Consider the following 143418-nt stretch of genomic DNA (forward strand, 5'->3'; position numbering starts at 1 on the left):
ATGACAGACAGGCTGGTGGAATGGGCAGACATGCGGCAGATGAAATTTAACGCAGAAAAGTGCGAAGTCATACATTTTGGTAGGAAAAACCAAGTGAGGCAATATAAACTAAAGGGTACAATTCTAAAGTGTGTGCATGAACAGAGAGAGACCTGGGGGTATATGTGCACAAATCGTTGAAGGTGGCAGGGCAGGTTATAAAAGCAGTTAAAAAAGCATACGGGATCCTGGGCTTAATAAATAGAGGCATAGAGTCCAAAAGCAAGGAAGTTATGATGAACCTTTATAAAACACTGGTTCGGCCTCAACTGGAGTATTGTGTCCAATTCTGGGCACCGCACCTTAGGAAGGATGTGAAGGCCTTAGAGAAATTGCAGAAAAGATTTACAAGAACACGGCTTTCAAAAGGGAATTACATAGAAACATAGAAGATAGGAGCAGGAGTAGGCCATTCGGCCCCTCAAGCCTGCTCCGCCATTCAATGAGATCATGGCTGATCATTCAAATTAAGTACCCTGTCCCTGCCTTCTCACCATATCCCTTGATCCCTTTAGCCTTAGGAAATACAACTAACTCCTTCTTGAATATATTTAATGAATTGGCCTCCACTGCTTTCTGTGGTAGAGAATTCCACAGGTTCACCACTCTCTGGGTGAAGAAATTCCTCCTCATCTGGCCTAAATGGCTTACCCCTTATCCTTACACTGTGAGCCCTGGTTCTGGACTCCCCGGCCATCAGGAACATCCTTCCTGCATCTAGTCCTGTTGCAATTTTATAAGTTTCAATGAGATCCCCTCTTATTCTTTTAAACTCCAGCGAGTATAAGCCCAATCGACCCATCTCTCCTCATACGTAATTCCTGCCATCCCAGGTATCAGTCTGGTGAATCTTCGCTGTACTCCCTCCATGGCAAGAACATCCTTCCTCAGATAAGGCGACCAAAACTGCACACAATACTCAAGATGTGGTCTCACCAAGGCCCTGTACAACTGCAGCAAGACACCCTTGTTTCTGTACTCGAACCCTCTCGCTACGAAGGCCAACATACCATTTGCCTTCTTAACCGCCTGCTGCACCTGCATGCTTACCTTCAGCGACTGGTGCACAAGGACACCCAGGTCTCGTTGCACTTCCACTTCTCCCAATCTATTGCTATTCAGATAATAATATGCCTTCCCGTTTTTGCCACCAAAGTGGATAACCTCACATTTATCCACATTATACTGCATCTGCCATGCTTCTGCCCAATCACCCAACCTGTCCAAATCATACTGGAGTTTCTCGGCATCCTCCTCACACACGCCCACCCTGCTTTGTGTCATCTGCAAACTTGGAGATGTTACATCTAGTTCCCTCGTCTAGATCATTTATATATATTGTGAATAGCTGGGGTCCTAGGACCGATCCCTGCGGTACCCCACTCGTCACTGCCTGCCACTCCGAAAAAGACCTGTTTATTCCAACTCTTTGCTTCCTGTCTGCCAACCAGTTCTCTATCCAAGTCAGTACCTTACCCCCAAATCCCATGTGCCTTAACTTTACACGCTAATCTCTTATACGGTACCTCATCGAAAGCCTTCTGAAAGTCCAAATACACCACATCCACTGGTTCTCCCTTATCTATTCTACCAGTTACATCCTCAAAAAATTCCAGTAGATTAGTCAAGCATGATTTACCTTTTGTAAATCCATGTTGACTTTGTCCGATCCTGTCACTGTTTTCCAAGTGCTCTGCTATTACATCTTTTGCAATGCACTCTAGCATTTTCCCCACTACCGATGTCAGGCTTACCGGTCTGTAAGTCCCCATTTCCTCTCTACCACCTTTTTTGAATAGTGGGCTAACATTAGCTACCCTCCAATCCATGGGTACGGTTCCAGAGTCTATCAAATGTTGGAAGATGACCAGCAATGCATCTACTATTTCTAGGGCCACTTCCTTAAGTACCCTAGGATGTAGATTATCAGGCCCTGGGCATTTATCGGCCTTCAATCCCGTCAATTTCCCCTAACACCATTTCCCTACAAATACTGATTTCTTTCAGTTCCTCCACCTCATTAGACCCTATGTTCCCCGACATCTCTGGGAGGTTATTTGTGTCCTCCTTTGTGAAGACAGAACCAAAGTATGTATTTAATTGGGCTGCCTTTTCTTTGTTCCCCATTATAAATTCCCCTGATTCTGACTGCAAGGGACCTACGCTTGACTTCACCAATCCTTTTCTCTACACATATCTAGTTAGTTTTTATGTTCCCTGAAAGCTTACTCTCATACTCTATTTTCCCCCCTCTTAATTAATCCCTTTGTCATCCTTTGCTGAAGCCTAAACTGCTCCCAATCCTCAGGTTTATTACTTTTACTGGCCAATTTATATGTCCTCTCGTTGGATCTTATACTATCCCTAATTTCCCTTGTTAGCCACAGTTGAGTCACCTTTTTTGTTTTATTTTTATGCCGAACAGGGATGAACAAATTCTGTAGTTCATCCATGCCATCTTTGAATGTTTGCCATTGCCTAGCCACCGTCAACCCTTGGAGTAACATTCCCCAATCAATCCTACCCAACTCGCGCCTCATACCATCATAGTTTCCTTTATTTAAATTCAGGACCCTAGTCTGAGTCAACTACCTCACTCTCCATCTTAAAGAAGAATTCGATCATATTATGATCGCTCTGACCCAAGGGGCCTCGTACAACAAGATTGCTAATTAATCCTTTCTCATTACGTAATACCCAGTCTAAGATGGCCTGATCTCTTGTTGGTTCCTCGACATATTGGTCCAGGAAACCATCCCGTATACACTCCAGGAATTGCTCCTCCATAGTATGGTTACTAATTTGGTTAGCCCAATCTATATGTAGATTAAAGTCACCCATGATAACTGCTGTGCCATTATTGCACGCGTCTCTAATTTCCCATTTAATGCCATCCCCAACCTCCGCATTACTGTTTGAAGGTCTGTATAACACTCCCACTAACGTTTTCTGCCCCTTGGTATTTCTCAGCTCTGCCCATACAGATTCCACATCATCAGAGCGAATATCCTTTCTTTCAATTGTGTTAATCTCTTTAAAAAGCAATGCTACCCCACCTCCTTTTCCTTTTTGCCCATCTTTCCTGAATATTGAATACCCCTGGACGTTGAGTTCCCAGCCTTGGCCACCCTGGAGCCATGGTTCCATAATCCCAATCATCTCATATACGTTTACCTCTATTTGCGCAGCTAATTCATCCACCTTATTACGAATGTGCAATGAGAAGGGACTTATCAGCAATCTTCTTGTACGAGGCCCCTTGGGTCAGAGCGATCATAATATGATCGAGCTCTCAGTCGAGATGGAGAGTGAGGAAATTGAATCAGAGACTAAGGTCCAGAACTTAAATAAAGGGAATTACGAGGGTATGAGACGGGAATTGGGTAAGATTGATTGGGTGGTGTTTCTGGGGGGATTGACAGTGGAGAGACAATGGCAAGCATTCAAAGATAGAATGGAAGAATTCCAGAACATGTTTATACCGGTTTGGCATAAAAATAAACCTAAAAAGGTGACTCAACCGTGGATAACGAGGGAAATTAGGGACGGCATAAAATAAAAAAAAAGGGCATATCAACTGGCAAAAAAAAGCACCAGACCGGAAGATTGGGGGCAGTACAAGATACAGCAAAAGAGGACAAAGGGATTAATCAGGAAGGGGAAAATAGAATACGAAAGTAAACTTGCAGCAAACATAAAGACAGACTGCAAAAGCTTTTATCGGTATATCAGGAGGAAAAGACTGGTAAAATCCCAAGTCGGTCCCTTGCAGTCCGATTCGGGAGAATATATAATGGAGAATAAGGAAATGGCAGACCAATTAAACTCATACTTTGGTTCTGTATTCACAAAGGAGGACACAAATAACCTCCCAGGAATATCGGCAAACATAGGGACTAATGAGAGGGAGGAGCTGACAGAAATTAGTATCTCTAGGGATATGGTGTTGGGTAAGTTGAGGGGACTGAAGGCCGACAAATCCCCGGGGCCTGATAAACTACATCCTAGGGTACTTAAGGAGGTGGCCCTGGAGATAGCAGATGCTCTAAGGATCATCTTCCGGAACTCCATTGACTCGGGAACAGTGCCCGTGGATTGGAGGGTAGCTAATGTTACCCCAATATTTAAAAAGGGGGGTAGAGAGAAAGCAGGGAATTATAGACCAGTAAGCCTTACATCGGTTGTGGGCAAAATGCTAGAGTCCATTATTAAGGATAAAATAGCGGAGCACTTGACAAATGGGGAAAGGATCGGACAGAGTCAACATGGATTTACAAAGGGTAAATCGTGTTTGACTAATCTGCTGGAATTTTTTGAGGAAGTAACTGGTAAAATAGATGGGGGAGAGCCAGTGGATGTGGTGTACCTTGACTTCCAGAAAGCCTTCGATAAGGTTCCACACAAAAGATTATCATGCAAAATTAGGGCTCATGGGATTGGGGGCAAGGTATTGGCGTGGATGGAGAGCTGGCTGGCGGATAGAAAACAGAGAGTTGGAATAAACGGCTCGTTTTCGGAGTGGCAGGCAGTGACCAGCGGGGTGCCGCAGGGATCTGTCCTGGGACCCCAGCTGTTCACAATATATATAAATGATCTGGATCAGGAAATTGGATGCAATATTTCCAAGTTCGCTGACGACACTAAACTAGGAGGAGGGGTGGGCTCTGATGAGGATGTCAGGAGGCTACAGTGCGATTTGGACAGGTTGGGGGAATGGGCAGATACGTGGCAGATGCACTATAATGTGGATAAATGCGAGGTTATCCACTTTGGGGGTAAAAACAGGAGGGTAGATTATTATCTAAATGGCAATAGATTGGGAGATGGGGAAGTGCAGAGGGACCTGGGTGTTCTTGTGCACCAGTCACTGAAGGAGAGCATGCAGGTGCAACAGGCGATCAAGAAGGCAAATGGTATGTTGGCCTTCATATCAAGGGGGTTCGAGTATAGGAATAGGGATACCTTACTACAGCTGTACAAGGTGCTGGTGAGACCGCATCTGGAGTATTGTGTACAGTTTTGGTCGCCCCATCTGCGGAAGGATGTTCTTGCCATGGAAAGAGTGCAACGGCGATTCACCAGGCTGATACCTGGAATGGCGGGAATGACCTACGAAGAGAGATTAAATAGTTTGGGCTTGTACTCACTGGAGTTTAGAAGATTGAGAGGGGATCTCATCGAAACATATAAAATTATGGCAGGCCTGGACAGGCTGAATTCAGAGAGAATGTTTCCAATGGCCGGGGAGCACAGAACCAGGGGCCACAGTCTAAAAATAGCGGGCAAATCATTTAAAACAGAGATGAGGAAGAATTTCTTCACTCAAAGAGTGGTGAGCCTGTGGAATTCCCTGCCACAGAGGGCTGTGAAGGCTAATTCAATAAATATTTTCAAGAGAGAATTGGATATATTTCTGAAGGCTAAGGGGATTAAGGGTTACGGAGAAAAGGCGGGGACGGGGTACTGAACTGGTAAGATCAGCTAAGATCTCAGACGAAGATCAGCCATGATCTCATTGAATGGCGGAGCAGGCTCGAAGGGCCGAATGGCCTACTCCTGTTCCTATCTCTATGTTTCTATGTTTCTATGAATGCTCTTCGCATTAAGACACATGGCCTTCAGGCTTGTTTTTTTAACACTCTTACACCTTTTAGAATTATTATTTACTGTGGCTGTTTGATTTAAACCCATGATTTCTCTGACCGCCACCTTTGTTTTTCTCCTTCCTGTCTTTTGCTTCTATCCTGGTTTCCCTTTCCTCGGTCTCCCTGCTCAGGTTCCCAACCCCCTGCCATTTTAGTTTAAACCCTCCCCCAGAGCACTAGCAAACACTCCCCCAGGACATCGGTCCCGGTCCTGCCCAGGTGCAAACCGTCCGGTTCGTACTGGTCCCACCTCCCTCTGAACCGGCTCCAATGTCCCAGGAATTTGAATCCCTCCCCCTTGCACCATTCCTCTAGCCACGTATTCATCTGAAATATCCTTCTATTTCTACACTGACTAGCATGTGGCACTGGTAGCAATCCTGAGATTACTACCTTGGAGGTCCTATTTTTTAAATTTACCTCCTAACTCCCGATATTCAGCTTTTAGGACCTCATCCCGTTTTCTTACCTATATCGTTGGTACCTATATGCACCACAACAATTGACTGTTCACCCTCCCCTTCCAAAATGTTCTGCAGCCGCTCTGAGACATCCTTGACCCTTGCACCAGGAGGCAACATACCATCCTGTAGTCACGTTTGCGGCCGCAGAAACGCCTATCTATTCCCCTTACAATAGAATCCCCTATTACTATAGCTCTCCCATTCTTTTTCCTCCCGTCCTGTGCAGCAGAACCACCCACGGTGCCAGGAAGGTGGCTGCGGCTGCCTTCCCCTGATAAGCCATCCTCCCCAACAATATCCAAAGCGGCATATCTGTGAGAGGGGGATGGTCACAGGGGACCCCTGCACTACCTGCCTGCGCCTACTACTCTGCCTGGTGGTCACCCATTCTCTTCCTGCCTGTGCAGCCTTTACCTGCGGTGTGACTAACTCCCTAAACGTGTTATCCACGACATCCTCAGCATCGCGAATGCTCCAGTATATATCCACTCGCAGCTCCAGCGCCGCAATGCGGTCTGTCAGTAGCTGCAGCTGGATACACTTCCCGCACACCTGGTCGTCAGGGACACAGGAAGTGTCCCCGATTTCCCACATAGTGCAGGAGTAGCATACCACGGCACAGAGCTCTCCTGCCATGCCTTACCCTTTAATTCATTCAAATTAAATTAAAAGTGATGCAGGTATGGGGACCCAGGAGGTGGGGGAGCCTCAGCCTTTGCAATTGTCCAACAGGTTTGAGGTTCTTGCGACCTGTATGGATGAAAGCGGTGGCTGCAGGGTGCATGAGCAAACTGACCGTGGCACCGAGGTACAGGAAGCGATTCAAGCGGGGGGAGTTAATAGGAATATAGTGGTAATAAGGGCTAGCATAGTCAGGACGATAGATACAGTTCTCTGTGGCCAAGAGCGAGAGTCCTGATGGCTGTGTTGCCTGCCTGGTGCCAGGGTTCAGGATATCTGCTCTGGGCTGGAGAGGAACTTGCAGTGGGAGGAGGAGGAGCCAATGGTCGTGGTCCATGTAGGTACCAACGACACAGTTAGAACTAGGAAAGCGGTTCTGCTGAGAGACTGAGCAGCTAGGGGCTAAATTAAAAAGCAGAACCTCAAGGGTAATAATGTCTGCATTATTACCCAAGCCACGAGCAAATTGGCATAGGGTAAATCAAATTAGAGAGATGAATGCGTGGATCAAAGACTGGTGTGGGAGAAATGGGTTTCGATTCCTGGGGCACTGGCACACACACTGGGGAAAGTGGGATCTGTATCGTTGGGACGGTCTTCACTTGAACCGTGCTGGGACCAGTGTTCTGGCGAGTCATATAACTAGGGCGGTAGAGAGGGTTTTAAACTAAATAGTGGGGGCAAGGGATCAAATTTGGGAAGATGTGGTAAATCAAAGAGTAGAGACAAGGCAATAGAGAAAGGTATTAATATGGGAAATGATAAACAGACCGTGACAGGAAGGGATAGAGAGGACAAATCTAAGAGTAAATCAACAGTTAAGGCTAGAGGTTACAAAAATAAAAGGACAAAACTAAAGGCTCTGCATCTGAATGCACGTAGCATTCAAAACAAAACAGATGAACTGATGGCACAAATAGGAATAAATAAGTATGATCCGATAGCCATTACAGAAACATGGCTGCAGGATGACATAGATTGGGACCTGAATATTGAAAAGTACGTGACATTTAGGAAGGACAGAAAGCTAGGATAACGTGGAGGGGTGGCTCTGTTAATTAATGATGGTATTAGCACAATAGAGGGATGACCTAAGTTCAGGAAACCAGGATGTAGAAGCGGTTTGGGTAGAGATAAGAAATGATAAAGGCAAGAAGTCACTTGTGAGAGTGGTGTACAGGCCCCCTAACAGTAACCACACGGTAGGATGGAGTATAAAGGAAGAAATAATGGGAGCTTGTCAGAAAGGTATGGCAATAATCATGGGGGATTTAATCTACATAGAGACCGGAAAAATCAGATGGGCAAAGGTAGCCTAAATGAGGAGTTCATAGAATGTTTTCAGGATAGTTTCTTACAACAGCACGTTCTGGAGCCAACCAGAGAGCAGACTATACTAGACCTGGTATTGTGCAATGAGATAGGATTAAAGACCTCATACTGAAGGAGCCCCTAGGTAGCAGCAATCATAATATGATTGAATTTTACCTTCAGTTTGAGGGAGAGAAGAGTGGGTCCAAGACTAGTATTTTAAAATTAAATAAGGGCAATTACAAGGACATGAAAGCAGAGCTAGTTAAAGTGAACTGGCAAATTAGGTTAAGGGCTAGGTCAATAGAGATGCAGTGGCAGACATTTAAGGGGATATTTCAGAATACACAGAATATACACATTCCAACGAGAAAGAAAAATTCCAAGGGGAGGACCCACCATCCATGGTTAACTAAAAAAATTAATAGCATCCAATTTAAAGAAAAAGCATATAATTGTGCAAAGATGGCTGGCAGGTCAGAAGATAGGACAGAATATAAAAAACAAAGTGTGACTAAAAGATTAATAAGGAGAAAAATTAGAGTACGAGAGAAAGCTAGCTAGAAATATAAAAACAGATAGCAAGAGCTTCTATTGATATTTAATAAAGAAAAGATTTAACAAAGTGAGTGTTGGTCCGATAAAAAAGTGTCAGGGAATTTTAAATGGAAAATAAGGAGATGGCAGTTGAATTGTACAGGTATTTTGTATCGGTCTTCACCATAGAGGATACAAGTAACATCCCAGAAATAGCTGTAAATCAGGAAATGGAAGGGAGGGAGGAACCAGTGTGTGTCTGAGTCAATGGGACTCTCTCTGACCTTTCTCCCCAGTCCATCTCCAGGACCAGTGTGTATCTGAGTCAATGGGACTCTCTCTGACCTTTTCCCCCAGTCGATCTCTGGAAGCTCTTTGAATCGGAAGAGTTCTCTCCAGTTGGTGCTCTCACAATCCTGTGTTGGTTCACCTGCTGTCGTTCCTCAGTCTGCAATCCCTGTTTACTCTCAGCTGTGGACCTTTCTCAATCACTCAGTCTCTCACCGGGAGATCTAATTATGGCAGGACTGAAAATAACAACATGAATAGTGTGAAGTAATGTAATGTAGACTTTTCTTCAGCTTAATAAAAATAAAAGTTTGGGTCCGAGTGCTTCTGCCTGATGTTGTCCCTTGTCTCAGATCCCCGCCACACCTGCCTGGGCTTCCAGCAAATCACCAAAGTTCTGGATAGAAATGTACAATTTCCCTGTGCTTTAGGCAAACCGAAGCTGGGGCCATCTTTCCCAGGTAACACAGTCTGATCTCACTGGACCCATCCTCCCCGGGTTACACACCGTCTGATCTCACTGGGCCCATCCTCCCCGGGTTACACACTGTCTGATCTCACTGGGCCCATCCTCCCCAGGTTACACACTGTCTGATCTCACTGGGCCCATCCTCCCCGGGTTACACACTGTCTGATCTCACTGGGCCCATCCTCCCCAGGTTACACACTGTCTGATCTCACTGGGCCCATCCTCCCCGTGTAACACACTGTCTGATCTCACTGGGCCCATCTTTCCCAGGTAACACACAGTCTGATCACACTGGGCCCATCCTCCCCGGGTAACATAGTCTGATCTCACTGGACCCATCCTCCCCGGGTTACACACTGTCTGATCACACTGGGCCCATCCTCCCCGGGTAACACAATCATAGAAATTTACTACACAGAAGGCCGCCATTCGGCCCATCTTGTCCGAGCCGGCTGACAAAGATCTATCCACTCTAATCCCACTTTCCAGCAGTTGGTCCGTAGCCTGGTAGCTTACGGCACTTCAAGTGCATATCCAAGCAGTTTTTAAACAGGATGAGGTTCTCTGCCTCTACCGCCCTTTCAGGCAGTGAGTTCCAGACCTCCACCACCCTCTGGGTGTAAAAAACTCACCTCAAAACCCCTCTAACCCTTTGACCATCTGCTTTAAATCTATGCCCCCCTGATTATTGACCCTTCTGCTAAGGGAAATAGGTCTTTCCTATCCACTCTATCTCGGCCCCTAATAATTTGATACACCTCAATCGAGTCTCCCCTTGGCCTTCTCTGTTCCAAAGAAAACATCCCCAGCCTATCCAATCTTTCCACATAGCAAAAATTCCCCGGCCCAGGCAAAATCCCTGTAAATCTCCTCTGCACCCTCTGTAATGCAATCACAGCCTTCCTGTAATGTGTTGACCAGAACTGCACGCAGTATTCTAGCTGCGGCCTAGCTATACAGTTCACGCATTACCTCCCAGCTCTTATATTCTGCGCCTCGGCTAGTAAAGACCTTTCTACCCAGTCCATCCACTGGAGGGTGCAGAGCAGATGTAATTTTTTTCACCCAAAGGGTGGTGGGGGTCTGGAACACACTGTCATAAAGGATGGTAGAGGCAGAGACCCTCAGCACATTTAAAAAGTGCTTGGGTGTACACTTGAAGAGCCGTAACCTACAGGGCTGTGGAGCAAGAGTCTGCAGGACGGGTTCATGGAATCCATTCGGGACAGTTTCCTGGAACAAAATGTCATGGAACCAACAATGTTAGAACTTGTATTGTGTAATAAGACAGGGTTAATTAGCAATCTCATAGTAAAGCATCCTCTGGGGCAGAGTGATCATAATATGTTAGAACTTCACATTAATTTTGAGAGTGACTTGCCTAAGTCCGAAACTAGTGTCTTAAACTTAAATAAAGCCAATTACATTAGGTATGAGGGGCGAGTTGGCTGAGGTAGATTGGAAAAATAGATTAAAAAAGGTATGGCGGTAGATAAGCAGTGGCTAGCATTTAAAGAAATATTTCATAATTCTCAACTAAAATACATTCCATTGAGAAACAAACTCCACGGGAAGTGATCCAACCATGGCTAACTAAAGAAGGTAAGGATAGCATTAGATTGAAAGAAGCTTATAATGTTGCAAAGAATAATAGTAAGCCTGAGGATTGAGAGTTTCAGAAACCAGCAAAGATTGACCAAAAATTGATTAAAAAAAAGGGAAAAAATGCAATGACAGAAAACTAGCAAGAAATCTAAAAGCAGATTGTAAGATTTTCTACAAGTATGTAGGAAGGGAGTAGCAAAAGTAAACATTGGTCCCTTAGAGGCTGAGACAGGAGAAATTATTATGGGGAATAAGGAAATGGCAGAAACGTGAAACAAGTATTTTGTATCTGTCTTCACAGTAGAAGACACAAAAAGCAGACCAAAAATGGTGGGGAACCAAGGGTCTAATGAGGGTGAGGAACTGAACGTAATTCATATACAGGAAACTTTGTGCTATCCGGAGGTGAGCTATCCAGCAATCTGGAGCCACCGGCAAAAATCAGCCGCTGTTTTTTATTCTTTTTGTTTGTTTTTTTGTTGTTGCTTTGTTTGAACAGTCAAGCTGTGCAACGTCTGTAGCTATAGCAACAGCTTCATATACAGAGCTTGCAGGCCACACCCGAGTGTTTAGAAGCTGTTGCTAAGCAACAGTGTTTGCCGTCAAATACAGAGATAAGAATCTCCATATCTCTCAACATTAACTCTGGAGAGTACGGCAGTTTTGAGGCAACGGCAGCAGCTCGGTCCCGTGGGTGCCGGATAGCACAAAGTTTCCTGTAAGTAGAGAAAAAGTACTAGAGAATCTAATAGGACTGAAAACCGACAAATCCCCTGGACCCGACGGCCTACATCCTAGGGTTGTAAAAGAGGTGGCTGAAGAGACAGTGGATACATTGGTTTTGATCTTCCAAAATTCTAGATTCTGGAATGGTCCCAGCAGATTGGAAGGTCGCAAATGTAACACCGCTATTCAAGAAAGGAGGGAAGAGAGAAAACAGGGAACTACAGGCCAGTTAGCCCGACATCAGTCATTCGGAAAACACTGGAATCCATTGTTAAGGAAGTGGTATCAGGGCACTTAGAAAAATCATAACATGATTAGGCAGAGTCAACATGGTTTTATGAAAGGGAAATCATGTTTGGCAAATTTATTAGAGTTTTTTGATGATGTTACTAGCAGGGTAGATAAAGGGGAACCAGTGGATGTAGTATATTTGGATTTCCAAAAGGCATTCGATAAGGTGTCACATAAAAGGTTATTGCACAAGATTAGGGCTCATGGGGTTGGGGTAATATAGTAGCATGGATCAAGGATTGGTTAACAGACAGAAAAGAGAGTAGGGATAAATGGATCTTTTTCAGGTTGGCAGGCTGTAACTAGTGGGGTGCCGCAAAGATCAGTGTTGGGGCCTCAGCTATTTACAATCTATATTAATGACCCAGATGAAGGGACCGAGTGTAATGTATCCAAGTTTGCTGATGATACAAAGCTAGGTGGGACAGTAAGCTGTGAGGAGAACACAAAGACTCTGCACAGGGATATAGATAGACTAAGTGAGTGGGCAGTAAGGTGGCAGATGGAGTGTAATGTAGGGAAATGTGAGGTTATTCACTTTGGTAGGAAGAATAGAAAAACAGAATCTTTTTTAAACAGTGAGAAACTTTCAAATGTTGGTGTTCAGAGAGATTTGGGTGTCCTCGTGCAAGGAACACAGAAAGCTAGCGTTCAGGTACAGCAAGCAATAAGGAAGGCAAGTGGCATGTTGGCCTTTATTGCAAGGGGGTTGGAGTATAAGAGTAAGGAAGTCTTACTACAATTGTACAGGGCCTTGGCGAGACCACACCTGGAGTACTGTGCACAGTTTTGGTCTTCTTATCTAAGGAAGGATATACTTGCCTTGGAGGCGGTGCATCGAAGGTTCACTAGATTGATTCCTGGGATGAGGGGGCTGTCCTATGAGGAGAGATTGTGTAGAATCGGCCTATACTCTCTGGAGTTTAGAAGAATGAGAGGTGATCTCATTGAAACATGCAAGTTTCTGAAGGGTATTGACAGGGTAGATGCCGAGAGGTTGTTTCCCTGGGCTGGAGTGTCTAGAACTAGGGGGCATAGTCTCAGGGCATAGTCTCACAACGTGGACCACTTTCCATACCTCGGGAGCCTACTGTCAACAAGGACAGACGTCGATGACGAAGTCCAACACCGCCTTTAGTGTGCCAGTGCAGCCTTCGGTCGCCTGAGGAAGAGAGTGTTTGAAGACCAGGACCTCAAACCCCGCACTAAGCTCATGGTCTGCAGAGCAGCAGTGATACCCGCCCTGCTGTATGCCTCAGAGACATGGACCATGTACAGCAGGCACCTCAAAGCACTGGAGAGGTACCACCAACGCTGCCTCCGCAAGATCCTGCAAATCCATTGGCAGGATAGGCGCACCAATGTCGGTGTTCTCGCTCCGGCCAACATCCCCAGCATCAAAGCTTTGACCACGCTCGATCAGCTCCGATGGACGGGTCACATTGTCCGCATGCCCGATATGAGACTCCCAGAACAAGCGCTCTACTCGGAGCTCCGGCACGGCAAGAGAGCCCCAGGTGGGCAGAGGAAACGCTTCAAGGACACCCTCAAAGCCTCCTTGAAAAAGTGCAACATTCCCACCGACACCTGGGAATCCCTGGCACAAAACCACACAAAGTGGAGGAGAAGAATCCGGGAAGGTGCCGAACACCGAGTCTCTTTGCCGGGAGCAATCGGAAGACAAGCAGGCAGCGCACGTCAACCCAAGCGTCCACTTCGCCCCAAGAATCGCCCCCCGGGCACCCGCTTCGACCCCAGGTTCCCAAAGATTGCCTGAGAGAGGCCGGCGCTGTTGTAAATGTCGGAGATTCTCTGATCCACACTCACCGCACCATCCGCCGCTCCTCAGTCCCGCCGCCATTTTATCCTTCCTCAAACCGGAGCCTCATCCGGGGACTGCGAGCAGCACCGAGCATGCGCACTGCGGCCACACAGCGCGCGCTTAAAGTCCCTCACGGAGTCCGTCTCTTCTATTGGCTGCGATTCGTAGATTGACAGCTACGCTCACCAATCGCAGCCCGCAACGCCTGGGGGCCCCGCCCACTCTGGGTCACGTGGCTCCTGATCGGCCGTTCAACCGCCTCAGCGCGCGGGTGAGGTCATAGCCCCGCCCCCCGGCGAGCCCTTGTTGCCCAAGGTGCCGGCCGACTGCTGTCCCTTCTCCCCGGGCGGGCGGGCGGCGGCGGCTATCCTTCCCCCCGGGGAAGGGGGCCGACTTCTCTCTAACTCTGTTCTCCAACTGCTCCTCCCCGCTCCGGGCTGCGGCTTTTACAGCAGCCGCCGGCCCGGCCAGCCCAGCCCAGCCCAGCCTTCTGATTGGCTGAAAACCCGGCAAAGCTCAGCCTCTGATTGGCGCGTTTTTCAATCCGCTCCAACCTCGGACACCAACGAAAAATGTAAGAAGTCACACAACACCAGGTTATAGTCCAACAGCTTTATTTGAAATCACAAGCTTTCGGAGCGCTGCTGAAGAAGGAGCAGCGCTCCGAAAGCTTGTGATTTTAAATAAAGCTGTTGGACTATAACCTGGTGTTGTGTGACTTCTTACATTTGTCCACCCCAGTCCAACTCCGGCATCTCCACACCAACGAAAAAGGCGGCTTATAGAATAAGAGCTCGTCTGTGAATCAGACTCGTTATTGTTAAAGTGATGGCCCTCTGTGGGACTGAATATTAACCAGTTATTAAAATCATTGCATCTGTGGGACTGAATAATAATCATTATTGTTAAAATCATTGCATCTGTGGGATTGAATAATCATCATTATTGTTTAAATTATTGCACCTGTGGGATTGAATAATAATCATTATTGTTCAAATTATTGCATCTGTGGATTGAATAATAATCATTATTGTTTAAATTATTGCATCTGTGGATTGAATAATAATCATTATTGTTAAAATATTGCATCTGTGGGATTGAATAATGATCATTATTGTTTAAATTATTGCATCTGTGGGATTGAATAATAATCATTATTGTTTAAATTATTGCATCTGTGGGATTGAATAATAATCATTATTGTTCAAATAATTGCATCTGTGGGATTGAATAATAATTAAAATTATGGTATCTGGGACTGAATAATAATTAAAACTATGGCATTTGTGAGACTAAATAATAATCATTACTGCTAAAGATTGTCATCTGTGGGACTGAATAATCATTTTAATTAAAATTATAGCGTCTGTGGTACTGAATAATCATTAAAATGGCATCTGTGAGACTGAATAATTCATTATTAAATTGTGAATTATGGCAAATTGATCCTTTAAAATTACTGGTTCCTGAATTGACAGATTTAATTTCATTTTAGCTTTTCAGCGACCCGCTTGTAAATGAGATGCCGGTGTCGGGTCGGGGTGGACCTGCTTCAGCACCTTGTAGATGTAGATGCTGTAACTCTGTTTCCTGGTCTTCCTGCGCTTCTTGTCGCCTTTGGGCCGCTTTCTTCGGCCCCTGGACGCCGCTTCAGGCCTGGTGAATGGACGCGAGGGTTTGTGATGGAGAAAGTCTCCCGGACGCGCTATTTAATAGCTAGCCGTATGCAAATAAGGAATCAGAAAGTGAAGGATTCCTATTGGTGACCCAGCGCATAAGTATCTATTGTGAGTTAGGAACAAGGGCTGCCAACTGGCCAATCAGAAACGCTCATGGTGTTGCAGCTGGTTTCAGGCACGTGGGGGAGAGTCTCCACATGGCTGCGGCTTGAAAAATATATTACAACAGGAAAATACTGCGGAATCTGAAATAACAACAGAAAATGCTGGAAATACTTGATGAAGGGTCCCAGACCTGAAACGTTAACTCTGTTTCTCTCTCCACGGATGCTGCCTGGCCAGCTGAGTATTTCCAGCATTTTCTGCTGAAAAATATATTTTTGGTACCATAAGTTGCCCTGTTAAATTGCAGACTGCTTGCCCGACATTGATCCAGCTGAATGTTGGGACGACCGGTCCCCGCCACTAACTGCATCCCCACGTCACCGACTCCCTCCCTCTCCCTGGGCAGCTGGCTGAGCCAGACTGTTCGCAACTGTGGTGTCATATTTGAACCCCCACCCCCCTCAGATGAGCTTCCGACGACATATCCACGCCAGCACTAAGCCCGCCTATTTCCGCCACCGGTACATCACCCGACCCCGCCTCTGCCTGAGCTCATCTGCTGCTGAAACCCTCATCCATGCCTTTGTTACCTCCAGACTTGACTATTCCAACGCACTCCTGGCCGGCCTCCCACATTCCACCCTACGTAAACTTGAGGTCATCCAAAACTCTGCTGCCCGTGTCCGCACTTGCACCAAGTCCCATTCAACCATTACCCCTTGTGCCCGCTGACCGACAGAGGCTCCCAGTTAAGCAACGCTTCGATTTAAAAAATCTTATCCTTGTTTTCAAATTCCTCCATGGATTCGCACCCCCCCCCCCCACCTCCTCCCCCACACACACACAAAGCTAGGTGGGCGTGTGTGCTGTGAGGAGGATGCCGAGAAACTCCAGGGTGATTTGGACAGGTTGGGCGATTGGGCAGATGCATGGCAGATGCAGTATAATGTGGATAAATGTGAGGTTATCCACTTTGGTGGAAAAAACAGGAAGGCAGATTATTATCTGAACGGCAATAGATTGGGAAAAGGGGAAGTGCAATGAGACCTGGGTGTCCTTGTGCACCAGTCGTTGAAGGTAAGCATGCAGGTGCAGCAGAGGGTTAAGAAGGCAAATGGTATGTTGGCCTTCATAGCGAGAGGATTCGAATACAGGAGCAACAATGTCATGCTGCAGTTGTACAGGGCCTTGGTGAAACCACACCATGAGTATTGTGTGCAGTTTTGGTCACCTTATCTGAGGAAGGATGTTCTTCCCATGGAGGGAGTGCAGCGAAGATTCACCAGACTGATACCTGGGATGGCAGGAATGACATATGAGGAGAGATTGGGTCAATTGGGCTTATCCTCGCTGGAGTTTAGAAGAATGAGCGGAGATCTCATTGAAATGTATAAAATTCTAACAGGACTAGACAGACTAGATGCAGGAAGGCTGTTCCCGATGGCGGGGAGTCCAGAACCAGGGGTCGCCGCCTATGGATAAGGGGTAAGCCATTTAGGACCGAGATGAGGAGGAATTTCTTCACCCAGAGAGTGGTGAACCTGTGGAATTCTCTACCACAGAAGGCAGTAGAGGCCAATTCATTAAATATATTCAAGCGAGAGTTAGATATATTTCTTAAGACTAAAGGGATCAAGGGATATGGGGAGAAGGCAGGGACAGGGTACTGAGCTTGGATGATCTGCCATGATCTCATTGAATGGCGGAGCAGGCTCGAGGGGCCGAATGGCCTACTCCTGCTCCTATCTTCTATGTTTCTATGTTTTTTCTATGTTTCTACCGTTATTTAATGGAATTAAATCCTCTCTACCTCTCTCTCTCCGCCTTTAAAACGCTCCTTAAAACCTCCGTCTTTCTGTCCTAATATCTCCCTATGTGGCTCGGTGTCAATGTTTGTCTGATTACTCTCCTGTGAAACGTCTTAGGACGTTTTACTACATTAAAGGCACTATATGAATGCAAGTTGTTGTTGGAATACCTAGACTAGGCAGATGGATCATGGAGACCTGGGATTATCGTTAGCAGCATGACTCGATATTTCATCCATAAACCACGCCTGAAATCAAATATAAAGAGGCACATTCTTTGACAAAGATACACATAAAACATACAATAGTCACGCTGAAGCAAAGATTCTGCTGCTTGAACAGGTCTGGGAGGGTGGAGGGTGGGGGCTGTCCTATTGCACAGCGCTAGAAAGGTATCCATTATAGTGGTATGCTGCACAGTGCATAATTATGCTCTCAGAAGACACGTCACCATGCAGTAGTTGGGACAGGAAGGACAGTCAGGATCGACAGAGGCTGAGCTCACGGCTGGCTGCTCCACCAGACTGGCGGCAAGGAAGACAAGCCCAGCAACTTCTAATGGACAACCATTTCAATTAGACATTCAAAGGTCATTTCAGCACCAGCATTGCTGAACTCATGTTCCCAACGAAACTGATGCACCAAACCCATCCACACCATTATGCTCTACCCAACCCCGGCCATCAAACATATCAATCCCATTCATTTCCTGCTACAGAAATGTGCCCCAGTAAGAGTGAAAACGTGATTCCAATAAACAGTGCAGGATTCATTATGAATTAATGATCCTTATCCCACTGCTTCTCTGTGTCCAGCGCGTCTCCAACTACTTAACGTAAGCGACCTGACGGACGTGACTGAATGTTTACTTGGATACAGATGACTCTTTACCTCCTTCTGCTGGGCCATAAGATTGCCCTGTTAATGCCACATCTAAACTGCAGCGGCTGCCTGAGATTGCACTCTCTGGCTCAGTAGGATGGCAAGGATACAGCAGGACCCCGAGCAACAACTCCCTTCTCCAATATATCCAAGTTTGCTGATGATACAAAGCTGGGTGGGAATGTAAGTTGTGAGGAGGATGCAAAGAGGTGTCAAGGGGATATAGACAGGCTAAGTGAGTGGGCAAGAACATGGCAACTGGAATATAATGCGGAGAAATGTGAAGTTATCCACTTTGGTAGGAAAAATAGAAAAGCAGTGTATTTTTTAATTGGTGAGAGATTGGGAAATGCTGGTGTTCAGAGGGACCTGGGTGTCCTTGTACACGAATCACTCCAAGTTAACATGCAGGTACAATTAGAAAAGCAAATGGTATGTTGGCCTTTATTACAAGAGGATTTGAGTATAAGAGTAAAGACGCCTTACTGCAATTATATAGGGCCCTGGTGAGACCACACCTGGAATATTGTGTACAGTTTTGGTCTCCTTACCTAAGGAAGGATATACTTGCCATAGAGGGAGTGCAACAAAGGTTCACCAGACTGATTCCTGGGATGGGGAGATTGTCCTTTGAGGAGAGATTGAGTAGACTAGGCCTATATTCTCTAGAGTTTAGAAGATTGAGAGGTGATCTCATTGAAACATACACAAGTCTTACAGGGCTTGACAGGGTAGATGCAGGGAGGATGTTTCCCCTGGCTGGGGATTCTAGAACCAGGGGTTAGTCTCAAAATAAGGGGTCGGCCATTTAGGACGGAGGTGAGAAATGTCTTCTCTAGAGGGTTGTGAAACTTTGGAATTCTGTACCCCAGAGGGCTAAGGAGGCTCAGTCGTTGAGTATATTCAAGACAGAGAAATAGATTGTTTAATATTAAGGGCATCAGGAGATAGTTCAGGAAAGTGGAGATGAGGTGGCGGAGCAGGCTCGAAGGGCCAAATGGCCGACTCCTGTTCCTGTTTCTTATGTTCTTATCTGTGCCTACTCCTGCCACGCCCCTCATTGTCAAATCTCGCAGTGAGGTTTACCAGAATTTTTACATTTCAGAGTCCTCTTGTCGATTGAATGGGTGGCTATTAAAAGAGCCTTTTTTCTCTGGTTCAGATCCATAATTTTATTTTAATCTTTTCAACCGCCGAATCCATAGAGTGTCCGCCCCTGGTGTTTCAGCGCGTACACCACGTCCAGGGCAGTGACTGTCCTGCGCTTCGCGTGTTCCGTGTAGGTGACCGAGTCTCTGATGATGTTCTCCAGGGAGACCTTCAGCACACCCCGGGTCTCTTCGTAGATGAGACCGGAGATGCGCTTGACGCCGCCTCGCCGAGCCAGGCGGCGGATGGCGGGCTTGGTGATGCCCTGGATGTTGTCACGAAGGACTTTGCTGTGCCGCTTGACTCCGCCTTTCCCCAGCCCCTTACCCCCTTTCCCTCTGCCGGTCATAACTGAAACTTAAGCTATTGCAAAAGAAACAACCCCAGTAATTGAATTGGGAATAAGAGTTTTCGGCGCCGCCCACTCCTTTTAAACAATGCTGGCGGACCTGGTTGGAAACCCATAAATGGGCGGAGTCAGGATGAAAATGAGGACTCCTGGTTCCTTCTCAAGTAGCCGATATTGAACTGCACCCGTGGGGGAGATAAGCAAAATACTGCGAATGCTGTCAAACCTGAAATAAAAACAGAAACTGCACGGAATATACGCAGCAGGTTGGGCAGCACCTGTGGAGAGAGAGAGAGAGAAATAGAATCGATCTTCCTTGTGCCAGACCTTGTTTTGGACACAGTTTTGTCTCCTTCAGCTGTGCTTTATTGAAGTCCTTCCCAGTTTTTATCTCCCATTACATGTTTCGGTCCTTCCAGCAGATGACTTTTCCATTGTACCACTGCTTCCCCCCCCCCTCCGCCTTTGTGGGGTGTTTCCAGTTCACCCGGGTTTTCACAAGTTAACAGGGGTGGAGGGTGGGGGTGGGGAGATGCCTTCAGTTAGATGCAACCTGGATGAAGGCAGCCTAGACACCTCTTTCACAGAGTGTTGTAATCGCTGATAAGCACAAAGGTTTAATATAATAATGACTGGGAGATGGCTACTCTCCGAGTCCTCCTGACCCTCAGACTTGAGCACCTACCAGCAATCAGTGAAATCCCAATTGTGATCTGAGGTGAAACCTTTGCTTTAGAAAGTAGCTCCAGGGGTTTCAGAATGCAAGGGCCACTGTATGTGCGTTGTCCATCAGCAGCTTTACCAGCACAAAAATTAATCAGAAGAGCAAATGACAGAATAAACAGCCACTTGCCAATATACAAACAAGACTACTAGGAATCATTCCTAACAGAAATGTTACTCCAGCTCCCCATATTTCCAATTGCATGTGATTACTATGGTTTACAATACTAATCAATCTTTGCTAGATAGGAAGGTCTATGGATGCAACATTAATATTTCCTGGTCTATTTCTCAGTAATTGTTTTCCATTGTTTCCCTAAACCTCTCCATCTCGCGACCTCTCTTTCCTCCTTTAAGACACTCCTAAAGACCTCCCTCTTTGACCAACCACCCTAATCTCTCCTTATGTGGCTCGGTGTCAAATTTTGCTTGATAATCGCTCCCGTGAAGCGCCTTGGGACGTTTTACTACATTGTTGTTGTTTTGTGCACCTCTTAAGTTAATATGCAGCATATTCCTTTCTTTCCTGTGGAATTGGAAGTGGTAGAGAACCAGGAGCCAATGTCGGCCGACAGTCACACCCCCATCCACATCAATGGGGCTGTGGTGGACAGCTTTAAGTTCCTCGGAGTCTACATCACGGAAGACCTCTCCTGGTCCCTCAATACCTCCTCTCTGGTGAAGAAGGCCCAGCAGCGCCTATATTTCCTAAGGAGGCTGAAGGGATGTAACCTGTCACTCCTGATCCTCTCTAACTTTTACCGCTGCACTATAGAGAGCATCCTGACAAACTGTATCACAGTATGGTATGGCAGCTGTAGCTACTATGACTGGAAAGCCCTGCAGCGGGTAGTCAAAACTGCCCAATGCATTACCGGCACCCGGCTACCGACCATAGAGCACATATACCAGAAACGCTCTCTACGGAGGTCACAGTCCATCATCAAAGACCCTACCCACCCCAGCCACAGTCTGTTCACCCTCCTGCCATCTGGGAGATGCTACAGATGCAATCGCACCCGTATGACCAGATTTAGGAACAGCTTCTTTCCCAGGGCTGTCATCCTACTGAACTCCACTAACAAACTCTAATGCCTGCACATCTGCCAATGCACTTTATTATGGTTATGTTATGTTAATATACTACAAGCCAAATGTATGTTGAATGTTGAATGTCTTAATCCAAATGTATACTCACGGGAGCCGCAAGCCTACATTTCGTTGTACTGCACTTGTGCACTAACAATGACAATAAAAGTTGATTTGATTTGATTTGAAGAGCAGGGGTGATTTGTGAGCGGGACCTGGTGCGGGATAGGATACGGGCAGCAGAGTCTTGGATAAGCTGAAGTTTGCCGAGGATGAAGGAAGGGAGGCTGCCCAGGAGAGCATTGGAATAGCCGTGTCTGGGGGGCGACAAAGGCACGGATGCGACTTTCAGCAGCAAATGGTCTGAGGCAGGGGCGGAGGCAGGCGATGCCACAGGGGTGGAAGTAGGTGATATTCATGATGGAGAGTAAGGGGAGAAACCCAGGGGGTAGATTTTCACCTTAGCACTCAGGCGTAAAACGGGTGTTGCGGATCGGCCGCCCGTTAAATAAACCGCCCGATTTTCATTCCGTTGAATTTAATGTAGTGAAAATTGGATGACTTCTATAACAGGAAGCCTCGCCAGATTCAACCCCCAGACTGAGCCTTATGACATTTATGAACTAACAAAGCAGGTTCACTCCTAAGTTAGAAATTTCTTCCAAATCCATGGGAATCTTGAATTGTTTTTTTTATTGTTTTGAAAGTCTCTTGTATTAATATACAACATTCCTTTCCTTTTAAATTGGAGGTGTTAGGGAGCCAAGAGCCAAAGTAGGTCAGCAAGGGCAGGGGTGATTTGTGAGAGGGACTTGCTTTCAGCTGTGGCTCTGTGGGTAGCACCCTTGCCTCTTGAATCAGAAGGTTGTGGGTTCAGAGACCCCACTCCAGAAACATCAGCACACAATCTAGGCTGACACTCCAGTGCAGTGCTGAGGGAGCGCTGCACTGTCGGAGGTGCAGTCTTTCGGATGAGACGTTAAACCGAGGCCCCGTCTGCTCTCTCAGGTGGATGTAAATAGATCCCAAGGGGAACGGTTTTGAACAAGAGCAGGAGAGTTATCCCCGGTGTCCTGGCCAATATTTATTCCTCAATCAACATAACAAAAACAGGTTATCTGGTCTTTATCACATTGCCTGTTTGTGGGAGCTTGCTGTGCGCAAATTGGCTGCTGCATTTCCAACACTGCAACAGTAACTACACTTCAAAAGTATTTCATTGGCTGCAAAGAGCTTTGGGACATCCTGAGGTCATGAAAGGCGCTATATAAATGCAAGTCTTTCTTTACTTAATCACATGTTTTTTTAACATGTCACAAACAAGGCTTTTCGTTAGGCCTGTTATACCGAACGCTCAACCATTCCGTCCAGGGAGATCAAGGCTGCCGTGCATCTTCAGCCTGGGGAGAACTGGACAAACAGGCCAGGTTTCTTTCTTCAGTGCCTAGGTGTATTGCTTGGCAGGGCAAAAGCTCCAATTGCAGAACTGGAACTAAAAGCATATCCTTCCATTGTACTGGTTTGCGACCAAATTTTAACCTGGTCTTATGTAGTCATGAAAATCTATAATGAATCTAAAAATGCAAAATTGGACAATTTCCCCAGTCTCCTTTACGTTCTAAACATTGGTGATTTTAGCAAAGATGGCTATAAAACAGGATAGAAGTTAAGGGACGTTTCATGGACTGGCAGAAAATGGGAAGTGGTGTCCTACAGGGACCACCGTTGTTCACCTTATAGATATATATATATAAATGATTTAGACTCAGAAATCGGAGATCTAGAGTCGAAATTTGTTGATTGGCATATAGGAACAGGAGGAGGCCATTCAGCCCCTCGAGCCTGTTCCGCCATTCAATGAGATCATGGCTGATCTGTATCTCAACCCCCTCTACCAACCTTGTTCCCGTGACCCTTAATAACTTTGCCGAACAAAAATCGATCAATTTGATACCAAATTGGGGTGAGGTTGGGGGGAGGGGGTGGGGTAGAGCTAATAATGTGGGGAGCTGCACCAAAACACAGGAAGATATAAACAGGCTTGCAGAATGGGCAGATAAATGGCAAATGAAATTCACTATAGCTAAGTGTGAGGTGGTTCATTTTGGTAAGTGGAATAAGGAGGCCACTTATACCTGGGAATACAGATACAGTACGTAAATTGCTAACCGAAGTAACACACCTTGATAAGGTCATAAAGAGTACAAATAAATTACTGAGGTTCATTGCTGGAGAAATTGAATAAAAAAGCAGAGATGCCAATTTATATAGAACCTTGGTTAGACCACCACTGGAGTACTGTGTACTGTTCTTGTATCCATATTACAAAAAGGATACTGAAGCATTGGAAAAACTGCAGGAAAGACTTACAAGAATGTTTCCAGAATCGAGAGCACGGGAACTATCAGCAGGCTGGGGTTCTTTTCTCCAGAGAAGTGATGACTACAAGGAGACCCGATCAAGGTCTTTCAAATTAGGAAGGGGTTCTATGGGGTGGATGTGGAGAAATTGTTTCCACTTGTGGGTCCAGAACAAGTGGGCTTAAACATAAGAGAGCCACTAACAGATCAAATAAGGAATTCAGGAGGATTATTTTGACACAGAGAGTGGTGAGAATGTGGAACTGGCTGCCACATGGAACGGTTGAAGCAGAGAGCACCGGTGCATTTAAGGTGAGGCTTGATGCATACATGAGGGAGAAGGGACTAAAGAAGGAAAGACTTGCATTTATATAGCGCCTTTCATGACCACCGGACATCTCAAAGCGCTTTACAGCCAATTAAGTACTTTTGGAGTGTTGTCACTGTTGTAATGTGGCAGCCAATTTGCCTACAGCAAGCTCCCACAAACAGCAACGTGATAATAACCAGATAATCTGTTTTTGTTATGATGGCTGAGGGATAAGTATTGGCCAGGACACCAGAGAGAACTTCTCCTGCTCTGCTTCGAAATAGTGCCATGGGATCTTTTACATCCACCTAAGAGGGCAGACAGGACCTTGGTTTTAACGTCTCATCTGAAAGACGGCACCTCCGACAGTGCCGCACTCCCTCAGCACTGCACTGCACTGCAAGCCTAGTTTTATGTGCTCAAGTCTCTGGAGTGGGACTTGAACCCACAGCCTTCTGACTCAGAGGCGAGTGTGCTGCCCACTGAGCCACAGCTGACACTGTAGTACAGTGCAGAATAGAGGGCTAGGGTGGGAAGGGGCAATTCAAGTGGTAGGAGGTTTATGTGCAGTATAAACATCGGCATCGAACAGTTGGGCCAAATGGTCTGTTTCTGTGCTGTAGATTCTATATTGACCATTGAACCAGATCTCGGTCTCCGCCTCTGGTCTTAGTATGGCCTCAGTTGTCCACCGATATAAAAGTCCTTTTGCATTAATAACAAAATAATTTGTTGCTGGAAAAAGAAACAAAGAAAGACTTGCATTACTACTGCTTTGGTCTGATGGGTAAAGCTTATGATGGGATGTCTAGTTTGGCCGTCCATCCGATGGCCTCCTGAGATGCCGAGCGGAGAAATGAGGTGCCTCCCACAACAGATCTTTAGTGGGCATGTGTGATGTGTTCCATGGTCTGGGACTCATGGCCACAGTCGCACATCGGGTCGTCCCTCATCTTCCACTTGTGGAGCGGCTGGCCGCAGCGTCCATGTCCTGTGCGGATTGGGTTGAGCGCTGTCCGCTGTCTTTGAGCGAGGTCAAAGCCAGGGGCCTCTGCTGTTGAGTCAGCGATGAGGTGTCGGTTCTTTATGTTGCATGCATCCCACGAATCTGTCCATCTGGATAGTGGGTCGATACCAGCTGCATCAAAAGTGGCTGCTGTTTCCCAGAATGGCCGGTGCAACTTTCAGCGCCTTCGTGGTGGGTTTATCCAGTCTTTGTGAATGGGAAGGTCAACGTTGCTCATGATTTCTTCCATCTCATGGAGCACGGTGGCATCGTGGTGAATGGCAGGCGAGGCAATGTGGGACTGCACCGGGAGCAAGTTCAGTTGGAGTGGACTTAAGCATCCCTGACACCGTCCTCAGCACCTTTCACCACCTCAGGATGTCTCAAAGCGCTGCACAGCCAATGAAGCATTTTGAAGTGCAGTCGCTGTTGTAATGTAGGAAACACGATTTTCACATGACTGCATATAGTGATATTTCAAGCACCAGGCAGAATGGAGATGATTTGGAAATACCTGCATCAATCATGCCTGGAGAGCACACAGCTGTAAATGACTGGGATTAATTTTAAGCATATCATTTCTATTATGGAACTATCCTCCACTCACGGCATTTCATTGGAGAAATAAACTCACTATTATCGGGAGACTTTGCTGTAGTTTCGGTCATGAGTTATGTTTCCTGTACTTTGTTAAATAGACTTTGTTTGCTGTATGCTGAGTAATAGGCTGTTTAATTCTGTTGTGACGTGTTTTAAAATATGGTTCAGCCTTTTTTTATTATTCATTCATGGGATGTGGGCATCACTGATAAGGCCGGCATTTATTGCCCATCCCTAATTGCCCTTGAGCTGTGACGTGATGATAATCCCATTGAATGTCAAGGGGAGGTGGCTAGACTCTCTCTTGTTGGAAATGGTCATTGCCTGAAACTTGTGAGTTGCGAATGTTACGAGCCACTTACCAGCCGAAGCCTGAATGCTGTCCAGGTTTCCCTGCATGCGGGCAAGGACTGCTTCATTGCCTGAGGAGTAATTGGTGTAAGACAAGCCCAAATTCAAAGTTTGAAGAGCGCAACCAGATCGGATGCACCTGCCCAGGGAGGGGGAGGGGGGTATTGAAAGTTTGAAGAATGCAGCCAAATTTGATGCACCTGCCCATTGAGGGGAGGTGGGTGTTGGGTTGTAGGTTTGAAGAATGCAGTCCCATTGCATGTCAAGGGGAGGTGGCTAGGCTCTCTCTCTTGTTGGAGCTGGTCATTGTCTGGCACTTGTCAATTATCAGCCCAATCCTGAACGTTGTCCAGGTCTTGCTGCAGGCGGGCAGGGACTGCTTCGTTATCTGGGGAGTAATCGGTGTACTCTTTTGATTGGGTACTTAAACAAAATGCCTGTAAATTAATAAAACTTTAAATAAAACTTAACAAATTAAATTAAAATTTGATTGTCTGGGCTGATAAATCACTCGAGTCCCCGCAGCGCCCACCAGTCGCGGAATGCCTCAAGCGTGCCGACAGACACTGCGTGCTCCATCTCCAGGGGGAGTAATTGGTGTACTCTTTTATTGGGTATGTAAACAAATTTAACTGTAAATTAAACAAACTTCAAATGAAACTTAAAATCAAATTAAAATTGTGTTGGCCGGGCTGATGATGCACTCCAGTCCCCGCAGCGCCCACCGGTCGCGGAAATACTCAAGCGTACCGGCGGACACCGCGTGCTCCATCTCCAGGGGGAGTAATCGGTGTAAGGCAAGCCCGAATTCAAAGTTTAGTTCGCATGGTTAATGTCATGGATGCACCCGCCTTGGGAGGTTGAAGGTTTGAAGAATGCAACAAAATGGGATGCAGCCGCCTCGAGAGAGGGAGGGGTTGAAGGTTTGAAGAATGCAACAAAATGGGATGCACCCACCTCGAGAGAGCGAGGGGTTGAAGGTTTGAAGAATGCAACAAAATGGGATCCAGCCACCTCGGGAGAGGGAGGGGTTGAAGGTTTGAAGAATGAAACCAAATCTTTTCACGCTCACACTCACACAGAAAGAGTCGCAGGCGGCGCTCGGCCACGCGCCGGGTCCCGGTGGAGGAGTTGCCTCTGGACCGTCCGCCTTGAGCTTACAAAAGGCGCGGCCGCCGCTCGGCAGCTGGACTCGGCGCGGTGAGGAGCGCGGAGCAGCCGGAGGAGGGGGGGAGGCGCTGAGCGGAGCAGCTGGACTCGGCGCGGTGAGGAGCGCGGAGCAGCCGGAGGAGGGGGGGAGGCGCTGAGTGAGCGAAAAAATAAAATGGCTTCGGGCGACCAGACCAAAGGCCCGGCCCGAGGCCGCAAGGCCAGGAAGAGGAGGAGCCCAGCCCAAGGCGCGGCCGGCGGGCGGGCCCACGGTGTCGGGCCACATCCTGCAGGCGGTGGCGGCTTCCAGGGAGCGGCGCGGCCTGTCGCTGGCCGCCGTCAAGCAGGCGCTGTCGGCCGCCGGCTACGACATGCCGCGCATCAACTGGCGGGTGAAGCAGGCGGTGCGGAGCCTGGTGACCGAGGCCTCGCTGGTGCGGCCGGCAAGAACAAGCCCAGGGGGCGGAGGAGGAAGGAGGCCGGGGCCGGTGATCCTGCTGCTGCCGCCCGCCGGAGAAAGGCCGAGAAGAGGGCGGGCGGGGTCCGCCAGGGGGCGAGGCCCATTGGGTGACCCGGGAGCCGTCGGGGGCCCCAGGTCCCCTCCAGGGGCAGGAAGTCCGGGAGCTGCCGAGACCAGAAGGCGGCCAAGACTGAAAACCCAAAACAGAAATACTACCCGTGTGAACCAAAACAACAGGCTCTTTTCAGAGCCACCACACCCTTCAGATGAAAGAGGTTGTTCCAGAATTATACAATAAATATCTTTATTTTTAAATCATTGCTGCGGCCGATAAACCCGAGAATCTTCGAATGATCCTGGCGGTTGTCCTCCAGCTCTCGGGAGACTTTGCAACCAGCTGCAGCCGTCGTGAAGCATCTTGCAGACTAGAATGAGTTGGAGAAAAAATAGTCACAGAAATGATTGGTAGTCATTGGATTAAGAGTTGGAATTGTGTTGGTGTTTCTGCTTCATACGATCATCCATGTCGCCCTACTTTACCTCATGTTTCCAGCGTATTCTGCAGCGAGTGTCTCACTTCCTGACTCCAAGCCTTTCCACCATCTACAAGGCACAAGTCAGGAGTGTGATGGAATACTCTCCAGTGTGGACCATCGACAAGATGCACTGCAGCAACTCGCCAAGGCTTCTTCGGCAGCACCTCCCAGACCCGCGACCTCTTCCACCTAGAAGGACAAGGGCGGCAGGCGCATGGGAACACCACCACCTCCAAATTCCCCTCCAAGTCACACATCATCCTGACTTAGAAATATATCGGCCAATCCTTCATCGTTGCTGGGTCAAAATCCTGGAACTCCCTCTCTAACAGCACTGTGGGAGTACCTTCACCACACGGACTGCAGCGGTTCAAGGGGGCGGCTCACCACCTCCTTCTCAAGGGCGATTAGGGATGGACAATAAATGCTGGCCTTGCCAGCGATGCCTACATCCTGAGAATCTTTTAAAATACCAAATAAATTGCCTCAGGTTCAGCATTTGTGTACTATGCCATAAGGGTTTTAGTAAATAGCTAATATTGCAGTGGCCTTTCTTAAACAGAAGCGATTAAGCGCATATATTTTTTTCTTAGACAATCTCTTTTGTAGTTTCTGGGACCCGTCTAACTTGTATATTATGGGGAGTTCCAGAATTGTTGTGGCTCGAATGAATTTATTTTGCATAAGACATTTACTGTGGACGTGTCACATGAGAGTATGAGATTTTACATATATATAGATAGCTTTGGGATTTTGCTCCAGCAAATTAAGGTTTCCCCATTCCTTGCGTGGCAGCGGCTTCTGGGAAAAAAAACTTGATACGTGACTGTGATTTGTGCAGAATGAACATGTGGTGTGTCAAGGATCAGCCAATTGGAATAGACAATTTGGCATCCGTCATTAGGATAAAGCTGTGTATATAAAGGAGGGGTTGCGGGCTCCATTTTTATGTTGCTTTGTGTTTTTATTCACCAGTCGAGGTGGAGAAGGAATTGAAGGGCTTGCCATGCCGACTGCTGCTGCTGTTTCCACCAGTTCCACCACAGCCGGTGTCAAGGGCGCCGTCTCCAAGAAGGGCTCGAAGAAAACCGCCATGAAAATGACCAGGAGAGGGGACAGGAAGCACAGGAGGAGCAGGAAGCAGAGTTACAGCATCTACATCTACAAGGTGCTGAAGCAGGTCCACCCCGACCCGACACCGGCATCTCCTCCAAGGCCATGAGTGTCATGAACTCGTTCCTCACCGACATCTTCGAGCGCATCGCCTGCGAGGCCTCCCGCCTGATCCATTACACCAAACACCAGACCATCTCCTCCCGGCCGGGAGATCCAGACCGCCGTCCGCCTCCTGCTGCACGGGGAACTGGCCAAGCACGCCGTCTCGGAGGGGACCAAGGCGGTCACCAAATACACCAGCTCCAACTAGAGTCCCCCTCCCAAAATAAAACCTGCAATTAAATCACCAAACGGCTCTTTTAAGAGCCACTTCGCAAAGCCTTAAAACGGAGCTATAAAACAAAACCGAGACCCCTGAACAAATACTTCTGTTAGGCTGTATGTTAATGCAATGAATTGCCAAATTAATCCTCCGGTTCATCCATCTACATGTGGTGCGTTCTATTTATGAAAGCTGTTTTAATTCGCATTTCATACTTTTGAGTATAAGTCCCTGAAGAGATTGGGGAATTCACGGGGAAGAGGGCAATCGGCGCTCAATAACTCCGAGAACAAGGATTTTGGATTAAACCAAGGTTCTTCCCTGCCAGTTGAAGAATTTACTCTTGATATTGAAACCCAGGAGTACAGCGAAGATCAATGTTGCCGGACCGCCAATATTGTGGAAAAAAGCGGGGTGAAATAGGAGGTTGCTCAAGCATTAATGTTCAGTGACGCCACATTTCGGTTCAGGAAGACCTTTGTTTTGTACAGGGAAGGGGAGAACTTGGAGACAAGAAATCATTGAGACCGCGACTTGGAGTAGGAGATAAGATGGACACATTTCCCCAGATCAAGAAATCTGCACAACTTGCATTTACAAACGACATTTAAGGTCGAAACACGTCCCAAGACGTTTCACGGGGGTAAGAGATGAAGAGACGCTCAAGTCTTTACAGAGAGTTGAGCTAAAGATACATGAAAAAAACATAAGATTCAGAAGAACTTAATAATAATAATCAACTTTATTGTCATTGTTAGTGCACAAGTGCGGTACAACGAAATGTAGGCTTGCGGCTCCCGAGAGTGTACATTTAGATTAAGACATTTAACATTCAACATTCATTTGGCTTGTAATACATAAACATAAACATAATAAAGTGCATTGGCAGATGTGCAGGCTTTAGAGTTTATTAGCAGAGTTCAGTAGGATGACAGCCCTGGGAAAGAAGCTGTTCCTAAATCTGGTCGTTCGGGTGTGAATGCATCTGTAGCGTCTCCCAGATGGCAGGGGGGCGAACAGACTGTGGCTGGGGTGGGTAGGGTCTTTGATGATGGTCAGTGACCTCCGTAAAGAGCAAGAGAGAATGTCTCTGGGGATATATAATCGCTCTGAGGTGATACACGCTTTGGAAAGAAGGCGACTTTGTTTTGTGTTTTGTTGGCAGGCATTTTTCAAGAGATGAGACCTCTGGCTGTGCAGCGTCTGGTTCGCCTGGTTAAATAGCGCCGGCTGCTGGAAACTCTTTGTGGTAAACCACTGTTACCGTTCACAACCGTTCACTATTGTTACACTGTTGTTATCACTGTTTACACTGTTGTTATCGCTACACAAGGTTACCTCTTGCCACGCACACTGCTATACCTTGGCTTACCTCAGCTGACTCCGCCCATGGCTCCGCCTGCTTGCCCAGGTATAAAGGTGACTGCTTGGCTAGTATTCTCCCTTGTTGGAACCGATCGCCCACGAGGGTGGGCTCTGTTATTTAGCCAATAAAAACCTATAGTTACAATCTTAACTCGTCGCTTTTCATGGAATGAGTTGATAGGTATATCAATTTTATTGGCCGCAATTCCCCTCGCACCAGCCCCTGGCGTGCCCAGGTTGTAGTCATTAAGACCGGCGATAAACACCGCCTGGTCATCGACTACAGCCAAACCATAAACCGGTACACCCAGCTGGACGCATACCCCCTTCCCTGCATATCTGATATGGTCAACCAGATTGCACAGTACCGGGTATTCTCCACCATCGACCTCAAGTCAGCCTATCACCAACTCCCTATCCGCCCTGAGGACCGACAGTATACCGCCTTCGAGGTGAACGGCCGCCTCTACCACTTCCTTAGGGTTCCCTTCGGCGTCACCAATGGAGTCTCGGTCTTCCAAAGGGAGATGGACCGGATGGTCGACCAGAACGCGCTTCAGGCCACGTTCCCTTATCTAGATAACGTCACCATCTGCGGCCGCGACCAGCAGGACCATGATGTTAATCTGGAGAAATTCCTCCGTACGGCCCAACGGCTGAATCTCACTTACAATAAGGATAAATGTGTGTTTAATACCTCACGCCTTGCCATTCTCGGCTGCGTAGTAGAGAATGGAGTCATCGGCCCTGACCCCGAAAGAATGCACCCCCTCATGGAGCTTCCCCTCCCCCACTGTCCAAAGGCGCTGAAGAGAACCCTGGGGCTCTTCGCTTACTATGCCCAATGGGTGCCGAATTATGCGGACAAAGCCAGACCCCTCATGAAGTCCACCTTCCCCCTGACAGCAGAAGCAGGCGCAGCCTTCTCCCTCATAAAAGGAGACATTGCGAAGGCCACAATGCACGCAGTGGATGAGTCCATCCCTTTCCAAGTGGAGAGCGATGCCTCCGACTTCGCCCTAGCGGCAACCCTTAACCAGGCGGGGAGACCTGTGGCCTTCTTCTCAAGGACCCTCCAGGGCCCTGAGATCCGACACTCTTCTGTCGAGAAGGAGGCCCAGGCGATTGTGGAGGCGGTACGACACTGGAGGCATTACCTGGCAGGCAAACGATTTACCCTCCTCACCGACCAGCGTTCGGTTGCTTTTATGTTTAATAACAAGCTGAAGGGCAAAATCAAGAACGACAAGATCTTGAGGTGGAGAATTGAGCTCTCCACCTACGATTACGATATCTTGTACCGGCCTGGTAAACTCAACGAACCCCCGGATGCTCTATCACGAAGTACTTGCGCAAACACGCAAGTTGATAGACTACGGACCCTCCACAATGACCTCTGCCACCCCGGGGTCACCAGATTTTACCACTTCATTAAGGCCCGCAACCTGCCCTACTCCATCGAGGAGGTCAGAACCATGACCAGGAACTGCCAAACCTGTGCCGAATGCAAACCGCACTTCTATAGGCCGGACAGAGCAAGCCTGATCAAGGCCACCCGCCCCTTCGAGCGCTTGAGCATCGATTTTAAGGGGCCCCTCCCGTCCACTGACCGTAATGTGTACTTCCTCAACATTATTGACGAGTACTCCCGTTTCCCCTTTGCCATCCCCTGCCCAGACATGACCAGTACCATGGTCATCAAATGCCTGAACGACCTCTTCGCCTTGTTCGGGTTCCCGAACTATATACATAGCGACCGGAGCGCATCCTTCATGAGCGAGGTACTTCGCCAGTTCCTGCTTGCGAGAGGTATTGCTGCGAGCAGGACCACCAGCTACAACCCCCGGGGGAACGGCCAGGTGGAAAGAGAAAACACGACAGTTTGGAAGGCCGTCCTCTTAGCCCTAAAGTCTAAGGGCCTCCCAATCTCTCGCTGGCAGGAAGTCCTCCCGGCAGCACTCCATTCCACTGGTCACTGCTTTGCACTGCCATTAACGCCACCCCCCATGAACGAATGTTTGTTTTCCCCAGGAAGTCGACTACGGGAACCTCGCTACCAACATGGCTGACTTCTCCAGGGTCCATCTTGCTGCGGAAGCACGTGAGGGCCCATAAAACGGACCCCCTGGTCGAGAGGGTGGACCTCCTGCACGCCAACCCACAGTACGCCTATGTGGCATACCCAGACGGGCGGGAGGACACTGTCTCCTTGCAAGACCTCGCACCCTCGGGCACCCCCGAGATACCACCGTTGCCCCCCACCACTCCCCCAAATCCAGCTCCTGTAGACGGCATGCCGGAACCCCAGGAGCCTTCGTCGACCACGCAGACACCAGCATTACCATCGGACACTGCACCACTGCCGCCGCTGCTGCGCCGATCAGAAAGGCTTACGAGGCCTCCTGAGAGACTGACATACACAAACTGGCAGTACACTTCACCCCGCCGGACTCAATTTTAAACAAGGGGTGAATGTGGTAAACCACTGTTACCGTTCACAACCGTTCACTATTGTTACACTGTTGTTATCACTGTTTACACTGTTGTTATTGCTACACAAGGTTACCTCTTGCCACGCACACTGCTATACCTGGGCTTACCTCAGCTGACTCCACCCATGGCTCCGCCTGCTTGCCCAGGTATAAAGGTGACTGCTTGGCTAGTATTCTCCCTTGTTGGAACCGATCGCCCACGAGGGTGGGCTCTGTTATTTAGCCAATAAAAACCTATAGTTACAATCTTAACTCATCGCTTTTCATGGAATGAATTGATAGGTATATCACTCTTCATCCCCAACACACACTCAGATAGATAGGGAGAGAGAGAGAAAAGGTCCCAGCCCAAGCCATGGCTGAAACTCTCCCTGCCAGGAACACCAGGAGAAAGACCAGGAATGCGCCCCCGGCCAGGAGACCCGGCGCCACCGTGTCCCAGCAGACCCTGGAGGCGGTTGCAGCCACCAAGGAGTGCCGGGGGCTCTCAGCTCTCAAGAAGGTCCTCTCGGGCCGTGGCTACGACGTGGCCAGAAACAACGGGCGGGTCCACCAGGCGGCCCGGAGCCTGGTGACCAAAGGCTCACTGCTGCAGCCCACCGGCACTGGCGCCTCGGGCTCCTTCAGGCTCAGCAAGAGGTGGGGCGACCGGGAGGAGGAGGAGAAACCCAAGAGGGAGCCCGCCGCCGCCGCCAGGGAAAGGAGGAGGAGGGGGAGGAGGATGAAGCAAGGTGCGGTCAGGAAAGCGGCGCCCAGGAGCAGAGGCTCGCCCAGGAAGACCAAGAAACAGGGCGCTGCCAGGAAGGGGGCGAGGAGGGCCACCGCCCGCAAACCCAAGGGCAGGAAGGCGGCCAGGGCCGAAGGGAAAGGCAAACGCCAGCGTGCAAAGCCGAGAAAGCTGGCCAAACAACCGGAGCAGGAAGCGGACCAAACCCCCGCTCAGGAGGAGACCTCCCTGTCAGAGAAAGAAAGCCAAGTTGGCTCAGAGCAAGAGGACAGCTCCTAAAGGGGAGACCAATCAGAGGATGAATACCTTCAATATCTAACGGCTCTTTTCAGAGCCACAAAAAACATTCACAAAGAGCCGGACCGGAGGGTTGGGTGTGTGAAAAAAGGAACATTGCAATTGGCCCGATGGTATATGACCAAAATCATCCTTATTGAAAAATAGAAAACCAATTATTTCCCCATTACAATACTGGAAATTATTAAAAATTCGATTGAGTTTTAATTCCTGAAGTATACCTTCCAGGAATAATACAATATATGAACCAATATTGGTTTTTAACTCCTATTTTAAAGGTGGTTAAATTGACAGCAGCAGAGCTGTGATAGATTGTAGGGCGGGAGAATCGGAAGGCCAGGAGTCCTCAGCCTGGGCACCACTTTCAACAGTCCTCAGCCAGCTCCGCAACCGCAGCTTTTGCCTCAAATTGTTCATTTTGTTATATTTCTCGCTTCAGCAATGAGACTATCTGAAAATTATAAATGGTTGAAATCCAATCCTGCCGTGCAGCTGATGATTGTTGCTGCAAGTATTTATTGCAATGGGCATATCGTGAAACTACAAACGTCTTTATGAACTCCTGTGGTTGCGGCGATGCCTTGTAGATAGCATTTAAATTCTGTTAGTTAGTGACACGATTTCGGTAGGTAAGTCGTCTTCGCCACTTGAATGTGTAAGAATCAACGTTGAAACAACAATAATGAGCTATTTTCGCTTCCATTGTGTGCTTCCGATACACTTTTAATAGCCGAGCTGTGATTGTCTTTGTCAAGACCACCAATTTACATTTTTATAACGTAAAACAATGGATGTTATCGCTGAATACAACCTCCAAAACGCTGGGGAAATTCCTACAAAACGTGGTACTAAAATTCAGGCACCATAAACCAGGTGGCCCTACTTATAAACACATGGAATTTTAGAATGTGGTCTCCAGCGAACTGGTGAAATGTTTGGGACTTCCCAACATCCCAGGTAATAGGATTTGGTCACCAAGAACCAGTGTGTGATTGTGCAGACCCAGATCGATGAGTAGCCCCACAACCAATCGGCAACATTCAACACAACGCTTGAGAATGGAAGTTGCAGGTGATCCTTTCAAATGTTTATTTTCAAAAGTACAGCTCCGCGACCATGGCCGAAATTAATAGAACCTATGGGGTAAAGGCCACAAAATAGCATCGACATCTAAATGACATGACCTGCTGCATCAACGCATTGAAATGAAAATGCTGCTTATTGCCTGTTGGATCTTCTTGGGCACGGCGGCCGCAGATCTAATGTGCATGATCTCTGGCCAAACTTGCGCTAGGCAGCCCTCTGATTATCGCTATTTATAGGACGTGGCCTTCTCAAACATCCGCTCTCCTGTCAATTCAAAAACCCTCGGGTGTTTACAAGTTCTCCCTCGCCACTCCTTGAATTTATATAGTGCCTTTCAAATCCTCTGGACATCTCAAAACACCTGACAACCTAAGATTACTCTTCAGTGAACGAACAGCCAGACAATCTGTTTTAGATGGTATTGGCTGAGTTGTGAAATGTTGGTGACATAGGAACAGGAGTTGGCCATTCAGCCCTTCCAGTCTGCTCTGCCATTCAATTAGATCATGGCTGATCTGTACCTCAACTCCTTGTACCCACCTTAGCTCCGTATCCCTTGATATCCTTACAAAGGTGGTTGGGACACGGAGACACCTTTTTCTTCTTCAATTACTGCTACGGGACTTATATCCACCCGAACTGAAGATTTCACCTGAATGACTGTGTAAGGGTAAACCGGGAGAGCTTCTTCTCCCCTCTGGTATAAAGGGTCGACGTCCGCCTTATTCCCTATCAATCACTCAGAGTCCTGCGAGACCTCCCGCCTGATCCATTACACCAAACGCCATGCCTGGAGGAGTCCGTGTTCCACGTATATATGGAGTGTGAGAGGTTGCAGCCCCTCTTTCATTACCTGAAGGGGCTGCTCCTCGATTTTTGGTTGCACTTCAGTCCCACGCTCTTGATCTACGGTCACCCAGTGCCGAGGGGAGCGGGCAGGTTGGAGGACCTCCTTGTAGGCCTGCTCCTGGGCCTGGCTAAAAAAGCCATCAATTGGTCCAGGCAGCGGTGGTCGAGGGGGTCGTCCAGCCAGATTGCCTGCCTCTCTTCCATGGCCATGTTCGCGCCCAGGTGGCCCTGGAGATGGAGCATGCGGTGCCCGCCGGCACGCTTGAGTACTTCCGCGACTGGTGGGTGGCGCGGGGACTGGAGTGCATCATCAACCCGGACCACCAAATTTTAATTTGATTTGTTTAAGTTTTATTTGAACTTTTGTTAATTTACAGTCAATTTGTTTAAGCACCAACCAAAAGAGTCCCCCAAACGCCAGACCATCTCCTCCCGGCCGGGAGATCCAGACCGCCGTCCGCCTCCTGCTGCCCGGGGAACTGGCCAAGCACGCCGGACCATCTCCTCCCGGCCGGGAGATCCAGACCGCCGTCCGCCTCCTGCTGCCCGGGGAACTGGCCAAGCACGCCGGACCATCTCCTCCCGGCCGGGAGATCCAGACCGCCGTCCGCCTCCTGCTGCCCGGGGAACTGGCCAAGCACGCCGGACCATCTCCTCCCGGCCGGGAGATCCAGACCGCCGTCCGCCTCCTGCTGCCCGGGGAACTGGCCAAGCACGCCGGACCATCTCCTCCCGGCCGGGAGATCCAGACCGCCGTCCGCCTCCTGCTGCCCGGGGAACTGGCCAAGCACGCCGGACCATCTCCTCCCGGCCGGGAGATCCAGACCGCCGTCCGCCTCCTGCTGCCCGGGGAACTGGCCAAGCACGCCGGACCATCTCCTCCCGGCCGGGAGATCCAGACCGCCGTCCGCCTCCTGCTGCCCGGGGAACTGGCCAAGCACGCCGTCTCGGAGGGGACGAAAGCTGTCACCAAATACACCAGCTGCAAATAAAGCCTCTCGTTCCTCCCACCTTAAAAACTCAACCCAAAGGCTCTTTTCCGAGCCACTCACCAGATCCAGAAGGGACTATTTATTTTCATTTGACTAATGACATTTGAAATATGGACAGCATAAAGAATGAAACTCTTTAAAAAAATGTTTAATCATCCTTTCTTTATTTAACCCTCACTTTCATTTTTTTGTCGTATGTTCAGATTTTGCTGGTGTGTTTTTGTAATACAGTATATCGTTAATTTAAAATAGATTGAAATTTAACAAACATATAACAAAATGATGCATTGTCACTGCCCTGTTTTGTACAAAGCACTCATTTATAAGCGGGTCGCTGAAAAGCTCAAATGAAATTAAATCTGTCAATTCAGGAACCAGTAATTTTAAAGGATCAATTTGCCATAATTCACAATTTAATAATGAATTATTCAGTCTTACAGATGCCATTTTAATGATTATTCAGTCCCACAGACGCTATAATTTTAATTTAAATGATTATTCAGTCCCACAGACGCTGTAATTTTAATTAAAATGATTATTCAGTCCCACAGATGACAATCTTTAGCAGTAATGATTGTTATTTAGTCTCACAAATGCCATCGTTTTAATTATTATTCAGTCCCAGATACCATAATTTTAACGATTATTATTCAATCCCACAGATGCAATAATTTTAACAATAATGATTATTATTCAATCCACAGATGCAATAATTTAGACAATAATGATTATTCAATCCCACAGATGCAATGATTTAAACAATAATGATTATTATTCAATCCCACAGATGCAATGATTTAAACAATAATGATTATTATTCAATCCACAGATGCAATAATTTTAACAATAATGATTATTATTCAATCCACAGATGCAATAATGTAAACAATAATGATTATTATTCAATCCTACAGATGTAATGATTTTAACAATAATGATTATTATTCAATCCACAGATGCAATAATTTAAACAATAATGATTATTATTCAATCCACAGATGCAATAATTTTAACAATAATGATTATTATTCAGTCCCACAGATGCAATGATTTTAACAAGAATGATTATTATTCAGTCCCACAGATGCAATGATTTTAATAACTGGTTAATATTCAGTCCCACAGAGGGCCATCACTTTAACAATAACGAGTCTGATTCACAGACGAGCTCTTATTCTATAAGCCGCCTTTTTCGTTGGTGTCCGAGGTTGGAGCGGATTGAAAAACGCGCCAATCAGAGGCCTAGATTTGCCGGGTTTTCAGCCAATCAGAAGGCGCGGCTGGGCGGGGCGGGGCCGGCGGCTGCGATAAAAGCCGCAGCCCGGAGCGGGGAGGAGCAGTTGGAGAACAGAGTTAGAGAAGAGTCCACTCCCGGGGGAAGGACAGCCGCCGCCCGGGGAGAAGGGACAGCAGTCGGCCGGCACCTTGGGCAACAAGGGCTCGCCGGTGGGCGGGGCTATGACCTCACCCGCGCGCTGAGGCGGTTGAACGGCCGATCAGGAGCCACGTGACCCCGGAGCTGGTGGCGGCCTTTTAACGCAGTGGGCGGGGCCCCGAGGCGTTGCGGGCTGCGATTGGTGAACACAGCTGTCAATCTACGAGTCGCAGCCAATAGAAGAGACGGACTCCGTGAGGGACTTTAAGCGCGCGCTGCGTGGCCGCAGTGCGCATGCTCGGTACTGCTCGCAGTCCCCGGATGAGGCTCCGGTTTGAGGAAGGAGATAAAATGGCGGCGGGACTGAGGAGCGGCGGATGGTGCGGTGAGTGTGGATCAGAGAATCTCCGACATTTACAGCAGCGCCGGCCTCTCTCGGGCAGTCGCTGGGAACCTTGGGGCGAAGTGGGGTGGGAAGCGACTCGAGGTGTTCGGCACCTTCCCGGATTCTTCTCCACTTTGTGCGGCCTTGGGCCAGGGATTCCCAGGTGTTGGTGGGGATGTTGCACTTTTTCAAGGAGGCTTTGAGGGTGTCCTTCAAGTGTTTCCTCTGCCCACCTGGGGCTCTCTTGCCGTGTCGGAGCTCCGAGTAGAGCGCTTGTTTTGGGAGTCTCGTATCGGGCATGCGGACAATGTGACCCGTCCATCGGAGCTGATCGAGCGTGGTCAAAGCTTCGATGCTGGGGATGTTGGTCTGAGCGAGAACACCGACGTTGGTGCGCCTATCCTGCCAATGGATTTGCAGGATCTTGCGGAGGCAGCGTTTGAGGTGCCTGCTGTACATGGTCCATGTCTCTGAGGCATACAGCAGGGCGGGTATCACTGCTGCTCTGTTGACCATGAGCTTAGTGCGCGGTTTGAGGTCCTGGTCTTCAAACACTCTCTTCCTCAGGCGACCGAAGGCTGCACTGGCACACTAAAGGTGGTGTTGGACTTCGTCATCAACGTCTGTCCTTGTTGACAGTAGGCTCCCGAGGTATGGAAAGTGGTCCATGTTGTGAGACTATGCCCTGAGACTATGCCCCCTAGTTCTAGCCACTCCAGCCCGGGGAAACAACCTCTCAGCATCTACCCTGTCAATCCGCTTCAGAAACTTGCATGTTTCAATGAGATCACCTCTTATTCTTCTAAACTCCAGAGAGTATCGGCCCATTCTACACACTCTCTCATCATAGAACAGCCCTCTCATCGCAGGAATCAATCTAGTGAACCTTCGTTGCACCGCCTCCAAGGCAAGTATATCCTTCCTTAGATAAGGAGACCAAAACTGTGCCCAGTACTCCAGGTGTGGTCTCACCAAGGCCCTGTACAATTGGAGCAAGACATCCTTACTCTTATACTCCAACCCCCTTGCAATAAAGGCCAACATGCCAGTTGCCTTCCTTATTGCTTGCTGTACCTGCACGCTAGCTTTCTGTGTTTCTTGCACGAGGACACCCAAATCTTTCTGAACACCAACATTTGAAAGTTTCTCACCATTTAAAAAATATTCTGTTTTTCTATTCTTCCTACCAAAGTGAATAACCTCACATTTCCCCACATTATGCTCCATCTGCCACCTTACTGCCCACTCACTCAGTCTATCTATATCCCTTTGCAGAGTCTGTATTCTCCTCACAGCTTACTGTCCCACCTAGCTTTGTATCGTCAGCAAACTTGGATACATGACACTCGGTCCCTTCATCTAGGTCATTAATATAGATTGTAAATAGCTGAGGCCCAAACACTGATCCTTGCGGCACCCCACTAGTTACAGCCTGCCAACCTGAAAAAGATCCGTTTATCCCTACTCTCTGTTTTCTGTCTGGTAACCAGTCCTTGATCCATGCTACTATATTACCCCAACCCCATGAGCCCTAATCTTGTGTAATAATATTTTATGTGACACCTTATCGAATGCCTTTTGGAAATCCAAATATACTACATGCACTGGTTCCCCTTTATCTACCCTGCTAGTAACATCCTCAAATAACTCTAATAAATTTGTCAAACATGATTTCCCTTTCATAAAACCATGTTGACTCTGCCTAATCATGTTATGATTTTTCTAAGTGCCCTGATACCACTTCCTTAACACTGGATTCCAGTGTTTTCCGAATGACTGATGTCGGGCTAACTGGCCTGTAGTGCCCTGTTTTCTCTCTCCCCTCCTTTCTTGAATAGCGGTGTTACAATTGCGACCTTCCAATCCGCTGGGACCATTCCAGAATCTAGGGAATTTTGGAAGATCAAAACCAATGTATCCACTATCTCTTCAGCCACCTCTTTTACAACCCTAGGATGTAGGCCGTCGGGTCCAGGGGATTTGTCGGTTTTCAGTCCTATTAGATTCTCTAGTACTTTTTCTCTACTTATATGAATTATGTTCAGTTCTTCACCCTCATTAGACCCTTGGTTCCCCACCATTTTTGGTCTGCTTTTTGTGTCTTCTACTGTGAAGACAGATACAAAATATTTGTTTAATGTTTCTGCCATTTCCTTATTCCCCATAATAATTTCTCCTGTCTCAGCCTCTAAGGGACCAATGTTTACTTTTGCTACTCCCTTCCTACATACTTGTAGAAAATCTTACAATCTGCTTTTAGATTTCTTGCTCGTTTTCTGTCATAGCATTTTTTCCCTTTTATCAATTTTTGGTCAATCTTTGCTGGTTTCTGAAACTTTCAATAAGAACATAAGAAATAGGAGCAGGAGTAGGCCAATCGGCCCCTCGAGCCTGCTCCGCCATTCAATAAGATCATGGCTGATCTGATCCTAACCGCCAATCTACCATCACAGAACCATCTCCTGAATCTAACAGAATTAGACACACGAAATAGGAGCAGGATCAGGCTACCCGGCCCCTGGGCCCACTCCGCTACCCACAAGGCCATGTCCGATCGAACCTAGACTCATGTCCAAATTCCTGCCCGCTCCCCGTAACCCTTAATTCCCTTTACTTCTAGGAAACTGTCTATTTCTGTTTTAAATTTATGTAATGATGTAGCTTCTACAGCTTTTTGGGGCAGCATATTCCATGGACCTACCACCCTCTGAGTGAAGTAGTTCCTCCTCATCTCAGTTTTGAAAGAGCAGCCCCTTATTCTAAGACTATGCCCCCTAGTTCTAGTTTCACCCATCATCGGAAACATCCTCCCCGCATCCACCCGATCCAACCCCTTCACAATCTTATATGTTTCAATAAGATCGCCTCTCATTCTTCTGAACTCCAATGAGTAGAGTCCCAATCTACTCAACCTCTCCTCATATGCTCATCCCCGGGATTAACCGAGTGAACCTTCTTTGTACTGACTCGAGAGCAAGTATGTCCTTTCTTAAGTATGGACACCAAAACTGTACGCAGTATTCCAGGTGCGGTCTCACCAATACCTTGTACAACTGAAGCAATACCTCCCTATTTTTATATTCTACCCCCCTAGCAATGAAAGCCAATATTCCATTGGCCTTCTTAATCACTTGCTGCACCTGCATACTAACCTTTTGAGTTTCGTGCACCAGGACCCCCAGATCCCTTTGTACTTCAGTACTTTCCAGTTTCTTGCCATTAAGATAATAACTTGCTCTACGATTTTTCCTGCCAAAGTGCATAACCTCACACTTTCCAGTATTGTATTCCATCTGCCAAATCTCTGCCCACTTACTTAGCCTGTCTATGTCCCCTTGCAGGATTTTTATGTCCTCCTCACTCACTACTTTCCCTCCCATCTTAGTATCATCTGCAAACTTTGATATGTTACACTCGGTCCCCTCCTCCAAATCGTTAATATAGATTGTAAAGAGTTGGGCTTACTATTATTCTTTGCAACATTATAAGCTTCTGTCAATCTAATGCTATCCTTACCTTCTTTAGTTAGCCATGGTTGGGTCACTTCCCGTGGAGTTTTTGTTTCTCAATGGAATGTATTTTAGTTGAGAATTATGAAATATTTCTTTAAATGTTAGCCACTGGTTATTTACCGCCATACCATTTAATCTATTTTTCCAATCTACCTCAGCCAACTCGCCCCTCATACCTATGTAATTGGCTTTATTTAAGTTTAAGACACTAGTGTCGGACTTAGGCAAGTCCCTCTCAAAATTAACGTGAAGTTCTAACATATTATGATCACTCTGCCCCAGTGGATCCTTTACTATGAGATTGCTAATTAACCCTGTCTTATTACACAATACAAGTTCTAACATTGTTGGTTCCATGACATTTTGTTCCAGGAAACTGTCCCGAATGGATTCCATGAACCCGTCCTGCAGACTCTTGCTCCACAGCCCTGTAGGTTACGGCTCTTCAAGTGTACACCCAAGTACGTTTTAAATGTGCTGAGGGTCTCTGCCTCTACCATCCTTTCAGACAGTGAGTTCCAGACCCCGACCACCCTCTGGGTGAAAAAAATTACATCTGCTCTGCACCCTCTAGTGGATGGACAGGGGAGAAAGGTCTTTACTAGCCGAGGCATAGAATATAAGAGCTGGGAGGTAATGTGTGAACTGTCTTGCTAGGCCGCAGCTAGAATACTGCGTGCAGTTCTGGTCAACACATTACAGGAAGGCTGTGATTGCATTACAGAGGGTGCAGAGGAGATTTACGGGGATTTTGCCTGGGCTGGGGAATTTTTGCTATGTGGAAAGATTGGATCGGCTCGGGTTGTTTTCTTTGGAACAGAGAAGGCCAAGGGGAGACTCGATTTGAGGTGTATCAAATTATTAGGGGCCTAGATAGAGTGGATAGGAAAGACCTATTTCCCTTAGCAGAAGGTCAATAATCAGGGGGGCATAGATTTAAAGCAGATGGTCAAAGGATTAGAGGGGTTTTGAGGTGAGTTTTTTACACCGAGGGTGGTGGAGGTCTGGAACTCACTGCCTGAAAGGGTGGTAGAGGCAGAGAACCTCATCACATTTAAAAACTGCTTGGATATGCACTTGAAGTGCTGTAAGCTACCAGGCTACGGACCAAGTGCTGGAAAGTGGGATTAGAGTGGATAGATCTTTGTCAGCCGGCTCAGACAAGATGGGCTGAATGGCGGCCTTCTGTGCAGTAAATTTCTCTGATTGTGTAACCCGGGGAGGATGGGCCCAGTGAGATCAGACAGTGTGTAACCCGGGGAGGATGGGCCCAGTGAGATCAGACAGTGTGTAACCCGGGGAGGATGGGCCCAGTGAGATCAGACAGTGTGTTACCCGGGGAGGATGGGCCCAGTGAGATCAGACAGTGTGTTACCCGGGGAGGATGGGCCCAGTGAGATCAGACAGTGTGTTACCCGGGGAGGATGGGCCCAGTGAGATCAGACAGTGTGTAACCCAGGGAGGATGGGCCCAGTGTGATCAGACAGTGTGTAACCCAGGGAGGATGGGCCCAGTGTGATCAGACAGTGTGTAACCCAGGGAGGATGGGCCCAGTGAGATCAGATGGTGTGTAACCCGGGGAGGATGGGCCCAGTGAGATCAGACAGTGTGTAACCCAGGGAGGATGGGTCCAGTGAGATCAGACTATGTTACCTGGGAAAGATGGCCCCAGCTTCGGTTTGCCTAAAGCACAGGGAAATTGTACATTTCTATCCAGAACTTTGGTGATTTGCTGGAAGCCCAGGCAGGCGCGGCGATGATCTGAGAAAAGGGACAACATCAGATAGAAGCACTCGGACCCAAACTTTTATTTTTATTAAGCTGAAGAAAAGTCTACATTACATTACTTCACACTATTCATGTTGTTATTTTCAGTCTTGCCATAATTAGATCTCCCGGTGAAAGACTGAGTGATTGAGAAAGGTCCACAGCTGAGAGTAAACAGGGATTGCAGACTGAGGAATGACAGCAGGTGAACCAGCACAGGATTGTGAGAGCACCAACTGGAGAGAACTCTTCCGATTCAAAGAGCTTCCAGAGATCGACTGGGGGTAAAGGTCAGAGAGTGCCATTGACTCAGATACACACTGGTCCTGGAGATGGACTGGGGAGAAAGGTCAGAGAGTGCCATTGACTCAGATACACACTGGTCCTGGAGATGGACTGGGGAGAAAGGTCAGAGAGAGCCCCATTGACTCAGATACACACTGGTTCCTCCCTCCCTTCCATTTCCTGATTTACAGCTATTTCTGGGATGTTACTTGTATCCTCTATGGTGAAGACCGATACAAAATACCTGTACAATTCAACTGCCTTCTCCTTATTTTCCATTATTAATTCCCTGACACACTTTTTATCGGACCAACACTCACTTTGTTAAATCTTTTCTTTATTAAATATCTACAGAAACTCTTACTATCTGTTTTTATATTTCTAGCTAGCTTTCTCTCGTACTCTAATTTTTCTCACTAATCTTTTAGTCACTCTTTGCTGTTTTTTATATTCTGTCCTATCTTCTGACCTGCCAGCCATCTTTGCGCAATTATATGCTTTTTCTTTAAGTTGGATACTATCGTTAATTTTTTTAGTTAACCATGGATGGTGGGTCCTCCCCTTGGAATTTTTCTTTCTTGTTGGAATGTATCTATTCTGTGTATTCTGAAATATCCCCTTAAATGTCTGCCACTGCATCTCTATTGACCTATCCCTTAACCTAATTTGCCAGTTCTCTTTAACTAGCTCTGCTTTCATGTCCTCGTAATTGCCCTTATTTAATTTTAAAATACTAGCTTTGGACCCACTCTTCTCTCCCTCAAACTGAAGGTAAAATTCAATCATATTATGATCGCTGCCACCTAGGGGCTCCTTCACTATGAGGTCTTTAATTAATCCGATCTCGTTGCACAATACCAGGTCTAGTATAGCCTGCTCTCTGGTTGGCTCCAGAACGTGCTGTTGTAAGAAACTATCCTGAAAACATTCTATGAACTCCTCATTTAGGCTACCTTTGCCTATCTGATTTTTCCGGTCTCTATGTAGATTAAATCCCCCATGATTATTGCCATACCTTTCTGACAAGCTCCCATTATTTCTTCCATTATACTCCATCCTACCGTGTGGTTACTGTTAGGGGGCCTGTACACCACTCTCACAAGTGACTTCTTGCCTTTATCATTTCTCATCTCTACCCAAACTGCTTCTACATCCTGGTTTCCTGATCTTAGGTCATCCCTCTCTATTGTGCTAATACCATCATTAATTAACAGAGCCACTCCTCCACCTTTTCCTAGCTTTCTGTCCTTCCTAGATGTCACGTACTCTTCAATATTCAGGTCCCAATCTATGTCATCCTGCAGCCATGTTTCTGTAATGGCTATCAGATCATACTTATTTATTCCTATTTGCACCATCAGTTCATCTGTTTTGTTTTGAATGCTACGTGCATTCAGATGCAGAGCCTTTAGTTTTGTCCTTTTATTTTTGTAACCTCTAGCCTTAACTGTTGATTTACTCTTAGATTTGTCCTCTCTATCCCTTCCTGTCACGGTCTGTTTATCATTTCCCATATTAATACCTTTCTCTATTGCCTTGTCTCTACTCTTTGATTTACCACATCTTCCCAAATTTGATCCCTTGCCCCCACTATTTAGTTTAAAACCCTCTCTACCGCCCTAGTTATATGACTCGCCAGAACACTGGTCCCAGCACGGTTCAAGTGAAGACCGTCCCAACGATACAGATCCCACTTTCCCCAGTGTGGTGCCAGTGCCCCAGGAATCGAAACCCATTTCTCCCACACCAGTCTTTGAGCCACGCATTCATCTCTCTAATTTGATTTACCCTATGCCAATTTGCTCGTGGCTCAGGTAACATTATTACCCTTGAGGTTCTGCTTTTTAATTTAGCCCCTAGCTGCTCGCAGTCTCTCAGCAGAACCGCTTTCCTAGTTCTAACTGTGTTGGTACCTACATGGACCACGACCATTGGCTCCTCCCCCCTCCCACTGCAAGTTCCTCTCTAGCCCAGAGCAGATATCCTGAACCCTGGCACCGGGCAGGCAACACAGCCATCTGGACTCTCGCTCTTGGCCGCAGAGAACTGTATCTATCACCCTGACTATGCTATCCCTTATTACCACTGTATTCCTATTTACTCCCCCCACTTGAATCGCTTCCTGTACCTCGGTGCCACGGTCAGTTTGCTCATCCACCCTGCAGCCACCGCTTTCATCCATACAGGCTGCAAGAACCTCAAACCTGTTGGACAATTGCAAAGGCTGAGGCTCCCCCACCTCCTGGGTCACCATACCTGCCTCACTTTTATTTAATTTAATTTGAATGAATTAAAGGGTAAGGCATGGCAGGAGAGCTCTGTGCCGTGGTGTGCTCTTCCTGCACTATGTGGGAAATCAAGGACACTTCCTGTGTCCCTGACGACCATGTGTGCGGGCAGTGCATCCAGCTGCAGCTACTGGCAGACCTCATTGTGGCGCTGGAGCTGCGAGTGGATACATACTGGAGCATTCGCGATGCTTGAGACCTCGTGGATAGCACATTTAGGGAGTTGGTCACATCGCAGGTAAAGGCTGCACAGGCAGGAAGTGAATGGGTGACCACCAGGCAGAGTAGTAGGCGCAGGCAGGTAGTGCAGGGTTCCCCTGTGACCATTTCCCCTCTCAAACAGATATACCGCTTTGGATATTGCTGGGGAGAATGGCTTATCAGGGGAAGGCAGCAGCAGCTAACTTCCTGGCACCATGGGTGGTTCTGCTGCACAGGACGGGAGGAAAAAGAGTGGGAGAGCTACAGCAATAGGGGATTCTATTGTAAGGGGAACAGATAGGTGTTTCTGCAGCCACAAAAGTGACTCCAGGATGGTATGTTGCCTCCTGGTGCAAGGGTCAAGGATGTCTCCAGAGCGGCTGCAGAACATTTTGGAAGGGGAGGCTGAACAGCCAGTTGTCGTGGTGCATATAGGTACCAACGATATCGGTTAAAAAACGGGATGAGGCCCTAAAAGATGAATATAGGGGGTTAGGAGGTAAATTTGAAAATAGGACCTCAAGGTAGTAATCTCAGGATTGCTACCAGTGCCACGTGCTAGTCAGAGTAGCAATAGAAGGATATTTCAGATGAATACGTGTCTAGAGGAATGGTGCAAGGGGGAGGGATTCAAATTCCTGGGACATTGGAACTGGTTCTGGGGGAGGTGGGACCAGTACAAAACTGACAGTTTGCACCTGGGCAGGACCGGGACCGATGTCCTAGGGGGAGTGTTTGCTAGTGCTCTGGGGGAGGGTTTAAACTAAAATGGCAGGGGGTTGGGAACCTGAGCAGGGAGACCGAGGAAAGGGAAACAAGGATAGAAGCAAAAGACAGGAAGGAGAAAAACAAAGGTGGCAGTCAGAGAAATCAAGGGTTTAAATCAAATATGGCCACAGTAAATAATAATTCTAAAAGGTCTAAGAGCATTAAAAAAACAAGCCTGAAGGCTTTGTGTCTTAATGCAAGGAGCATTCGTAATAAAGTGGATGAATTCGCTGCACAAATAGAGGTAAACAGATATATATGATATGATTGGGATTACGGAAACATGGCTCCAGGGTGACCAAGGCTGGGAACTCCACATCCAGGGGTATTCAATATTCAGGAAAGAAAGGCGAAAACGAGGTGGGGTAGCATTGCTGGTTAAAGAGCAGATTAACACAATTGTAAGGAAGGATATTTGCTCTGATGTGGAATCTGTATGGGTAGAATTGAGAAATACCACGGGGCAGAAAACGTTAGTGGGAGTGGTATACAGGACCCCAAACAGTAATGCGGAGGTTGGAGATGGCATTAAACGGTAAATTAGAGATGCGTGCAATATGGGCACAGCAGTTATCATGGGTGACTTTAATCTACATATAGATTGGGCTAACCAAATTAGTAACAATACTGTGGAGGAGGAATTCCTGGAGTATATACGGGATGGTTTCCTGGACCAATATGTCGAGGAACCAACTAGAGATTAGGCCATCTTAGACTGGGTATTATGTAAGGAGAGGATTAATTAGCAATCTTGTTGTGCAAGGCCCCTTGGGTCGGAGCGATCATAATATGATAGAATTCTTCATTAACACGGAGAGTGAAGTAGTTGACTCAGACCAGGTTCCTGAATTTAAATAAAGGAAACTACGATGGTATGAGGTGCGAGTTGGGTAGGATTGATTGGGGAATGTCACTCAAAGGGTTGACGGTGGATAGGCAATGGCAAACAGTCAAAGATCGCATGGATGAACTGCAGAATTTGTTCATCCCTGTTTGGCATAAAAATAAAACAAAAAAGTTGACTCAACCGTGGCTAACAAGTGAAATTAGGGATAGCGTAAGATTCAAGGAGAGGACATATAAATTGGCCAGAAAAAGCAGTAAACCTGAGGATTGGGAGAAGTTTAGGATTCAGCAAAGGGATTAATTAAGAGGGGGAAAATAGAGTATGAGAGTAAGCTTTCAGGGAACATAAAAACTGACTGCAAAAGCTTCTATAGATATGTGAAGAGAAAAAGTTTGGTGAAGTCGTGCGTAGGTCCCTTGCAGTCAATCAGGGGAATTTATAATGGGGAACAAAGAAATGGCAGACCAATTAAATACATACAGGAAACTTTGGCTTATCCGGAGGTTGTATGTCCGCAAACCTCGATCTAACAGCAGAAATCAGCAGCCGTTTTGGTGAGGTTTTTTTTCTTCTCCTAGCATTCTTTTAACAGGCAGGCTCTGGCAAGCATCTCTGTAGCTTAGCAACAGCTTCACAGACGCTTCCAAGGTACGGGCCGAGTGTTTACAAGCTGTTGCTAAGCAACAGTGTTTGCTGTCGGATACGGAGATGAAAACCTCTGTATCCTACAACATTAGCGCTGGTCTATCCGGAAGTTTGGATAGATCGGCAGCAGCTCAGTGCCGGATATCGCGAAGTTTCCTGTACTTTGGTTCTGTCTTCACAAAGGAGGACACAAATAACCTCCCAGAGATGTCGGGGAACATCGGGTCTAATGAGAGGGAGGAACTGAAAGAAATCAGTATTTGTAGGGAAATGGTGTTAGGGAAATTGACGGGATTGAAGTCCAATAAATCCCCAGGGCCTGATAATCTACATCCTAGGGTACTTAAGGAAGTGGCCCTAGAAATAGTCTATCTTCCAAAATTCGGTAGACTCTGGAACAGTTCCCATGGATTGGAGGGTAGCTGATGTTACCCCACTATTCAAAAAAGGTGGTAGAGAGAAAACGGGGAAAATGCTAGAGTCCATTATAAAAGATGTAATAGCACTTGGAAAACAGTGATAGGATCGGACAAAGTCAACATGGATTTACAAAAGGTAAATCGTGCTTGACTAATCTATTGGAATTTTTTTGAGGATGTAACTGGTAAAATAGATAAGGGAGAACAAGTGGATGTGGTGTATTTGGACTTTCAGAAGGCTTTCGATAAGGTCCCGCATAAGAGATTAGCATGTGAAGTTAAGGCACATGGGATTGGGGGCAAGGTACTGACTTGGATAGAGAACTGGTTGGCAGACAGGAAGCAAAGAGTTGGAATAAACGGGTCTTTTTCCGAGTGGCAGGCAGTGACTAGTGGGGTACCCCAGGGATCGGTCCTTGGACCCCAGCTATTCACAATATACATTAATGATCCAGACGAGGGACCCAGATGTAATATCTCCAAATTTGCAGACGACAAAGCTGGGTGGGCGTGTGTGCTGTGAGGTGGATGTCGAGAAACTCCAGGATGATTTGGACATGTTGGGTGATTGGGCAGAAACATGGCAGATGCAATATAATGTGGATAAATGTGAGGTGGTCCACTTTGTGGCCAAAAACAGGAAGGCAGATTATTATCTAAATGGCCATAGATTGGGAGAAGGGGAAGTGCAACGAGACCTGGGTGTCCTTGTGCACCAGTCGCTGAAGGTAAGCATGCAGGTGCAGCAGTCAGTTAACAAGGCAAATGGTATGTTGGCCTTTGTAGTGAGAGGGTTTGAGTACAGGAACAAGGATGTCTTGCTGTAGTTGTACAGGGCCTTGGTGAGACCACACCTTGAGTATTGTGCACAGCTTTTGTCGCCTTATCTGAGGAAGGAAGTTCTTGCCATGGAGGGAGTGCAGCGAAGATTCACCAGGCTGATACCTGGGATGGCAGGAATGACATATGAGGAGAGATTGGGTCGATTGGGCTTGTACTCGCTGGAGTTTAGAAGAATGAGGGGATCTCATTGAAACTTATAAAATTCTAACAGGACTAGACAGACTAGATGCAGGAAGGATGTTCCCGATGGTCGGGGAGTCCAGAACCAGGGGTCACAGTCTAAGGATACGGAGTAAGCCATTTAGGACAGAAATGAGGAGGAATTTCTTCACCCAGAGAGTGGTGAACCTGTGGAATTCTCTACCACAGAAGGCAGTAGAGGCCAATTCATTAAATATATTCAAATAGGAGTTAGATATATTTCTTAAGGCTAAAGGGATATGGGGAGAAAGCAGGGACCGGGTACTGAATTTGCATGAGCAGCCATGATCTCATTGATTGGCGGAGCAGGCTCGAGGGGCCGAATGGCCTACTCCTGCTCCTATCTTCTATGTTTCTGTTCCAAGCTGCACTCCGTGACAAACGGCACTCAGTTGTGAATTACAATTCTGAACTGGACGCTGGATTTACTGAGTTATGTTCTATCAGTAAATCTATTTCTGAATTTCACGATGGTAGTTGAATTACATGATTAGCATTTAAGTATAAACTGATAAAATGATACGTAAATCTTATATTTTACTGATTATTAGTAAAATTATTTTGTGCTGTCAGAAAAAAGTTTCTTGTTGGTCCCATGATCCAGGTGCATGGATACATACAATTCGAGAACTAACAGATTTAGCTGGTTTAAGACAATCTGATTTTCAGCGGTCACAGGGTGAATCTCCAACAATGTGACTGTTGTATTGATGTATTTCTGTAGATGTGGCACTGCTTAATGTTCTGTACAGCTGGAACTGACGGTGGATTCAGTAAACCCGCAGTGTCAGGTCTGGTGGTGTAAAAATCCGTATTGGAATCGCAGCTTCATGGTTAGAAACACTGGCTGAATGTTCAGGGTTAATGTTCTTCACTAAACTCCGAACATGTGATGTTGGTTTTGTTATTTCTGTTTTCAGTTATTGTCGGTGAGTGATTTCCTCTGTTGTCAGGGTAACAATCTGTCAGATCTCAGTGCCAGAGGCCTGGGCTCCAATTTATATCTGAAAGTCTGTGAAACATTCAGTGTAAACTCCTGTCTGTGTACTCGGCAGTCCAGGAGTAGGAACCTGTTGGTTCTGAGCAGTAGGTTATGTATAGATACATATAATTTGTAAGACTTCCTCTTGCTATGGTTTGGTAATGGTTCTTTTAAAATTTGATAATCTCTGTCACAACATATTTTTGAGTAGTGAATATTGTCCCACATGTTATTCAGTTCTGGGCACTGCCCCTCAGGAAAGAGAGATGTTGGCGTTGGAGGGGATTCAACGGATGATACCTGAGCTAAAATGGTTAAATTATCAGGACAGGTTGCACAGTCTAGCCTTCTATTCCCTTGAACATAGAAGATCAAGGGGTCATCTAATTGAGGTGTTTAAGGGGAGCGATAGTGATACTCTCCTGCTGTGTTGCCGTCCCGCGCGGGACGGCAGTGCCGCGGCCTTGCCATCCCGCGCGGGACGGGTTGATCGGTGAGTGAGGGTCAGACACAGGCTGGTTGCCTGGGTTACAGGGCCTGCTCTGTGACTGAGGGAACTCTGCTCCATTCAACACCCGGCCTGACAGCGGCTGCTCAGCCCCGAGTTTAGATCACAGCGAGGGAGGGTCACAGGGTCACCGCTCTGGTTAGTAACTCCGCACAGAAAATGGCGCGTTTCCGTCTACAGGAGTGAGAATGCGGAAGTCTCAGTTCTAATGTTTTATATCACAGGGAGGGAGGGTAAAGTGCAACAGAACCGGTTTGTAATGGAGGGGAGGTTCCTGTCAGCATCAGGTCCCGGGGAATGACCTGAACCAGCTCACAATACAGGGGCCGGTCCAGGGGTGGAGTGCGTGGTAGGTTCATCAGGTCCCGGGAATGAGCTGAACCGGCTCACAATCCAGGGGTGGAGGGCGCGGTGGGTTCATCAGGTCCCGGGGAATGAGCTGAACCAGCTCACAATACAGGGGCTGGTCCGGGGGTGGAGGGCGCGGTGGGATCATTGGCAGTTTGGACACAAAATGGTGCATTTCTGCCCAGAGCAGTGAAAATGGGAGAGTCTCAGGAGGCCGGAAATTTACTGAGGAAAATCTCCAAACTAAATACTCGGCCTTGAAACTGGGTTTGGCAAGAGGATGGAGTTATGGAAAAGAAATACCAGTGAGATCAGACAGTGTGTAACCCAGGGAGGATGGGCCCAGTGAGATCAGACAGTGTGTAACCCGGGGAGGGTGGGCCCAGTGAGATCTGACTGTGTTACCTGGGAAAGATGGCCCCAGCTTCGGTTTGCCTAAAGCACAGGGAAATTGTACATTTCTATCCAGAACTTTGGTGATTTGCTGGAAGCCCAGGCGGGCGGGGATCTGAGAAAAGGGACAACATCAGACAGAAGCACTCGGACCCAAACTTTTATTTATATTAAGCTGAAGAAAAGTCTACATTACATTACTTCACACTATTCATGTTGTTATTTTCAGTCCTGCCATAATTAGATCTCCCGGTGAAAGACTGAGTGATTGAGAAAGGTCCACAGCTGAGAGTAAACAGGGATTGCAGACTGAGGAACGACAGCAGGTGAACCAACACAGGATTGTGAAAGCACCAACTGGAGAGAACTCTTCCGATTCAAAGAGCTTCCAGAGATCGACTGGGGGAAAAGGTCAAAGAGAGTCCCATTGATTCAGATACACTGGTCCCGGAGATGGACTGGGGAGAAAGGTCAGAGTCCCATTGACTCAGATACACACTGCTCCTGGAGATGGACCCCCCCCGCGCTTGCGCCCCCCCCCCCCCTGCGCTCGCGCCACCCCTCCCGTGCTCGCCCCCCACCCGGCCCTCCCGCGCTCCCCCCCCCCCCCCCCCCCCACCCCCCCCCCCCGGCCCGGCCCTCCCGCGCTCGCCCATGCACCCCCCCCCCCCCCCCCTCCCGGCCTTCTTTACAGAGGCTGGTGTCAGGAGCAGTGAGACCGGAGACCCAGAGAGTATTTAAACTCACTTTCGTGGGCTTTCTTTGCAGAGGCTGGTGTCGGGAGCAGTGAGACAAGCTTAAATTCTGCGGTTTATATTTTCTTGGGTCTCTGTGGTGTAGTGGGGACAGTTGGTAAATAAGCGCCCTAGAGTATATTTTTAACTGGTGGTATTGAATTAATTTAAATTAATTAAAGGGGTAAGTCATGCCAGGAGAGCCCAGCCCCGTGTTGTGCTCCTCTTGCTCTATGTGGCAATTCAGGGACGCTGCCAGTGTCCCTGATGACCACGTGTGCCAGAAATGCATCCAGCTGCAGCTACTAACGGGCCGTATTGAGGCACTGGAGCTGCGGATGGATGGGTTGTGGAGCATTCACGATGCTGAGAGGGTCGTGGATTACACGTTTGATGAGTTGGTCACGCCGCAGGGTAGGGCTGCACAGGCAGAAGGGAAATGGGTGACCACCAGGCGGAGCAATAGAAGCAGGCAGGTAGTGCAGGGGACCCCTGTGGTCATCCCCCTTTCAAACAGGTATACCAATTTGGATACTGTTGAGGGGGATGACTCACCAGGGGAAGGCAGCAGCAGCCAACTTCCTGGCACCAGGGGTGCTTCTGCTGCTCAGGAAGGGAGGAAAAAGAGTGGGAGAGCAATAGTGGTAGGGGATTCTATCATAAGGGGAACAGATAGGCGTTTCTGTGGCCGTAGATGTGACTCCAGGATGGTTTGTTGCCTCCCTGGTGCCAGGGTCAAGGATGTCACTGAACGGCTGCAGGGCATTCTGAAGGGGAGGGTGAACAGGCAGAGGTCGTGATTCACATAGGGGCCAACGACATAGGTAGGAAGAGGGATGACGTCCTGCAGCAAGAATTTAGGGAGCTAGGTAGCAGATTAAAGAGCAGGACCTCAAAGGTTGTAATCTCTGGATTACTCCCGGTGCCACGTGCTAGTGAGTATAGGAATAGGAGGATAGAGCAGATGAATGCGTGGCTAAAGAGTTGGTGCAGGAGGGAGGGCTTTAGTTTCCTGGATCACTGGGTCTGCTTCTGAGGAAGGTGGGACTTGTACAAGTCGGACGGGTTGCACCTGAACCAGAGCGGGACAAATATCCTTGCGGGGTGGTTTGCTAGCACTGTTTCGCGGGGGGGGGTTTAAACTAAAATGGCAGGGGGTTGGGAACCTGAGCAGGGAGACGGAGGAAAGGAAAACAAGGATAAAAGCAAAAGATAGGAAGGAGAAAAACAAAAGTGGCAGTCAGAGAAATTAACAGTTTAAATCAAACGTGGCCACAGTAAATAATAATTCCAATAGGTCTAAGAGCATTAAAAAAACAAGCCTGAAGGCTTTGTGTCTTAATGCGAGGAGCATTTGTAATAAGGTGGATGAATTGGCTGCGCAAATAGAGGTAAACAAATATGATTTGGTTGGGATTATGGAAACGTGGCTTAAGGATGGCCAAGACTGCGAACTCAACATCCAGGGATATTCGATATTCAGGAAAGATAGGCAAAAATGAAGGGAGGTGGGGTAGCATTACTGGTTAAAGAAGAGATTAATACAATTGTAATGAAGGATATTAGCTCTGATGATGTGGAATCTGTATGGGTAGAATTGAGAAATACTGATGCGCTATCAATTACTCATAAAAGACTGAGAGTTAGAAGAGTAACTAAAGGCTTTTATTAACAACAGAATGGAGGTCTGCCTCGAGTGGTCGACCGGTCCAGGATACCAAGGGCTGGGGAGCAGTCACCTTTATACTAGGACCTGTGGGAGGAGTCAGCCGAGGCATGTCCAGGCATGTACACAGTGGAATACAAACAGGACAAACAGGAATACAAACAGTGGTTTACCACATTCACCCCTTGTTTAAAATTGAGTCCGGCGGGGTGAAGTGTATTAAAAGTTAGTGTATTGGAGTCTCTCCGGAGGTCTTGTCTGCCGCTGTGATCGGCGTGGCGACGGCAGGGGTAGTGAAGCTTCCGGCGTCGAGTCCAGCGTAGGCTGTGGCACAGGCGTGTCGTCCTCGTAGATGTCGAGCGGGTCGCGGGGCCCAGGCCTGCCGTCTGCTGGGGCTGGATATCGGATCGTGGGGGGGGGGGTGGTGGTGGGTAGTGGGTTACTGTGGTCCCCGAGGGTGCAAGGTCTCTTATGGAGACTGTGTCCTCCCGCCCGTCCGGGTATGCGATGTAAGCATACTGGGGGTTGGCGTGGAGGAGGTCGACCCTCTCGACCAGGGGGTCCGTTTTATGGGTCCTCACGTGTCTTCTCAGTAGGACCGGCCCTGGGGACGTCAGCCATGGCGGTAGCGATGTCCCTGATGTGGACTTCCTTGGGAAGACAAACATTTTCTCATGAGGGGTGGCGTTAGTGGCAGTGCAGAGCAGTGACCGAATAGAGTGGAGCGCATCGGGGAGCACATCCTGCCAGCGGGAGGTTGGAAGGCCCCTAGACTTTAAGGCTAGCAGGACGGCCTTCCAAACTGTCGCATTTTCTCTTTCCACCTGTCCGTTCCCCCAGGGGTTGTAACTGGTGGTCCTGCTTGTGGCAATACCCCTAGTTAGCAGGTACTGACGGAGTTCGTCGCTCATAAACGATGAGCCCCGGTCGCTATGGATATAGCTGGGGAAGCCGAACAGGGTGAAGAGGTTGTTCAGACATTTAATGACCGTGGCACTGGTCATGTCCGGGCAGGGGAAGGCGAACGGGAAACGGGAGTACTCATCAATAATATTGAGGAAGTACACATTGCGGTCGGAGGAGGGGAGAGGCCCTTTAAAATCAACGCTCAGGCGCTCGAAGGGGCGAGTGGCTTTTATCAGGTGGGCCCTGTCTGGTCTATAAAAGTGTGGTTTGCACTCAGCGCAGACTTGGCAGTTCCTGGTCATGGTCCTGACCTCCTCAATAGAGTAAGGCAGGTTGCGGGCCTTGATGAGGTGGAAGAACCTGGTGACCCCCGGGTGGCAGAGGTCATTGTGGAGGACCCGTAGTCTATCGATCTGCGCGCTGGCACAGGTGCCACGCGATAGCGCATCCGGGGGTTCATTTAGCTTCCCGGGCCGGTACAAGATCTCGTAGTTGTAGGTGGAAAGTTCGATTCTCCACCTCAAGATCTTGTCATTTTTGATTTTGCCCCTCTGTTTGTTGTTAAACATAAAAGCAACTGAACGCTGGTCAGTGAGCAGGGTAAATCGTTTTCCGGCCAGGTAGTGCCTCCAATGACGCACAGCCTCCACAATCGCCTGGGCCTCCTTCTCAACAGCGGAGTGTCTGGTCTCCGGGCCTTGGAGGGTTCGTGAAAAGAAGGCCACGGGTCTCCCCGCCTGATTGAGGGTAGCGGCCAGGGCAAAGTCGGACGCGTCGCTTTCCACCTGGAAGGGGATGGATTCGTCCACTGCGTGCATGGTGGCTTTGGCAATGTCCTCCTTGATACGGTGGAAGGCTAAGCGGGCCTCTGCCGTCAAGGGAAAAGAGGTGGACTTGATCAGCGGACGGGCCTTGTCCGCATAGTAGGGGACCCACTGGGCGTAATAGGAGAAAAACCCTCGGCACCTCTTCAGGGCCTTGAGGCAGTGGGGCAGTGGAAGTTCCATAAGGGGACGCATCCGGTCGGGGTCGGGGCCGATGACTCCGTGTTCCACAACACAGCCAAGGATGGCGAGGCGGTTTGTGCGGAATATGCACTTCTCCTTGTTATATGTCAGGTTTAGGAGTTGGGCGGTGCGGAGGAATTTTTCGAGGTTTGCGTCATGGTCCTGCAAGTCACGGCCGCAGATGGTCACATTGTCCAGATATGGAAAAGTGGCCTGCAACACATTTTGATCTACCATCCGGTCCATCTCCCTTTGGAAGATGGAGACCCCGTTGGTGACGCCAAAGGGAACCCTAAAGAAGTGATAGAGGCGGCCGTTTGCCTCAAAGGCAGTGTACTGGCGGTCCTCAGGGCGGATGGGGAGCTGGTGGTACGCTGATTTCAGGTCAATGGTCGAGAAGACGCGGTACTGCGCGATCTGGTTGACCATATCAGCTATACGGGGGAGTGGGTAGGCGTCCAGCAGGGTGTAGCGATTTATTGTCTGGCTGTAGTCGATGACCAGGCGCTGCTTCTCGCTGGTCTTAACGACCACAACCTGGGCTCGCCAGGGGCTGGTGCTGCCCTCAATAATCCCTTCTTTCAGGAGCCGCTCCACTTCGGTTTTAATGAAAACCCTGTCCCCGGCACTGTATCGCCTGCTCTTTGTGGCGATGGGCTTACAGGCGGGGGTGAGGTTAGCAAACAGTGGTGGGGGGGGTGACTCTGAGTGTGGAGAGGTTGCACCTGGTGCGCGGCGGGCAATTTGGAAGCTGCTGGCTGCGGACTGTGAGTGGGGGTAGGGGTCCACCGTACGCCATCGTAACACTTCTAAGGTGGCACTGAAAATCTAACCCCAGCAGGACGGCAGCGCAGAGGTCAGGCAGGACCAGAAGTTTAAAATGTTCGTACACAGTCCCGTCTACTACGAGTGTCACCACGCAGTAGCCGCCGATGTCCGCCGACTGGGACTCGGAGGCCATAGAAATCCGCTGTTGCGCAGGCAGGACTGGGAGAGAGCAACGCCGCACCGTGTCGGGGTGGATGAAGCTCTCCGTGCTCCCAGAGTCAAAAAGGCAGATTGTATCGTGACCATTTACCTTAATGTCCATTGTGGAACTGGCCAGTTGGTGCGGTCTCGCTTGGTCCAGTGTAACGGATGCCAGCGTAGGGGTCGGTGTGTCGCTGCGGGTATCAGATGAGGCGGTGTCGGGGGCCTGCTGCGTCCCGGCTGTCGTCCAAGATGGCGGCGTCCATGATCCCCATGTGGCTGGAGGCGTCCAAAATGGCTGCTGTACCGGTGATTCGCACACGGCCGGGGAGGTCCAAAATGGCGGCCCACACGCGGCGCTGCTGGGGTTCGGGGTGGCTTTGGCCCTGCAGACGCTAGCGTAGTGTCCCTTCTTCCCGCAGCCCGAGCAGATCGCGTTTTTCGCCGGGCAGCGCGCTCTGGGGTGTTTTGCCTGGCCACAGAAGTAGCATTTCTGGCCTTGGGGCACTGCTGTCTGGCCTTGGGACACTGCTGCGGTAGTTGGGCCGTTGTTGGGGTGTGGCTGGGGTGGCACGGCGCTATGAGGCGGTCCTACCGTGTCCCAGGCTGTCATTCCCTGCGGCGTCCACGGTGCAGAGGAGTAGGCATCCATGCCCTGGTAGGCTGCATCCAACGATAGTGCGAGTTCAGAGGCCTTGTTGAGGTCGAGGTTACTCTGCTCCAACAGTCGCTGTCGTGTGTAATTGGATCTGTGGCCCGCTACAAAAGCGTCCCGGATAAGTTCCTCTGTGTACACGGCGGCCTTTACATCCTTACAACCACAGGCCCGGCCAAGCACAGACAGTGCCTGAAGGTATTCCACGGTCGATTCCCCAGGTTGTTGTTTACGACTCCCCAGGAGGTGCCTGGCGTACACTTCGTTCACTGGGCGCGTGTACTGGTCCTTGAGGAGCTTGATAGCATCCGCGTACGAGGTCGCGTCTTGGATGACCGAGTACACTCGGTGGTTCACTTTGGAGGTCAGGACATCCAGTTTGTCCTCGTCCGATTTGATTGCTTCGGAGGCGGTCAGGAATTTTTCGAAACACTTAAGCCAGTGAGTAAACTTGGTGGATGAGTCCGCCTCCCGATGATCTAAGTCCAGGCATGCTGGTGTGAGGATCTTCTCCATTATAAAAATGTTGTTAATAAAATTGATGCGCTATCAATTACTCATAAAAGACTGAGAGTTAGGAGAGTAACTAAAGGCTTTTATTAACAACAGAATGGAGGTCTGCCTCGAGTGGTCGACCGGTCCAGGATACCAAGGGCTGGGGAGCAGTCACCTTTATACTAGGACCTGTGGGAGGAGTCAGCCGAGGCATGTCCAGGCATGTACACAGTGGAATACAAACAGGACAAACAGGAATACAAACAGTGGTTTACCACAAATACTAAGGGGGAAAGAAACATTAGTGGGAGTGTTATATAGACCTCCAAACAGTAAGGCGGAGGTTGGGGATGGCATTAAAAGGGAAATTAAAGAAGCTTGCAATAAGGGCACAGCAGTCATCATGGGTGACTTTAATCTACATATAGATTGGGCCAACCAAATTAGTAACAATACTGTGGAGGAGGAATTCCTGGAGTGTTTACGGGATGGTTTCCTGAACCAATATGTCGAGGAACCAACCAGAGATCAGGCCATCTTAGACTGGGTATTATGTAACGAGAAAGGATTAATTAGCAATCTTGTTGTACGAGGCCCCTTGGGTCGGAGCGATCATAATATGATCGAATTCTTCATTAAGATGGAGAATGAAGTAGTTGACTCAGAGACAAGGGTCCTCAATTTAAATAAAGGAAACTATGATGGTCTGAAGAGCGAGTTGGGTAGGATTGATTGGGGAATGGCACTCAGGGTTGACGGTGGATCGGCAATGGCACACATTCAAAGACCGAATGGATGAGCTACAGAATTTGTTCATCCCAGTTTGGCATAAAAATAAAACAAAAAAGGTGACTCAACCGTGGCTAACAAGAGAAATTGGGGATAGCATAAGATCCAAGGAGAGGACATATAAATTGGCTAGAAAAAGCAATAATCCTGAGGACTGGGATCAGTTTAGGAGTCGACAAAGGGATTAATTAAGAAAGGGAAAATAGAATGAGAGTAAGCTCTCAGGGAACATAAAAGCTGACTGTAAAAGCTTTTATAGATATGTGAAGAGAAAAAGATTGGTGAAGTCAAGCGTAGGTCCCTTACAGTCAGAATCAGGGGAATTTATAATGGGAAATGAGGAAATGGCAGACCAACTAAATACATACTTTGGTTCTGTCTTCACAAAGGAGGACACAAATAACCTCCCAGAGATGCCGGGGAACATAGGGTCTGATGAAAGGGAGGAACTGAAATAAATCAGTATTTGTAGGAAAATTGATGGGACTGAAGGCCGATAAATCCCCAGGGCCTGATGGTCTGCATCCCAGGGTACTTAAGAAAGTGGCCCTAGAGATAGTAGATGCATTGCTGGTCATCTTCCAGAACTCTATGGACTTTGGAACGGTACCCATGGATTGGAGGGTAGCTAATGTTACCCCACTATTCAAAAAAAGGTGGTAGAGAAAAAGCAGGGAATTATAGACCGGTAAGCCTGACATCGGTAGTGGGGAAAATGCTAGAGTATTATAAAAGGTGTAATAGCAGAGCACTTGGAAAGCAGTGACAGGATTGGACAAAGTCGACATGGATTTACAAAAGGTAAGTCATGCTTGACTAATCTACTGGAGTTTTTTGAGGATGTAACTGGCAGGGTGGATGGGGGAGAACCAGTGGATGTGGTGTATTTGGACTTTCAGAAGGCTTTCGATAAGGTCCCACAGAAGAGATTAGCGTGCAAAGTTAAGGCACATGGGATTGGGGGCAAGGTGTTGACTTGGATAGAGAACTGGTTGGCGGACAGAAAGCAAGAGTTGGAATAAACGGGTCGTTTTCCGAGTGGCAGGCAGTGACTAGAGGGGTACCGCAAGGATCGGTCCTAGGACCCCAGCTATTCACAATATATATTAATGATCTGGACGAGGGAATTGGATGTAATATCTCCAAATTTGCAGACGACCCAAAGCTGGGTGGGAGGGTAAGCTGCGCGGAGGATGTCGTGAAACACCAGTACGATTTGGACAGGTTGGGTGATTGGGCAGAAACATGGCAAATGCACTATAATGTGGATAAATGAGGTTATCCACTTTGGTGGCAAAAACAGGAAGGCAGATTATTATTTGAATGGCAATGGATTGGGAGAAGGGGAAGTGCAACGAGACCTGGGTGTCCTTGTGCACCAGTCGCTGAAGGTAAGCATGCAGGTGCAGCAGGCGGTTAAGAAGGCAAATGGTATGTTGGCCTTCGTAGCAAGAGGGTTTGAGTACAGGAACAAGGATGTCTTGCTACAGTTGTAAAGGGCTTTGGTGAGACTGCACCTTGAATATTGTGTGCAGTTTTGGTCACCTTACCTGAGGAAGGACGTTCTGGCCATGGAGGGTGTTGTATCCGTGTGTTAATGAAGACACGGAATGCAGGAGTTGGTTTACAGGTGTTTACTGGACAAAGTCTGGAGGTGAACTAACAGACACAAGACACTATACAGGCTTATATAGCCCGAGTGGCCACTACCGGCATTACAGTACACAGGGGCTCTTAAAGGCACGTACACCACAATTCCTCCCCTTTTAGACAACCAGTACATAACATTTTAAGTAATTGTTATTAACATGTGTACAAGAACAATAATCTAAACATTTGCTGCAGTTAATCAATTATAAGTCAGTCTCTCTGGAGGCTTCCTGACTCGGTCCGGATAACGCCTCGGTGGTGTCGTAGGTTCTCTTGGTAAGGTCGATTCGGCTTGAATGCCAATGCCGGGTTCATCTGGTTCCAGTATCACCGGATCGGAGGTAGATGCTATGGATATCTCTACTTCATCATTAGGCGTATAGAGTGGTGTAGGTTGTCCCTTTTCGGATGACTCTATGATCTGGTCAGCATGGCGCCTTATTATGCTTTCTCCAATGTCCACGGTATACATCAGTGGTCCTAGTCGTGTGCAAATAGTTCCAGGCTGCCATTTCTCGGTACGGTAGTCCTGGGCCAAAACTTGTTGACCTATCTGGAAGGTTCTAGTTGGCCTTTCATTCATGCCTTGAAATTGCCGGTTCTCTACGTCCCTTCTGATGTTTGGCTTGATCAAATCCAGCTGGCACCTTAGTCTTCTATTGAAAAACATCATGGCTGGAGTTTGGTTTGTAACCATATGTGTTGCATTCCTGTAGGCAAACAAGAAGTTATCTACCTTATGCTGTAGATTGATGCCTTCATTACCCATAGCCTTTATGGCCTTCTTGAAGGTCTGGATAAACCTTTCAGCCAATCCATTGGTGGCGGGATGGTATGGGGCGGATGTATAGTGCTTAACCCCATTGTTTTTTTTAAGAACTTTCTGAATTCTTCGGACACAAATTGTGGTCCATTATCAGAACAGATCTGTTCAGGCAGCCCATTCCTGGCAAATATGGTCCTTAATACTGTGATGGTTCTTTCCATGGTGGTGGAGGACATCTTTATTACCTCCGGCCACTTGGAGTGTGCGTCAACCGCGATTAAGAACATGGAGTCCATAAATGGACCAGCAAAGTCGATGTGTACCCTTTGCCATGGAGATGAGGGCCATTCTCATGGATGTAGAGGGGCTTGTGGTGGGGCGTTTTGGACCTTCCGACATCCTAGACAGCCCTTGGTCATTTCTTCGATGTCTTCATCGATACCTGGCCACCACACAAACGCTCTGGCTAGGTTCTTCATTTTCATTTTCACTCCACCCAGATGCCCCTCGTGAAGCTCCTTTAGCACTTTATCCTGGAGTTTGGGTGGAATCACCACTCTGGATCCACACATCAAGGTTCCTTGACACACTGACAGCTGTTCTCCTCTTTGCGAGAATGCTGGCAACAGTGGTTCGCCATGTGCTGGCCATCCCTTCACCGTTAAATCGTAGACTCGTGAGAGAGTCTGGTCATTTCTCGTTTTCTTTTCAATGGCAGCATTTGTTACTGGTAGACAATCTACTATGGTAGAGTGGAACATTTCCACTGGGTCTACTGTAGGTGCTTCTTCTACCGTTGGTAACGGTAGACGCGATAAACCGTCAGCATTTCCATGCTGTTTTGATCCGTTGTATTCTATGTCATATCGGTGTGCCCCTAGGAAAAGGGACCACCTCTGTAGCCTTTGTGCTGTCATAATGGGAACGCCCTTTTTAGGGTTGAATATGGAGACGAGGGATTGATGGTCAGTCAATAAGGTAAATTTTTGTCCATGTAGGTAATGGTTGAATTTCTTCACTCCCCATACCAGGCTGAGTGCTTCCCTGTCGATCTGGGCATAGTTACGCTCAGCTGAGTTCAATGAGCGTGACGCAAAAGCTATCGGCCGCTCCGAGCCATCAGGGAATCTATGCGATAATACCGCTCCTACGCCGTAAGGGGATGCATCGCATGCCAGTCTGATTGGCAGTGATGGGTTGTAATGAGCCAAAACTTCCTTGGACGTGATCAAGCCTTTACATTTATGGAAGGCACGTTTACAGTCCTCGCTCCATTCCCAAATTACTCCCGTTTGTAGCAGTTCGTTAAGAGGGTGCAGAACAGTTGACAAGTTCGGTAAAAATTTATGATAGTAATTTATCAATCCCAGGAACGACCGTAATTGTGAGACATTTTCAGGTGCTGGGGCTTTTATGACCGCTTCAGTTTTTTCAGGGGACTTATGCAACCCTTCTTCGTTAATTATGTGGCCACTATGATATTTGTTTCTGGAAAAATTCACACTTGGGGCGGTTTGCTCGTAGGCCCCGTTCTCTCAGCCTAGTGAGCACCTGCTCCAAATTGGCAAGGTGCTCGTTGTCATTTTCTCCTGTTACAAGGATGTCGTCTAGGTAGCATTGAGTCCCAGGAATTCCTTGCAGGACTTGTTCCATAGCCCTTTGCCAGATAGCTGGAGCTGATGCTATTCTGAAAACCAGTCGATTGCACTGGTACAGGCCTTTGTGTGTGTTTATTGTGAGATACTTTTTGGAGGCCTCCTCAACCTCCATCTGTAGATATGCCTGTGCCAAGTCAATTTTTGTGAAACGTTTCCCTCCGGATAGTGAGGCGAAAATATCTTCTATCCTCGGAAGAGGATACTGTACCATGTGAAGGACCGGGTTTACAGTCACCTTGAAGTCCCCACAGATGCGAATTTTTCTCTGTTCTTCAGATTTATCATTATTCAACGTTTTCTTCATGACAGGGACGATGGGTGTTGCCCACTCGCTCCAATCTATCTTGGATAATACGCCTGCCTTTTCCAAATTCTCCAGCTCTGCCTTGACTGCTGGACGAATTGCGTATGGCACCGGCCTTGCCTTAAAAAAACTTGGGAATTGCCGCATCTTCCACTTTTATTGAGGCAGTGACGCCTTTCAAGGTTCCTAGTTCCTGTTGAAACACTTCTTTGGCGTTGGCCAAGATGTCTTTCAATCGTTCAGGTATGACGTCATCATTTTTTTTCTTACTGGTCACCGTCAGTGCCTGAATGGAGTGCCAGTCTAAATGTATCTTTCTGATCCATTCACGTCCCAACAGCAGTGGACCGCCATTTTGCAGAACATATAAATACAACTTCTGTATTTCCTTGCCGTTGTATACAACAGGCACCCTTATTTTCCCTCTGGGGTATACTTTCTGCCTCGTATATGTTTTTAAGATAATGGATGTGTCTTTCAAGGGTATGTGCGGAAATAGCCGCTCGTAATCCTGTCGACTTATGACGGTCAGAGCTGATTCTGTATCTAGCTCCATTTTAACTGGGGACCCTGCTATTGTGAGGGTAACCCAAATGGTCTGGTAATCTTCTTTGACAATTACATTATGTAATTTGAGACCGCTTAGTCTCTTGTTTCCGGAGTCGCTATCGCTCTTCTGGTCTTCGGAGCTACTGTCCGTCATCATTTGTACCTTTTTGTACTTTATTGATTTTTTTTTTTTTGTCAGTGGATTTTTTTTTCCAGATCGGCATACACGTGCAATGTGTCCCATCTTTCCGCATTGCCTGCATGCTTTGTCCTTGAACCAGCAGTCCCTCTGGTCATGGGTGGATCTGCCGCACCGATAACATCTCTCTCTCAACCCTGTGTTATTTCATGGGTGCCGAAATCCTGTGGCTTGTGCTGTATCTCTGCAGCTCCTCTCGCTGCTGCTTCGTATGATACAGCCATACTGAAAGCCTTGTCCAGTGTTAAATCTTTCTCAGAAAGTAGCCTTTTCTGTGTTTCTTCATTTAGGAGACCGCAGACGAATTTGTCTCGAAGAGAATCTGCCAGTCCTGCTCCGAATTGGCAGTGCTTTGATAGCTTCCTTAATTCGGTGAGGTAATCAGCGTTACTTTCATTCTTGTGCTGATTCCTCCTGAAGAATTTGAACCGTTCCGCTATCGGCAGCGGTGTTGGGTTTAAGTGCTCCTGTAGGGTATCAACAATTTCCTTAAAATTCTTGTCCATCGGTTTGGCTGGAGTGATTAAGTTTCGTAACAGCCCGTATGTCTTTGCGCCCATTAGATTCAGGAGTATCGATGCTTTTTTATCATCCTCTATTTCATTTGCTGTGCAATATACCTCCACTCTTTCTACATATGTGGTCCAATCCTCCACATCACCATCGAAAGCAGTAATATTGCCAGTCTTGGGCATCCTGAAAAAAAAATGGCGCCTTCCGCGCTTTCCCTTCCTCCTTGCTGGAAATAAAAATGGCGCCTCCTGCGCTTTCCCGCCGCTGTTGCTGCTGCTGACGACGCTGTTCTCTGCGGTTTTAATTATACAAATATTTTTAATAGTCAGAGACTTGTTCCCGCCGGACTCTCTGGGACTTACCCTCCCTCCGCGTCCGAACGCCGACCTGCTTTGCAGAGCTGGCCGTCTCCCGAGTGCTCCACCCTTCGTCTCTGTTTGCCTGCGCCTTCACTGCTTGGCCCCGCTGTAGAGCCAGCCGATCGAGCCCCAGCCCGCCGCCCAGGAAGGATTATTGCAGTACCTGCCACCAGCCCGGCTAGCTGGTGAAACCACAGTTTTTTCTTTTTTTTTTCTTCTTCCTTTGTCTGAAGAATCGATCTCCTTGAGGTGCTGCCGAATTGCAGGTAAGTCCGTTTCCAATTCGTCGCCACTGTTGTATCCGTGTGTTAATGAAGACACCGGAATGCAGGAGTTGGTTTACAGGTGTTTACTGGACAAAGTCTGGAGGTGAACTGATGGACACAAGACACTATACAGGCTTATATAGCCTGAGTGGCCACTACCGGCATTACAGTACACAGGGGCTCTTAAAGGCACATACACCACAGAGGGAGTGCAGCGAAGATTCACCAGGCTGATACCTGGGATGGCAGCAATGACGTATGAGGAGAGATTTTGTCGATTGGGCTTATACTCACTGGAGATTAGAAGATTGCGAGGGGATCTCATCGAAACCTATAAAATTCTGTCAGGTCTGGACAGACTAGATGCAGGAAGGATGTTTCTGTTGGCCGGGGAGTCCAGAACCAAGGGTCATAGTCTAAGGATAAGGGGTAAGCCACTTAGGACTGAAATGAGGAGGAATTTCTTCACCCAGAGAGTGGTGAACCTGTGGAATTCTCTGCCACAGAGGGCGGTGGAGGCCAGTTCATTAAATATATTTAATAAAGAGTTGGATATATTTCTTGAGGCTAAAGGGATCAAGGGATGTGGGGAGAAGGCAGGGACAGGGTACTGAATTTGGATGATCAGCCATGATCTCATTGAATGGCGGACCAGGCTCGAAGGGCCGAATGGCCTACTCCTGCTCCTATCTTCTATGTTTCTCCCGCGCTCGCCACCCCCGGCCCTCCCGCGCTCGCCCTGATGGGGCTCGGCTCTTAAGTAAAACAATAAAACACCCCCCAGAATCAAGGCCCTGCTCGTGGGGTCAGTGATCAGGCCCCAGGAACAGGTACAAGTGAACAAAGTCAGGGTCACGGCCCTGCTCTTGGGGAAGATGATCAGGCCGCAGGAACCAGTACAAGTGAAGCGACTCCTTCTCCCGGAGATTTATTAAACGCGAATACTCCAAGAGTTGACCAAAAATCAGGTTAGTAATGTTAATCAAGGAGTCAATTTCTGCTGTAAGGAGGGATGATATCTTAGCAGGTTCCTCTAATGAAGCCATATGGGTAGAACTTAAAAACAAAAAGGGGGCAAGCACTTTGCTGGAGTGTACTATAGGCCCCCAAACAGTAAGGGGGAGATAGAGGAACAGATATGTCGGCAAATCTCGGAAGTGTAGAAATAAGAGGGTAATAATTGTTGGGGATTTCAACTTCCCCAATATTAACTGGGATAGTCAGAGTGTGAAAGGCTTTGGAGGGTGTGGAATTCTTAGTGCATCCAGGAGAGCTTTTTCAGCCAACATGTAGAAAGTCCTACAAGAGAGGGGGCGGTACTGGACCTAATTCGAGGGAATGTAGCAGGGCAAGTGGTAGAAGGGTTAGTAGGAGAGCATTTTGGTGACAGTGACCATAATTTGGTGAAATTTAAGGTAGTCATGGAAAAGGACAAAGATGGACCGGAAATCAAGGTTCTAAATTGGGGGAAGGCCGATTTTTAATATGAGAAGGCAGGATCTGGCCAAAGTGGACTGGGATCAGCTACTTGTAGGAAAATCCACATCAGAGCACTGGGAGTCTTTCAGAAAGAAAATAGAGTACAACGCCAACATGTTGCCGTAAAGTTCAAGGGTGGGACCAACAAGCCCAGGGAACCCTGGATGTCAAGGGACATACAAGAATGGATTAGGGGGGAAAAAAGGGAGGCTTTTGGCAGATACAAAGCACTAAAAACAGTGGAAGCCCTAGAGGAGTATAGAAAGTGCAGTGAGGTACTTAAAAATGAAATTTGTAGAGCAAAGAGGGGTCATGCAAAAACACTGGTGGGCAAAATAAAGGAAAATCCCAAGGTGTTTTATTATATTAAGGGCAAGAGGATAACCAGGGAAAGAGTAGAGCCCATTAGGGACCAAAGTGGCAATCTGTGTGTAGAGCGAGAAGATGTAGGTGAGGTTTTAAATTAATATTTTGCATCTGTGTTCACTATGGAGAAGGACGATGCAGGCATAGAAATCATAGAAACATAGAAACATAGAGATAGGAACAGGAGTAGGCCATTCGGCCCTTCGAGCCTGCTCCGCCATTCAATGAGATCATGGCTGATCTTCGTCTGAGATCATAGCTGATCTTACCAGTTCAGTACCCCGTCCCCGCCTTTTCTCCGTAACCCTTAATCCCCTTAGCCTTCAGAAATATATCCAATTCTCTCGAAAATATTTATTGAATTAGCCTTCACAGCCCTCTGTGGCAGGGAATTCCACAGGCTCACCACTCTTTGAGTGAAGAAATTCTTCCTCATCTCTGTTTTAAATGATTTGCCCGCTATTTTTAGACTGTGGCCCCTGGTTCTGTGCTCCCCGGCCATTGGAAACATTCTCTCTGAATTCAGCCTGTCCAGGCCTGCCATAATTTTATATGTTTCGATGAGATCCCCTCTCAATCTTCTAAACTCCAGTGAGTACAAGCCCAAACTATTTAATCTCTCTTCGTAGGTCATTCCCGCCATTCCAGGTATCAGCCTGGTGAATCGCCGTTGCACTCCCTCCATGGCAAGAACATCCTTCCGCAGATGGGGCGACCAAAACTGTACACAATACTCCAGATGCGGTCTCACCAGCACCTTGTACAGCTGTAGTAAGGTATCCCTATTCCTATACTCGAACCCCCTTGATATGAAGGCCAACATACCATTTGCCTTCTTGATCGCCTGTTGCACCTGCATGCTCTCCTTCAGTGACTGGTGCACAAGAACACCCAGGTCCCTCTGCACTTCCCCATCTCCCAATCTATTGCCATTTAGATAATAATCTACCCTCCTGTTTTTACCCCCAAAGTGGATAACCTCGCATTTATCCACATTATAGTGCATCTGCCACGTATCTGCCCATTCCCCCAACCTGTCCAAATCGCACTGTAGCCTCCTGACATCCTCATCAGAGCCCACCCCTCCTCCTAGTTTAGTGTCGTCAGCGAATTTGGAAATATTGCATCCAATTCCCTGATCCAGATCATTTATATATATATTGTGAACAGCTGGGGTCCCAGGACAGATCCTTGCGGCACCCCGCTGGTCACTGCCTGCCACTCCGAAAACGAGCCGTTTATTCCAACTCTCTGTTTTCTATCCGCCAGCCAGTTCTCTATCCACGTTAATACTTTGCCCCCAATCCCATGAGCCTTAATTTTGCATGATAATCTTTTGTGTGGAACCTTATCGAAGGCTTTCTGGAAGTCAAGGTACACCACATCCACTGGCTCTCCCCCATTTATTTTACCAGTTACTTCCTCAAAAAATTCCAGCAGATTAGTCAAACACGATTTACCCTTTGTAAATCCATGTTGACTCTGTCCGATCCTTTCCCCATTTGTCAAGTGCTCCGCTATTTTATCCTTAATAATGGACTCTAGCATTTTGCCCACAACCGATGTAAGGCTTACTGGTCTATAATTCCCTGCTTTCTCTCTACCCCCCTTTTTAAATATTGGGGTAACATTAGCTACCCTCCAATCCACGGGTACTGTTCCCGAGTCAATGGAGTTCCGGAAGATGATCCTTGGAGCATCTGCTATCTCCAGGGCCACCTCCTTAAGTACCCTAGGATGTAGTTTATCAGGCCCCGGGGATTTGTCGGCCTTCAGTCCCCTCAACTTACCCAACACCATATCCCTAGAGATACTAATTTCTGTCAGCTCCTCCCTCTCATTAGTCCCTATGTTTGCCGATATTCCTGGGAGGTTACTTGTGTCCTCCTTTGTGAAGACAGAACCAAAGTATGAGTTTAATTGGTCTGCCATTTCCTTATTCTCCATTATATATTCTCCCGAATCGGACTGCAAGGGACCGACTTGGGATTTTACCAGTCTTTTCCTCCTGATATACCGATAAAAGCTTTTGCAGTCTGTCTTTATGTTTGCTGCAAGTTTACTTTCGTATTCTATTTTCCCCTTCCTGATTAATCCCTTTGTCCTCTTTTGCTGTATCTTGTACTGCCCCCAATCTTCCGGTCTGGTGCTTTTTTTTGCCAGTTGATATGCCCTTTTTTTTTGATTTTATGCTGTCCCTAATTTCCCTCGTTATCCACGGTTGAGTCACCTTTTTAGGTTTATTTTTATGCCAAACCAGTATAAACATGTTCTGGAATTCTTCCATTCTACCTTTGAATGCTTGCCATTGTCTCTCCACTGTCAATCCCCCCAGAAACACCACCCAATCAATCTTACCCAATTCCCGTCTCATACCCTCGTAATTCCCTTTATTTAAGTTCTGGACCTTAGTCTCTGATTCAATTTCCTCACTCTCCATCTCGACTGAGAGCTCGATCATATTATGATCGCTCTGACCCAAGGGGCCTCGTACAAGAAGATTGCTGATAAGTCCCTTCTCATTCCACAATACCCAGTCTAAAATGGCCTGATCTCGAGTCGGCTCCTCGACATATTGGTCCAGATAACCGTCCCGAAAACATTCCAGGAATTCCTCCTCCTCAGAATTTTTACTAATTTGGGTAGTCCAATCAATATGTAAATTAAAGTCACCCATGATGACAGCTGTGCTCTTATCGCACGCTTCTCTAATTTCCCTTTTTATGCCTTCCCTCACCTCCATATTACTATTTGGAGGCCTATATATCACACCCACTAACGTTTTCCTCCCCTTGCTATTTCTCATTTCTACCCATACAGATTCCGTTTCATCCGAGTTAATATCCTTCCTTTCCATTGCATTAATCCCCTCCTTTACCAGCAATGCTACCCCACCTCCCCTACCTTTTTGCCGATCCTTCCTAAATATTGTATATCCCTGGATGTTAAGTTCCCAGCCTTGCCCACCCTGCAGCCACGTTTCTGTAATCCCAATCAAATCATACTTGTTTACCTCTATTTCCACAACTAATTCATCCACCTTGTTCAGGCAGGGGGATAATAATCATAATCAACTTTATTGTCATTGTTAGTGCACAAGTGCAGTACAACGAAATGTAATCTTGTGGCTCCCGAGAGTGTACATTTTGATTAAGACATTTAACATACATTTGGCTTGTAACATAAACATAATAAAGTGCATTGACAGATGTGCAGGCTTTAGAGTTTATTAGCAGAGTTCAGTAGGATGACAGCCCTGGGAAAGAAGCTGTTCCTAAATCTGGTCGCGTGGGTGTGAATGCATCTGTAGCATCTCCCAGATGGCAAGGGGGCGAACAAACTGTGGCTGGGGTGGGTAGGGTCTTTGATGATGGTCAGTGACCTCCGTAGACAGCGTTTCTGGTAGATGTTCTAAATGGTCGGTAGCCGGGTGCCGGTAATGCGTTGGGCAGTTTTGATTACCCGCTGCAGGGCTTTCCAGTCATAGGAGGTACAGCTGCTATACCACACTGATACAGTTCGTCAGGATGCTCTCTATTGTGCAGCGGTAAAAGTTAGAGAGGATCCGGGGTGACCGGTTGCATCCCTTTAGCCTCTTTAGGAAATACAGGTGCTGCTGAGCCTTCTTCACCAAAGAAGGGGTATTGAGGGACCAGGAGAGGTCTTCCGTGATGTGGACTCCGAGGAACTTAAAGCTGGCCACCCTTTCCACCATAGCCCCTTGGATGTGGATGGGGGTGTCTCTTCCGCCTTTAGACTTCCTGAAGTCCACAATGATTTCCTTGGTTTTCTTGAAGTTAAGGGCCAGGTTGTTGTCGGCGCACCACTTCACGAGGTACTGGATCTCCTCCCTGTAGGCTGACTCATCGTTGTTGGTGATCTGACCTACCACCGTGGTATCATCCGCAAACTTGATGATGGTGTTGGAACCATGAACAGCCACACAGTCGTGGGTGAAGAGGGAGTAGAGGAGGGGGCTCAGCACACAACCTTGTGGGGGCCCCCGTGTTCCGGGTCAGGTGGGGGGGAGGTGTGGTTACCTAATTTGACAGACTGGGGTCTGTTAGTTAGGAAGTCCAGGGTCCAGTTGCAAAGGGAAGTGTTCAGGCCAAGAGTGTGGAGTTTGGTGGCCAGCTTGTTGGAGACGATGGTGTTGAATGCTGAGCTGTAGTCTATGAACAGCATTCTGATGTAGGTCTCTTTACCGTCTAAATGTTTCAATGCAGAATGAAGAGCAGTTGTGATTGCATCCTCCGTTGATCTGTTTGCACGATAGGGAAACTGGTGTTGGTCAAGAGAGGCGGGAACACTGGCTTTGCTGTGAGCCAGGACCAGTCTGTCGAAACACTTCATTATGATGGGTGTGAGTGCAACAGGTCGATGGTCATTCAGACACGTCACAGCCGTTTGCTTTGGCACCGGAATAATGGTGGCGGTCTTGAAGCATGTAGGGACTACTGCCTGGGCCAGTGACAGATTGACGATGGCGGTGAAGACATCAGCCAGCTGATCAGCACATTCTTTGAGTACCCGTCCAGGGATGCTGTCAGGTCCAGCAGCCTTACGTGTGTTCACTCCGCGTAGAGCACCCCTTACGTCGGAGGTCGACAGAGTGAGCGCCTGGTCTTCCGGGGGTAGCAAGGCTTTGGTAGCCGGCTCCCTGTTGTCCCTGTCAAAGCGAGCGTAGAATTTGTTAAGCTCCTCCGGAAGGGAGTCATCGCTAACCGGGGGGCTGGTGTTTTTACTCTTAGTCGGTGATAGACTGGATGCCTTGCCACATGCGCCGGGGGTCCGAGTTGTTGTGGAAATGATCCTCAATCCGCAGTGTCTGTTTTCTTTTGGCAGTCCTGATACCCTTTTTTAGGTTGGTCCTAGCTGCACTATAAGCTGCCGCATCGCCAGATTTAAATGCTACATCGCGTGCTTTCAACAGCGAGCGGACCTCCCCGTTCATCCAGGGTTTCTGGTTGGGATATGTCCTGATATTTTTATGGGTCGTGACGACCTCGACACAACTGTTGGTGTAGAATAGCACTGTGGATGTGTATTCCTCGATGTCAGTATGGGCAAATATGCTCCAATCAGTGCGTTCGAAGCAATCCTGAAGCTCTGAGACTGCCCCCTCTGGCCATACTTTCACTGATCTTACTGATGTTTTCACTCTTGATAAGCGGTTTGTATGCCGGGGCTAGAAACAAGGAGGTTGTCAGACTTCCCAAGCTGGGGGCAGGGAATGGCCTTATAAGCATCTACAATGCTCGTGTAGACTTGATCCAGTGTGTTCTCCCCTCTTGTGGGGCAGGAAACATTCTGGTGAAATTTCGGGAGTACAGATTTTCGGTTTATGTGATTGAAGTCCCCGGCAATGATAAAGGCTCCGTCTGGGTGCACAGTTTGTTGTTAGCTGATAGCCCTATAGAGGTCCTTCAGTGCTAGTTTGGCATTAGCGTGTGGTGGGATGTAGACTGCAGTGATGATAACAGCCGTGAATTCCCGAGGCAGGTAGAAGGGTCTGCACCTTACCATGAGGAATTCCAAATCAGCAGAACAGGATCTATCGATTATGTCCGTGTTAGTGCACCAGGCATTGTTAGTGTAAATGCACAAACCGCCTCCCTTGCTCTTACCGGAGTCTGCAGCTCTGTCGGCGCGGAAGACCGTGCGTCTTTCTAGCTGGATGGTGGTGTCAGGGATGCCGTTGTTCAACCAGGTCTCTGTGAAGATCATGGCGCAGCATTCCTTTGTCCTTTTCTGTGAGGAGCGATCAAGTTTGATCTCATCCATTTTATTTTCCAATGACCTAACGTTGGCCAGGGAAATACTTGGGAGGGAGGGTTTGTGTGGGGCCCTCTTTAACTTGTTGTGGATTCCAGCCCTCTTGCCCCGCCTCTGTTTGCGCGGTCTGCGCCAACTTCCGGCTGGGGGAGGACACCACGCTGGTCCCGGGGATCGAGCGATGTCGGGAGGCAGATCGATGGCGCCGAGTGTGAGCCGCACGCAATCGACCCCGATATCAAGGAGCGTCTGCCGGCTGTACAGCAGGTCCGCCCTCAATTCCCACGTGAGCAGAGTCAAGAAGAGATACAGGAAGAAGGTAAAAACGCACAGTCTCGGGAGAGACAAAGCTGCTGCGTCCATGCGCGCCGCCAATGGCTTCCGGCTTCCAGTCCCACCCCCAGCTGCATCTGGCCCACATTGTGATATACTTGAACAAATTAGTATTGAGAGGGAGGAGGTACTACTGGTTTTAGCGGGCTTAAAAGTGGATAAACCCCAGGCCCAGATGAGATGTATCCCAGCCTGCTGTGTGAGGCAAGGGAGGAGATTGCAGGGGCTCTGACACAAATTTTCAGAATCTCTCTGACCACAGGGGAGGTGCCAGAGGACTGGAGAACAGCTAACGTCGTACCATTATTCAAGAAGGGTAGTAGTAGGGATAAACCAGGGAATTACAGGCCAGTGAGCTGAACATCAGTGGTAGGGAAATTATTGGAAAAAATTCTGAGGGACAGAATTAGTCTCCACTTGGAGAGGCAAGGATTAATCAAGGATAGTCAGCATAGCTTTGTCAGGGGGGAGATCATGTCTAACCAATTTGATTGAATTTTTCGATGGGGGTGACTAGGTGTGTGGATGAGGGCAGTCCAGTTGATGTAGTCTACATGGACTTTAGTAAGGCTTTTGACAAAGTTCCACATGGGAGACTGGTCAAGAAGGTAAGAGCCCATGGGATCCAGGGCAATTTGGCACATTGGCTCCAAAATTGGCTTAGTGGCAGGAGGCAGAGGGTGATGGTCGAAGGTTGTTTTTGTGACTGGAAGCCTGTGTCCAGTGGTGTACCGCAGTGATTTAGATATGAATGTAGGAGGTATGATCAGTAAGTTCGCAGATGACAAAAATTGGTGGAGTGATAAATAGCGAGGAGGGAAGCCTCCGGCTACAGGAGAATATAGACGGGTTGGTTAGATGGGCAGCACAGTGGCAAATGGAATTTAACCCTGAAAAGTGTGAGGTGATGCATTTTGGGAGGACTAACAAGGGAATACACAATGAATGGTAGAACCCTAGGAAGGACAGAGGGACCTTGGTGTGCATGTACATAGATCCCTGAGGGCAGCAGGACAGCTAGATGGGGTGGTTAAGAAGGCATATGGGATACTTGCCTTCATTAGCCGAGGCATAGAATATAAGAGCAGGGAGGTTATGATGGAGCTGTACAAAACGCTAGTTAGGCCACAGCTGGAATACTGTGTGCAGTTCTGGTTGCCACACTATAGGAAGGATGTGATTGCATTGGAGAGGGTGCAGAGGAGATTCACCGGGGTGTTACCTGGGCTGGAGCGTTTCAGCTATGAAGAGAGACTGGACAGGCTGGGGTTGTTTTCCTTAGAGCAGAGAAGATTGAGGTGTACAAAATTATGAGGGGCATAGATAGGGTAGATAGAAAGGAACTTTTCCCCTTCGTAGAGGGGTCGATAACCAGGGGGCATAGTTTCAAGGTAAGGGGCAGGAGGCTTAGAGGGGATTTGAGGATAAGCTTTTTCACCCAGAGGGTGGTTGGAATCTGGAACTCACTGCCTGAAAGGGTGGTAGAGGCATTAAATCCTCACAACATTCAAGAAGCATTTAGATGAGCACTTGAAATGCCATAGCATACAAGGCTACGGACCAAGTGCTGGAAAATGGGATTAGAATAGACAGGGCTTGATGGCCAGCGCGGACACGATGGGCCGAAGGGCCCCTTTCTGTGCTGTGTAAATCTATGACTCTATGGTAGCACTCTTGCCTCTGAGGCATAAGGTTGTGGGTTCAAGTCCCACTCCAGAGACTTGAGCACAAAAATTCAGGCTGACACTCCAGTGCAGTACTGAGGCACTGTCAGAGGTGGCGTCTTTCGGATGAGACATTAAACTGAGGCCCTGTCTGCTCTTTCAGGTGGATGTAAAAGATCCCATGACACTATTTTGAGAAAGAAAGACTTGCATTTATATAGTGCTTTCATGACCAGCAGACATCTTGAAGTGCTTTACAGCCAATGAAGTACTTTTGAGGTGTAGTCACTGTTGTAATGTGGGAAAGAGCAGGGGAAATATCCCCGGTGTCCTAGCCAATGTTTATCCCTCAATCAATGTAACAAAAGGATAATAGCAAAATACTGCGGATGCTGGGAATCTGAAATAACAACAGGAAATGCTGGAAACACTCAGCAGGCCAGGCAACATCTGTAGAGAGAGAAACAGAGTTAACAAAAAGATAGATTATCTGGTTATTATCACATTGCTGTTTGTGGGAGCTTGCTGTGCACTATTTGACTGCTGCATTTCCTACATTACAACAGTGACTACACTTCAAAAGTACTTCATTAGCTGTAAAGCACTTGGGGATGTCTGGTGGTGGTGAAAGGCGCTATAGAAATGCAAGTCTTTCTTCACTGGTCTCACCAGCGACCTCTTCTGGCTCATGGTTGATTGACAGACGATCATGCGCACATGGAGCGGCGGTTTGGGCCGAGTCTGGCACAGCGACCCCTCCTGGTCACCAAGGGTAATAACTGCGCATGCCTAGAGGGGGCCAACTCCCCTCCCCCACTCGGAGCTGCACCTGCGCAGTCGGATCCTGCCAGACGGAGTCGGCGCGGGCCATTCCGGGGAAAGGCCTTGGTGTCGGTTCCAGAGTCGCGATCGGTGACGCAAAGTGAGTTTTCTGCACTCCGATTGGGTGGAGAATCGCGTGGTGGGGGGGAGGAGGGGTGGATCGGGAGAGAATAAAGAGAAATAGAAAAACCTGAGAGTCCGCGAGGCCCCGGACCGAGCGGCATCAGTTGGACAGAGCACGTGATCTCCTCGGGGAAGCGTGACCTGGGCCCAGGGCCTGATTGATGGGAGCTTCCGACCAATAGGGAGCAAGCCGGCGGTGGGTCCTCCAACCAATCGGCGAGCCCGAGGGGCGGGACTAGCGCCGGCTGCTTGTCTGATCCGCGGGGCAGCGAGTTTCTCCAGTCCCTTCAGGGCCCGGGGCCAGGGGAGGCTGTGGGCCTTTATTCCCCTCATTGGACACAAGGCTCTTTGGCTCACAACACACTGGCTCAGATTTTTAAAATGTTTCATTCACCAGAAAATGACGAAGTACAAAATTAAATAAATCTGGAATGAAAAGTTTGTATCAGTGATGGTGACCATGAAACTATCAGATTGTGGTAAAAACCCATCTGGTTCACTAATGTCCGTTAGGGAATGAAATCTGCCGTCCTTACACGGTCTGGTCTATATGTGACTCCAGACCCACAGCAATGTGGTTCACTCTTAACTGCCCTCTGAAATGGCCCAGCGAGTCACTCGGTTGTGTTCAGAAGGCGGCTCACCACCACCTTCGAGGGCAATTAGAGATGGGCAATAAATACTGGCCTTGCTGGCGATGCCCACATCCTGTGAATGAATTTTTTAAAAACACAAAGTGGACAGCTTAAGAACATAAGAATTAGGAGCAGGAGTCAGCCATACGGCCCCTCGAGCCTGCTCCGTCATTCAATAAGATCATGGCCGGTCTTCGACCTCAACTCCACTTTCCCACCTGATCCACATATCCCTTGATTCCACTAGAGTCCAACAATCTCTCTCAGCTTTGAATATACTCAATGATACAGCATCCGCAGCCCTTTGGGACAGAGAATTCCAAAGATTCACAACCTTCTGAGTGAAGAAATTCCTCCTCATCTCTGTCTTCAATGGTTGACCTCTTACCCTGAGACTATGCCCCGTATTTCTACACTCTCCAGCCAGAGAAAAAAAACCTCTTAGCATCTACCCTGTCAATTCCCCTCAGAATCTTATGTTTCAATGAGATCACCTCTCATTCCTCCACGTCCCAACAAACACTCCCAGGGCAGGTACAGCACGGGTTAGATACAGAGTAAATCTCCCTCTACACTGTCCCCATCAAACACTCCCAGGGCAGGTACAGCACGGGTTAGATACAGAGTAAAGCTCCCTCTACACTGTCCAATCAAACACTCCCAGGGCAGGTACAGCACGGGGTTAGATACAGAGTAAATCTCCCTCTACACTGTCCCCATCAAACACTCCCAGGGCAGGTACAGCACGGGTTAGATGCAGAGTAAATCTCCTTCTACACTGTCCCCATCAAACACTCCCAGGGCAGGTACAGCACGGGTTAGATACAGAGTAAAGCTCCCTCTGCACTGTCCCATCAAACACTCCCAGGGCAGGTACAGCACGGGTTAGATACAGAGTAAAGCTCCCTCTACACTGTCCCATCAAACACTCCCAGGGCAGGTACAGCACGGGGTTAGATACAGAGTAAAGCTCCCTCTACACTGTCCCATCAAACACTCCCAGGGCAGGTACAGCACAGGTTAGATACAGAGTGATGCGCTATCAATAACTCAAAAGACTGAGATTAAGCGAGTAATTAACAGGCTTTTATTAACAAGAGAATGAAGGTGTGCCTCGAGTGGTCGACCGGTCCAGAATACAAAGGGGCTGTGGAGCAGTCACCTTTATACCTGGATTCGTGGGAGGAGTCAGCCGAGGCATGTACAGGCATGTACACAGTGGAATACAAACAGTGGTTTACCACATTCACCCCTTGTTTAAAATTGAGTCCGGTGGGGTGAAGTGTATTAAAAGTTAATATATTGGAGTCTCTCCGGAGGTCTTGTCTGCTGCTGTGATCGATGTGGCGACGGCAGGGGTAGTGAAGCTTCCGGCGTCGAGTCCCGCGTAGGCTGGGGCACTGGTGTGTAGTCCTCATAGATGTCGAGCGGGTCGCGGGGCCCAGGCCTGCCGTCTGCTGGGGCTGGATATCGGATCATGGGGGGGGGTGGTAGTGGGTTACTGCGGCCCCCGAGGGTGCGAGGTCTCTTAGGGAGACTGTGTCCTCCCGCCCGTCCGGGTACGCAATGTAAGCATACTGGGGGTTGGCGTGGAGGAGGTCGACCCTCTCGACCAGGGGGTCCATTTTATGGGTCCTCACGTGTCTTCTCAGTAGGACCGGCCCTGGGGACGTCAGCCATGGCGGTAGCAATGTCCCCGATGTGGACTTCCTTGGGAAGACAAACATTTTCTCGTGAGGGGTGGCGTTAGTGGCAGTGCAGAGCAGTGACCGAATAGAGTGGAGCGCATCGGGGAGCACATCCTGCCAGCGGGAGGTCGGAAGGCCCCTAGACTTTAAGGCTAGCAGGGCGGCCTTCCAAACTGTCGCATTCTCTCTTTCCACCTGTCCGTTCCCCCGGGGGTTGTAACTGGTGGTCCTGCTCGTGGCAATACCCCTAGCTAGCAGGTACTGACGGAGTTCATCGCTCATAAACGATGAGCCCCGGTCGCTATGGATATAGCTGGGGAAACCGAACAGGGTGAAGAGGTCGTTCAGACATTTAATGACCATGGCACTGGTCATGTCCGGGCAGGGGATGGCAAACGGGAAACGGGAGTATTCATCAATAATATTGAGGAAGTACACATTGCGGTCGGAGGAGGGGAGAGGCCCTTTAAAATCAACTCGAAGGGGCGAGTGGCTTTTATCAGGTGAGCCCTGTCTGGTCTATAAAAGTGCGGTTTGCACTCAGCGCAGACTTGGCAGTTCCTGGTCATGGTCCTGACCTCCTCAATGGAGTAAGGCAGGTTGCGGGCCTTGATGAAGTGGAAGAACCTGGTGACCCCCGGGTGGCAGAGGTCATTGTGGAGGGCCCGCAGTCTATCGATCTGCGCGCTGGCGCAGGTGCCACGCGATAGAGCATCCGGGGGTTCATTGAGCTTCCCAAAATTAAAAATGACAAGATCTCGTAATTGTAGGTGGAAAGTTCGATTCTCCACCTCAAGATCTTGTCATTTTTAATTTTGCCCCTCTGCAAACTGAACGCTGGTCAGTGAGCAGGTTAAATCGTTTTCCGGCCAGGTAGTGCCTCCAATGACGCACAGCCTCCACAATAGCCTGGGCCTCCTTCTCAATTCTCAACAGCGGAGTGTCTGGTCTCCGGGCCCTGGAGGGTTCGTGAAAAGAAGGCCATGGGTCTCCCCGCCTGATTGAGGGTAGCGGCCAGGGCAAAGTCGGACGTGTCGCTTTCCACCTGGAAGGGGATGGATTCGTCCACTGCGTGCATGGTGGCTTTGGCAATGCCTTCCTTGATACGGTGGAAGGCTAAGCGGGCCTCTGCCGTCACGGGAAAAGAGGTGGACTTGATCAGCGGACAGGCCTTGGCCGCATAGTAGGGGACCCACTGGGCATAATAAGAGAAAAACCCTAGGCACCTCTTCAGGGCCTTGAGGCAATGGGGCAGTGGGAGTTCCATAAGGGGACGCATCCGGTCGGGGTCGGGGCCGATGACTCCGTGTTCCACAACACAGCCAAGGATGGCAAGGCGGGTTGTGCGGAATATGCACTTCTTGTTATACGTCAGGTTGAGGAGTTTGGCGGTGCAGAGGAATTTTTCGAGGTTTGCGTCATGGTCCTGCAAGTCATGGCCGCAGATGGTCACATTGTCCATGTGGTAAACCACTTTTATCGTTCACTATCGTTACACTATGGTTATCACTGTTTATATCGTTACACTATGGTTATCACTGTTTACACTGTTGTATCACTACACAAGGTCACCTCTTGCCACGCTGTTATACCTGGGCTGACCACAGCTGACTCCGCCCATGGCTCCGCCTGCTTGCCCAGGTATAAAGGTGGTCGACTGGCTGGTATTCCTCCTTGTTGGATCCGATCACCCACGAGGGTGGGCTCTGTTATTTAGCCAATAAAAACCTATAGTTACTAACTTAACTCGTCACTTTTCATGAACTGAATTGATAGGTATATCAATTTTACCGGGCAATTTTATATCAGTCCAGATATGGGAAAGTGGCCTGCAGCGCATTTTGATCGACCATCCGGTCCATCTCCCTTTGGAAGACGGAGACCCCGTTGGTGACGCCAAAGGGAACCCTAAGGAAGTGATAGAGGCGGCCGTTTGCCTCAAAGGCAGTATGCTGGCGGTCCTCAGGGCGGATAGGGAGCTGGTGGTACGCTGATTTCAGGTCAATGGTCGAGAAGACGCGGTACTGTGCGATCTGGTTGACCATATCAGCTATGCGGGGGAGTGGGTAAGCGTCGAGCAGGGTGTAGCGATTTATTGTCTGGCTGTAGTCGATGACCAGGCACTGCTTCTCGCCGGTCTTAATGACCACAACCTGGGCTCGCCAGGGGCTGGTGCTGCCCTCAATAATCCCTTCCTTCAGGAGCCGCTCCACTTTGGTTTTAATGAAAACCCTGTCCCCGGCACTGTATCGCCTGCTCTTTGTGGCAATGGGCTTACAGTCGGGGGTGAGGTTAGGAGGTTAGCAAACGGTGGGGGGGCTGTGACTCTGAGTGTGGAGAGGTTGCACCTGGTGCGCGGCGGGCAATTTGGAAGCTGCTGGCTGTGGACTGTGAGTGGGGGGAGGGGTCCACCGTACGGCATCGTAACACTTTTAAGGTGGCACTGAAAATCTAACCCCAGTAGAATGGCAGCGCAGAGGTCGGGCAGGACCAGAAGTTTAAAATTATCGTACACAGTCCCATCTACTACGAGTGTCACCACGCAGTAGCCGCCAATGTCCGCCGACTGGGACTCGGAGGCCATAGAAATCCACTGGTGCGCAGGCAGGACTTGGAGAGAGCAACGCCGCACCATGTCGGGGTGGATGAAGCTCTCCGTGCTCCCAGAGTCAAAAAGGCAGATTGTTTCGTGACCATTTACCTTAATGTCCATTGTGGAACTGGCCAGCTGGTGCGGTCTCGCTTGGTCCAGTGTAACGGAGGCCAGCGTAGGGGTCGGTGTGTCGCTGCGGGTATCAGATGAGGCGGTGTTGGGGGCCTGCTGCGTCCCGGCTGTCGTCCAAGATGGCGGCGTCCATGATCCCCATGTGGCTGGAGTCGTCCAAAATGGCTGCTGTTCCGGTGGTTCGCACATGGCTGGGGAGGCCAAAGATGGCGGCCCGCACGCGGCGCTGCTGGGGTTCGGGGTGGCTTTGGCCCTGCAGACGCTGACGTAGTGTCCCTTCTTCCCACAGCCCGAGCAGATCGCATTTTTCGCTGGGCAGCGCGCTCTGGGGTGTTTGGCCTGGCCACAGAAGTAGCATTTCTGGCCTTGGGGCACTGCTGTCTGGCCTTGGGACACTGCTGCGGTAGTTGGGCCGTTGCTGGGATGTGGCTGGGGTGGCACGGTGCTATGAGATGGTCCTACAGTGTCCCAGGCTGTCGTTCCCCGCGGCGTCCACGGTGCAGAGGAGTAGGCGTCCAATGATAGTGCGAGTTCAGAGGCCTTGTTGAGGTCGAGGTCACTCTGCTCCAACAGTTGCTGTCGGGTGTAATTGGACCTGTGGCCCGCTACAAAAGCATCCCGGATAAGTTCCTCTGTGTACACGGCAGCCTTTACATCCTTACAACCACAGGCCCGGCCAAGCACAGACAGTGCCTGAAGGTATTCCTCGGTCGATTCCCCAGGTTGTTGTTTACGACTCCCCAGAAGGTGCCTGGCGTACACTTCGTTCACTGGGCGCGTGTACTGGTCCTTGAGGAGCTTGATAGCATCCGCCTACGAGGTCGCGTCTTGGATGACCGAGTACACTCGGTGGTTCACTTTGGAGGTCAGGACATCCAGTTTGTCCTCGTCCGATTTGATTGCAGCGGAGGATGTCAGGAATTTTTCGAAACACCTAAGCCAGTGAGTAAACTTGGTGGATGAGTCCGCCTCCTGATGATCTAAGTCCAGGCATGCTGGTGTGAGGATCTTCTCCATTATAAAAATCTTGTTAATAAAATTGATGCACTATCAATAACTCAAAAGACTGAGATTAAGCGACTAATTAACAGGCTTTTATTAACAAGTGAATGAAGGTGTGCCTCGAGTGGTCGACCGGTCCAGAATACAAAGGGGCTGTGGAGCAGTTACCTTTATACCTGGATTCGTGGGAGGAGTCAGCCGAGGCATGTACAGGTATGTACACAGTGGAATACAAACAGTGGTTTACCACACAGAGTAAACCTCCCTCTACACTGTCCCCATCAAACACTCCCAGGGCAGGTACAGCACATGGTTAGATACAGAGTAAAGCTCCCTCTACACTGTCCCATCAAACACTCCCAGGGCAGGTACAGCACGGGTTAGATACATAGTAAAGCTCCCTCTACACTGTCCCATCAAACACTCCCAGGGCAGGTACAGCACGGGGTTAGATACAGAGTAAAGCTCCCTCTGCACTGTCTAATCACACATTCCCAGGGCAGGTACAGCACGGGGTTAGATACAGAGTAAAGCTCCCTCTACACTGTCCCATCAAACACTCCCAGGGCAGGTACAGCACGGGTTAGATACAGAGTAAAGCTCCCTCTACACTGTCCCATCAAACACTCCCAGGGCAGGTACAGCACGGGTTAGATAATGAGTAAAGCTCCCTCTACACTGTCCCATCAAACACTCCCAGGGCAGGTACAGCACGGGTTAGATACAGAGTAAAGCTCCCTCGACACTGTCCCCATCAAACACTCCCAGGGCAGGTACAGCACGGGTTAGATACAGAGTAAAGCTCCCTCTACACTGTCCCATCAAACACTCCCAGGGCAGGTACAGCACGGGTTAGATACAGAGTAAAGCTCCCTCTGCACTGTCCCATCAAACACTCCCAGGGCAGGTACAGCACGGGTTAGATACAGAGTAAAGCTCCCTCTGCACTGTCACCATCAAACACTCCCAGGGCAGGTACAGCACGGGTTAGATACAGAGTAAAGCTCCCTCTACACTGTCCCATCAAACACTCCCAGGGCAGGTACAGCACGGGTTAGATACAGAGTAAAGCTCCCTCTGCACTGTCCCATCAAACACTCCCAGGGCAGGTACAGCACGGGTTAGATACAGAGTAAAGTTCCCTCTGCACCGTCCCATCAAACACTCCCAGGGCAGGTACAGCACGGGTTAGATACAAAGTAAAGTTCCCTCTGCATCGTCCCATCAAGCACTCCCAGGGCAGGTACAGCACGGGTTAGATACAGAGTAAAGCTCCCTCTGCACCGTCCCATCAAACACTCCCAGGGCAGGTACAGCACGGGTTAGATACAGAGTAAAGCTCACTCTACACCGTCCCATCAAACACTCCCAGGGCAGGTACAGCACGGGTTAGATACAGAGTAAAGTTCCCTCTGCACCGTCCCATCAAACACTCCCAGGGCAGGTACAGCATGGGTTAGATACAGAGTAAAGCTCACTCTACACTGACCCATCAAACACTCCCAGGGCAGGTACAGCACGGGTTAGATACAGAGTAAAGCTCCCTCTGCACTGACCCATCAAACACTCCCAGGGCAGGTACAGCTTGGTCAGATACAGAGTAAAGCTCCCTCTGCACTGTCCCATCAAACACTCCCAGGGCAGGTACAGCACAGGTTAGATACAGAGTAAAGCTCCCTCTACACTGTCCCATCAAACACTCACAGGGCAGGTACAGCACGGGTTAGATACAGAGTAAAGCTCCCTCTGCACTGCCACATCAAACACTCCCATGGGTTACATACAGAGTAAAGCTCCCTCTGCACTTCAGCCAATGTCCCAAATTCCTCCATCACCATCTCTAGGAATGTTGTATCCCACCAGCAGGACAAACCCACCAGGGGTGGTGGCACAGAGATGTACAGTCCGGAAAGGAGTGGTCCTGGGAGTCCTCAACATTGATTCTGGAGCCCATGCGGGCTGCTGCTGATGGCCCACAGCACCTCATGGATGCCTAATTTTGAGCTGCTGGATCTGTTCTGAATCTACTTTGGTGGCAAAAACAAGAAGGTAGATTATTATCTGAACGGTAACAGATTGGGAGAAGGGGAAGTGCAACGAGACCTGGCTGTCCTTGTGCACCAGTCGCTGAAGGTAAGCATGCAGGTGCAGCAGGCGGTTAAGAAGGGAAATGGTATGCTGGCCTTCATAGCGAGAGGATTCGAGTACAGGAGCAAGGACGTCTTGCTGCAGTTGTACAGGGCCTTGGAGAGACCACACCTGGAGCACTGTGTGCAGTTTTGGTCGCCTTATCTGAGGAAGGATGTTCTTACCATGGAGGGAGTGCAGCGAAGATTCACCAGACTGATACCTGGGATTGCAGGAATGATGTATAAGGAGAGATTGGGTTGATTGGACTTATACTTGCTGGAGTTTAGAAGAATGAGAGGGGATCTCATTGAAACTTATAAAATTCTAACAGGACTAGACAGACTAGATGCAGGAAGGATGTTCCCGATGACGGGGAGTCCAGAACCAGGGGTCACAGTCTAAGGCTAAGGGGTGAGCCATTTAGGACAGAGATGAGGAATTTCTTCACCCAGAGAGTGGTGAACCTGTGGAATTCTCTGCCACAGAAGGCAGTTGAGGCCAATTCATTAAATATTTTCAAGAAGGAGTTAGATATATTTCTTAAGGCTAAAGGGATCAAGGGATATGGTGAGAAGGCAGGGACAGGGTACTGAATTTGGATGATCAGCCATGATCTCATTGAATGGCGGAGCAGGCTCGAGGGGCCGAATGGCCTACTCCTGCTCCTATCTTCTATGTTTCTATGTAATTCCCTTTTGAAAGCCGTGATTGAATCTGCCTCCACCACCCTCTCGGGCAGTGCATTCCAGATCCTAACCACTCGCTGCATAAAAATGCTTTTCCTCATGTCGCCTTTGGTTCTTCTGCCAATCACCTTAAATCTGTGTCCTCTGGTTCTCGACCCTTCCGCCAGTGGGAACAGTTTCTACACTGTCAAGACCCCTCATGATTTTCAACACCTCTATCAAATCTCCTCTCTACCTTCTCTGCTCTAAGGAGAACCACCCCAGCTTCTCGAGTCTATCCACATAACTGAAGTCCCTCATCCCTTATCACTGGAACCATTCTTGTAAAGCTTTTCTGCAATCTCTCTAAGGCCTTCACATCCTTCCTAAAGTGCGGGGCCCAGAATTAGACACAATACTCCAGTTGAGGCCGAACCAGTGTTTTATAAAGGTTCATCATAACCTCCTTGCTTTTGGACTCTATGCCTCTATTTATTAAGCCCAGGATCCCGTATGCTTTTTTAACCACTTTCTCAACCTGCCCTGCCACCTTCAACGATTTGTGCACACATACCCCCAGGTCTCTCTGTTCATGCACACACTTTAGAATTGTACCCTTTAGTTTATATTGCCTCACTTGGTTCTTCCTACCAAAATGTATCACTTCGCACTTTTTTGCGTTAAATTTCATCTGCCACACGTCCGCCCATTCCACCAGCCTGTCTTTGTCTTCTTGAAATCTATCACTATCCTCCTCACTGTTCACTTCACTTCCAAGTTTTGTGTCATCTGCAAATTTTGAAATTGTGCGCTGTACACCCGAGTCTAAGTTATTGATATATATCAAGTAAAGCAGTGGTCCTAGTGCCGACCCCTGGTAAACACCACTGTATACCTTCCTCCAGTCCGAAAAACAACCGTTCACCACTACTCTCTGTTTCCTGTCACTTTGCCAATTTCGTATCCATGCTGCCACTGTCCCTTTCATTCCATGGGCTTCAACTTTGCTGGTAAGCCTATTATGTGGCACTTGTCGAACGCCTTTTGGAAATCCATGTACACCACGTTAACCACATTGCCCTCATCAACCCTCTCTGTTAGCTCATCAAAAACGTAATCAGAATCAGAGCGGCTGGGCCCGGCGGATGTGCGGCCAGGGCCCCGGCACCAGGAAACCCAGGGTGCAGCGCCTCCCCCATCCAAGCCGCCGCTTCCCAGTTTCTTCAGCCAGTTCCACCGAGTCCGACTCGGGAAAAGGACAGGAGCCAGGCTCCCAGAATGACCCGCGGCCCCGGGGAGCGTGCGCACTCTCGGCGGGGAATTCAGCACGTTGGATAGAGCGGTTTCTGGGATGCGTGGAATTGTGGGTGCTGCGGCCGCCATTAGTCAGCAGCTGTGGGGATGAGTTTTATTGCAGGCTGACGGAAGGTAGGTCCCTGGCCGCCTGTGTAGGTCTTTTTGTTGCTTCATTGTTGAGGATGTAACTAGTAAAATAGTTAAGGGTGAACCAGTGGATGTGTATTTGGACTTTCAGAAGGCTTTCGATAAGGTCCCGCATAAGAGATTAGCGTGTAAAGTTAAGGCACATGGGATTGGGGGCAATGTATTGACTTGGATAGAGAACTGGTTGGCAGACAGAAGGCAGAAGAGTTGGAATAAACGGGTCTTTTTCCGAGTGGCAGGCAGTGACTACTGGGGTACCACAGGGATCAGTCCTTGGACCCCAGCTATTCACAATATATACTAATGATCTAGACAAGGGAACTAGATGTAATATCTCCAAATTTGCAGACAACACAAAGCTGGGTGGGCGTGTGTGCTGTGAGGAGGATGCTGAGAAACTACAGGATGATTTGGACAGGTTGGGTGATTGGGCAGAAGCATGGCAGATGCAATATAACGTGGATAAATGTGAGGTTATCCACTTTGGTGGCAAAAGCAGGAAGGCAGATTATTATCTGAATGGCAATAGATTGGGAGAAGGGGAAGTGCAATGAGACCTGGGTGTCCTTGTGCACCAGCCGCTGAAGGTAAGCATGCAGGTGCAGCAGGCGGTTAAGAAGGCAAATGGTATGTTGGCCTTCGTAGCGAGAGGGTTTGAGTACAGGAACAAGGATGGCTTGCTGCAGTTGTACAGGGCCTTGGTGAGACCACATCTTGAGTATTGTGTGCAGTTTTGGTCGCCTTATCTGAGGAAGGATGTTCTTGCCGTGGTAAGAGTTCAACGAAGATTCACCAGGCTGATACCTGGGATGGCAGGAATGAAGTATGAGGAGAGATTGGGACGATTGGGCTTGTACTCGCTGGAGTTTACAAGAATGAGAGGGGATCTCATTGAAACTTATAAAATTCTGACAGGACTGGACAGACTAGATGCAGGAAGGATGTTCCTGATGGTCGGGGAGTCCAGAATCAGGGGTCACAGTCAAAGGATACGGGGTAAGCCATTTAGGACAGAAATTAGGAGGAATTTCTTCACCCAGAGAGTGGTGAACCTGTGGAATTCTCTACCAGAGAAGGCAGTAGAGGCCAATACGTTAAATATATTCAAAAAGGAATTGGATATATTTCTTAAAGCTAAAGGGATCAAGGGATATGGGGAGAAAGCAGGGACCGGGTACTGAATTTGGATGATCAGCCATGATCACATTGAATGGCGGAGCAGGCTTGAGGGGCCGAATAGCCTACTCCTGCTCCTATCTTCTGTGTTTTTATGTTTGTATGTTTCTATGTTTCAGTTTGAGCTGGAGTGGAGATGGAGGAGAAGTTGTTGGGTTTAACCCCCAGTACTTCTGACCCCAGGAGGACCCAACAATTTCCAATGTGAGACTGTCAAGGGAGGTGGATTCTAGGGGAGATTAGGTTGTTACACAGACACTGTCCGTACAATGTAAAAGAGTATTCTTTTAGGAACAAGTATTTCTGTACAGGCTTTTAATCCAGTTTACATCTACAGATTTGTTTTAATTCATTCTTTGGATGTGGGCGTAGCTCGCAAGAGCAGCAAATATTGCAAATCCCCAGTTTCCCGTTGAGAAGGGGGTGGTGAGTCGCCTTCTTGAACTACTGCAGTCCGTGTGGTGAAGGTATTCCCACAATGTTGTTCGGTGAGGAGTTCCAGGATTATGACCCAGCAACGATGAATATATGTGAGTCAGGATGATGTGTGACTTGGAGGGGAACTTGGATGTGATGGTGCTCCCATACAACAGCTGCCCTTGTCCTTCTAGGTGGTAGAGTTGCGGGTTTTGGAGGTTCTATCAAAGTTCTGGTTGAGTTGCGGATGTACAAAGTTCCTTTCCTTCGCCCCCTCCCCCTCCCACCTCTCTCTCTCTCTCTCTCTCTCTCTCTCTCCTCCCATAGAGACCAGAGTTGTGTGTAGGCCCAGACCAGGTGGCGGATTCCCTTCCCGAAGGACATCAGTGAACCAGTTGGATTTTTATGAAAATCCGCCAGCTTTCATGGTCACTTTTTTCTAGTGCCGGCCCCACAATTGACGAGATTAATTGAGCTCAATTTCACAACCTGCCTTTGTTTTCCTGTGGGTTGTCTCACGCTCCCTGTTTTATATTACTTTTACAGGGGACTGGAAGGGGAGGATTTACAGACGGTAAGCTCAAACCAAACATCACTTCAAGATCTGACAGAGTCACTCGACTCGCCAGATCTGAATCTCACCGGCCTCTGAACATGGAAGCAAAAAGCACCATTCACAGCGGGGAGAAACCGTACACGTGTTCTGTGTGTGGACGAGGCTTCAGCCAATCCTCTGGCCTATCGAGACACAAACGCATTCACACCGGGGAGAGGCCATTCACATGCTCTGAGTGTGGGAAGGGATTCACTCAGTCATCCAGCCTGCTGACACACCAGCGAGTTCACACTGGGGAGAGGCCATTCACCTGTCCTGAGTGTGGGAAGGGATTCACTCAGTCATCTGACCTTCAGACACACCAGCGTGTTCACACCGGGGAGAGACCGTTCACCTGCTTTGAGTGTGGGAAGGGATTCACTAATTCATCCAGCCTGCTGAATCACCAGCGAGTTCACACTGGAGAGAAACCGTTCACCTGCTCTGAGTGTGGGAAGGGATTCACTAATTCATCTCACCTACTGACACACCAGCGTGTTCACACTGGAGAGAGGCCGTTCACCTGCACTGAGTGTGGGAAGGGATTCACTCAGTCATCCCACCTACTGAGACACCAGCGTATTCACACCGGGGAGAGGCCGTTCACCTGCTCTGAGTGTGGGAAGGGATTCACTCGGTTATCCCACCTACTGACACACCAACGAGTTCACACTGGGGAGAGGCCGTTCACCTGCTCTGAGTGTGGGAAGGGATTCACTCAGTCATCTGACCTGCTGAATCATCAGCGAGTTCACACTGGGGAGAGACCGTTCACCTGCTCTGAGTGTGGGAAGGGATTCACTCAGTCATCCAACCTGATGAATCATCAGCATGTTCACACTGGGGAGAGGCCATTCACCTGCTCTGAGTGTGGGAAGGGATTCACTAATTCATCCAACCTGCTGAATCACCAGCGAGTTCACACTGGGGAGAGGCCGTTCACCTGCTCTGAGTGTGGGAAAGGATTCACTCAGTCATCCAACCTGCTGACACACCAGCGAGTTCACAAGTGACTGCAGGGGTTGGATTCTGCTGTTATTGCTGCTGTTAATCACATCCAGGACTGAACCATGTTCATTCTGACAGTTGGGGTTTGTTTCTGCTGATGTTAATAACCCCTGTAACTGGGCTGGAGTTTAATATTCTGGATAGATGTCAAATAAACCAGCTTTGTTTTAAACACATTATTGTAGATTTTCTTCTTTCCCACCTGAGTGTTTAGCATCACCTGGCTGGGGCTCAATGGACAATCTAGGGGAGGATCATGTGGTGGGAACAGAACTCCAGCCTGGACACAGTCCTTCAGGGCCACACTGAGAGGGGCAAACGGCACTTTGGTTTTTCTTGTCTCTCTTCACTGACAGCAAAGTTGCCGTGTGGGTTAATCTCGAGGCGTGTGAGAAACAAGTCCCAGCTACTCTCTGCCATGGTTCAGAGCTCCTAGGCACGGAACAGAATGTTCCTTTAGGAATGTACCCCAGTGCTTTTATTTTAATGGCCTTATTAACCTGTGTTGCTACTTTTAGTGATTTGTGTATCTGTATCCCTGGATCCCTCTGCTCCTCCAGCCCATTTAGACTCTTAGGGGGAAATTCGGTGATGCCCCCTTTGGGTCGCTAACGTCACTGGGGCTAATTTTAGCGCCCTGAAAAAGTTAGCACCCCTGTGCATTAAATTCAGTGGTAGTGCCCCAGGCAGGAGGCAGGGCGCTAGTGGAAGTGCTCCCCTCCCGCTTGAGGCACTACCAGTGAATTTCACGGTGCTTCGTGTCACAGCGCCATGCCCGTCGGCACGTAGCACCATGCCATAGCAGACCTCCCTCCCTGATTAAAGGGGAGGGGTGCAGCACTGCACACACCTGGGCCCTGCTGGACCACCGGGGAGTGGGGTGTCAGATCAAGAGGAGCGCCGGGCTGTGCGATTGTGGCCGACACCCCGAAGAAGAAAGGGGAAGGGGGCAGGTGCTGGCAGTCGGCCAAAGTAAAAAGTTGCCGCCCGACACCTGCCCTTTAAGTGGCATCGCCGCGGCTGCAGAAATGACCCCTGACCCTGTCGGACATATCGTCCGGTGATAGGTCAGGGGTCGTAACCCAAGGTTGCAGCCAGGGTGCTGCGCTTGGCGATGATGTCATTGCCGGCGGTGCAGTACCGGCTACACCGCTAACCTCCCGCTGAATATCATGGGAGGCACAAAGCGACCCAATTTCACCCCCTTGTCCAAGTAGTGAGTGGCCTCCTTATTCTTCCCACCAAAACACACCACCGCACACTGACCTATAGTGAAATTCATTAACACACCCGCTCACACTGATCTGCAGTGAAATTCATTAACACACCGCCTCACACTGATCCATAGTGAAATTCATTAACACACCACCTCACACTGATCTATAGTGCATTCATTAACACACCACCTCACACTGATCTACAGTGAAATTCATTAACACACCCGCTCACACTGATCTGCAGTGAAATTCATTAACACACCACCTCACACTGATCCATAGTGACATTCATTAACACACCACCTCACACTGTTCTATCGTGACATTCATTAACACACCACCTCACACTGATCTACAGTGAAATTCATTAACACACCACATCACACTGATCTATAGTGAAATTCATTAACACACCACCTCACACTGATCTATAGTGAAATTCATTAACACACCTCACACTGATCTACAGTGAAATTCATTAACACACCACATCACACTGATCTATAGTGAAATTCATTAACACACCACCTCACACTGATCGATAGTGAAATTCATTAACACAACACCTCACACTGATCTACAGTGAAATTCATTAACACACCACTTCACACTGATCTATAGTGAAATTCATTAGCACAGCACCTCACACTGATCTACAGTGAAATTCATTTGCCAATTACATGCCCATTCTGAAATGTATTAATGTCTTCTTGCATTTTGTCTTCCTCAGTATTAACTCTACCTCCCAATTTGGTGTTATCGACAAACTTTGAAATTGTTCTTCTGATTCACGCGTCCAAATCGTTTATGTAAATGGTGAACAATAGTGATCCCAGCGCCGATCCCTGTGGAACACCACTTCCCACCTTTTGCCCGTCTGAGTAGCTATTCTTAACCCCTACTCTCTCTTTTCTATTTTGTGACCAGCTTGCTATCCATAACAGTATGTAAGATCGACAAGATGACCAAGGTCAGGCTGTGTGGAGGGAAGGGCCAGGCAGCAGAATGGATGGAAAGCTGGCTACAAATCAGAAATCAGAGGGTTGGAGTTAAGGGAAGTTTGTTGTGATCTTTCCATCCATTCTGCTGCCTGGCCCTTGACTCCACACGGCCTGACCGTGGTCATCTTGTAGACCGTACATACTGCAGACACAGTGCACCAGTGGTGGAGGGGGTGAATATTGAGTCCTGTGGCAGGGGCGCTGATGAAGTGGATTTCTCTGTCCGTGAGTTTTGAGGCATCGCTAGTTGCGTTTTTCACCTCTTCCCACCTTTTAAAAAAAACCTTGCTGCCAGTTTATTAAAGCCATTAACAGCCGCTCGGGTGGGACACACCAATAAATGAGGCCTTGTTTCCCTCAGAATGACAGGCCTGAACCCGAGTTAGAAAACATTTAGTAATTAAACCAGACTGGGCGGGGCCTGAGGTGCGAGTTAGTAGCGGAAAATTGGTGGCCAGCGTACTTCACACCAGGGCTGAGGACCCGGGGACTTAGGTTTCTGTGTCATTTATTGATTAATTTTGTTTATTGCCCAATCTCAATCAGACTGGCAGGTCATCTTGCTGTCTGACAGAGGCGAGGGTCCCCAATGGAGTGCTCTCTATGCGGGAGTCCTTCCCAGCACCATTGGGGATCTGGGGTGGAGACTGTTGCAGGGAACTGTCGTGTGCAACAGTTTTTAGCTCCTTTCTGGACTCCAAGGCCAGATGTGGTTTCTGTGGCCGAGAGGAGTCCATGGGCCGTGTACATATTCAGTGTGAGAGGTTACAGCCCCTGGATAGTTACCTGAAGGGGCTGCTCCTCAACTCTTGGTTACAATTTAGCCCCACGCTCCTAATCTTTGGCCGCCCGGTGCGGAGTGGTGGTGGGTAAGTGGGAGGATCTTCTCCTGGACCTGCTCTTGGGCCTGGCGAAAACAGCAATTTGTAGGCCCAGGATGGGTGGGGCCCATGGGGTCACTCTGGCTGCCTGCCTCTCTCCCATGGTCTTGTCCCTGCCCTGGTGGCCCTGGAGAGGGAGCAGGCGGTGTCCACCGGTTCACTTGATACCTTCCTCGACCGCTGGACACGGAAGGTATCAAGAGGCGAAAATCGATCCTCACAATCACATTTTGATTTAATTATTAATTGTGTGTGTGTCACAAATACATTTCTTCTATTTTGATACAAAAGCTCTATTAGACATGTTAAACTACTAGTTCTTTAATCAGGGCTGCAGCTGCTGAAAGGTTGATTGTACTGAGGTTTGTGGCTGAGCTGGCAGACATGTTGTTCTGAAGTCTGATGTCTCACACCTGAAGAGTCTATGTCGTGTTGTAATGACCTTTTTCTGTTGCCTGGTGTCAGAAATAGAAATCAAAGGAAGATGATGCCCCACTCTGTTAATCAACTCTTTGACACATTTCCATTTCTTAATTTACAAAGATCACAACTCCATTAGTGAACAATGGATTGCCAGTCTGCCACTTTTTACTGAGGCTTGAAAGGATTCGCTGTGAAGCTGCACCTGCCCATCCGTCTGTGTGTCACTGTGTTTGGATTGTGTTAGACAACAGTCCTAATATCTCACCTACATCCATTACAATTTTGGAAATGTTAGATTGTACTTGGAAGAAGTTGAGTTTGAATCTAACAATTCTGAAATTGGGAGCTTTTAATGATTTCTGTTTTTCACATAACTATATAGTGATGTGATCAGTCAAAGCAAATTAAAGATGGTGCTATTTACTGAACACAACTGAATAATTCTACAAGGATGCTATCGCAGTCTTCCTCAGTATTAACTACACCCCCCAATTTAGTGTCATCAGCAAATTTTGAAATTGTACTTCTGATTCCCAAGCCCAAATCATTCATGTAAATGGTGAACAACAGTGGTCCCAGCACCAATCCCCGTGGAACACCACTTCCCACCTTCCGCCCGTCTGAGTAAATAACTTTAACTCATCCCGTCACTATAACTGGACTTGTCTCTATTCCCGTGCCGAGGGGATTGCTGTACCAGATGGCAGGGGCAACATTTGGGGACTCTCGATTCTCCACCAATTCCCATTCCCCTTCTTTCTGGTGGATAATGGAGGTGCCACTGTGTGTAATGTGCAAGTGAGTAAGAGTTATCAGCGAGGATTAATCAGCACTTTCTAATTGGAGATGATAATCAATGGAATCTTTCAGACAATGAATTGTAGATTTTATAGCAAAGATTAATATACGATTGAAGTATAAGTTCATAATTTTATTGTAAAATATTTCAGGAACACTCATCAGAAATTAAGGGGAAAGTTCAGACAGCAGTACTTAAAGGGACACTGCGGCCCCGACAACTCAATCAGCTATATATCCAGAATATTAAAATCCAGCCCAGTTATAGGGGTTATTAACATCAGCAGAAACAAACCCCAACTGTCAGAATGAACATGGTTCAGTCCTGGATGTGATTAACAGCAGAATCGAACCTCTGCAGTCACTTGTGAACTTGCTGGTGTCTCAGCAGGTTGCATGACTGATTGAATCCCTTCTCACATACTGAGCAGGTGAACGGCCTCTCCACGGTGTGAACTCGCTGGTGTGTCAGCAGGTTGGATGAATGAGTGAATCCCTTCCCACACATGGAGAAGGTGAACGGCCTCACCCCAGTGTGAGCTCGCTGGTGTGTCAGCAGGTTGGATGACTGATTGAATCCCTTCCCACACACGGAGCATGTGAATGGCTTCTCCCCAGTGTGAATGCGCTGTTGTCTCAGAAGGTCAGAGGAATTAGTGAATCCCTTCTCACACACGGGGCAGGTGAATGGCCTCTCCCCAGTGTGAATGCACTGGTGCTCAATGAGGTGAGATGACTGCCTGAACCTCTTCCCACAGTGAGAGCAACTGAATGGTCTCTCCTCAGTGTGAAGTCGCTGGTGTGTCAGAAGGTGGGATGACTGACTAAATCCCTTCCCACACTTGGAGCAGGTGAACAGCCTCTCCCCGGTGTGACTGCATCGATGAGTTTCCAGCTGGGACGGGGAGCTAAATCCCTTCCCACAGTCCCCACATTCCCACAGTTTCTCCGTGGTGTGGGTGTCCTTGTGTCTCTCCAGGTTGGACAATCAGTTGAAGCCTCATCCACGCACACAACACGTGTACGGTTTCTCCCCGCTGTGAACGGTGCGATGTTTTTTCAGACTGTGTAACTGGTTAAAGCTCTTTCCACAGTCAGTGCACTGGAACACTCTCACTCGGGTGTGTGTGTCTCAGTGCTTTTCCAGTCACACCGATCTTTGAAATCTTTATCCACAGACAGAACAGGCAAACATTTCTCCTTCCACATTCAAAGGCCGATGATATTCCCTGTAAAAGCAGTTTACAAAAGACATCACTGTAAGTTCAGGATTAAATTCGGAACAGATAATTCGAGGGCTAGATTTTCAGTATAGGCAGTTTTGGGGCGCTAACCTTAGCGCCCACCCGAAGTTAGCGCCCGCCCCAAAGTAGCGCCCCGTTGCCGGAAATTCAGTGGCTTCGCCCTAAGAGGTTGGTGGAGCGCTAAAAGAGGCGTTCCACTACTATCTTTAGGTGCTATGCCGGCGGTCCAGAAGGATAGCGCCCAGGCGGGGCGCAGCGTGGGTGCGGTCATTTTTGGACTGACAGCAGACCCCGTGGCGCCGACCAGCTCTTAAAGGGGGAAGGGACGAATTGGTCTGCTGCCACGCCCTGCACACTGCAGCCTTGCAAAGAGGCCTCAACACTGCTGCTCAGCCCCAGGGAGTCATGGCAACGACAGAGAAGGCCCGTCAGCATGCCCTGCGCTTCTCAGAGGGTGATCTGGACATAATGGTCACAGCTTTGGAGGTGAGGCGCTACATTAGGGCTTCATTCTGGCCAAGCTATTCCACCATGGGAGGCTGTGCACACTACATCAGGGCTTCACTCTGGCCAAGCTATTCCACCATGGGAGGCAGTGCACACTACATCAGGGCTACACTGCGCACTTACAGCCCGTCCTTTTTCTTGCAGGCTAAAGTAGCCTTTAATCGCCAGGCCCATGCCAGGGGTGGCCGCGCCAAGCTGCAGAAGCTCACTCGGCTGGAGGAGCGCGTGTGTGTGCTCATGGGAGCCCGTGTGATCGTCCCCACAGCGTGCGGAGTAGCCGACCCTCCACTGCCCGGCAATGGTAAGGACCTCACCTTTTGGCCCTCTCGCGTCGCACTGGCCCATCCGAGCTACCTCCTTTGCCACTGTCCCACCAATGCGCTGAATGCCACCAGTCCTAACTCCCTCGCTGACGCCGTCTCCTCACTCTGAAGCTACTCTTGTGCATTTCTGCTTTCAGCTGGTGACGACCAGGACCCTGAAGCTGCCAGTGACAGCACCTCTGAGCAGGAGGAGGAGGAGGAGCAAGCCGGACCATCGGGGGAACAGTCACGTCCCACAGGAGAGGAGGAAATGCTTGACACCTCCTCACTGGACGAGTGCCTGGAGGAACTGTCGCAGGGCAATGCAGCTTCTGGGACCAGTGGCGTCCAGCCACCCAGGAGCCGTGCGCGTGGCCCGCGGCCTTCCCCCCAAAGGGGGGAAGGATCAGAGGGGAGTGCTGCTGATCGGCACACTCGCCGCCACCAACGTGACAAGGGTCCCCTAGTTCGGCCCCCTCCTCCCCAGCGGGAGAGTCGCGACTCCAGTCCGGACACCTTCACCTCGGAGGAGGTGCGGAAGCTGGATAAGATGGCCGAGGATTTGGACCGGCGCCACACGGAGCTCATGAGCGTGGTGGGGCGCATGCCTGAGGCCATCGAGTCGCTGGCGACCAGTGTGCGCGAGTTCGGGGCAGCAACTGCCGCGAGTGGCGGCATGCTGACTGATGCCGTCAAGACCCTGGCGGATGTGATGCGGGCGCACACCAGGACAACAGGGGCACTCACTGCTGCCACACGCGCTGTCTCAGGCAGGCATCGCCAGCGCAGCCGCCGCGCTGGACCATCCCAGCAAGCCGCCCCTCGGCTGATTGTTGCGGATCCTGCAGTGCGGGCCCGGACGAGTGCCACCGCACCACAGCACCAGCCAGCGCATCCCAGACACCAGCTGGCCCACATTGCGCCATCTGTCGCCGCCATTCCCCCACTGGGGCGTCAAGGGCAAGCGGCTGCAGCTGATGGTGGCCAGGCTCAGGTGCGCCACTCAGCAGACGGCCCCTCGAGGGCCAAACGCCGTGTAGGCCGCCCCCCAGCGGCATCTGGCGGAAGGGCATCTGAGCCTCAGGCGCCTTCCCCCAGCCTCGCAGCAGCCACTGGGCAGAGCTTGCGAAGGAGCAGCAGGCCGGGCAGGGGAGTCAAAAGGCTGGGCAAGGTCTCGCCCTCTCGGGCCACTCAGTAGAGGGTGTGGGCAGCTTTCCTTTTATATGGCGGTGGCCATCTTTATTTTGCCCATGGTTGTGTTGTTGGAGGGCTTATTTTTTGCGTTAGGCCGACGTTGAGGCCCGGTTTGAAGAAAGGTGGAGTGACTCCTCCCCAGTTTGTGGGAGTGAGTCGTTTGTTGGGCTTTTTGTGGGGCCCATTTATTGTTTTTGGGGATTCATGTGGGAAGGGCTTTTCATTTTTGTGTAATAAATAATTATCTTTATTCATGCAGTCTCCATGGTTGTTCTTCTTAGTGTTTGTTGGCTTCGCCGGCTGAGGGCTTGCGGAGCGGCTGCATTCATCTTCCCTCATGGCCCCTGGCCATTCCCTGACAGGGGGCTTAGAAGTACCGTGTAATAAGGTGGCGTCGTGCGGCCCTTGGCCCTGGTCGCTCCCTCCTGGGAACGTACTCCTGCTCCTCCTCCTCCTCCTCATGCTCCTCCTGCTCCTCCTCCTGAGGTGCTGGTCCAACGTCAGGTGGCAGTGCCTGAGTCCTGCGGATAGCCAGGTTGTGTAGCATGCAGCAAACCACCACAAATTGGGAGACCCGGTCCGGCGAATACTGGAGAGCTCCTCCGGAGCGATCAAGGCAGCGGAACCGCTGCTTGAGGACCCCAATAGTTTGCTCGATGATGTTGCGGGTGGTTTGATGGCTCTCGTTGTAGGCCTCTTCAGCAGTGGTCCTGGGTGCGCGGAGCGGGGTCATGAGCCAGGTGCACAAAGGATAGCCTTTGTCCCCGAGTAGCCATCCTCTTGGGGGAGGCTGTGCCTGGAACATGTCATGCACAGTACTCTGCCGCAGGATAAAGGCATCGTGGCTGCTGCCTGGGAAGCTGGCATTGACTGCCATGATGCGCTGCTTGTGGTCACACACCAGCTGCACATTCAGAGAATGGTAGCCCTTCCTGTTGCGATACTGCTCGCCATGCTCCAGAGGGGCCCGCAAAGCCACATGCGTACAGTCAATGGCGCCCTGCACCAAGGGGAATTCCCCGAGTCTGGAAAATCCCAATACGCGCTGATGCTGGCTCTCCAGGGCCATGGGGAAGGAGATGAATTGGCTTCTCCTTCTGAACAGTGCTTCGGTCACCTGGCGGATGCAGCGATGCGCGCCGTACTGGGAGATGTTTGCTATGTCCCCAGCAGCGTATTGGAAGGAGCCGGTGGCATAGAAGTTCAATGCCACCGTCACCTTCACTTCCACCGACAGAGACGTCCTGCACCTGAGCTTTGGCCGCAGATCTCGGCGAAGCAGGTGGCAGATCTCTGCAATCACCTCCTTTCGGAATCGGAGCCTTTTAACACATCGCGCGGCACTCATGTTTAGGTAGGAGCGCTGCTGGCGGTATAGCCTGACTGGGTAAGGCCTACGTGGCCGACACCTGTAGCCCCCTCTGCCTCTAGCCAGGGCTGCCCCTCTCACAATGCGTCTGCGAGCCCTACGGACATGGAGCTGCAGCTCCGCGTTGGCACCCCATGCAACCCCCATCAAATCCTGGCAAACACTCAAATTTCCAAAAGGCCACTTGCAGCGCTCTGGCCTGAGTCCAAAAATACCTGAGCTCTTGCTGCTTGAAACCAGTTAGCTATCCTCCTTGTTGTGTCTCCAGAAATGCGTTGCACAAGAGTGTTTTCTGAAAAAAGGCTGGCCTTTATACTGGAGAGTACGTCCCCTTTAATTTGCGCCCCCCGGGGCCCGCGCTGGTTGTGTTGCGTTCCTTTTTCCAAACGCTCCGGCCGCCAGCCACACAATGGGGCGGTCCGACTGAAGTTTGGAATTGGGGCGGCCAAAGGGCGTTGCACGAGGATGTGACGTCATTGTCTGCGCGCGCATCCGGGCGGGCGCTAAACTTTGCGCCGGCGCTAACAGGCAACTTAATTTGGGGCGGGGTGCAAACTGCGCTGCGCACGGGCGCTACACACATAGCGCCTGAAAATCACTTCTCTTAAGGCGCTAACTGTTGGCGCTAGCAACTGAAAATCTAGCCCCTAGTTTCTATGGAACATTCCTCTCTTAGTACATAGAATTACACAGATTGTACAGCACAGAAACAGGCCAATCGGCCCAACTGGTCCATGTGGTCTTTATGCTCCACACGAGCCTCCTCCCATCTCTCTTCATCTCACCCTATCAGCATCTCCTTCTATTCCTTTCTCCCATGTGTTTATCCAGCTTCCCCTTAAATACATCCATGCTCTTCGCCTCAACCACTCCCTGTGGCAGCAAGTTCCACATTCTCAGCACCCTCTGGGTGAAGGAGTTTAATCTAAATAGGACTTCCCTGGGCAGCCAATGAGCACTGCTGCCTCTTTTGTGAATTTCCTGGTGAGGCGAAACAGTTGATATTTTCTGATCAAAAAGAGCTGAGCTCGGCAGCATTAGTCCTGTTTTGCCTCCTTTGGAGACCAGGTGTACGAGCAGAGCGAGCGCAGCCTTCACAGCAACTGCAATAAAATTGTTACAGTTGTGAAGGAACTTTGTGTCAGTGCACTGGACCACAAACAAAGTATGTGTGTCGATTATTGTCTTATTACCCTACTGTAAAGTGCCTTGAGATGTTTTAAAAGCTCTATTTAAAGGTAAGTTGTTGTTGGTGTCTAGAGAACTCTGTTGAAATTTAGTGAAATGATCAATAACCAAGGAAGATCAGTTCTTTGTTTGGTTCTGTTAGTTTTCATAGAATCATTGAAAAGTACAGCACGAAGGAGGCCATTCGGCCCATCGTGCCTGTGCTGTCTCTTAGAAAGAGCACTCGTGCTTAGTCCCACATCCCTGCTTGTTGTCCGTAACCCTGTAAGATCCACATCCTCAAGTACCCGCCCAACTCCCTTTTAAAATCATTGATGGAATCAGCTCATGACCTTTTCACGTCGAGCGTTCCAGATCCCGACAACTCTCTGAGTTTTATTCAATTGTTACCACAGTTGCTTCTGTGGAGGTTTAATAATAAATGCATTTTGCTGTGAAAGCAATTAAAACATTCCTAGCATATAAATAGACAGATGCATCAAAATATTAAAATTGTGGGAGGGGGGGTCAGTGCTCACCAGGGTCCAATAAACAATGGAATTCTTGTTTCCCAACCCAATGCTCAGAAGATGAAGTCCCAGAGCTGCCTCTGGCTCGGTTCCACCTGCCCTATTCTGACAAGCTGAGGTGTTGGTCAGTGCACTGTGATTGCCCTGTGAGCAGAAAATGGCAAATATAGAAATATGACCAAAATAACACTTTAACCCCAAAGCTGTAAATCCCCATCCCACACACTCTCCCTGCTCCCTGTGCTGAAATCCAAACCCATCGCACCATCTCCAACATTTCTTTCCTCCACTCCCAGTTTTCCCCCTCCCTCTACTCTGGTTGGGTTCAGTTCTCCACCTGCTGTGTGCAGAGTGAGAATAAAATCAACGTGATAATGATTGTCTCTCCTGGTCACTGGGACTCTGAAACCTTCAGTTCTCCACCTGCTGTGTGCAGAGTGAGAATAAAATCAATGAGTCAATGATTGTCTCCCCTGGTCACTGGGACACTGAAGCCCTGCCCACTCTCTGTTCCTGTACAAAGATGGCCGCGCATGCGCCCTGCTGCAGGTAGAACCGGTCTGTCTTTCATTCACCAAGATGGCGGCGGGTAACCCGGGCCTGTCAACGAGAAAAAGCCTCACCGCTACCATCCGGCGGAACACATTCGGCCGCTGGATCTCATTCGGGCCTGAGACAATTCTCCAACTTTATAAACCCTGAGGCGTGACCTACCCGCAGTTTATTAACCTCCCGAACCTGCTCCCACTGACCTGCAACTCTGCCCGGCGACCGCGCGGGGCTTTCTTTGTAAAGCCAGTGAGGGACATGTGACCCGGGCCCACTGCCTGATTGACGTGAGCTTCCGACCAATAGGGAGCAAGCGGGGCGGGGCTGGAGGAGCGAGCCGGCGGCGGGTCCTCCAACCAATCGGGGAGCCCGAGGGGCGGGACTAGCGCCGGCTGATTGTCTGATCCGCAGGGCAGCGAGTTTCTCCAGTCCCTTGTTCAGGGCCCGGGGCCAGGGGAGGCTGTGGGCCTTTATTCCCCTCATTGGACACAAGGCTCTTTGGCTCACAACACACTGGCTCAGGTTTCAATAGAGACCTTTTAATTTCATCCATAAAAGCAGATAAACCCCCGTGCTTCTGTTGAACAAAGTTTCTAATATTTGGGAGTAAAAGTACAAGTTTTTTTCCCTCTGGGGAATTTATTATTAGTTTCAGGAAACAGCAACCACTTGTATTTATAAAGTGCCTTTAATGTAGTAAAACATCCCAAGGCTCTTCACAGGAGCGTTATAAAACAAAATTTGACACCGAGCCACATGAGATATTAGGGCAGATGACCAAAAGCTTGGTCAAAGAGCATCTTAAAAAAGGAGAGAGAGGTAGAGAGATGGAGAGGTTTAGGGAAGGAATTCCAAAGGTTTAGGGCCCAGGCAGCTGAAGGCACGGCCACCAATGGTGGAGCAATTAAAATCGGGGATGCTCAAGAGGGCAGAATTAGAGAAGCGCAAATATCTCCGGGAGGGGGGGGGGTTTGTAGAGGCTGGAAGAGATTACAAAGATAGGGAGGGACGAGGCCGCGGAAGGATTTGAAAACAAGGCTGAGAATTTTAAGGATGAGACACTTGAGGAAAAGCAGGGAGTGGGGGTGGGTCAAGCCCTTATGGGACAGGGTCGTTATTTCTGTTCTGCGACAGTTACTGGGACAGACTGTATCTCCCCCTCTTCTCCACACAGGGATTTGTGGTAGTTAAAGGGACAGCGATTCTTCTTGTTCCGCGAGATTGTAATTAAAGGGACACTACTCTGAGATGGCTGTGAACTTTTAGTGCCGCCAGCCTTTCTAAAACATCTTCCTTTTTTTGAAGATCTGTGTGAACTCGCTGGTGACTCAGCAGGTTGGATGAACTCTGAAACCTCTTTGCACAGTCAGAACATTTAAAGGGTCTCTCATCGGTTCTGGGACAGGAGGGATCTGGTTAACAGTGATCACAATATCATTGGGTTTAAAGTAGTTATGGAAAGGGACAAAGAAGAATCAATGGTGAAAATACCCAGCTGGTAGAGAGCCAATTTCAGTGATTTGAGAAGGGATCGAGCACAAGTGGACTGGAAACAAAGATTGTCCAGGAAAACAGTGAATGACCAATGGCAGGCCTTCAAGGCTGAGATAGTTCGGGTACAAACCAAGCCTATTCCCATAAGGAGGAAAGATGGGCATCCAAAGCTAGAGCTCCCGATGACAAAGGATATTGAGGTTAGAATAAAACAGAGAAAGGAGGTTTACGACAAATGTCAGGTACAGAATACAGTCAAAAACCAGGAGAATACAGAGAGTGCAGGGGAAATTGAAACAGGATATAAGGACAAAGAGAATATGAGAAAAGAATAGCGGGTAACAGAAAAGAGAACCCAAAAATCTTCTATAAACATATGAAAAGTAAAAGGATAGATAAATGAATGGTGGGGCCGATTAGGGACCAAATAGGAGCACATCATACAGAGGCAGAGGGCATGGCTGAGGTACTGAATGAGCACTTAGCATCTGTCTCCGCAAAAGAAGAGGATGACGTTCATGTCGCAGTAGAGGAGGGGGGAGTAGAGAAATTGGATAAAAATGGATAGAAAGGAGGTGCTAAATAGGTTGTCATCACTCAAAGTTAACAAGTCACCCGGTCCGGATGGGATGCATCCTAGGTTGTTGAGGGAAGCTAGGGTGGAGATAGCAGAAGCTCCGACCACAATCTTTCAATCTCCCTCAGATATATGGGAGGGGTGCCAGAGGACTGGAGGATTGCAAATGTTACACCCTGTTTAAAAAAGGGGAGAGGGATAAACCTGGTAACTACAGGCCAATCAGTCTAATGTCAGTGGTGGGTGAACGACGAGAGACCATTGTCAATGTCAAAATTAATTCTCACTTGGAGAAGCATGGGGTAATAAGGGGCAGCCAGTATGGATTTGTTAAAGGTAAATCGTGTCTGACGAACCTGATTGAGTTCTTTGATGAAGTAACAGAGGGTTGATGAAGGTAGTGCAGCAAATGTTGTATACATGGACTTTCTAAAGGCATTTGACAAAGTACCACATAAGAGACTTATTCGGAAAATAGAAGCACAGGAAATTAAAGGGATGATGGTAATTTGGGTATATAATTGGCTGAGGGATAGGAGACAGTGAGCAGTGCTAAGGGATGTTTTTCTGACTGGAGGGAAATATGCAGTGGGTTCACCCAGAAGTCGGGATTAGGACCATTGCTTTTCTTGTTATATATAAATGACCTGGATTGGGTATAGGTGTACAATTTTGAAGTTTACGGATGATACAAAACTTGGCAAAGTAGTAAATAGTGAGCATAGTAGTAGCAGACTTCAGAAGGACAGAGACAGACTGTGAAATGAGCAGACACAAGGCAGATGAAATTAAATGAGGATAAGTGTGAAGTGATGCACTTTGGGAGAAACAACAGGGAGAGGCCGTATAATCTAAATGGGACTATTTTGAGGGGGTGCCAGAGCAAAGGGACCTGGGGGGTCCATATTCACAAATCTTTGAAAGTGCCACGGCAAGTTGGTGAGGCGGTTCAGAAAGTGTATGGGATACTTGGCTTTGTAAATAGGGCCATTGAATACAAAAACAAGGAAGTTACACTAAACCTTTACAAATCACTAGTTAGGAACATAGGACAGGAGGAGGCCATTCAGTCCCTCGAGCCTGTTCTGCCATTCAATGTGATCATGGCTGATCTGCAATCTAACTCCATACACCCGCCTTTGGCCCATATCTCTTAATACCTTTGGGTAACAAAAACCTATCAATCTCAGATTGAAAATTAACAATTGATCTCGCATCAATTGCCGTTTGTGGAAGAGAGTTCCAAACTTCTACCACCCTTTGTGTGTAGAAGTGTTTCCTAATTTCACTCCTGAAAGGTCTGGCTCTAATTTTTAGACTATGCCCCCAGTCCGAGAATCCCCAACCAGCGGAAATAGATTCTCTCTATCTATCCTCTGTTCCCCTTAATATCCTAAAAACTTCAATCAGATCACACCTTAACCTTCTAAATTCAAGGGAATACAACCCTAATTTGTGTAATCCCTCCTCGTAACTTAATCCTTGAAGTCCGGGCATCATCCTGGTAAACCTACGCTGCACTCCCTCCAAGGCCAATATATCCTTCCTCAGGTGTGGTGCCCAGAACTGCTCACAGTACTCCAGGTGTGGTCTAACCAGGGTGTTGTACAGCTGCAGGGTTTTGGCCTCAGCTGGAGTCTTGTGTACAGTTCTGGGCACCACACTTTAGGAAGGATGTCAAGGCCTTGGAGAGGGTGCAGAGGAGGTTGACCAGGATGGTACCAGGGATGAGGGACTTCAGTTATGTGGAGAGATTGGAGAAGCTGGGATTGTTCCTCTTAGAGCAGAGAAGGTTAAGAGGAGACCTAATAGAGGGGTTCAAAATGATGAGGGGTTTTGATCGAGCAAGTCGGGAGAAACTGTTCACTCTGGCAAGTGGGTCGGTAACCAAAGGTCACAGCTTTAAAATAGTTGCTAAAAGAACTAGAGGGAAATGAGGAGAATTGTTTTCACACAGAGGGTTGTTAAGATCTGGAACGCACCATCTGAAAGGATGCTGGAATCAGGTTCCACAGGAACTTTCAAACAGTAATTGGACATGTCCTTGAAGAGGACTAGTTTGCAGAGTTCTGGGGATAAAGCTGGGGTGTGGGACTAAATTGGACAGCTCTTTCAAAGAGCCGGCACAGACACGATGGGCCGAATCACCTCCTTCTGTGCTATTAGATTCTATGATCAGTGTGAACACGCTGGTGTCCCTTAAGGCTCTTCGAGATTTTAAAGCTCTTCCCACAGTCAGAACATTTAAAGGGTCTCTCGTCAGTGTGAACTCGCTGGTGTATCAGCAGGTGAGATGACTGAGTGAATCACTTCCCCCACACGGAGCAGGTGAACGGCCTCTCACCAGTGTATAGGAGCCGGTGTCTCTTCAGCTCCCTGGAGCTTTTAAATCTTTTCCCACAGCCAGAGCATTTAAAGGGGTTCTCTCCAGTGTGATCTTGCTGATGGGCCAGCAGGTTGGATGACCGAGCGAATCCCTTCCCACACACGGATCAGGTGAACGGCCTCTCCCCAGCGTGTAGGAGCTGGTGTCTCTTCAGCTCCCCAGGGCTTTTAAAGCTTTTCCCACAGTCAGAACATTTAAAGGGTCTCTCGTCAGTGTGAACTCGCTGGTGTATCAGCAGGTTGGAGGGCTGAGCGAATCCCTTCCCACACACGGAGCAGGTGAACGGCCTCTCCCCAGTGTTTAGGTGTTGTGTCTCTTCAGCTACCAGGACCTTTTAAAGCTCTTCCCACAGTAAGAACATTTAAAGGGTCTCACGTCAGTGTGAACAAGCTGGTGTGTCTGCGGGGTGGATGACTGAGTGAATCCCTTCCCACACACGAAGCAGGTGAACGGCCTCTCCCCAGTGTGAACTCGCTGTTGTTGCTTGAGCTCCTGGGGGATTTTAAAGCTCTTCCCACAGTGAGAACATTTAAATGGCCTTTCATCAGTGTGAACAAGCTGGTGTGTCAGCAGTGTGGAGGACTGCAAGAATCCCTTCCCACGCATGGAGCAGGTGAATGGCCTCTCCACAGTGTGGAGGCACTGGTGTCCCTTCAGATCCCGGGGCTTTTAAAGCTCTTCCCACAGTCAGAACCTGTAAACGGCCTCTCATCAGTGTGAACAAGCTGGTGTCACTTCAGATGCCCGGGGCTTTTAAAGCTCTTCCCACAGTCAGGACATTGAAATGGTCTCTCCCCAGTGTGAACTCGCTGGTGTGTTTGCAGGTGGGATGAACAAACAAATCCTTTTCCACACACGGAGCAGGTGAATGGACTGTCCCTGGTGTGACTGTGCCGTTGAACTTCCAATGCAGATGGGGAACTGACTCCCTTCCCACTGTCCCCACCTTTACCCCGTTTCTCCCTGGTGTGATGTTGCACGTGTCCCACCAGGTCACGCGATCGGCTGAATCCGTGTCTACACACTGAACACGTGTGCGGTTTGTCATCGCTGCTTTCTTCTTCCATGTGCAAAGGCCGATGATATTCAGGTCCTGATGAATCGACCGACCCTCAGATTTTGACGTGATGTTTGGTCTGAGCTTCCCGCCTGTAACTGCTCCACTTCTATAACCCTGTAAATCGAGTTCAGAAAAGGATCAGAGGCAAACTGTTGTTTAATTTTCCCCTTTCCGAAACTAGGGGCAGTGAAGCTGATTTTCAGGCCCCAGCTGCTGCACAAGTTGTTTGAAAGGATCAGCAGTAATGGTGGCTGTAATACCCACAAGCCCCCGGCACTGCAGAATGCGCTCTGTTGACTGAGTCCTGCGCATGTGCTCATGGCCCCCGCGCTCTCCTGCTCTACAATCACCCATTCCGATCGGTCCGCAATGCGCATGCTCAGGGCACAAAACCCCGCGGTTGGAACATCGGGCACGCATGCGGAGCCGCAACATCTGGTATGCATGCGCGGCTCAGGTGGGAGCGAGTCAGTGTTTCGCCTCAGCCGCCAGGGAGGTGCGCATGCGCAGGACAACCCAACATTCTTCCTGTCAGCAATCACTCCCTCGTTTCTTTAATATAAACAGAAAATGCTGGAAATACTCAGCAGGTCAGGCAGCATCTGTGGAGAGAGAAACAGAGTTAACGTTTCAGGTCGATGACCTTTCGTCAGAACTACTTCTTCTTTAGTGTCAGCTGTGGCTCAGGTGGTAGCACTCTCGTCTCTGAGTCAGAAAGTTGTGGGCTCAAATCCCACTCCAGAGATTTGAGCACAAAAATCTACGCTGGCACTGCAGTGCAGTACTGAGGGAGTGCGGCACTGTCAGAGGTGGCATCTTTCTGATGAGACGTTAAACTGAGGCCCCGTCTGCGCTCTCAGGTGGACGTCAACGATCCTATGGCACTATTTCAAGAAAGAAATGCTTGCATTTATATAGTGCCTTTCATGACCACCAGACGTCTTGAAGTGCTTTACAACCAATGAAGTACTTTTGGAGTGTAGTCACTATTGTAATGTGGGAAAGAGCAGGGAAATTATCCCCGGCGTCCTAGTCAATGTTTGTCCCTCAATCAATGTAACAAAATTATAGATTATCTGGTCATTATCACATTGCTGTTTGTGGGAGCCTGCTGTGCGCTAATTGGCTGCCGCGTTTCCTACATTACAACAGTGACTACACTTCAAAAATACTTCATTGGTTGTAAAGCACATGCCCAGAGGACACCAACCCCCCTCCCCCACTCGGAGCTGCGCCTGCGCACTCGGATCCTGCCGGACGGAGTTGGCGCGGGGCATTCCGGGGAAAGGCCTTGATGTCGGTTCCACAGTCGCAATCGGTGATGCAAAGTGAGTTTTCTCCGCTCCGATTGGGCAGAGAATCGCGCGGGGTGGGGGGGAGCGGGTGATCGGGAGAGAGTAAAGAGAAATAGAAAAACCTGAGAGTCCGCGAGGCCCCAGACTGAGCGGCGTCAGTTGGACGGTCCACGTGATCTCCTCGGGGACACGTCACCCGGGCCCGCGGCATGATTGACGGGAGCTTCCGACCAATAGGGAGCGAGCAGGGCGGGGCTGGAGGAGCGAGCTGGCGGCGGGTCCTCCAACCAATCGGAGAGCCCGAGGGGCGGGACTAGCGCCGGCTGATTGTCTGATCCGCAGGGCAGCGAGTTTCTCCAGTCCCTTGTTCAGGGCCCGGGGCCAGGGGAGGCTGTGGGCCTTTATTCCCCTCATTGGACACAAGGCTCTTTGGCTCACAACACACTGGCTCAGGTTTTAATAGAGACTTTTTCAATTCATCAATAAAAGCAGATAAACCTCGTGCTTCTGTGGAACAAACTTTCTAACATTTTACAGAATCATAGAATGGTTACAGCACAGAAGGAGGCCATTCGGCCTATTGAGCCCATGCCGGCTATCTTCAAGACCACTTCAGGGAGTCCCACTCCCCGCCCTTTCCCTGTAACCCTGCAAATTTCTTTCCTTCAGGTACTCGAGGGGCCGAATTGCCAACTCCTGCTCCTATCTTCTATGTATCTATAATCCGAGGCACAGGTAGGCCCCACAGTGGCGGTGGCGGCGGACCTGTGAGGAGCAGTGGCAGTGATATAAAGTGAGGTGGTGGAGCAGGTAGGCCCCACAGCAGTGGACCTGTGAGGAGCGGCGGCAGTGATATAAAGAGCGAGGCGGCGGAGTTTATAGGGTGTCTGTAATTCTTGTGACACTTCCTGTGTCCCTGATAACCATGTGTGCAGGAAGTGTATCCAGCTGCAGCTACTGACAGACCGCATTGTGGTGCTGGAGCTGCGAGTGGATACATACTGGAGTATTCGCGATGCTGAGGACATCGTGGATAGCATGTCTAGGGAGTTGGTCACAGCGCAGGTAAAGGCTGCACAGGCAGGAAGAGAATGGGTGACCACCAGGCAGAGTAGCAGGCGCAGGCAGGTAGTGCAGGGGTCCCCTGTGGGCACACCCTCTCAAGCAGATATACCACTTTGGATATTGTTGCGGAGGATGGCTTATCAGGGGAAGGCAGCAGCAGCCAATTTCCTGGCACTGTGGGTGGTTCTGCTGCACAGGATGGGAGGAAAAAGAGTGGGAGAGCTATAGTAATAAGGGATTCTATTGTAAGGGGAATAGATAGTCGTTTCTGCGGCCGCAAACGTGAATCCAGGATGGTATGTTGCCTTCCTGGTGCAAGGGTCAAGGATGTCTCAGAGTGGCTGCAGAACATTTTGGAAGGGGAGGGTGAACAGCCAATTGTCGTGGTGCATATAGGTACCAACGGTATAGGTAGAAAAATGGGATGAGGTCCTAAAAGCTGAATATAGGGGGTTAGGAGGTAAATTAAAAAATAGGACCTCCAAGGTAGTAATCTCAGGATTGCTACCAGTGCCACGTGCTAGTCAGAGTAGAAATAGAAGGATATTTCAGATGACTACGTGGCTAGAGGAATGGTGCAAGGGGGAGGGATTCGAATTCCTGGGACATTGGAACCGGTTCTGGGGGAGGTGGGGCTAGTACAAACCGGACGGTTTGCACCTGGGCAGGTCCGGGACTGATGTCCTAGGGGGAGTGTTTGCTAGTGCTCTGGGGGAGGGTTTAAACTAAATGGCAGGGGGTTGGGAACCTGAGCAGGGAAACAGAGGAAAGGGAAACAAGGAAAGAAGCAAAAGACAGGAAGGAGAAAAACAAAAGTGGCAGTCAGAGAAATCATGGGTTTAAATCAAACAGCCACAGTAAATAATAATTCTAAAAGGTGTAAGAGTGTTAAAAAAACAAGCCTGAAGGCCTTGTGTCTTAAGGTGAAGAGCATTCGTAATAAGGTGGATGAATTAGTTGCGCAAATAGAGGTAAACGGATATGATATGATTGGGATTCTGGAAACATAGCTCCAGGGTGACCAAGGCTGGGAACTCAACATCCAGGGGTATTCAATATTCAGGAAAGATAGGCAAAAAGGAAAAGGAGGTGGGGTAGCATTGCTTTTTAAGGAGGAGATTAACACAATTGAAAGGAAAGATATTAGCTCTGATGATGTGGAATCTGTATGGGTAGAGCTGAGAAATACCAAGGGGCAGAAAACGTTAGTGGGAGTGTTATACAGACCTCCAAACAGTAATGCGGAGGTTGGGGATGGCATTAAATGGGAAATTAGAGACGCGTGCAATAAGGGCACAGCAGTTATCATGGGTGACTATAATCTACATATAGATTGGGCTAAACAAATTAGTAACCATACTCTGGAGGAGGAATTCCTGGAGTGTTTACGGGATGGTTTCCTGGATGAATATGTCGAGGAACCAACTAGAGATCAGGCCATCTTAGACTGGGTATTATGTAATGAGAAAGGATTAATTAGCAATCTTGTTGTGCGAGGCCCCTTGGGTCAGAGCGATCATAATATGATAGAATTATTCATTAAGATGGAGAGTGAAGTAGTTGACTCAGAGACTAGGGTCCTGAATTTAAATAAAGGAAACTACGATGGTATGAGGCGCGAGTTGGGTAGGATTGCTTGGGGAATGTTACTCAAAGGCTTGATGGTGGATAGGCAATGGCAAACATTCAAAGATTGCATGGATGAACTACAGAATTTGATCATCGCTGTTTGGCATAAAAATAAAACAAAAAAGGTGACTCAACCGTGGCTAACAAGGGAAATTAGGGATAGCATAAGATCCAAGGAGAGGACATATAAATTGGCCAGAAAAAGTAATAAACCTGAGGATTGGGAGCAGTTTAGGATTCAGCAAAGGAGGACAAAGGGATTAATTAAGAGGGGGAAAATAGAGTATGAGAGTAAGCTTTCAGGGAACATAAAAACTAACTGTAGATATGTGAAGAGAAAAAGATTGGTGAAGTCAAGCATAGCTCCCTTGCAGTCAGAATCAGGGGAATTTATAATGGGGAACAAAGAAATGGCAGGCCAATTAAATACATTCTTTGGTTCTGTCTTCACAAAGGAGGACACAAATAACCTCCCAGAGATGTCGGGGAACATAGGGTCTAATGAGAGGGAGGAACTGAAAGAAATCAGTATTTGTAGGGAAATGGTGTTAGGGAAATTGACGGGATTGAAGGCCGATAAATCCCCAGGGCCTGATAATCGACATCCTAGGGTACTTAAGGAAGTAGCCCTAGAAATAGTAGATGCATTGCTGGTCATCTTCCAAAATTCGATAGACTCTGGAACAGTTCCAATGGGTTGGAGGGTTGGTAATATTACCCCACTATTCAAAAAAGGTGGTAGAGAGAAAACGGGGAATTATATCGGTAGTGGGGAAATGCTAGAGTCCATTTTAAAAGATGTAATAGCAGAGCACTTGGAAACAGTGACAGGATCGGACAAAGTCAACATAGATTTACAAAAGGTAAATCATGCTTGACTAATCGACTGCAATTTTTTGAGATTGTAACTGGTAGAATAGATAAGGGAGAACCAGTGGATGTGGTGTATTTGGACTTTCAGAAGGCTTTCAATAAGGTACCGTAGAAGAGATTAGCGTGTAAATTTAAGGCACATGGGATTGGGGGCAAGGTACTGACTTGGATAGAGAACTGGTTGGCAGACAGGAAGCAAAGAGTTGGAATAAACGGGTCTTAATCCGAGTGGCAGGCAGTGACTAGTGGGGTACCGCAGGGGTGGGTCCTAGGACCCCAGCTATTCACAATATAAATAAATGATCTAGACAAGGGAACTAGATGTAACATCTCCAAGTTTGCAGACAACACAAAGCAGGGTGGGCGTGTGTGAGGAGGATGCTGAAAAACTCCAGTATGATTTGGACAGGTTGGGTGATTAGGCAGAAGCATGGCAGATGCAGTATAATGATGATAAATGCGAGGTTATCCACTTTGGTGGCAAAAACAGGAAGGCAGATTATTATCTGAATGGTAATAGATTGGGAGAAGGGGAAGTGCAACGAGACCTAGGTGTCTTTGTGCACCAGTCGCTGAAGGTAAGCATGCAGGTGCAGCAGGCGGTTAAGAAGGCAAATGGTATGTTGGCCTTCGTAGCGAGGGGGTTTGAGTACAGGAACAAGGATATCTTGCTGCAGTTGTACAGGGCCTTGGTGAGACCACATCGTGAGTATTGTGTGCAGTTTTGGTCGCCTTATCTGAGGAAGGATGTTCTTGCCGGGGAAGGAGTTCAATGAAGATTCACCAGGCTGATACCTGGGATGGCAGGAATGACGTATGAGGAGAGATTGAGACGATTGGACTTGTACTCACTGGAGTTCAGAAGAATGAGAGGGGATCTCATTGAAACTTATAAAATTCTGACAGGACTGGGCAGACTAGATGCAGGAAGGATGTTCCCAATGGTCGGGGAGTCCAGAACCAGGGGTCACAGTCTAAGGATACGGGGTAAGCCATTTAGGACAGAAATGAGGAGGAATTTCTTCACCCAGAGAGTGGTGAACCTGTGGAATTCTCTACCACAGAAGGCAGTAGAGGCCAATACATTAAATATATTCAAGAAGGAGTTGGATATATTTCTTAAGGCTAAAGAGATCAAGGGGTATGGGGAGAAAACAGGGACCGGGTACTGAATTTTGATGATCAGCCATGATCGCATTGAATGGCAGAGCAGGCTAGAGGGGCCGAATGGCCTACTCCTGCTCCTATCTTCTATGTTTCTATGTTTGTATGTTTCTATGCTTCAGTTTGAGCTGGAGTGGAGATGGAGGAGAAGCTGCTGGGTTTAACCCCCAGGAGGACCCAACAATTTCCAATGTGAGACTGTCAAGGGAGGTGGATTCTAGGGGAGATTGGGTTGTTAAACAGACACTGTCCGTACAATGTAAAAGAGTATTGTTTTAGGAACAAGTATTTCTGTACAGGCTTTTAATCCAGTTTACATCTACAGATTTGTTTTAATTCATTCTTGGGATGTGGGCGTAGCTCGCAAGAGCAGCAAATATTGCCAATCCCCAGTTTCCCGTTGAGAAGGGGGTGGTGAGTCGCCTTCTTGAACTACTGCAGTCCGTGTGGTGAAGGTATTCCCACAATGTTGTTCGGTAAGGAGTTCCAGGATTATGACCCAGCAACGATGAATATATCTGAGTCAGGATGATGTGTGACTTGGAGGGGAACTTGGATGTGATGGTGCTCCCATACAGCAGCTGCCCTTGTCCTTCTAGGTGGTGGAGGTTGCAGGTTTTGGAGGTTCTATCAAAGTTCTGGTCGAGTTGCAGATGTATAAAGTTCCTTTCCTTCGGCTCCTCCCCCTCCCACTCCCACCTCTCTCTCTCTCTCTCTCTCCTCCCATAGAGGCCAGAGTCTTGTGTAGGCCCAGACCAGGTGGTGGATTCCCTTCCCTGAAGGACATTAGTGAACCAGTTGGGTTTTTATGACAATCCGGCAGCTTTCATGGTCACTTTTTTCGAGTGCCAGCCCCACAAATGACCAGATTCACTGAGCTCAATTTCACAACCTGCCTTTGTTTTCTTGTGGGTTGTCTCTCACACTCCCTGTTTTAAATTAATTTTACAGGGCACTGGAAGGGGAGGATTTACAGACAGGAAGCTCAAACCAAACATCACTTCAAGATCTGACAGAGTCACTCGACTCATCGGATCTGAATATCACCGGCCTCTGAACATGGAAGCAAAAAGCACCGTTCACAGCGGGGAGAAACCGTACACGTGTTCTATGTGTGGACGAGGCTTCAACCATTCCTCTGGCCTATCGAGACACAAGCGCATTCACACCGGGGAGAGGCCGTTCACCTGCTCTGAGTGTGGGAAGGGATTCACTGATTCATCCAACCTGCTGACACACCAGCGTGTTCACACTCGGGAGAGGCCGTTCACCTGCTCTGAGTGTGGAAAGGGATTCACTAATTCATCCAACTTGCTGACACACCAGCGTGTTCACACCGGGGAGAGGCCGTTCACCTGCTTTGAGTGTGGGAAGGGATTCACTGATTCATCCACCCTGCTGAATCACCAGCGAGTTCACACTGAGGAGAGACCTTTTAACTGCTCGGACTGTGGGAAGTGCTATAAAGGTTCCGGGGAACTGATACGCCATCAACGTGTTCACACTGGGGAGAGACCGTTCACCTGCTCTCACTGCGGGACTGGTTTCAGGCGATCATCTGAGCTCATGGTACACCAGCGCACTCACACTGCGGAGATGCCGTTCAGGTGCTCTCACTGCGGGACTGGGTTCAGGCAGTCATCTGCGCTCACTGTCCACCAGCGCACTCACACTGGGGAGAGGCCGTTCACCTGCTCCATGTGTGGGAAGGGATTCACTCAGTCATCCCACCTGCTGAGACACCAGCGAGGTCACACTCGGGAGAGCCCGTTCACCTGCTCTGAGTGTGGGAAGGGATTCATTCGCTCATCCACCCTGCTGAGACACCAGCGAGTTCACACTCGGGAGAGCCCGTTCACCTGCTCTGAGTGTGGGAAGGGATTCACTCAGTCATCCAACCTGCTGAGACACCAGCGAGTTCACACTGGGGAGAGGCCGTTCACCTGCTCAGTGTGTGGGAAGGGATTCAATCGTTCATCCAACCTGCTGAGACACCAGCGAGTTCACAAGTGACTGCAGGGGTTGGATTCTGTTGTTGCTGCTGTTAATCACATCCAGGACTGAACCATGTTCATTCTGACAGTTGGGGATTGTTTCTGCTGATGTTAAACTCCAGCCCAGTTCCCGGAGTTATTAATATGCTGGATAGATGTCAAATAAATGAACTTTGTTTTAAACACATTGTTGTAGTTTTTTGTCTTTCCCACCTGAGTGTTTAGCATCACCTGGCTGGAGCACAGAAAGGACAATCTGGGGGAGGATCGTACGGTGGGAACAGAACTCCAGCCTGGACACAGTCCTTCAGGTCCACACTGAGGGGAAACGGCACTTGGTCTTTCTTGTCTCTCTTCACTGACAGCAAAGTTGCCATGCGGGTTAATCTCGAGGTGTGTGAGAAACGTATCCCAGCCGCTCTCTGCCATGGTTCAGAGCTCCTAGGCACGGAACAGAAGGTTCCTTTAGGAATGTACCCCAGTCCTTTTTTTTTAATGGCCTTATTAACCTGTGTTGCTACTTTTAGTGATTTGTGTATCTGTATCCCTGGATCCCTCTGCTCCTCCAGCCCATTTAGACTCTTGGGGGAAATTCGGTGGCGCCCCCTTTGGGTCGCTAACGTCACCGGAGCTAATTTTAGCCCCCTGAAAAAGTTAGCGCCCCTGCGCATTAAATTCAGTGGTAGTGCCCCAGGCAGGAGGCGGGGTGCAACTGGAGGCACTCCCCTCCCTCTTGAGGGGCTACCAGTGAATTTCACGGTGCTTTGTGTAACAGCGCCATGCCCGTCGGCACATAGCACCGCGTCATAGCAGACTTCTCTCCCTGATTAAAGCAGAGGGGCCTACCACTGTGCACACCGGGGCCCTGCTGGACCACCAGGGAGCAGGGTGTCAGATCAAGAGGAACATCGGGCTGAGCAATCATGGCCAACACCCCAAAGAAGAAAGGGGAAGGGGGCAGGTGCTGGCAGTCGGCCAAAATAAAAATTTGCCGCCCGACAACTGCCCTTTAACTGGTGTCGCCGCGGCTGCAGGAACGACCCCTGACCCTGTCTGACATATCGTCCGGCGATAGGTCAGGGGTCGCAACCCAAGGTTGCAGCCGGGGTGCTGTGCATGGCGATGATATCATTGCCGGCGGTGCAGTGCCGCGGGGAGCTACGGACTACCTCCGCCACTAACCTCCCGCTGAATATCGCGGGAGGCACAAAGCAACCCAATTTCACCCCCTTGTTGTCCAAGTAGTGTGCGGCCTCCTTATTCTTCCCACCAAAACACCACCTCACACTGATCTATAGTGAAATTCATTAACACACCACCTCACACTGATCTATAGTGAAATTGATTAACACACCACCTCACACTGATCTATAGTGAAATTCATTAACACACCACCTCACACTGATCTATAGTGAAATTGATTAACACACCACCTCACACTGATCTATAGTGAAATTCATTAACACACCACCTCACACTGATCTATAGTGACATTCATTAACACACCACCTCACACTGATCTATAGTGAAATTCATTGTGCCAATTACACGCCCATTCTGAAATTTATTAATGTCTTCTTGCATTTTGTCTTCCTCAGTATTAACTCTACCTCCCAATTTGGTGTCATCGACAAATTTTGAAATTGTACCTCTGATTCCCAAGTCCAAATCGTTTATGTAAATGGTGAACAATAGTGATCCCAGCGCCGATCCCTGTGGAACACCACTTCCCACCTGTTGCCAGTCTGGGTAGCTACTCCCAACCCCTACTCTCTGTTTTGTAACCAGCTTGCTATCCGTAAACAGTATGTAAGATCGACAAGATGACCAAGGTCAGGCCGTGTGGAGTGAAGGGCCAGGGAGCAGAATGGATGAAAAGATGGCTACAAAACAGAAATCAGAGGGTTGGAGTTAAGGGAAGTTTGTTGCGATCTTTCCATCCATTCTGCTGCCTGGCCCTTGACTCCACACGGCCTGACCGTGGTCATCTTGTAGACCGTACATACTGCAGACTCAGTGAACCAGTGGTGGAGGGGTTGGATATTGAGTCCTGTGGCAGGGGCGCTGATGAAGTGGATTTCTCTGTGAGTTTTGAGGCATCGCTAGTGGCGTTTTTCACCTCTTTCCACTTTAAAAAAAAACCTTGCTGCCAGTTTATTAAAGCCATTAACAGCCGCTCAGGTTGGACACACCAATATATGAGGCCTTGTTTCCCTCAATGACAGACCTGAACCCGAGTTAGAAAACATTTAGTAATTAAACCAGACTGGGCGGGGCCTGAGGTGCGAGTTAGTGACGGAAAATGGGTGGCCAGCGTACTTCACACCAGGGCTGAGGATCCGGGGACTCGGGTTTCTGTGTCATTTATTGATTAATTTTGTTTATTGCCCAATCTCAATCAGACTGGCGGGTCATCTCGCTGTCTGACGGAGGTGAGGGTCCCCAGTGGAGGGCTCTCTATGCGGGAGTCCTGCCCTGCATCATTGGGGATCTGGGGTGGAGACTGTTGCAGGGAGCTGTCGTGTGCAACAGTTTCTAAGCTCCATTCCGGACTCCAAGGTCAGATGTATGTTTTGCAGCCTAGAGGAGTCCACGGGCCGTGTATATATTCAGTGTGAGAGGTTGCAGCCCCTGGATAGTTACCTGAAGGGGCTGCTCCTCAACTCTTGGTTACACTTTAGCCCCACGCTCCTAATCTTTGGCCGCCCAGTGCGGAGGGGGGGTGGGTAAGTCGCAGGATCTTTCCTGGACCTGCTCTTGGGCCTGGTGAAAACAGCAATTTGTAGGTCCAGGATGGGCGGGGCCCATGGGGTGGGGTCACTCTGGCTGCCTGCCCCTCTCCCGTGGTCTTGTCCATTCCTGGGTGGCCCTGGAGAGGGAGCAGGCAGTGCTTTGACCGGTACGCTTGATGCCTTCTGTGAACGGTGGGCACCTCAGGTTAAAGAGGGTATGATTAAGAAGTTTGCAGATGATACTAAAATCGGCTGTGTGGTTGATACTGAAGGAGGAAGCTGCAGACTGCACGAAGATATCAATACATTGGTCAGGTGGGCAGAACAGTGGCAAATGGAATTCAATCCGGGGAAGTGTGAGGTAATGCATTTGGGGAGGACTAACAAGGAAAGGGAATACACATTAAATGGTAGGACACTTGAGTAGTGTAGAGGAACAAAGGGACCTTGGAGTGCATGTCCACAGATCCCTGAAGGTAGCAGGCCAGGTAGATAAGGTGGTTTAAGAAGGCATACGGAATGCTTGCCTTTATTAGCCGTGGCATAGAATACAAGAGCAGGGAGGTTCATGCTTCAACTGTATAAAACACTAGTTAGGCCTCAGCTAGAGTACTGCATGCAGTTCTGGTCACCACATTACAGGAAAGATGTGATTGCACTGGAGAATGTACAGGGGAGATTTACAAGGATGTTGCCAGGAGTAGAGAATCTTAGCTATGAGGAAAGTCTGGATAGGCTGGGTCTGTTTTCCTTGGAACAGAGGAGGCTGAGGGGAGACCTTATTGAGGTGTATAAAATTATGAGGGGCATAGATAAAGTGGATAGAAAGGACCTATCTCCCTTAGCAGAGGGGTCAAAAACCAGGGGGCACAGATTTAAAGTAATTGTTGGAAGGTTTAGAGGGGATTTGAGGGGAAATGTCTTCACCCAGAGGGTGGTGGGGGTCTGGAACTCACTGCCTGAAAGGGTGGTAGAGGCAGGAACCCTAACCACATTTAAAAAGTACTTGGATGTGCACTTGGGATGCTTTACCCTGCAGGGCTATGGACCAAGAGCTGGGAAGTGAGATTAGGCTGGATCGCTCTTTGTTGGCTGGCGCGGACACGATGGGCTGAAATGGCCTCCTTCCGTGCTGTAACTTTCAATGATTCTAAGTGGCAATAATCGATCCTCACAGTCACATTATGATTGAATTATTATTTGTGAGTGTCGCTGTATTGTACAGTTATTATTCATAGAATAGATTCACAGAGACTTACAGCACAGAAGGAGGCCATTCGGCCCATCGTGCCTGTGCCGGCTCTTTGAAAGAGTCGTGGTGTTTAGTCCCACATCCTCACTTTTTGTCCGTAACCCTGTCAGTTGCTCAAGTTCCCGTCCAACTCTGCTTTACAATTATTAACGGAATCAGCTTCCACCATCTTTTCAGGTCGAGTGTTCCCGATCCCCACAACTCTGAGTGGAAACATTTCTCCTCATCTCTCCTCTAGATCTTTTGCCAATATTGTTGACTCTTTGACCTCTAGTTATTGACCCACTCACCAGAGCGAATGTTTCTTTCCCAATTTATTCTATCAAAATCGCTCACCATCTTGAAAACCTCTATTAAATCACCTCTGAGCCTTCTCTGTTCCAAGGAGGACAGTCCGAACTTAGAACATAAGAACATAAGAATTAGGAGCAGGAGTCGGCCATACGGCCCCTCGGGCCTGCTCCGCCATTCAATAGTATCATGGCTGATCCGAACCTAGACTCACATCCACTTCCCTGCCCACTCCCCGTAACCCCTTATTCCCTTATCAGCTAGGAAACTGTCTATCTCTGTTTTAAATTTATTTAATGTCGCAGCTTCCACAACTCTCTGAGGCAGCAAATTCCATAGATTTACTACCCTCTGAGTGAAGAAGTTTCTCCTCATCTCAGTTTTGAAAGGGTAGCCCCTTATTCTAAGATTATACCCCCTAGTTCTAGTCTCACCCATCAGTGGAAACATCCTCCCCGCATCCACCCGATCAAGCCCCCTCACAATCTTATATGTTTCGATAAGATCGCCTCTCATTCTTCTGAATTACAATGAGTAGAGTCCCAACCTACTCAACCTTTCCTCATAAGTCAACCCCCTCATCTTCGGAATCAACCGAGTGAACCTTCTCTGAACTGCCTCGGGAGCAAGTATATAAGTGTGGGGCCCAGACTTGTCCACAACACTCCAGCTGAGGCCTAACCTGTGATTTATTAAGTTCCAGCATCATCTCTTTGCTTTTATATTCTATTCCTCTGTTTATAAAGCCAAGTAACTGGTTATTGGTTGTTTAATATCTGTGGGGCACTGGGGCACTTGCCTTCATGGGTTTTGCTCCCATCTGGTGTCACTGGGGCAACTCAGAGTCACCCCTACAGGTGGTGAAAAATGGCCCAATCTCAATCGGATGACAAAGGTGAGGAGAAATGTTTTCACTCAGAGAGTTGTTGGGATCTGGAATGCTCAGGGAGTGGGTTAATGAACCCTGGGATCCCTGATAGCCAGCCAAGATCTTCTGCTGCTGCTGTGCCAGAAGAGAACAGAGGAGAGGAGAGGAGAGGTGAGGTCTCTCTCTCTCTCTCTGTGTCCAGGAGGAGAGACCACATCTGTTGCTGCTGCAGCTACTATTGGGGTGCCAGAGGAGAGGAGAGGAGAGACCAGGAGACCAGACCAGAGCTAACAACAAAGGGAAGCCATCCGATCACTGCTTCCCCAACTGGTCTCCATTACAGGAGAGGGGAGAGAAACGAACATCCTACATCTGTTCAGAAGGAGGGAGAGTCGTTGGAAAACTTCTACAGGTGGGTGTCTCATGGTGCACTCTCATAAAGACTTTGTATTTAAGTGGAAGGGAGGAAAGAAAAAGGAAAAGAAAACATCTAGGGGTGTGTGTGAGTGTGTGTGGCTCTTGTAAAAACAGGGCAACACACACCACTAGCAAACACCCCTCCCTATTGCTTGACCTGGGACAGCTGGAGCTGCCCAGGCGAAGGCATCATTTAATTATCACATTGTTAAGACCTGGTGGTGGACTGAGCCTGGGCATCTCCAGCTTTATTTTCCCAGGTGAAGACATCTTCTCCCCCCACAAGAAGACCATCAATAGAGATTATTTTTCAGAGAATGCACCCCTGCGAGCACCCACCCACCATCTTGAGTGGAGACCCTGCATCTGCGGACTCTCTCCTTCCCACCCCCCCTTTCCCTCTCTCTTTGCCTCTCTCTTTGTCTCTCTCTAAAGAGACACCTCATATCCATTAATTGCCCGTTGAGCAGAGGAGAGAAGGCCCCTCTCCCAATTTAATCAACAAGGGGAGAGGTGTGCCTTCACTTTTAAAGCTCCCTCTGCTCAGGGAAAACAACCATTGAGGCCATTAACATCACCAAGCCTGTGACTTGGGGTGGGTGCAGCCCTTTATAATAAGCGCCCCACGATGTTGACCACATCATCGCCGGTGATGGGGCCAGCAAGGCCATACGCAAGTGTGGCAGCCACGCCCAAGGCTGCTCCCGCTGCTTCTGCTGCCCCGTCACCTTTCCGCCTTCTCACTAAAAAACACAGGGAGAAGAGCTACACTCACCCCAACATGACTAGCGAAGCATGCGTGAAGGCCATGGCTGAGGTTGTCGGCCCTTCAGCCATCGTCGTCACCTCGAAAATGTATGGCAAGGCTGTGTTCTTCCTGGCATCGGAGCAGGCGGTGTCCCTGGCCGTAACCAAGGGGCTCACCATGGGCGGGACCTTCCTGCTGGTGGATCCTCTCAAGGCCACCGTGCAGAGGATCCTTTTATCAAACATCTCACCCTTTGTTTCGGCTGAGCTCCTCCTCCCCCACCTACGTCAACTGGGGGAGGTGAGGTCGGGGATCACACCAATCCCGCTCGGATGCAGGGAGGCCAGCCTCCGGCACGTCTTCTCCTTCCGGCGCCAGCTTTTTGTTCAGCTGGCGCAGGAGGACACCGAGGGCACTTTTATTGTATGCCACGAGGGGGCTGCCTACCGCTTCTTTTGGACGTCGGACGGTGTGCGGTGCCACGCCTGTAAGGAGGTGGGGCATGTACGAAAGAGCTGCCCCACCTCCAAGGCTGCCAGAACATCTGAGGTGGCCAAGGCTGGCGCCGCCACCGCTCGCCCGCCTGATTCTGTTCGCGTGTCCTCAACACCTGATGCACGATCGACGTCGGAGGCCAACGCCATCACAGCCTTCAGCGGGGGGGAGGGAGAGTGTCTGAGCGAAGGGAAGGTGCGGAAGAAGATAAAGCACCTTAGGGCGGGTCCCCTCGGTGAGCACGTGGATACGGACGATCTGCTGGAACTTACACCCGCACACCTTGCGCTGGTGGCGGCAGAGTCTCGGAGTTTGGGGGGCCTCGTGCCCGGGCCCGTGATCGCAACCGCTGAGGTGGAAGAAGTAAGACCTGCGACCGGGCTCGGGCTCGAGGGACCCGAGCAACCCGCGCGATGGGAGGGAGTGGAGGAGGAGGCTCTGGTAGGTATGGAGGTCTCCCAGCCTTCGTGTCCCTCCATAACAAAAAGGAGGCGCGAGTCCCTGGGAGAGGAGGAGGACCACGAGAGACAATGACCCTCCTCGCGGAGGGAATCATCACCCGCCATGGGTGCTGTGCGCACCCCCCCCCCACCGTTACTGACATCTGTATTCGGCAGGAGTTGCCTGTCCCTCAGGAGGGTATGACAGATGAGTCTGTCCTGCCTGCACCTCCCGGGGATGGGGAAGAGACCCTGCGTGTTGGGGGAGACCGCGAATCTACCCGCGGAGGAAATAACAAAAGAACCATTACATCTTGCCATGTCGGGCGCCCTGGAGACTGGGGTGGGCGAGGCCATTGAGGCTGGGATCGCCCAGGACAGTCCGGACCATTCCCAGGCGCTGCTCGACGTGGCCGAGGAATGTATTCAAGCTCCCCAGTCCGCTGGGTTGGTGGCTGATGGCGGTGAGGGGGAAGAACCCCTGACTCCACCTCCGATGCTGTCGCTGGGGGTGTTGGGGGAAATGGGGATAGTGTTCTCCCCAGTTTCCCCATGCACCCCGGTGCCTGGAGCAGAGGGGGGCCATGAACCGCTGCCGCCTCCTGACCCGGCACCTCAGGAGGAGCCCAGGGAGGAATCCTCTGCCACCGATCCTGGGGATGGGATCAAGACAGAGGCGGGGCTGGCTGATAACGACTTCCCGGAGGAGGAAGGGGACCCGGTGGAGAGCACCGAGGACGAGTCGGACTCCGTCACCAGTGAGGAGGCAAATACCCTCACGTCCCCAGCTCCGAGTCCCCCCTCATCCCCATTGTGGAACTCCAGGACTTTCCGGCTGTGTGCTGGGGTCACCCTGGCAAAATCCGGCTGGCCCTAGACAGATGGTCAGATCTGGTGCTGCTCGTTGGCTCCGTCCGTGCCGCTGTCAAATCCATGGGCGTGGACGGGGGGTGCGGGGCTGCGCGAGCAGCGTCGGATTAACAAGTTCCTCGCTGGGCTGCTGAGGGAGTGGTGGTCGACAAGCAGCCGCTCTCCCTCCTCCCATTAGGTTAAGTAGAGGTTGCGCTATGCTCTTGTCATGAAGATAACCATAGCCAGCCTCAACATCAATGGCAGCAGAGATGCACGCCGTAGATTTAATAACTTCTCGGTCCTCCGGGACGGGAGGTATGTGGTGTGCTTCCTGCAAGAAACCCACACCGTTCTGGAGGATGAGGTCACGTGGCTCCTGGAGTGGCAAGGAGGGGTCAGCATGAGTCACCTCTCCAACTATTCCAGTGGAGTGACTATCTTGCTGGCCCCGTATTTTCAGCCGGAGATCTTGGGGGTCAAGGAGCACGTGCCGGGCCGCTTGCTCCAGGTCACTGTTCACCTGGGGGGCGTGCCACTCCATCTAGTGAACGTGTACGCCCCCGCGGCCAGTGCGCAGCAAGAGCACTTCTTTGAAGAAGTGTCCACTCTTCTGGGCTCCATCGACGTCGGCGAGTGCGTCATCCTCGGGGGGCATTTTAATTGGACCCTCGAGGCGAGGGACCGTTCGGGTCCCCCGTACGTCCTGGCGGCGATGGAGAAGTTGAGGGACCTGGTCGGGTCCTTCGACTTGGTGGACGTCTGGTGAAATCTCCATCCCGACTCCAGCGCCTTCACTTACGTGAGGTCTGGAGGAGGAAGGTCCAGAATTGACCGCCTTTACATTTTCCAGGCGTACATCTCCTGCATTCCGGCGGCTTCCATGCGACTGGTGCCATGCACGGACCACCACCTGGTGTGGCGGAGCTCGTTCCGTTATGCACACGGGGGGTCTGCGTACTGGCATTTTAACAACCTGCTGCTGCAGGATGAGCGGTTCCAGGATTCGTTTCGTCGGTTCTGGGCCAACTGGAGAAGGAAGCGGAGGGGCTTCCCCTCCTTGAGGCTATGGTGGGACGTGGGCAAGGCTCACGTCTTTCTCTTCTGTCAGGAGTACGCGAAGGGGTCGACCAAGAGGCGGGAGGCCCACGTCGGGTGGTTGGAGAGGGAGGTGCTCGACCTGGAGTCCCGTCTCGGTCAAGTCGTCAATGACCTGGCCCTACGGAAGGCGTACGAAGAGAAGAAGGGCGTGCTGAAGGACCTACAGCTCGTTGGGTCCTGAGGCACGTATGTGAGGTCGCGGATCCAGATCCTCTGGGACCTGGACCGCGGCTCCCCCTTCTTCTACTCGTTGGAAAAAAGACGGGGGTCTGTAAGCAGCTCTTGGGGCTGCTGGCCGATGACGGATCTCTGGTCTTGGATCCGGAGGGGATCAACGTGGAGACCCGGGCCTATTACGGGGCTCTGTTCTCTCTGGATCTGTCCAGCGACGATGTGCACAGACTTTTGTGGGAGGTCCTGTTGATGGTCGGCCCGGAGGGCGCCGAAAAATAGGACGCTCCGCTAAGCTTGGCGGAGCTGACTGGTGCCCTCAGCCAGCTCTCGAGTGGAAAGTCCCCGGGGCTGGACGGGCTGACCGTGGAGTTCCACAGGGCATTCTGGGACATCCTGGTGTTGACTACGCACGGGTCCTGGGGGAAAGTCTGGCGACTGGGGAGATGCCCCTCTTGTGGTGCAGGGCGGTCATTGTCCTGCTGCCTAAGAGGGGCGATCTCTGCCTTTTAAGGAACTGATGCCCGGTCTCCCTCCTTACCACGGATTATAACATTTTTGCCAAGGCCATGTCTGCCCGTCTTGGCACCGTGCTGGCCCACATAATCCACCCCGACCAGTCCTACACGGTCCCGGGCCAGACTATCCACGATAACATCCATCTGGTCCGGGACCTGGTCCACCATTCCCAGAGGGCTGGTCTGTCGGTCACCTTCCTTTCCCTGGATCAGGAGAAGGTGTTCGACAGGGTGGATCATGAGTATCTCTTCAGGACTCTGCGCGCATTCGGGTTCGGGACACATTTCGTCACCCAGATCCGACTTGTGTATGCCGCCGCGGAGTGTCTGATAAAAGTTAACGGGTCTTTGACGGCGCCCCTTTGCTTCGGGAGGGTGGTGCGTCAGGGATGCCCCATGCACCAGTTATATGCCGTCTGCATGGAGCCTTTCCTGCACCTCTTGCAGAAGAGTTTGATGGGACTGGCTCTGCAAGGGCAGGCGTGGAAGTTGTCCTCTCAGCTTACGCCGATGACGTGCTCCTCATGGTCACAGGTCCCGCTGACTTGCGGAGGATGTGAGAATGCCAGCAGATTTACTCGGACGCACCCTCCGCCAGGATCAACTGGGAGAAATGTTCTGGACTCCTGGTGGGCCAGTGGCGGGTGGATTCCCTGCTGGAGGAGTTCAGGCCCTTCGCCTGGAGCACCACGCACCTCCTCTACTTGGGAGTCTACCTCAGCCCCACCGAGGATGCCTGGCCGGCGAACTGGCAAGAGCTGGAGGCCAAAGTCACTGCTCGCCGAGGACGCTGGACAGGACTGCTCCGAGTGTTGTCCTACAGGGGTCGAGCGCTGGTCATAAACCAGCTGGTGGCCGCCATGTTGTGGTACCGGTTGGTCACTTTGATCCCGCCCCCTGCGTTTGTCGCCAAGATGCAGAAGAAGCTCATCGACTTCTTCTGGGACAAAGGGAAGCACTGGGTCTCTGCCACGGTTCTGAGTCTCCCGCTTAGGGAGGGCGGTCAGGCGCTGGTGTGCCTTCGCACCCGGGCGGCTACTTTCCATCTTCAGACCCTGCAGAGATACCTGTACGTTGAGAATCCTCCTCGATGGTGTGCGCTGGTGACGTATTTCTTCCACCAGCTGCACGGCCTCAACTATGACACGCAGCTCCTGTTTGTGGAATTGGGCCGTACGCATGCCTACCTGCGGGAGTTGCCTGTCTTCTACCAGGAACTGCTATGGGTCGGGAACAGCATCGCCTCCAAGTGGAGTTCTCCCCATCAGGAGTGGCAGCTCTCCTTCAGGAGCCACTGCTCAGGAATCCGCACCTCCATGACCGCTGGATCGGGCGGCTGGCGGAGGGCAGGGCTGTGCCTGGTAAGGTGACCAGGTTCGGGGACCTGCTCGATGGTGGAGGAGCGGGCAGGATGGTGCCGGAGGAGCTGGCGCAGCGCCTGTCCTGGGCCAATGTCCGGCTCGCGACCAAATCCATCGAGACGCTAAAAGCGGCACTGGGCCCCGACTCCAATAGGTATATCGAGGAGGCTCAGGCACGTGGGGCGATCCCATCTGAACTGACCCCTGTTCGGATGGAATTCCTCATCGGCACATGGCCCTGAAACCCCTCTCGGGAACCAGCGCCTCACAACTTGAGCCGTCTCGCGGAAATGCCCTCCGTGCCATTTAGTTCTGTGCGGAGGGGTTTCCTGTACTGGCTGCTCCTGCACACTCTCCACTTTGCCATCTTTGCCTGCTGTCCAGATACGCCTTGGCGTGCCATCTTGCCGTCCGGCGGAGGCGGAGGTCCCCAATGGGGGGTGCTCTACGCGGGAGTCCTCCCTTTATCTGTTGGGGACTTGGCCTGGAGGGTGTTGCATGGAGCAGTCCCGTGCAATAAAATTTTAGATAAGTTCACGGACTCCCAGGCCTCTTGCTATTTTTGTGGCCTAGAGGAGTCCGTGTTCCATGTTTATGTGGAATGTGAGAGGTTGCAGCCCCTGTTCCATTATTTGAAGGGGCTGCTCCTCGATTTTTGGCTGCACTTCAGTCCCACGCTCCTGATCTACGGCCACCCGGTGTGGAGGAGAGAGGGCGGGTCGGGGGACCTCCTTGTTGGACTGCTCCTGGGCCTGGCAAAGATGGCCATAAACAGGTCCAGGCAGCGGGTGGTCGAGGGGGTTGTTCGGCCCAATTGCCTGCCTCTCTTCCGCGGCTATGTTCATGCCTGGGTGGCCCTGGAGATGGAGCATGCGGTGTCTGCCGGCATGCTTGAGGCCTTCCGAGACTGGTGGGCACCACGGGAACTGGAGTGCATCATCACCCTGGCCAATGTGATTGTAATTTAATTTGATAAGTATTTTAAATTAATCCAGTGTTTTTAAGCTTCTTTCAGTCCACTTGTTCGGTTGGGAGAGTGAGAGACTCCACTCAGCGATGCAGAGAGCCCTGCAGATGGAGAAGAATGTCGACCAGTGTCTGCTGGATCTGCACAAATTCTCCACTGGCAGCACCGACCCTCAACTGTGTGAATTCCTGGAGACCCACTATCTGGATGAACAAGTGAAGATGATCAAGAAGCTTGGAGATCACATCATTAACTTGAAGAGACTGGGACCCCTGCCTTGTAGGCATGAGGCCTTGTGACTTTGTACAAAGAGCCGAGACTTGAGCTCTGTGAATGTCATTAAAAAAAATAATTATATAAATAAATAAATAAACTGCGGGTAGGCCGCGCTGCAGGGTTTATAAAGTTGGAGAACGGTCTCAGGCCCAAATGAGATCCAGCGGCCGAATGTGTTCCGCCGGACGGCAGCGGTGAGAATTATTTTTCTCGGTGACAGGCCCGGGTTACACGCCGCCATCTTGGTGAAGGAAAGACAGGCCGGTTCTACCTGCAGCAGGGTGCGTGCTCGGACATCTTGGTGCAGGAAGAAAAAGTGGGCGGGGCTTCAGGGTCCCAGTGACCAAGAGGGACAATCATTGACTCATTGATTTTATTCTCACTCTGCACACAGCGGGTGGAGAACTGAAGGTTTCAGGGTCCCAGTGACCAGGACAGACAATCATTGTCACATTGATTTTATTCTCACTCTGCACACAGCGTGTGGAGAACTGAACCCAACCAGAGTAGAGGGAGGGGGAAAACTGGGAGTGGAGGAAAGAAATGTTGGAGATGGTGCGATGGGTTTGGATTTCAGCACAGGGAGAGGGAGAGTGTATGGGATGGGGATTTACAGCTTTGGGGTTAAAATGTGTTATTTTGGTCATATTTCTAGATTTGCCATTGTCTGCCCACAGGGCAATCACAGTGCACTGACCAACACCTCAGCTTGTCAGAATAGGGCAGGTGGAACCGAGCCAGAGGCAGCTATGGGACTTCATCTTCTGAGCATTGGGTTGGGAAAGAAGAATTCCATTGTTTATTGGTCCCTGGCGAGCACTGACCTCCCTCTCACAATTTTAATATTTTGATGCATCTGTCTATTTATATACTAGGAATGTTTTAATTGCTTTCATAGCAAAAATGCATTTATTATTAAACCTCCACAGAAGCAACTGTGGTAACAATTGAATAAAACTCAGAGAGTTGTCGGGAGCTGGAACGCTCAACCTGAAAAGGTCATGAGCTGATTCCATCAATGATTTGAAAAGGGAGTTGGGCGGGTACTTGAGGATGAGAATCTTACATGGTTACGGACAACAAGCAGGGATGTGGGACTAAGCACGAGTGCTCTTTCTAAGAGACAGCACAGGCACGATGGGCCGAATGGCCTCCTTCGTGCTGTACTTTTCAATGATTCTATGAAAACTAACAGAACCAAACAAAGAAATGATCTTCCTTGGTTATTGATCATTTCACTAAATTTCAACAGCGTTCTCTATACACCAACAACAACTTACCTTTACATCTTGCTGCAGTTGTACAGGGCCTTGGTGAGACCGCACCTTGAGTATTGTGTGCAGTTTTGGTCGCCTTATCTGAGGAAGGATGTTCTTGCCATGGAAGGAGTGCAGCGAAGATTCACCAGGCTGATACCTGGGATGGCAGGAATGACGTATGAGGAGAGATTGTGTTGATTGGGTTTATACTCACTGGAGTTTAGAAGATTGAGAGGGGATCTCATCGAAACCTATAAAATTCTGTCAGGCCTGGACAGACTAGATGCAGGAAGGATGTTTCTGATGGCTGGGGAGTCCAGAACCAGGGGTCATAGTCTAAGGATAAGGGGTAGGACATTTAGGACTGAAATGAGGAGGAATTTCTTCACCCAGAGAGTGGTGAACCTGTGGAATTCTCTGCCACAGAGGGCAGTGGAGGCCAGTTCATCAAATATATTCAAGAAAGAGTTGGATATATTTCTTAAGGCTAAAGGGATCAAGGGATATGGGGAGAAGGCAGGGACAGGGTACTGAATTTGGATGATCAGCCATGATTTCATTGAATGGCAGAGCAGGCTCCAAGGGTCGAATGGCCTACTCCTGCTCCTATCATCTATGTTTCAAGGCACTTTACAGTAGGGTAATAAGACAACAATCGACACACATACTTTGTTTGTGGTCCAGTGCACTGACACAAAGTTCCTTCACAACTGTAACAATTTTATTGCGGTTGCTGTGAAGGCTGCGCTCACTCTGCTCGTACCCCTGGTCTCCAAAGGAGGCAAAACAGGACTAATGCTGCCGAGCTCAGCTGTTTTTGATCAGAAAATATCAACTGCTTCGCCTCGCCAGGAAATGCACAAAAGAGGCAGCAGTGCTCATTGGCTGCCCAGGGAAGTCCTATTTAGATTAAACGCCTTCACCCAGAGGGTGCTGAGAATGTGGAACTTGCTGCCACAGGGAGTGGTTGAGGTGAAGAGCATGGATGTATTTAAGGGGAAGCTGGATAAACTCATGGGAGAAAGGAATAGAAGGAGATGGTGATAGGGTGAGATGAAGAGAGATGGGAGGAGGCTCGTGTGGAGCATAAACACCACATGGACCAGTTGGGCCGATTGGCCTGTTTCTGTGCTGTACAATCTGTGTAATTCTATGTAATAAGAGAGGAGAGAATGTTCCATAGAAACTAGAATTATCTGTTCCGAATTTTAATCCTGAACTTACAGTGATGTCTTTTGTAAACTGCTTTTACAGGGAATATAATCGGCCTTTGAATGTGGAAGGAGAAACGTTTGCCTGTTCTGTCTGTGGGAAAAGATTTCAAAGATCGGTGTGACTGGAAAAGCACCGAGACACACACACCCGAGTGAGAGTGTTCCAGTGCACTGGTTGTGGAAAGAGCTTTAACCAGTTACACAGTCTGAAAAAACATCGCACCGTTCACAGCGGGGAGAAACCGTACACGTGTTGTGTGTGTGGATGAGGCTTCAACCGATTGTCCAACCTGGAGAGACACAAGGACACCCACACCACGGAGAAACTGTGGGAATGTGGGGACTGTGGGAAGGGATTTAGCTCCCCGTCCTGGCTGGAAACTCATCGATGCAGTCACACCGGGGAGAGGCTGTTCACCTGCTCCAAGTGTGGGAATGGATTTAGTCAGTCATCCCACCTTCTGACACACCAGAGACTTCACACTGAAGAGAGGCCATTCAGTTTCTCTCACTGTGGGAAGAGGTTCAGGCAGTCATCTCACCTCATTGAGCACCAGTGCATTCACACTGGGGAGAGGCCATTCACCTGCCCTGTGTGTGAGAAGGGATTCACTAATTCATCCACCCTTCTGATACACCAGCACATTCACACTGCAGAGAGGCCATTCACCTGCCCCGTGTGTGTGAAGGGATTCACTAATTCCTCTGACCTTCTGAGACACCAGCGCATTCACACTGGGGAGAGGCCATTCACATGCTCCGTGTGTGGGAAGGGATTCAATCAGTCATCCAACCTGCTGACACACCAGCGAGCTCACACTGGGGTGAGGCCGTTCACCTGCTCAGTGTGTGAGAAGGGATTCAATCAGTCATGCAACCTGCTGAGACACCAGCAAGTTCACAAGTGACTGCAGAGGTTCGACTCTGCTGTTATTGCTGCTGTTAATCACATCCAGGACTGAACCATGTTCATTCTGACAGTTGGGGTTTGTTTCTGCTGATGTTAATAACCAGTATAACTGGGCTGGATTTTAATATTCTGGATATATAGCTGATTGAGTTGTCGGGGCTGCAGTGTCCCTTTAAGTACTGCTGTCTGAACTTTCCCCTTAATTTCTGATGAGTGTTCCTGAAATATTTTACAATAAAATTATGAACTTTTACTTCAATCGTATATTAATCTTTGCTATAAAATCTACAATTCATTGTCTGAAAGATTCCATTGATTATCATCTCCAATTAGAAAGTGCTGATTAATCCTCGCTGATAACTTACTGACTTGCACGTTACACACAGTGGCACCTCCATTATCCACCAGAAAGAAGGGGAATGGGAATTGGTGGAGAATCGAGACTCCCCAAATGTTGCCCCTCCCATCCGGTACAGCAATCCCCTCAGCACGGGAATGGAGACAAGTCCAGTTATAGTGACGGGATGAGTTAAAGGTATTTACTCAGACGGGCGGAAGGTGGGAAGTGATGTTCCATGGGGATTGGTGCTGGGACCACTGTTGTTCACCATTTACATGAATGATTTGGACTTGGGAATCAGAAGTACAATTTCAAAATTTGCTGATGACACTAAATTGGGGGGTGTAGTTAATACTGAGGAAGACTGCGTTAGCATCCTTGTAGAATTATTCAGTTGTGTTCAGTAAATAGCACCATCTTTTAATTTGCTTTGACTGATCACATCACCATATAGTTATGTGAAAAACAGAAATCATTAAAAGCTCCCAATTTCAGAATTGTTAGATTGAAACTCAACTTCTTCCAAGTATAATCTAAAATTTCAAAAATTGTAATGGATGTAGGCGAGATATTAGGACTGTTGTCTAACACAATCCAAACACAGTGACACACAGACAGATGGGCAGGTGTAGCTTCACAGCAAATCCTTTCAAGCCTCAGTAAAATGTGGCAGACTGGCAATGCATTGTTCACTAATGCAGTTGTGATCTTTGTAAATTAAGAAATGGAAATGTGTCAAAGAGTTGATTAACAGAGTGGGGCATCATCTTCCTTTGATTTCTATTTCTGACACCAGGCAACAGGAAAAGGTCATTACAACACGACATAAACAGACTCTTCAGGTGTGAGACATCAGACTTCAGAACAACACGTCTGCCAGCTCTGGCTACAAACCCCAGTACAGTCAACCTTTCAGCAGCTGCAGCCCTGATTAAATGACTAGTAGTTTAACATGTCTAGTAGAGCTTTTGTATCAAAATAGAAGAAATGTATTTGTGACACACACACAATTAATAATTCAATCACAATGTGATTGTGAGGATCGATTATCGCCTCTTGATACCTTCCGTGTCCAGCGGTCGAGGAAGGTATCAAGTGAACCAGTGGACACCGCCTGCTCCCTCTCCAGGGCCACCCGGGCAGGGACAAGACCATGGGAGAGAGGCAGGCAGCCAGAGTGCCACCCCCCCATGGGCCCCACCCATCCTGGGCCTACAAATTGCTGTTTTCGCCAGGCCCAAGAGCAGGTCCAGGAGAAGATCCTCCGAATTACCCACCCCCTGCGCACCGGGCGGGCAAAGATTAGGAGCGTGGGGCTAAAGTGTACCCAAGAGTTGAGGAGCAGCCCCTTCAGGGAACTACACAGGGGCTGCAACCTCTCACACTGAATATATACACGGCCCGTGGACTCCTCTAGGCCGCAAAAAACACATCTGGCCTTGGAGTCCGGAAAGGAGTTTAAAATCTGTTGCACACGACATCTCCCTGCAACAGTCTCCACCCCAGATCCCCAATGGTGCTGGGAAGGTCTCCCGCGTAGAGAGCCCTCCACTGGGGAACCTCGCCTCCGTCAGACAGCAAGATGGCCCGCCCGTCTGATTGAGATTGGGCAATAAACAAAATTAATCTATAAATGACACAGAAACCCAAGTCCCCGGGTTCTCAGCCCTGGTGTGGAGTACGCTGGCCACCAACTTTCCATTACTAACTCGCACCTCAGGCCCCGCCCAGTCTGGTTGATATACTAAATGTTTTCTAACTTGGGTTCAGGCCTGTCATTCTGAGGGAAACAAGGCCTCATTTATTGGTGTGTCCCACCCGAGCGGCTGTTAATGGCTTTAATAAACTGGCAGCAAGGTTTTTTGTAAAGGTGGAAAGAGGTGAAAAACGCCACTAGCGATGCCACAAAACTCACGGACAGAGAAATCCACTTCATCAGCGCCCCCGCCACAGGACTCAATATTCACCCCCTCCACTACTGGTGCACTGTGTCTGCAGTATGTACGGTCTACAAGATGACCACAGTCAGGCCGTGTGGAGTCAAGGGCCAGGCAGCAGAATGGATGGAAAGATTGCAACAAACTTCCCTTAACTCCAACCCTCTGATTTCTGTTTTGTAGCCAGCTTTCCATCCATTCTGCTGCCGGGCCCTTCACTCCACACGGCCTGACCTGGGTCATCTTGTCGATCTTACATACCATTTATGGATAGCAAGCTGGTCACAAAACAGAAAACAGAGAGTAGGGGTTGGGAGCAGCTACTCAGACTGGCAAAAGGTGGGAAGTGGTGTTCCACAGGGATCGGTGCTGGGACCAGTTTTGTTCACCATTTACATAAACGATTTGGACTCGGGAATCAGAGGTACAATTTCAAAGTTTGTCGATGATACCAAATTGGGAGGTAGAGTTAATCCTGAGGAAGACAAAATGCAAGAAGACATTAATAAATTTCAGAATGGGTGTGTAATTGGCAAATGAATTTCACTGTAGATCAGTGTGAGGTGGTGTGTTAATGAATTTCACAGTAGATCAGTGTGAGGTGGTGTGTTTTGGTGGGAAGAATAAGGAGGCCACACACCATTTGGACAAGGGGGTGAAATTGGGTTGCTTTGTGCCTCCCATGATATTCAGCGGTGGAGGTAGTCGGTAGCTCCCCGCGGCACTGCACCGCCGGCAATGATGTCATCGCCATGCACAGCACCCCGGCTGCAACCTTGGGTTGCAACCCCTGACCTATCGCCGGATGACGTGTCCGACAGGATCAGGGGTCATTCTTGCAGCCGCAGCAGCGCCACTTAAAGGGCAGGTGTCAGGCGGCAACTTTTTATTTTGGCCGACTGCCAGCACTTGCCCCCTTCCCCTTTCTTCTTTGGGGTGTCAGCCGTGATCGCTCAGCCTGGCGCTCCTCTTGATCCGACACCCCACTCCCCGGTGGTCCAGCAGGGCCCCGGTGTGCACAGTGCTAGGCTCCTCCCGGTTAATCAGGGAGGGAGGTCTGCTATGACGCGGTGCTATGTGCCGACGGGCATAGCGCTGTTACATGAAGTGCCGGGAAATTCACTGGTAGCGCCCCAAGAGGGAGGGGAGTGCTTCCAGTAGCACCCCGCCTCCTGCTTGGGGCGCTACCACTGAATTTAATGCACAGCGACGCTAACTTTTTCGGGGGGCTAAAATTAGCCCCGGTGACATTAGTGACCCAAAGGGGGCGCCACCAAATTTCCCCCTAAGAGTCTAAATGGGCTGGAGGAGCAGAGGGTTCCAGGGATACAGATACACAAATCACTAAAAGTAGCAACACAGGTTAATAAGGCCATTAAAAAAAAGCACTGGGTACATTCCTAAAGGAGCCTTCTGTTCCATGCCTAGGAGCTCTGAACCATGGCAGAGAGCGGCTGGGACACGTTTCTCACACGCCTCGAGATTAACCCGCACGGCAACTTTGCTGTCAGTGAAGAGAGAGAAGAAAGACCAAAGTGCCGTTTGCCCCTCAGGGTGGCCCTGAAGGACTGTGTCCAGGCTGGAGTTTTGTTCCCGCTGTATGTGATGCGCTATCAATAACTCAAAAGACTGAGATTAAGCGAGTAACTAACAGGCTTTTATTAACAAGAGAATGAAGGTGTGCCTCGAGTGGTCGACCGGTCCAGAATGCAGAGGGACTGTGGAGCAGTCACCTTTATACCTGGACTCATGGGAGGAGCCAGCCGAGACATGTATAGGCATGTACACAATGGAATACAAACAGTGGTTTACCACATTCACCCCTTGTTTAAAATTGAGTCCGGCGGGGTGAAGTGTATTAAAAGTTAGTGTATTGGAGTCTCTCTGGAGGTCTTGTCTGCCGCTGTGATCGACGTGGCGACGGCAGCGGTAGTGAAACTTCCAGCGTCGAGTCCCGCGTAGGCTGGGGCACTGGTGTGTAGTCCTCGTAGGCGTCGAGCGGGTCGCAGGGCCCAGGCCTGCTGTCTGCTGGGGCTGGATATCGGATCGTGGGGGGGGTGGTAGTGGGTAGTGGGTTACTGCGGCCCCTGAGGGTGTGAGGTCTCGTATGGAGACTGCGTCCTCCCGCCCGTCCGGGTACGCAATGTAAGCATACTGGGGGTTGGCGTGGAGGAGGTCGACCCTCTCGAGCAGGGGGTCCATTTCATGGGTCCTCACGTGTCTTCTCAGTAGGACCAGCCCTGGGGACGTCAGCCATGGCGGTAGCGATGTCCCCGATGTGGACTTCCTTGGGAAGACAAACATTTTCTCATGAGGGGTGGCGTTAGTGGCAGTGCAGAGCAGTGACCGAATAGAGTGGAGCGCATTGGGGAGCACATCCTGCCAGCGGGAGGTCGGAAGGCCCCTAGACTTTAAGGCTAGCAGGGCGGCCTTCCAAATTGTCGCATTCTCTCTTTCCACCTGTCCGTTCCCCCGGGGGTTGTAACTGGTGGTCCTGCTTGTGGCAATACCCCTAGCTAGCAGGTACTGACAGAGTTCGTCGCTCATAAACGATGAGCCCCGGTCGCTATGGATATAGCTGGGGAAGCCGAACAGGGTGAAGAGGTCGTTCAGACATTTAATGACCGTGGCACTGGTCATGTCCGGGCAGGGGATGGCAAACGGGAAATGGGAGTACTCATCAATAACGTTGAGGAAGTACACATTGCGGTCGGAGGAGGGGAGAGGCCCTTTAAAATCAACGCTCAGGCGCTCAAAGGGGCGAGTGGCATTTATCAGGTGAGCCCTGTCTGGTCTATAAAAGTGCGGTTTGCACTCAGCGCAGACTTGGCAGTTCCTGGTCATGGTCCTGACCTCCTCAATAGAGTAAGGCAGGTTGCGGGCCTTGATGAAGTGGAAGAACCTGGTGACCCCCGGGTGGCAGAGGTCATTGTGGAGGGCCCGCAGTCTATCGATCTGCGCGCTGGCGCAGGTGCCACGCGATAGAGCATCCGGGGGTTCATTGAGCTTCCCGGGCCGGTACAAGATCTCGTAATTGTAGGTGGAAAGTTCGATTCTCCACCTCAAGATCGTGTCGGTTTTGATTTTGCCCCTCTGCTTGTTGTTAAACATAAAAGCAACTGAACGCTGGTCAGTGAGCAGGGTAAATCGTTTTCCAGCCAGGTAGTGCCTCCAATGACGCACGGCCTCCACAATAGCCTGGGCCTCCTTGTCAATAGCGGAGTGTCTGGTCTCCGGGCCCTGGAGGGTTCGTGAAAAGAAGGCCACGGGTCTCCCCGCCTGATTAAGGGTAGCGGCCAGGGCAAAGTCGGACGCGTCGCTTTCCACCTGGAAGGGGATGGATTCGTACACTGCATGCATGGTGGCTTTGGCAATGTCTTCTTTGATACGGTGGAAGGCTAAGCAGGCCTCTGCTGTCACGGGAAAGGAGGTGGACTTGATCAGCGGACGGGCCTTGTCCGCATAGTAGGGGACCCACTGGGCGTAATAGGAGAAAAACCCTAGGCACCTCTTCAGGGCCTTGAGGCAGTGGGGCAGTGGGAGTTCCATAAGGGGACGCATCCGGTCGGGGTCGGGACCGATGACTCCGTGTTCCACAACACAGCCAAGGATGGCGAGGCGGGTTGTGCGGAATATGCACTTCTCCTTGTTATACGTCAGGTTCAGGAGTTGGGCGGTGCGGAGGAATTTTTCGAGGTTTGCGTCATGGTCCTGCATGTCATGGCCGCAGATGGTCACATTGTCCAGATATGGGAAAGTGGCCTGCAACGCATTTTGATCGACCATCCGGTCCATCTCCCTTTGGAAGACGGAGACCCCATTGGTGACTCCAAAGGGAACCCTAAGGAAGTGATAGAGGCGGCCGTTTGCCTCAAAAGGCAGTATACTGGCGGTCCTCAGGGCGGATAGGGAGCTGGTGGTACGCTGATTTCAGGTCAATGGTCGAGAAGACGCGGTACTGCGCGATCTGGTTGACCATATCAGCTATGCGGGGGAGTGGGTAAGCGTCCAGCAGGGTGTTGCGATTTATTGTCTGGCTGTATGCGATGACCAGGCGCTGCTTCTCGCCGGTCTTAACGACCACAACCTGGGCTCGCCAGGGGCTGGTGCTGCCCTCAATAATCCCCTCCTTCAGGAGCCGCTCCACTTCGGTTTTAATGAAAACCCTGTCCCCGGCACTGTATCGCCTGCTCTTTGTGGCGATGGGCTTACAGTCGGGGGTGAGGTTAGCAAACAGTGGCGGGGGGGGGTGACACTGAGTGTGGAGAGGTTGCACCTGGTGCGCGGCGGGCAATTTTGAAGCTGCTGGCTGCGGACTGTGAGTGGGGGGAGGGGTCCACCGTACGCCATCGTAACACTTTTAAGGTGGCACTGAAAATCTAACCCCAGTAGAACGGCAGCGCAGAGGTCAGGCAGGACCAGAAGTTTAAAATTATCGTACACAGTCCCATCTACTACGAGTGTCACCACGCAGTAGCCGCCAATGTCCGCCGACTGGGACTCGGAGGCCATAGAAATCCGCTGGTGCGCAGGCAGGACTGGGAGAGAGCAACGCCGCACCGTGTCGGGGTGGATGAAGCTCTCCGTGCTCCCAGAGTCAAAAAGGCAGATTGCTTCGTGACCATTTACCTTAATGTCCATTGTGGACCGGGCCAGTTGGTGCGGTCTCGCTTGGTCCAGCGTAACGGAGGCCAGCGTAGGGGTCGGTGTGTCGCTGCGGGTATCAGATGAGGCGGTGTTGGGGGCCTGTTGTGTCCCGGCTGTCGTCCAAGATGGCGTCGTCCATGATCCCCATGTGGCTGGAGGCGTCCAAAATGGCTGCTGTTCCGGTGGTTCGCACATTGCTGGGGAGGCCCAAGTTGGCGGCCCGCACAGCCCACATGCGGTGCTGCTGGGGTTCGGGGTGGCTTTGGCTCTGCAGACGCTGGCGTAGTGTCCCATCTTCCCGCAGCCCGAGCAGATCGCATTTTTCGCCGGGCAGTGCGCTCTGGGTTGTTTGGCCTGGCCACAGAAGTAGCATTTCTGGCCTTGGGGCACTGCTGTCTGGCCTTGGGACACTGCTGCGGTAGTTGGGCCGTTGCTAGGCTGTGGCTGGGGTGGCACGGTGCTATGAGATGGTCCTACCGTGTCCCAGGCTGTCGTTCCCCGCGGCGTCCACGGTGCAGAGGAGTAGGCATCCATGCCCCGGTAGGCTGCGTCCAATGACAGTGCGAGTTCAGAGGCCTTGTTGAGATCGAGGTCACTCTGCTCCAACAGTCGCTGTCGGGTGTAATTGGACCTGTGGCCCGCTACAAAAGCGTCCCGGATAAGTTCCTCTGTGTACACGGCGGCCTTTACATCCTTACAATCACAGGCCCGGCCAAGCACAGACAGTGCCTGAAGGTATTCCTCGGTCGATTCCCCAGGTTGTTGTTTACGACTCCCCAGGAGGTGCCTAGCGTACACCTCGTTCACTGGGCGCGTGTACTGGTCCTTGAGGAGCTTGATAGCCTCCGCGTACGAGGTCGCGTCCTGGATAACCGAGTACACTCGGTGGTTCACTTTGGAGGTCAGGACATCCAGTTTGTCCTCGTCCGATTTGACCGTTGCAGCGGAGGCGATCAGGAATTTTTCAAAACACCTAAGGCAGTGAGTAAACTTGGTGGATGAGTCCTCCTCCCGATGATCTAAGTCCAGGCATGCTGGTGTGAGGATCTTCTCCATTATAAAAACCTTGTTCATAAAATTGATGCGCTATCAATAACTCAAAAGACTGAGATTAAGCGAGTAACTAACAGGCTTTTATTAACAAGAGAATGAAGTTGTGCCTCGAGTGGTCGACCGGTCCAGAATGCTGAGGGACTGTGGAGCAGTCACCTTTATACCTGGACTCGTGGGAGGAGCCAGCCGAGACATGTACAGGCATGTACACAGTGGAATACAAACAGTGGCTTACCACAACGATCCTCCCCCAGATTGTCCTTTCTGAGCTCTAGCCAGGTGATGCTAAACACTCAGGTGGGAAAGAAGAAAATCTAAACAATGTGTTTAAAACAAAGTTCATTTATTGGACATATATCCAGAATATTAATAACCCCTGTAACTGGGCTGGAGTTTAACATCAGCAGAAACAATCCCCACCTGTCAGAATGAACATGGTTCAGTCCTGGATCTGATTAACAGCAGCAACAACAGAATCCAACCCCTGCAGTTACTTGTGAACTCGCTGGTGTGTCAGCAGGTTGGATGAACGAGTGAATCCCTTCCCACACACGGAGCATGTGAACAGCCTCTCCCCAATGTGAGTGCGCTGGTGTGTCAGCAGGGTGGATGACACAATGAATCCCTTCCCACACACGGAGCAGGTGAACGGTCTCTCCCCAGTGTGAGCGCGCTGGTGTCTCAGCAGGGTGGATGACTGAGCGAATCCCTTCCCACACACGGAGCAGCTGAACGGCTTCTCCCCAGTGTGAACACGTTGATGGCATATCAGTTGCCCGGAACTTTTAAAGCACTTCTCACAGTCCGAACATTTAAAAGGTCTCTCCCCAGTGTGAACTCGCTGGTGTGTCAGCAGGTGGGATGACAGAGTGAATCCCTTCCCACACACGGAGCAGGTGAATGGCCTCTCCCCAGTGTGAGTGTGCTGGTGTACAGTGAGGTCAGATGAGTGCCTAAACCCAGTCCCGCAGTGCGAGCACCTGAACGGTCTCTCATCAGTGTGAACACGTTGATGGCGTATCAGTTCCCCGGAACTTTTAAAGCACTTCCCACAGTCCGAGCATTTAAAAGGACGCTCCCCAGTGTGAACTCGCTGGTGTGTCAGCAGGTGGGATGACATGGTGAATCCCTTCCCACACACGGAGCAGGTGAACGGCCTCTCCGCAGTGTGAGTGTGCTGGTGTACAGTGAGGTGAGATGACTGCCTAAACCCAGTCCCGCAGTGCGAGCACCTGAACGGTCTCTCATCAGTGTGAACACGTTGATGGCGTATCAGTTCCCCGGAACTTTTAAAGCACTTCCCACAGTCCGAGCATTTAAAAGGTCTCTCCCCAGTGTGAACTCGCTGGTGTATCAGCAGGTGGGATGACTGAGTGAATCCCTTCCCACACTCAGAGCAGGTGAACGGCCTCTCCCTGGTGTGAACGGTGCTTTTTGCTTCCATCTTCAAAGGCCGATGATATTCAGTTCCTGATGAATCGAGTGACTGTCAGATCTTAACGTGATGTTTGGTTCGAGTTTCCCGTCTGCAAATCCTCCCCTTCTAATACCCTGTAAAATGAATTTAAAACAGGGAGCGTGAGAGAGAACCCACTAAAGAGGCAGGTTGTGAAATTGAGCTCAATGAATCTGGTCATTTGTGGGGCCGGCACTAGAAAAAAGTGACCATGAAAGCTGCCGGATTGTCATAAAATCCGACTGGTTCACTAATGTCCCTCAGTGAAGGGAATCTGCCACCTGGTCTGGGCCTCTATGGGAGGAGAGAGAGAGAGAGAGAGAGAGAGAGAGGTGGGAGTGGGAGGGGGCGAAGGAGATGGACTTTATACATCTGCAACTCGACCAGAACTTTGACAGAACCTCCAAAACCCACAACCTCCAGCACCTAGAAGGACAAAGGCAGAAGGTGCATGGGAGCACCACCACCTCCAAGTTCTCCAAGTCACACACCATCCTGACTTGGACATATATCGCCGTTGCTACATCATCACTGGGTGAAAATCCTGGAACTCCTTACACAACAGCATTGTGGGAGTACCTTCACCACACGGACTACAGCGGTTCAAGAAGGCGGCCCACCATCACCTTCTCAACGGGAAAATGGGGATTGGCAACATATTCTGGTCTTGCGAGCGACACCCACATCCCAAGAATGAATTAAAACAAATCTGCAGATGTAAACTGGATTAAAAGCCTCTACAGAAATACTTATTCCTAAAACAATACTCTTTTACATTGTAGGGACAGTGTCTGTGTAACAACCTAATCTCCCCCAGAATCCACCTCCCTTGACAGTCTCACATTGGAAATTGTTGGGTCCTCCTGGGCTCAGAAGTACTGGGGGTTAAACCCAACAGCTTCTCCTCCATCTCCACTCCAGCTCAAACAGAAGCAACAAAAAGACCTACACAGGTGGCCAGGGACCTACCTTCCATCAGCCTGCAATAAAACTCTTCCCGACAGCTACTGACTAATGGCGGCCGCAGAGCCCACAATTCACCGCGCCCCAGAAACCACTCTATCCAACGTGCTGATTTACCCGCTGAGAATGCGCATGCTCCCCGGGGCCGTGGGCCATTCTGGGACCCTGACTCCTGTCCTTTGTCCCGAGTCGGACTTGGTGGAACCGGCTGATGAAGCTGCGGCTCGGATGGGGGAGGCGCTGCACCCAGGGTTTCCTGGTGCCAGGGCCCTGGCCACACGTCCGCCGGGCCCGGCCGCTCTGATTCTGAATGAGGTTCTTGATGAGGCAACAGAGAGGGTTAATGAGGGCAATGCGGTTAACATGTTGTACATGGATTTCCAAAAGGCGTTCGACAAGTGCCACATAATAGGCTTGCCAGCAAAGTTGAAGCCCATGGAATAAAAGGGACAGTGGCAGCATGGATACGGAATTGGCAAAGTGACAGGAAACAGAGAGTAGTGGTGAACGGTTGTTTTTCAGACTGGAGGAAGGTATCCAGTGGTGTTCCCCAGGGGTCGGTAATAGGACCACTGCTTTTCTTGAGATAGAGATATCTATCTTCTATCTATCTATCTATCTGTCTTCTATCTATAAATATATAAAAGGATACATCTGTCTGTCTGTCTGTCTATCTGTCTGTCTGTCCGTCCGGCTATACACTCTAAAGTTATAGAGCGTACCTACACGTGCGTTACATCAAAAGTAAGCTTGCGATTCCGGAACGGTCGTAAGCGTATTTACGTTTTGGCCGGACAAAAATTGCGCCCGCGGTATCCAAAAACCGTTCAAAATTCCGCTCATTAGCATTGAGTTACATCGAGGCCGACCAATCGTACGGTCCAGCGACCCGACGGTCGACCAATCGCGGCATGGCAGCGGCGGGTTCCTGGCGCGTGTGGGCGGGCCCTCCTAGAATCGAGTGACAGGACGATTGACCAATCCTACGCTTCAGTGACCTGACGGTCGACCAATCGGTGCGTGTGTGGGCGGGCCATATCGTTCTGAACCGAGGTGAGTCGACGCTATCTTGATTCCAAACTTTTCATTTCTTTTTCCCGCTTTCTGCGTGCTTCTTTTCAAATCTACATTTCCACCAAAAAAAAAGTAGCTTTTAAAACACAAATTGTTTAAAAAAGTTAATTCATTTGTAAATCTTTTTTCTAACCTCTATAATTTTCCTACCTTTCACCGTTTTTCCAGGCAGGCCTCGAAGCCTGGGCGTCTGTTGCCCAGCCACGCCCGAGCTACGCACCGGCCATCCCGCTGTGCCCGATTCCGAACCAGCGGCCAGCCATCTTGGTAAAGGCTGGCTGGGCTCACTGCAAGCTCCTCGCGCTGCACGGCACACGCGCACCTCCACACAGAGCTCGGCCAGAGGGAAGCGAGCAGGCTCGGGGGGGGGCGGGGCTCGGGA

At 49.5% G+C, this 143418-nt stretch overlaps 6 protein-coding genes across 9 annotated transcripts in view; 3 read left to right on the forward strand and 3 right to left on the reverse strand.

Moving 5' to 3' along the window:
• Window positions 1-14250, reverse strand: part of LOC147091883 (uncharacterized) — a 17793-nt gene extending 3543 nt beyond the window's left edge. The window contains exons 1-2 of one of the 3 annotated variants that reach the window (XM_085976910.1): window positions 13884-14250; window positions 9023-9204 (exon numbers count right to left, since the gene is read on the reverse strand). Coding sequence is in view for 2 of the 3 variants with exons in the window: in XM_085976908.1 (XP_085833034.1) it covers window positions 8962-8978 (17 nt within the window). In the remaining variant the exon portion in view is untranslated. Of the gene's footprint in view, window positions 1-8961; window positions 9205-13883 lie in introns of all 3 variants that reach the window. The other 2 variants (XM_085976908.1, XM_085976909.1) reach the window with 2 other exon arrangements.
• Window positions 14251-19538: 5288 nt separating this feature from the next.
• On the reverse strand, window positions 19539-19850 carry LOC147091884 (histone H4-like). The gene has a single exon (XM_085976577.1). It carries the CDS (start codon window positions 19848-19850, stop codon window positions 19539-19541), a length of 312 nt encoding a protein of 103 aa, XP_085832703.1.
• A 14234-nt stretch (window positions 19851-34084) lies between these two features.
• Window positions 34085-34735, forward strand: LOC147091885 (uncharacterized). Its single transcript, XM_085976632.1, has one exon. It carries the CDS (start codon window positions 34085-34087, stop codon window positions 34733-34735), a length of 651 nt encoding a protein of 216 aa, XP_085832758.1.
• A 4316-nt stretch (window positions 34736-39051) lies between these two features.
• LOC147091886 (uncharacterized) lies at window positions 39052-98799 on the forward strand. Of its 2 annotated transcripts, XM_085976916.1 has the most exons (3): window positions 39052-39440; window positions 97194-97350; window positions 97510-98799. In XM_085976916.1, the coding sequence occupies exons 2-3, from the start codon at window positions 97287-97289 to the stop codon at window positions 98547-98549; spliced, it is 1104 nt and encodes a 367-aa protein (XP_085833042.1). In that variant the 5' UTR covers window positions 39052-39440; window positions 97194-97286; the 3' UTR covers window positions 98550-98799. The 2 variants fall into 2 exon arrangements, with proteins under 2 accessions (XP_085833042.1, XP_085833041.1); XM_085976915.1 differs by lacking the exon at window positions 39052-39440 and having other exon boundaries at window positions 96434-97350.
• LOC147091887 (uncharacterized) lies at window positions 89288-91124 on the forward strand. The gene has a single exon (XM_085976917.1). It carries the CDS (start codon window positions 90030-90032, stop codon window positions 90981-90983), a length of 954 nt encoding a protein of 317 aa, XP_085833043.1. The 5' UTR covers window positions 89288-90029; the 3' UTR covers window positions 90984-91124.
• A 41068-nt stretch (window positions 98800-139867) lies between the features above and the next one.
• The window catches only part of LOC147091888 (uncharacterized), a 6314-nt gene continuing 2763 nt past the window's right edge, over window positions 139868-143418 (reverse strand). The window contains exon 2 of the mRNA XM_085976913.1: window positions 139868-141094. Coding sequence (XP_085833039.1) covers window positions 140034-140987 — 954 coding nt within the window. The 5' untranslated portion in view covers window positions 140988-141094 and the 3' untranslated portion in view covers window positions 139868-140033. The remainder of the gene's footprint in view (window positions 141095-143418) is intronic.

The sequence above is a fragment of the Somniosus microcephalus genome, unplaced genomic scaffold (genome assembly GCF_052327205.1).
Source record: "Somniosus microcephalus isolate GS21.2 unplaced genomic scaffold, FLI_Smic_1.0 unresolved_chr3, whole genome shotgun sequence".
Lineage (NCBI taxonomy): Eukaryota > Metazoa > Chordata > Chondrichthyes > Squaliformes > Somniosidae > Somniosus > Somniosus microcephalus.

Bases quoted from the DNA above. Each gene is read 5' to 3' on its own strand.
- LOC147091884 (XM_085976577.1), bottom strand. From the start codon at position 19,850: ATGACCGGCAGAGGGAAAGGGGGTAAGGGGCTGGGGAAAGGCGGAGTC.
- LOC147091885 (XM_085976632.1), top strand. From the start codon at position 34,085: ATGGCTGAAACTCTCCCTGCCAGGAACACCAGGAGAAAGACCAGGAAT.
- LOC147091887 (XM_085976917.1), top strand. From the start codon at position 90,030: ATGGAAGCAAAAAGCACCATTCACAGCGGGGAGAAACCGTACACGTGT.
- LOC147091886 (XM_085976915.1), top strand. From the start codon at position 96,948: ATGGCAACGACAGAGAAGGCCCGTCAGCATGCCCTGCGCTTCTCAGAG. The intron at 97,351-97,509 runs GTAAGGACCTCA...TTCTGCTTTCAG, and splicing joins CCCTCCACTGCCCGGCAATG to CTGGTGACGACCAGGACCCT.